The 121,896-nt window shown below is 41.6% G+C and overlaps 1 protein-coding gene across 1 annotated transcript; it reads left to right on the top strand.

Annotated features, from left to right (window-relative positions):
* The first annotated feature begins 20,150 nt into the window (after positions 1-20,150).
* On the top strand, positions 20,151-78,597 carry LOC140690625 (anoctamin-6-like). The gene is made up of 5 exons (XM_072952506.1): positions 20,151-20,301; positions 31,980-32,127; positions 34,688-34,802; positions 39,701-39,835; positions 78,352-78,597. The coding sequence occupies exons 2-3, from the start codon at positions 31,987-31,989 to the stop codon at positions 34,772-34,774; spliced, it is 228 nt and encodes a 75-aa protein (XP_072808607.1). The 5' UTR covers positions 20,151-20,301; positions 31,980-31,986; the 3' UTR covers positions 34,775-34,802; positions 39,701-39,835; positions 78,352-78,597.
* The last annotated feature ends 43,299 nt before the right edge of the window (positions 78,598-121,896 follow it).

Here is a 121,896-nt window from a genome sequence, read left to right as displayed (position 1 = left end):
CCTTGACCCTTGATCTTTTCATTTCCTCACCTGGAAGCCTTCCATCTCGGTTCACCCAGCTCTATTTGTTCCGAGCCTGCAGGAAGCAGGCTCTCCCAGCACAGATTTCTAAGACTACAAATCAATGCCCACCATGTTGCGACTGCCAGGCAATCCTCCACGATTTCTCTAGTGAGCACATTTCCCCGCTTACCACTCAGTGGTGTCAACATTCTCTGCTCTCTGCACACCTCTAAACTTCCCTCTGTCTCTTCCCGGACTCCCAGCAGATGGCCTTGCCTCCTGCTTCAGAGAGAATGACATGTTACTGGAAAGGAACTCGCTCACCTGCAGCAAATCTGCTCACCTCACCTTTTATCTGTCCCTCTCCCACCTGGACTCTAGCTGTAGTTGTTCTTAATTTAGTGAGTTTAGTTGACATATATATATACACAGTTAAAAGCATAACACACAATAGGCTACCTTCTAGGGCTTACTTTTTCAATTTAAAATAGAGTATATGATGCATTCACTTCGTTGCATGTACCTGCAGTTCATTTGTTTTAACTGATCTTAAATGTTGTGTGTGTGAAAGTAACACAAGGCAAGTGTAAGCCAGGATTCAGGATGCTGGTTACTTCCTGTGAGAAGAGGCCAAGGGTAGGATAGGACACAGTATGTCACTGTCAATAGTCCTGTTCTGATGCTGGGTGATAGGTTCACAACTGTTTCTTATAATATTAATTTTAATACATAAATACTTCTGACAGGCACCTAAGGTGTGAATGTGTCATGAAACAAGGTATACAATGGATAGTATTACATCATTATTGTTATGTAATCTTGTTATGAAATATATTAATCATAATCCTATATTGTTATGTGTTATATATTTTATACATGCATGAATTATATATTATGTTATAAACAATTACATATGTATTATATACTATCTGATAATAAATAAACAGAATATAATATGCTAGTATGTCTACTATTATGTATTATTAATAAATAATATACTATATCCTGTTATATGACATGGCACCTAATCTTTAATCAAATAAAAATATGTCACTATATGTAATGGTAATTAATAAAATTAAATGAAAAAGCCCGCAGCTTTTAACGCCTACACCACTCCAGCTGTCACTATCTTTTTTCTTCCCTTTCATGGCCGAGGTCCTCACGGTGCTATCTTTTCCCCCTTTCATCTCCTTATCCTGAACCTCTCTCCCCCTCCCATCCCATGCTGCCTTCTGCCCCATCGTCCCTGCAGTCACCAGCAGCCTCTGGGGCACTGATTTGCGGGCACTCTCAGGCCCCAGCTCACCTGGGTGTCCATTTCCTCTGCCACAGCTGGTGGGGGCGGGGCGGGGGGCAGAGTGCACCTCTTGTCCTGGAAGAGGACACAGCACAGACTTAGTGACCAGCAGCGGGTGTGGCAGGGACCTGCAGGACTGGGGGGAGAGCCAGACTGTCTGCATCCAAACCAGGGGCACTTGGAGTGTGAAGAAGCCCAGTCCTCACTGCCCCTGAAGTGAGGAAAACACCCTCAGGTGAGTTAAAGTGCTTATGACCTAGGTCTGTTTGCTGGAGAGGACAAACGGGCCCCTTAGGGGAGGGTAGTTGATGTTCCAGGCCCCACAAAGGCCCTAACGGCTGGCGGGGAAGCAGGCTGGACGCTCCACTGGACCCAGTGCCCCCTCGGGGGTGGGGCCTTCGGGAACAAGCAGAAAGCCCTCGGTCTCTGGGGGGAATTGGGCAGTGTGGGAAAATCCCTGCAGCGAGTCAAGTGATGTCAGGGCCTGTGGGATCCGTTTTTATGCCCACCACGAGCCACAGCAGGAGTGGATTCCTGTCTCTCCAGCTGACATCCTCGTGTCTGAGTGCCAGGCTTCAGACCCGATCCCCTGGGGCGCTAGGACAGTTATAGACAGAGGCGGCTCGGGGAGGCCTCAAGAGGGCGGTTCTGGCCTTCCTGCTGACACGATTACACAAAGATCAAGCAATCCATCGATGTGAAGAAAATAAGAACCATGGTCACATCTGGACCCCAAGTTTAGATGTGGTATAAGGGTGACATTTATCGACAATCCGGCGAGGTTCTGGCCAGAGCTAGAGGCCAGGGCAGCAAGCCGGGAGTGGCACTGAGGAGCATCGTGGTGCAGAGGCTGGACTGGGGGTCTGCAGTCTCCTCCCAGGAGAAGCCTCAGTGTTTGGGAGGTGGCTAAAGTGCCTGCTTCTTGTCACCAGCAAGTGATGCCACCTGCGGAAAATCAGCTATAATCCTGAGCCGGGTCAGCCCTGGGTGATGTGATAAAGGCTCCTACAAGAGGGGGCGCCAGACGGATAGTGAGCCAACCAACAGGCTGATGAGTTTCTGGCCTGTGTTTATCGTGCTTTTGTAGCCAAGAATGAGGAGAGAGCTGAATGGCTCACCATGAAGATTTTAACAACTTAAGAGTGTTCCGTGCCTCACTGCATTTCAGTGTCACCCGGAGGAATTCAGGAGGTGTTTAGACCCAGAGGGGACTAACGGCCTCTTGGTTCCTCATCAACCTGGCAAACCCACCAGCCCTCTATGGCCAGACCTTGGCAAGTGCCTTCCCTTTTCCTAACAAAACCCTTTCCACTCACGCCTGTGGTATGCTTTTATTTTTGTTTAATTAATGGGAATGAAGATACCTTACAGCCTCCTCAGACTTTTCCTTAGGCCTTCTGCCCTTGGACTCCAGCAAGGGGCCCCTCTGCCCTGGGTCCTGCACTACAGAGGGTCCCTCTGGCCCTGACACGTCCTCTGGCAATGCCCTCCATGGGGTGGAGTCAGCAGGGCCAATGGGACATGGTCATTGGCTCCATCCCGTGCTCTAGAAACCCAGGACCCCAAATGCCCTGTCTCAGCAGCCCCTGACCCATTCCTAGTGCCTGCACTGGCTCTCCCAGAAGTTCAGATTCCCAGGACTCACAGAGAGGCCAAAGGGCTGCTGTATGCATGGAGGGTATGAGCAGAGCCCGGGCGTGATTTCTGAGTGTCCCCCTGTGCACATCCAAGGCCCCTTATGGCAAGGGATGGACCCAGCATTGGGAAGAAAAGGGTCAGGCTAGTGGTCAGAGACTGGGAATCAGCTCTCACCACACGCTCACTTTCTTTGCCGGACTCCGCTGGGTCTGGGAATTCTAAATTTGAACCTGGCCTTCCCCCTTATAATGAATGTATATTTGTAAAGGCAGGACTTTAGAACCTACTGCACTTATCATGTTTACATGTATAGGATGTGAGCTCCCAGGTATGCTCTGGCCCTGCACTGCCAAAGGTCCAGAGCAGTTATGTTGTCTCTACTGAGACTGTAAGTGCTAAAGACCATCTCCAGAGAGGAGGGGCTCCTGCTCACGCTCCAAAGTCAGGATCTACTGAGTGGATAAAACAATGGACACCGTGACCCTCAATTGTAAATTGATTTAGAATAACGCCAAAGTGTGTAAGACGTGTGTGTGTGCACGCACGCACCAGGGGACGTGTGTGGTACATGACTGTGTGTGTGTGTGTGCTCACGTGCACCTGGGGATCTATGTGGTTCTGTATGTTATGTGTGTGTGCACGCCTGAGGACGTGTGTGGTTGTGTGTATGTTATGGGTGTGCGTGTGGTACATGACTCCATGTGTGTGTGCGCGTGGGGATGTATGTGGACCAGAGCCAGTGCGTCTTCACGTGTGTTTGTGTGTACGTGCATGCATTATTTTTAATAGTAGAAGCTGTTCTTTAGAAATATGAAGCAGTAAAAATTCTATGATGTCCTTTGCTGTATAAATCAAAATTAAAACAATCTTCAATCACCAGAAATTTAGTCCCCCTCAGATTCTGATTTTTTTCCATATTGATTATGTCCTCATTTTACTGATGTGGAAACTTAGCTTAGAGATGTTAACTGACTCAACCAAGGGCATGAAGCTCACGAGCCCAGGAACAGGACGCAGTCCAAGCCGCGCTGCTCCAGAGGCCTGGAGCCCTGCTCACGATCACGCGTGGCCTCTTAGAGGGGGAACAGGCTCTGATGGGCTGTGGCCAGCGTGCAGGCTGCCCAAGCCGGGGACTCGGGAAGCCGGGCGGAGAGTACCAGACAGCAGACAAGAGTGAAGGGCTGCTCAGAAGTCAGATAGTTTCCTAGGTCTTGGATGAGGAAGGAGGCTCACTGCTCATCCTTGATCCCTTTGCTGGTGGCCAAAAGGGACCAAGGCCCACGAGAGCACTTCTGGGAGCTGCCTGCCAACACCTGGAAAAGGACTGCTCAGGACTGGCTCTGCAGTAGGAGCAGAGGAAGGGAATGTCGCCTCCTGGTGGACATCCTTGGTGATGGCAGCAGGAGGCCTAGGAGCCTTGGTGTCTAGGTGGCAGGACCAGGTCCTAGTGGATGATCATTTTCACGTGTCTTAAAAATCATTGCTTCATATATTTTATCCAATTTGTGATTTATTTAAGGGTGGTAAATATGGTCAGTGTTACTCCATAAGACCTGGATTAATTAATTTTTTTATTGCTAATTTTCTCTTCAGTGATTTGGAAGCTATATTGCCTCTTAATGAAAATTCTCTCTAAATTTTTATAAATTATCTCTAAGTTCATAACTTTATATGCAGTTGGACCAGTATTCCTATAAGAGTCTCAAAAATGAAATAATCTATTAGATCCTGTTCCTCAATAATGATAAATTTAGCATATTTTACCTCTCTGCTGTTCCAAATTTTGTGTGTGTGTGTGTGTGTTTGTGTGCTCCAGTTACTACTTTTTAGACAGTTGCTTTAAGTTTGTTACATTAACAAAGAAAATATAGGTATATAAATCTTGAATTTCATATCTCACTACCACTATTTAATCCCATGTCTTTCCCACTTTTGAGTCATTTACTTATTGGGATTTCCCAATCAACGTGACACATAATTGACTAATTTTTTTCGAGCGGTGGACATGGAACACTTACATATATATATGCAGATTTATGTTCTCCTCATCAACAGCTCTCAGGGTGTTGTTGATGGCCCAAGCCTTGTTTTAAATTAAGGCATTGTTTTTCATCACCAAAAAAAAAATTATTAATTTAAGGTGCTGTCTTTTTATGGCTGGCTAGTCTTGTATGGTGAATGGATATTAATAGAGATTTCCTTAACCTTCCTCCTTCTTTTCGCCATAACTCAGATTCATTGAGATGCATGTTTTTACCATTTCTCAGATGGGCTTCCACTTTGACTTCCACTTTAAACCATCACCACACTCTTTTTCTCCATGCTTATTCCTGAAAAAGCGAGCTCTTTATCAGTTTATAGGTGGTTCCCATCAAAGATGTGTGACTCCCTGTCCAAAGTTCCAAAGGAAGAGAAAAGGAAAGATTCCTGTTTCTGGTGGTTACATTTTGTCAGGTTAGAGATCTAGTTATCCTTGTGGCTGCGGTGGAATCTGCAATATCTTGGCTCAGAGTTTCCTTTTTCTGGCTTAATAGGGGAGCCGCATTAGCTGGAGTCACGGCGCTGTGGCCGTTGTCAGGATCCCGGGGCTGAGGCAGCCCCTCTCCACCCTTGTTATTTTGATCTTGCAAACTGGGTCCCAGCTATGTGAACCCTGCACCTGGTTGCCAGGATCGCCCCACACGTGACGTGTCCCCAGTTCCTCGGCGTCCCTCACTGCTATCAGCTAGTTCCAGTAAGAGTACGAGATGGCTTCCAATGCGGTCCTTCCTCCTTCCTCTCCAGGCAGGCCCTCCTTTCCCACTAGTTGACCCTAAGCCTTCTCTCCTGCGCTACATACGCTGACGGAATTCCTCAGCGTTTCCAGCAGGTAGATGGGTCTCTTCTATGTTTGGACCCCTTCAGTGCTTGCAGTGAAAATATAGGATGTGGGAAGGAGGAGCTTGGGGATTCTCCGTATCTAGGGGCTCCATATCCAGCAGATTCAACTAACAGTAGATTGAAAATATTCGGGAAAATACAGAAAGTTTCAAAAAGCAACACTTGAATTTGCCATACACTGGCAACTACTTACATAGCATTCATGTTGTATTAGATACCATGAGTAATCTAGAGATAATTTAAAGTACACAGGAGGACACAGCGAAAGAGAAAGTGACAACAAATATATGTGTATATTCATATATAACTGAAAACTTGTGCTGTATGCTGGAATTTGATACAACTTTGTAAAATGACTATAACTCAATAAAAAAAGTTTGTATATACAAAAAATGTAGATGGGAGGATGTACATGAGTCCCATGCATGCCCTATGTCATTTTATAAAAGAGGAGTCAGCATCCATGGATGTTGACGTCAGGGTGAGTCCTGGAACAAGTGCCCCATGGTTACCAAGGGTGACTGGAAGTCCAGGCTCCTTATAGAAGCCTGTCAGGTCCCCATGTGGCCTGACTCCTACCTGTACCACACTTCCCTTGTCACTCTCCTCCAGCCCTGGCAGACTGCCCTCTGATTCTTGAACAGGCCACACTCACTGCGCTTCATGTCTGGCCCTTAGAAATACCCATTACTTTCTGAGCATGGCTCTGCTTTCACAAGATGGGCTGCATTGTCACTAGAGAAGACAGTGTGGAGGTTCCTTTAAAAACTGAAAATGGACTTAACTCATGATCCAGCTTTCCCACTCCCGGGCATATGTCAGAAGGAAACTCTAATTCAAAAATCACATGCATCTCAATGCTCACAGCAGCAGTATTTATAATAGCCAGGACATGACAACAACCCAAATGTCCATCGACAGCTGACTGGATAAAGAAGTAGTAGTATATTTATACAATGGAATACTACTCAGCCTTAAATAAAACAAATAATGTCATTTGCAGCAACATGAATGGACGTAGAGATAGTCATTCAAAGTGAAGTAAGCCAGAAAAAGAGAAAAATGCCATATGATATCACTTATATGTGGAATCTAAAAAAAGACACAAATGAACTTAACTACAAAAGAGAAACAGACCCACAGACATAGAGAAACAAACTTACGGTTCACAGGGAGAGAAGGGGATGTGAAGGGATAAATATGGGGATTTGAAAAGTGCCCCTCTTGGGGAGTGATGGAAATGTTAGCTATCTTGATCGTGGTGATGGTTTCTGGGTGTAGACATTTATCAAATTCATCAAATAGTACATGTGAAATATGTGTATTTTACTGTACAGGAAACATACCACAATAAAGGTGCCCTTAAAAAAACAGGAAAACATTGGCGGCATTTTGTCCTACGTTTTTATGTGTCTTAAGTGAGTGGGTCTTCAAGATTCTGGTCTGCCATATTTTCTGAACCAGAAGTGCCCTCCTTCCCTTTTCTTTGGTAAACTGTCAGTGGGTGGCATTTATTCCCGTGGCTTCAACTGCTCTCTGTCCACTGATTAACTGTCAAATCTTTTCCAGCATGGACATCTCAGTTCAGTCCCAGAAATATACTTCTAATTGACAAGTACACATTCCCATTTCATTAGCCCATAAAAATCTCAAGCTCTGTTTGTTTGGATTTACACTCGCTCAGAACTAGGTTTACTTTTTCAAGCAATGGCATCACTATCCCATCTATTTTCCGTGCCATACATCTGGGAGTTTCCTTTACTTTTCCACTCCCTCACCCCTGTCAGTACTACAATTCTGTTCCTTAATGTCCCCCAACTAAGTCCCTGCTCTTCGCTCCCCACTGCATTAATTCCCACCCCTTGCTAGTCCCCCCAGTGCTGTTCTTTAGAGTGAACAATCCACTTTGCTCACTTTTAATGACTAATCTGTGTCACTCTCCTCCTTAAAACCGCAAAGAATTCCACGCTGCGTGTGTGAGGAAGTCCACGCTCTCTGATTTAACGTCACACCTTCTCATCACCTCGTTGCTGCTTTTTTTCAGCCTCAGCTTCCGTTAGTTCCTCACAGCCTCTAGCCTCACTGACCTTCCTTCCCTAAGTGCAAAGTGCTCTTAGACACGACCAGATCTCTGCACGAGACACGCAAGCTGCTGAGAATCCCGTGCCCAGCACGTAATCTCCTGGTCTAGAGATTTGCTGGAATCCTTCAGATGTCAGTGCAGAAAGCATTTCCTCTCTGACACCTTCCCTACCTTCTAGAACCCTGCCCCAGGCAGTGCAAGAGCCGCTCTGGACATATAGTATATATGATGCCAAGTGACTCTTAGCATATTGTTTTGAAAACCTATTTAAATTTGTCTCTTCCACCACACACTGTGATCTCCTTGAGGGATGGGGGGCTGTGTGGTATTTGTCTAGACAGCTAATGTCTAGCACAGACCCCGGCCCATCGGAAACAGTCTACTGACTCATCAAGAAGAATTGTCGTCTTTGCGACGTAAGAAAGACTACATGCTCTCCGAGCTTACACCATCCGGCAAGGGTCAATATAATTTCACATAGAACTACAGAGGCAAAATATGTGTATTCTTTTCCTCTTTGTGAGCCCGAGATAATAGGCATCCTGGAACGGAGGTGTCACTCTAAACTGTCTGTCCCCAGGCTGTCACGTCAAGCTTCAACATATTTTTTAGAAGTTGTAGGGACACGTGTACATCACCCTGTCTTAGAGCAAAAGGTGCTTCAACCTGACCAAGTTTAATGTCCATATAAAAATCAGAAAGCTTCCAAACTGAAGCCTGAAGAAATATTTCCCTTCTCTCCTTCCAGTCTGTCTGCCATCTGCATCCCATATCCCCACTGCTCATCTGCGTCAGGCCACCTTCTATCTAGAAACATTGTCGGTGGGACACTTGGATAAAAACTAATTACAGCAGTAATGAAAATGGTCCCATGAACGTAGGCTCAGCACAACAAGGATGCTTTGACCGGAGGCCTCAGCCGTGGCCTGCAGGGTCTGTCCCATGTTCTGCCTGGCTTCAATGCAGACGTTTTGCAGAAAATCAAGCCTGCAGTTAAAATCATAGAAGGCCCAAAAAATCCAGAAAAATGGAGTGAGATTCATCTCCTTGGAAATATTTTTGAAAACCATCCACTAATAGGAAGAAGAGCTTTAAGAGGTTCGTTTCAGAGCAGATGATGTCCAACTGCAGGGGGGTCAGTTTTGTCATTGTTGCTCACTAGTTGGCTTTTTGCTGCTTCTAACACGCCTCTGTTTAGAGAAATGGCCTCAGTCGGCCCTCAGAGCAGAAAGGTGAGCTGGGCCTGGAGACAGCCAAGCTCCTCTGCTGTGTAGTGACCCGCTGAGAAGGAAGGGTTGGCCCAGGGCTTCCTCTGACTCTCTCCCTCAGTTATAAACTCTATGAAGGGAAAATGGAACAAAAATCTAAATTCAATATGGTATTGTCAAAGTATAAAAATAATTGTCTTTGAAGGGGACGGTATAGTTCAAGGGGTAGAGTACATGCTGGATTCAATTTGCGGTACCTCAATGTAAAAAAATAATAAGAAAAAGTCTTTAAAATAAAGAAAAATAACAAAGAAGAAAAGAGATCTCATACAACCCCAGTTTAAAAAGAAAAAAATTCTTTTAAAAATAGTAGTCAGCTAGGTCTTTTGCTAGATTAGGAGTTTGGGATTAACAGATACACACTACTATGTATAAAATAAATAACCAACTCCCAGGTCCTTAATAAATTAGTTCAACCTGAATCCTTTCTCTTTTTGCCCTAAGCAACCCGTGGAAGCTTCTGAAATTCTCAACTTATAAAAGAATTCATTTAAAGTTGGTTTGAAATTTACTGGTTAAAGCAGTTATTTGTGGTTCCATGAATGTAGGTCTAGTAAGAAAGACAGACAGTAAACCAGAAAGCAAATAATTATATGATGTACTGCCAGGTACTAATAATGCCACAAAGAAACATAAAGCATATTAGGAGAGAAAATGTTTGAATAGGAAATATGTGCATGCTATTTTAAATAATCTGGTCAGATAAGTCCTCTCTGAGGTTAAATAATTTGAACAAACTGCTGAATAAAGCAAAAGAATAAGCCACGTAGGTAACAGACAAGTAAAGCCTCCCAGGCCGGGAGAAGTGTAAGTACGAGACTTGGAGTTACAAACACAGCTGTCCTGGTGGGGACCGTCTGGGCAGTGAAGATGGGCTGGAGCAGAACGGTGAGACCTGAAGCTGCACAGACGGATGAGGGACCGGATCACACAGGGCCTTGGTAGGGAGTCTGGATATCCTTCTGCATACAATGGAAAATCACGAGAGTATTTTGCAAAGTGGAACAACTTGATCTGATTCATACTTTAATAAGACCGTTGTAGGTAACATACGGGAAATAAGCAATGGAAGCAGGGCAAGGTAAGCTGATGGGAAGCCAGTGGGAAGAGTGCTGCTGACCTGGAGAGAGACACCGAGGTTGGGCTGGGATGATGGCGGGAGACGGGCTGAAAGGGGGACACGATTTGACAGTAACGGTCACAGGCCTTAATGCTCGAGTTGGACACAGACACAGAGTGGTACTGGGTGATGGGTATGTGATATATGGGGCTGAGCCACAGTTTTTGTGCACAGACCTGACAGGAGAATAAAGTGGGGACGTTGACGTCGGTAAGAAGGGTTGGTGGATGATGAATTCCCCCTAGAGTCGCGTCTCTGTTTCTCTGTAGATGAAGTCAGCAGAGCAGAGATGGGTGTTCCTACTACTGCAGAGAATTGCATGTCCTCCTCATTGACTAATTCGAGAGGCCGACCTGCCCATCCAATTGCAACATCTTGAATCTGCTTCTTTCTATCCAGGAGGAGATTTCCAACTAAGATGCCAATCAAAAATTCCCGTGTCCAGAGTTAGAGCTGTGTGCCTTTGGGATGACCTCAGAGATGCCTCCACAGAGGCTCGGTGTGCTCTTTCCCTCAGAGCACACAGTTCCCTTCAGTCTGGTGGGTCTCAGCAGAGAATATTTCACAAATAGCCCCTCTCACTCCCTGGGGACCAACCACCCACTTGGCCGAGCTCTGAAATTGAGCGCGAGTTCCGGGCAAAGGGCCTACTCTAGGGCGCCATCTGGTAGATTACATGAGGACAGTGTACAAAAGAGTGGGAGGGTTGATGGTATAATTTGTTTTTAATTTTTTCTCTGAAACTGATTGTGTCCTTCCGTTTTGTTAAGCAAGTGTTCTTAGGCCAGACATGATTCTCCTTTTTTCTTTCTATTTGATCATCCAAGAGGTTTAGATAGGGTATTTGTTTTAGTGTAAGAATCTTTAAAAAAAAAAAACAACCTTGCAAATAGCGTCTTGTTAAGGCATTTTGAGAAGTAAATTCTCCCAGCAGTATTGAACCCCCTTGTTCCTCCAGGGGGTCTCCAAAGATATACATGTTCCAAATCTGACCCAAAACCAATGAGACTTTTCTTTTTTTTAAGCACTTCACCACGGACAAAAGATGTCACTAAATAAGATGAGAAAAGAGCAGGTCCCCATAATCCAGAGGCCCTGACAAAGAGCCCACAGAATTAAAGATAAGATGAACGAGAGAAACGGTTTATTTATACACATGCAGGAGCTAACCAGAAAAGTAACTACCATGTTAAATGGTGAAATTTCAAGGCTTTTTTATCAACCTAACTTAATAGGGCAAAGGGAAAGGAGAGAATTGGCTTCCATGACAGGTTTTCTTCTACATCTTTTGAATCTTAGGTATCTTCAGCTTAAAGAGCTTTTGTATTAACCGTGGGTTCCATCTGACTTACCATTACTCGAACTTTGTTCTGCTTTTTCAAGATTCACTCATGTATTCTGACCCCCTGGACTTTCCACGTGAATTTTAGATTGATTGTCAATTCCTGCAAAACACCGCCTGGGATTTGGGTAGGCATTCTTTGAATCCTTAGATCTATTTGTGGACTATTGTCATCTTAGTAGAATGAAGCTTTCTGCTCCATGAATATGAGATTATTCTCTGTGAATTTAGGTCTTAATTTCTCTCAACAGACTCTCTCATCTATTGTAGTCTTCAGTGTCCAAGTCTGGTACTTCTTCCACACTTGTATTGGATGCTGATTCAGGAGACATGACCTCCTGGAGAACCTCTGCTGCCTCGGAGCTGACATGGAACTGAGTCCTGAGAAGGCTATAAATTCTTTTAAGAATAGGATTAATGTACTTTAATTACTCCATAGATGAATAATGAATGGGTCACATTTACATAGGATTTTAATTCTTTTAGAATTAGTAGAGTAATACAGACACATTACAAAAAATTGAAATATTGCTAAAAGAGAAGAGATTTACAATTCCCACCCACAAAGGTGACTGTCCTGAATGATTTGGTGCTTATGTCTCAGTCTCGGTGTCTCTCAGTATGTCTCTCTCCATCTCTGTCTCTCACACACTCACAATCAGATCAATTTCCATCTATGCTGATTTCACACACATGTGGTCGTGCAGATGGGATCCTGGATGCAGAGAGTGGGTCTGCATACTTCCACCCTGAGGCCTCCCTTGACATTGGGTTGAGACCAGGCACCCACTTTTCCAACTGCACAGTGTTCATTGATCCACATGAACCAGAACGAATGGACCCCATCCCCTCTCTATCAACATTAGTGTTGCTTTAATTCCAACTGTTTCAACCAGTGCTGTGATGAAAACACTTGAAAAGGCATCTTTGAATAGGTGTGTAAGGATTTTAATGGGATGAACTGTAAGGATCAGAACTTCTGGGGAAGAGATGCATCTGTGGCCCTTTGATGCGTCCTGCACCCTGTTCTCCTGAAGAGGAGCGTCCCTTCACTCTTCCCTCCAGGGGATCTGCTGGAGCCTCTGCCTGCTTACATTGTCATCAGGGCTGGTTGTCACCTGACTAAAGAGCCGCCAGTGTGATGGTGACCGGTGCTGTCTCTGCAGTGTTGCCGTCTGCCTGGGTTCTCACCTGAGAGGTCAATCATCTGTAACACACACTGGCCACCTGCATTGCCTCTCATTGGAACTGCCCATGCCTGTTCTGTTTCTGTTTAGAACACTGAGTTTCAAAAGGATTTTGGACTACAGGGATGGGAAACCTTTCTCCAACCTTGGGTTATGAGGAATGCATTTTCCAGGCTGTGGTTTGTCTTTCAAGCAATTTTTCTGGGCTTTTACTAATTTTTTTGATTCGTTTGGTTTTGTTTTTGCCACAGGAAGAGCTAAGCATCTCCCTTGTGTCTTCTGGCTGTGGTGTCACAGGGGGAACAGCAGTGTCTACCCTGAGATTATGCACAGAGTTACTAAAAGGGCTTCATTTTGTGCATCACATCTTTAATCCCCCTGGATATCCCCTGAAAATAATAAAAATGCTGTTTCAAGTGAAAACAAACAAAAATCCTCAGCCCCAGCTTAAAACAAGTGGGCAGGGAGGAAAAAATACTTTTTAAAAATTTCATTGGCAGGGAACACCCAGTAGAGGTAAAGACACGCAAAGAGAAAGAGGACTTGGGGTTGTCAGGGCTGTGTGAGGAGGGAGGGGAGTGCGCGCTCTGGATCCAAGGCTTCACTTTGAGGAAATAAATAGTGTGAAACCAGATGGTAGTGATGGTCGCACAACATTCTGAATGCCCCTAATGCTCCTGAATTGCACAATTTAATAGGGGAAAACTCTATATTTTATTACATGAAACTCTGAAAAGAAAAATAAAGCATGTCATAAATGGTGTGAAACAAGCAAAGGAAACTAAAGAAAATGAAACAAAAACATCTCCAGCGGAAGTGACGTGAAGTTTGAGAGGGAAGGGGACTGATGATGGGATTTTGGAGAACATTTTGGAGAAGAAGGTGTGGGTGGGTGCAGAGGGGGCTCTGCCCCAGGTGGTGGTGATGCCTGAACTTGTTCTCCGTTGCCCAGCAGTCCAGGTGCAGATGCAGGTTCAGGAGGAGCTGCAGGAGCGGCAGGAGGGAGCTCGGGGTCTCCGGCTGGATCCAGTTCGTCCTATTTTTTGTCTCTGACATCTTCCCCTGCCTCCTCTGTAACTATTGGATGTGGAGAGAGTTTTATGTCTTGTGGAAGAGCTCATGCTTTGAGAGAGGAAAAATTTACGCACCTGCCTCCCTTTCCATGTGCCTCTACAAGGACAGAAACCTTCCCAGAGCTTTCCAGACATCTCCCACCCAGAAAGTGCCCACAGGATGTGTTCTGTGACTGAATTTTTCCAGACAGGTGGTCTGAGGCCATTCTTTTCTCTGGTCCCAACAGTAGCCTCTAAGGACACCTCCCTGAGTGGCCCAGACCTCGCACCTCCCTCACCTGCACACATACACCAGCCCTGCCTTTCTGACCTTCGGTCTCTGCTTCGGGGGCTCCTTGTCCTCCACCTGACTTGCAGCGAGGTGGGCACGGTGCTCCAGGTCAGAGCCTGGTGTGCTGAGCTACCCGTCAGCACCAGGCAGCACCCTGGGGAGAGCCCTGGGTGAAGTCTGGGTCGGAGGCCTTCCCCACTGATCTGTGGGCCATGGTGGTGGGGACATCTCCATATCCAGACACACCTGGAGCCTGCGCTGGCCCTCAAAAGAGTGGCACATCAGCCCTTCACTTGGGGAGGGGGCGTTGGTGTTCTTATTCATCAGCTTCTGTTCAATATGTGGTATCTGGCTCTGCAATGATAGTGACCAGCAGCTGACCCAGCATGGAAGTCTCAGAGCCCTGCCCGGCCAGGAACACTCCTGATTCTGTCCACTCGACCCTCTGCTGCTAGATCAGACAGGGACCTTGTTCAGCTCAGACACCCGGGAGAGAAAAGACATACCCAGAGAGCATGGGCTCCACCTCGGGCAGCAGGACCCTTCCCCGGCTCTCCACATACCAGCCAGCCAGCTTTGACCTGGGCTGTCTATGTGACCGGCCCCCCAGGCCTCTGACCTGCTCTTTCTTGAGGCAGAAACCCATCCCCAACATGACTGCTCCACCTCCATCAGCCAGGACGGGGCCGTGTGGCTACCTGGGTGGGATCTGAGCAGTGGCCCAGGCGGGGCGGGCCTGCCCTGGGCCTCCCTGAGTTACCTTTGGGTCTCTGTGGCCAAAAAGCCAGAATCGCCTTGGGTGAGACCTGACCCAGCGCCGGCAGCGTTGGTACAGCCCCTCGCTGCGGGCTTTCCGGGGGCTGCGGCCTCGGGACATTGGGATGCAGCAGAACATGCCTCTGTCTCCAACCAGGTGAGCTGAGTAGGGGCTTCTCTACAGAGTGGGTGCCTGGTGACTTCGGTTCCAAGTTCTGTTGGGCTCTATTGCCAGGGAAGTGAGGTCACTTCCTGGGGTCCACTTCTCCAAGCTTCCACCTGACACAAAGCTCCTCAAGGGCCTTTCTGGGCTGCCAATCTCTCATTTCTCACTCCATGCCATGTCCACACACAGTGACATCAACTCAACCCCCCCATAGCCCTGGGGATGCCTGGATGTAGCCAGCACCGTAGCTCTGAAGACACAGCTGGGTTCAGACCTGGCTCCCCCTAGTCAGCAGTGTTATCACCCTGGACAAGCCACGTGCCTCTCAGGGTCTCCCCAATCCCCCATCGGCACAGTGGGTATCATTCTGGCCCCTGCTTCCTAAAGAAGCCATCCTGTCTCTAGATCTAGAAACACCTACTGCATCTGTCACCCCCACGGGCTGGCATCACAGGGAGCTCGTGCACAGACTCAGCATGGAAGGACCCCACAGAGGCTGGCGGAGCGCACAGCACATGCCACACATGCCTGGGTCTGCCCTGAGGTCTGGAGAAAATCACTTTCCTTGCTGTTTGCTTCCCAGCTCCCAGTCGTGCGACTGAAATTAAATAAAACTCTGACATCGTCCGCTCTGGCATACAACCTCCTAGGTCATTCTGTCATGTTGACATACAGGCCCAGTGTCCCATCTCGGCCTCTGTGGTGGGCTGCGGCACAATGGCTTCCTATTTTTTGCCTTCTGTTCCCACGCCCTTGTGTGATCCCCACACCCTCCCCTGGAGGGTGGATGGACTTTGAGACCGGGTTCTGACATGCAGACTGACTTGTGAAAACGTGCGTGAGTTCCACTCCTTCCCAGCTCCAGTGTTCCTTCTCTCTGTCCCTGTCTCTCAGTACCTCTCTCTCTGTCTTGTCTCTCTCTCTGTATCTCTGTCTCCCCTGCTTCTCTGTGTTTCAGTCTGTCTGTCTCTTTTCCTGTATGTATGTGTATATATATATATTTTTGTACATATGTGTATATTTATGTGTGTGTATTGTTCGGGCCCAGGGCAGGTCACTTCTGAAAATCCCTTGATGACATATTGATTATTTTGAATTCATGTTACTGAAGAAAAATTATCTTTGAAAATTGTGCAAGCACTTTGGTGGGATCTTCTCTAAGGATCAGCAATGCTAGGGAAGGGATGCACCTGTGGTATTTTGATGTATCCTGCACCTTGTTCTGCTGGGAGGAGAGTTCATTTGCTCTTCCCTCCAGGGGAACTCCTGGGGCCTCTCCATGCTCACGTTGTCACCAGGGCTGGTTGTCACCGGGCTAAAGACCTGCCAGTGTGATGGTGGCCAATGATGTCTCTGCAGTCTGTCCGTCTGCCTATGTCCTCACCTTACAGGTCGAGCATCTCTAGCGCACACTGGCCACCTGCACTGCCTCTCGTTGGAACTGCCTGTGTGTGTTTTGTTTCTTTTCAGAACACTGGGCGTCAAGACGTTTTTGGACCACAGGGATGTGAAGCTTTTCTCTGACCTTGGGTCATGAGGAAAGCTTTTTCCAGGCTGTGGTTTGTCTTTCCAGCTGTCTTTCTTGGCCTTTGTTTTCTGCTTTAGTTTGGTTTTATTTTGCCACAGGAAGAGCTAAGCATCTCCCTTCTGGCTCTGCTTTCACACTTAGAACAGCAGTGCCTACCATGAGATTATGCACAGAGTTACTTAAAGGGCTTCATTTGGTACGTCTCATCTTTAATCCATCTGGATTTTCCTCTCAAAATACAAAAATGCTAATTCACGTGAAAACAAACAAACAAAAAATTCACCCATCGCCACTTAAGATATGTGGGTAGAGAGAAAGAAAAGCCAACTTTTATATGATTTCATTGATAGGGAACCTCCAGGATAGGTAAAGACATAGAGAGAGAAAGGGGATTAGGGCTTCTCATGGGCTGGAGGAGGTAGGATGTGGGGTGCGCTTTGTATATAAGCTTTTAGTTTGAGGAAGGCAATTGTCTAAACCAGTGGTGTTGGTCTCAAAGCATTGTGAATGCACTTAATGCTCCTTAAAATTGCACAATTTAAAATGGGAAAAGGCTAAACTTTATTCTTATTATCTTAAAACAAAAATAGAATATACTATAATAGAAAAGAAAAAAATCTGACTCCATAGAAGATCTGTCATTTTGGCTTTAACCCTGTGCCCTCTTTTCTAGGCTTAGTCTTACTAGATCTGCACCTTTTGTAAAACAATGTTGCCTTTAGCCTGAAATATACGAGAGCCTATTTTCAAGGCTCTGATCTTTAAGGATATTAACACTTTTGCACTTACATAAAGACAACAAGTTGCAGAATAGAAAATAACTTTTGTTTTGTTAGAGGTTTTACAGAGGCACTATGACCTGGTCTACTTAGACAGCTGCAGACGAAGATAATGGCAGACTAATATCTTGGAAAACCATCTTCCCCTAGTCAGACTTCAGGCTCCTTTTCTAGTAAATAGGGGAGAGCCTGTGGTTGGTTGTTGCAAACTTCTTGGTATAGGATTTCTTTGTTTTTGGAATCCTTTGCAGCTGTCCACGTGGGTCAGATCATGGTGTTCCTGTAAAACCTGCAACAAAACAAACTTTTTCTATTATGCAACTTGTTATCTTTATAGGAGTGCAAAAGTGTTACTATCCTTAAAGGTCAGAGTTTTGAGAATAGGCTCTCCTGTTTATTTCAGGCTAAAGGTAACATTGTATTACAAATGTTGCAGAGATAGCAAGACTAAGCCTAGAAAACACGGCAGAGGGTTAAAGGAAAATGAACAAATCCAATATGGAGTCAGATTTTTTCTTCTCTATTACAGTGACTTTGGTGAGAGCTAAGAGGATGATTCCTGGGTGGGTCCTCCACTGTCCCAGGCTGGAGTTCAGGCAGGATCCCTGCCAGATTCCCCATGACTTTGGACCTGATCTCCCGCAGAGAAAGTGACAAGTATTGGATTAAAATTACCTTTCAAATTCCCTTCAATTGCCTGGAAACTCTACCACAGCAGGGGATGTCTCATTGGCCAGTCAACTGCCAGTCTCCCTTGATGCAAGGGATCAGCGGCGCAGCGAGATCCATGGTGGCCTGGCCAGTGCACCTTCCTACTTTGCTCTAAAGCCTCAGATTCTTCACTTCGACGCTTTAAAAGCTCCCATCCCTCTTCCCTCTGTACTGGTGTGAATGAACAAGATCCCTGCACCGACCTGGGCTGAGCCCAGGCCACGCACACAGCCCCATGCACACAGCCCACCATCTGCTGTCTACCCCTGGGCTCAAGTGCACCCTCTGAACTCCCCCACCCAAAGGTCCGCGTTCCCAGTGTCTCCGCCCTAGGGGTCCAGATCACCATCAGGACCATCAACCACCCAAGACCCAAGGCCAGTGGCTGGCAGCCTGGGATCAACCTGTCCCATCGGGTCAGTTGAGGCACAGGGTGCGGAGATGAGTGTGCCAAGGCGGGAACTGGAACCGCCTTCAGCCCAGCCTGCCTCGCCCTGTAGCCTCAGACATTAATTATGAAGGTGCACACTAGGCTGCATCCCCCACTGGCGGCAGCAGTCATCATTACTGGAGCACGGATTCCCCCACCCCAACCACAGGGTGAGGGGTGAGGGAGTCAGCTCAGGGTAGGGGTGCACTCAGAGTGAAGTGGATCCCATGGTGAGGGGGTACAGGTTAAGGGGTGTGGGGCCCGCTAAGTGTGGAACTGACCTGGCTGAGAGGTGAGGGGGACAATTTCAGGATGTTGGGGGTCCCGTGCTGAGGCATGAGGGGTAAGCTTGTGGGTGTAGGGGCCATAGGTTAGGACCTAGCAGGATGGAGTGTCAGGGCAGGGACCTCGGTGTGAGGAGAAGGAGCCCTGTCTTAAAGGTCTGGTGGGAGAGTGGGCCGGGCCAGTGGTGGGAGGGCAGCAACAGGGAGGGGAAGGTGAGCAGGGGAAGTGGGGCTGCCGGGGTGTGGCCTGGCCCAAGGCAGTCGTGGTTCAAGTTCAGTGCCAGGACACAGTCGGTGGCGGGGTGAAGGCTCTGGGGATGGAGACCCGGCGGGACGAGCAGGAGGGGCCCCACTTGGCTCCTCCTGGCCCCAGTGGCCAGGGCCGGTAAAGCAGGAGACCCACCCGAGCAGTTTGCACTGCGGGCGGGAGGAGGAGGGGCGCGCACTCGCAGACGGACAAAGGCACGGATGCCGGAACCCGCCCAGAACGCGTGGAAGCTGGCGGCAGCCGGTTGTTCCTGGAAGAGGAACACGGCCTGGGGTCTGGGCCGCCGCTTGCCCGCGGCTCGGCTGCCGCTGCCGGGCAGTTAAGGGGGCGCTGGTGGGGGCGCGCTGCTCGGGAAGCCGGCGGATGACGCCTGGGCTGTGCGGCTTGGGAGGCGCACAGGGAGGGGTGCGGAGGTGAGGTCCTGGCCGCGCTTCCCTTTAGGACCCTGAGGCGGGTCCCAGTCGCCGCTGTGGTTCGTGGTAACCCCGCTAATACTAGTTCCTGAACCCCCCGTTTTTGCCGCCGCTTATACCCGTGTTTAGGAGAGCAGGTAGAGCTCCGGGAGGTGGGAGGGCGCCGGACGGCTCCAGAGCATCTCCGACTGGCCCTCAGACCATGGCCTGCTCCTGGGAGGCGGGTGCGGTGCGGTCGCGGGGCCTCGGATGGAATAGGGGCTGCTCCATGAGAGCCCCTGGATTTGCTCCCATCTTCCCCGCGGCCTGACCTTGGGGGCGGCGTCTAAATCCCCAGGTTCTTGTGACTCATGTTATACAGGTCAGGCTGCTCCTGGGAGGTGGGCGCAGTGGGATCAGTGTGCTGGGATGGCTGCAGCAGCAGCGGGAAATGGTTGCTACCCCTGCACTCTCACAAGGCAGCACCAATCACGCCATTGCAGCCGCCGCTGTTCCCAGACAGCACAGCACCCGCCTTCCAGGAGCAGGCTGACCTCTAAAATGAGTTCCACAAACCTGGGGCAGCAGAGGCCAAGCTCAGGCCATGCTCTGGGGAGTTTGAAGCAAATCCACAGGCACCCATGTGCAGACCCCATAGCCAGCCACTGCCTTCGACCACACCGCGCCCTCCTCCCGGGAGCAGGCTGACCTGAGGACCGTGCCAGGAGCAGCAGAGGCCGAGGCCTGGACAGGCTGTGGGGGAAATGGCGGCAAATCGACCAGCTTGCCAGGTCGCTGCGCATCTCCCTGCCGCTGCCCCAGGTTCGTGGATCACTTGTTTTCAAGTGAGTGGGTTCTTGAGAGGCAGGCGCAGTGCAGTCAGGAGGCGGGGGCTGCGGGGAGGGGTGCTGCCCCAGGGTGAGCAGGTGGACTTGCTCCCATCTCCCCCAGGCCCAGACCTGGGACGGCCTCTGCTGCCCCAGGCTTGCAGGACGCATGTCACTTCAGCCTGTCCCTGGAAGGAGGGCTTAGTGTACTCGGTGCAGCCTCAGTGGCTGACAAGGGCTTTAAAAGTGGGCTCTAGCCCAGCATAACTAACTCTGCTTTCTTCTCTTGCTTCCTCAGTTGGTGGCTGTATCAGCTTTTTCATTACACGTTATTGCTGGATAATGAACATAGGTTTCTGTGCTATACAGAAGAAACTTTATTTAAAATCTATTTTTATATATAGTGGCTAAAATTTGTAAATCTCCCAGATTTATCCCTTCACATCCCCTTTCCCTGGTAAACTTAAGATTGTTTACTAAGTCTGCAAGTCTGTTTCTGTTTTGTAGATGAGTTCACAGTGTCTTTTTCTCTCTTTTTTTAGATTGCACATATGAGTGGTATCATTTGGTATTTTTCTGTGTCTGGCTGCTTTCACTTTGACGACCTCTAGCTCCATTCATATTGCTGCAAATGGTTATATTTTGTCCTTTTCATGGTCGAGTAGTGTTCTAGTGTATAAATATACCACAACTTCTTTATCCAGTCATCTGTTGCTACATTTAGTTTGCCTCCATATCTCGGCTATTGTATACAGTGGTGCTATGAATTCTGGGGTGCAGGTATCTTTTCACATTGGAGTTCCTTCCAGTTATATACCCAGAAGTGGGATTGCGGGGTCATAGGGTAAGTCTACTTTTAGTTTTTTGAGGGATTTCCATGCTTTCCATAATGACTACACCAAACTGGATTCCCACCAGCAGTGTAAGAGGGTACCCTACCCTCTTCAGCCTCTCTAGCATTTATCATGGATGAAATTCTGAGTGATGGGTCATTCTGACTGGTGTGAGCTGATACCTCATTGTAGTTTTGGTTTGCATTTCTTGGTTTATTAGTGATGCTGAGCATTTTTTCAAGTGTCTATTGGCCATTTGTGTCTTCATTGGAGAAATGCTTGTTTAAGTCTTCTGCCTATTTTTGGATTGAGTTGTTTGTTTTTTTGTTATTAAGTTGTATGAGCTGTTTATATATTCTGAAAATTAAGCCTTTGTTACTCGTATCATTTGCAAATATTTTCTCCCATTCGTAGGTTGATGTTTTGTTTTACTTATGGTTGCCTTTGCTGTGAGGAAAATTATGAGTTTAATTACGTCCAATTTGTTTATTTTTTTCTCTTATTTCCATTGCCTGGGTAGATTGCCCTAGGAGAACGTTGCTAAGATTTATGTCAGATTATGTTTTGCCTATGTTTTCTTCTAGGAGATTTATCATGTCTTGTCCATCTGAATCTTAAGCCTGTACTCTACATCTGTGCTTCACTTTTGAATTTTGAGCTTCTTTGAGAACACCTACTCTTAGCTCATATGTCAGATTCAACATGTCTAAAGCTGATTTCATAATCTTTTTCTTGCAGCATCTGCACTTATTCAGTGGGATAATCATTCTTCCGGTCTTCAATATCCAAAGGCTTGGAATGGTCTTTGATTCATCTTTTTCTCACCACCCTCCACATTTTGTCAGCTTCTGGAACTGTATGTTTTTGGTTTCAAGTGTCTATTCTGATTGCTGATACTCTGATGAAGAGCTTTCATACCTGATATATGAATTTTACCTTCTGTTGAATTCTTGGATATTCTCTCCCCCCCTTTCAGTCAACCTACAGTTTTGACGCTCCAACATCTAGAGTCAAGTCAAAGACTTACCACAACCAGATCTCAGCCAGGTAGTCTCGACCCTCCAGCACTTTGGCCTTACCTTATGTGTTCCAATCATTATGTGACTTAGCATCCTAGGGTAACCTGTGCCTTATTAAAAACCAGGAGTCACCAGCCCTTTCCTATCCAGTACTCAGTTAATACAGCTTAGAATTGCCCTGAGAACTAGTTGAAGCCCCATCCCCTTCATAGAGTCTTCCCTATTTACTCCAAATACTTCTAACTCCTCTTTGTATTCCTGCAATAATTATGATCGGTAGCCTGTTATCTTGGCTTATAGTACTGACTTGGTACCATTCCCGGGTGGTTTCCAATGTGTCTCCTCACTTAGCTCGTAACTGAAGAAGACTCCCTTTTTCAGGTTTCTTTATACCCCACACCCTGCTTAGCATGGGGCAATAGCAGGCAACCAGGCAGTGCTTACCTACTTTATTTATTTCCAGGGGTGGTGGTGTGGCGTAAATCTAATAAGTATTAATTCAGTGTTGCAATTAAAAAAGAAAGCCAAGAAAATCCATAAAACTTTATCTCCATGTTCACTTTAGCGCTTTACCTCAACAGTTTTCTTAACTCTGTGTTTACATTCACATTGTGTTCAATGTTTGTACAGTTCCCTGAGGCAAGCAGGTGAGATGTCATTATGTTTGACTTTCACGTTACATTTCATATTGGATATATTTGTGCAATGACAAAACCTTCTGTTATAAGTAAACAGCCGGAAGCCCAGAGAGATTAAGAGCCTAACCCAGGGTCACCTGGTTAGTGTTTGGCACACGCCAGGACCACGGTTCATACCTTCCAGGTGATCCTCTTCCAGTGCCTTTTAATTCCAGTCCTGGGAAATGTAGCCCCATCAGCCAAATGGCCAAGTCACATTGCTGCACCTTTACCTGCCAGTGATGGCAGTGCTACAAAAAGTGGCAAAGGAAAGGTCAGAAAAAGGAGTGATAAAAGACATGGAAGTGCTGGAAATGGATCCTCAGCCGCCTCCTCCCTATATGATCGCCTCACATGTGTCCCACTCTGACAGTGCTGTTCATTGTTTATAACATAGTCTTTAAAGTCAGACTGATCTTTTATAGGACATGCTTTTATTCTGGTCCCTTTCCTGCTAGTAGTCACCGTCATGGGCAGAAAGGGCCTGACTCTGCTCTGTTTGTCACGTAGGTGGGAGGGAATGTGGGAGAGGGAGCGGGTTGAACTGAAGCCGAGCTTTTACAGCTCTGTTGTTCTCGGACCAGAGCAGTTTCACTCTTGTTTTCATCACCTCTCCACCTCCGAGTACCAGCCACCCACTCCTGCCTGCTTCCCCACATGCCACGTCCTGGAATAGGACAGGGTGGTGGGCAGTGCCCCCTCCGCCCTCTGCTCTGGGAGGTGCAGGAGTCTGCTTCAACTTTTGAGCTGTTTTGGTAATTGGGTTTTTCCTGCTTTTCTAAACTTCTCCTTTCAAGCTCTGAGAAATTGGAGATGTAACTTAACCATACATGGACTATACTAATATATTCAGTGGCATTAATGTGATGTTGTCTGTAAGGTGTTCCGTGACTGGATAGAATGATTTTATCTCACAGGATACTTCATATCCAATTCTAAAGGCCTACAGGCTGCAGGTGTAATTCAAGTTCTTACATGTCTGTAAGGCAGACATAAACATTATTTGGTAATATGACCATATGTTCATAGATTACAGTTAGTCTGCCGGCTCTGTATCTAATAAAAGTTTAAATTCCAAACGCTTGAAGAAAATTTGTGGAACATATATTTTTGCCTGTAACTAGTTACAAAAACTGATATCACAACTCTACCACAAGCAACAGTGTTTCCCAGTAGAGAAATCCCTCTAATTTTACAACCCCTAAGTAATGCGGTGGTTCTTTGGGTGAGATGAGGGATGCCAGAGTGTTTTGTTGGGACACTAGAGTGGCATGACAAGTATTCTGGGACTGGTTACACTTGAATCTCTACTTCCTATATCCTGGACTGATTACAGAGGCAACGTTAGTGCGGTAACCTGCTTCTGAATGCAAGTGTAGCTAGGAAGACAACAGAGAAAACAGAAGGGATATCAAGTAATGGAGGGACTTCAGAGCAGTACAAATGGTGACTTTGACACCACCAGCTGCTGACATGATCTTGGCAGGAATTTGTGAGAAGTGGTGGGTGTCATTGCAAGCAGGAGAGTCCTGCAGCTCTTGGGGTGAACAGGCAAAGGGGAGAGCAGATACGGTGACCACCCGGGGGCTATTTGTGCCCTGAATGTGAAAATGGTCCCCTGTTCAATTTTGCAGCCACAACTTCACATGACTCAGGGCATTATTTCCACCAGAAAGCCATAAAAACATAAACAACCTCTGTTTTCCAAAGTGTTTGTTCTCGATCTGAGATGATTGTCCTGTGGTGGGAGGTAAGAGGGTGATGGGGCGTATTACATCACCCCCTTTCACTAAAAGTCGACGTCTCTGATTTGCAGCCTACTCCTAGAGGTGCTGTCATTCTGTTACACCTAGGCCTCTAAGACGGGCATGCCTGAATCCTCACGTGAAGAGGGACGGTTTTGTGCAATTTTAAAAAATTGCTTGGGTCATGGAGTCCTATGTTCCCTCCATTGGAAATCACTGTTCCAGAGCAAATAGTAGGCATCTATAGAAACTATATTGTTTGTAAGATGTCTTCAGAAGTTTTGCAGTAGGTTTAAATATTTGCTTGGTGATGGCATCTTGATTGTTTGAAGGAGGCAACCCTCACTAGGGGCTTTGTGTGCTTCCTGGCTGGGAGTTCCTTTACTGGCAGCAGAGTGTTCATAGGCAGAGTTAGAAAGTTACCTGGTCTGAGAAGCCGAATTTGCCCGCAGCTGGGAATTGGCAGAAGAGTCAGTTATGGAAAGAAGGCTTTAGGATTATCCGGTAGCAGAGTTCTGGGATCCAAACCCTGGGAAACCTCAGCTTTTGTAGAGCATGTTCTGTAACAATAGGCTATTGGATAATTTTAACACTTGTTATGGGATGTAGAGTTGGGGAAAGACTTAAAAGTGCAAGAACCTTAAAAGAGAATCTCCGAATATTTTAAAGAAGACAGTTCTCAGAATGAGAGCTTTTCTGGAAAAGACTAGCTCTTCACTTCACAGGGGAAGCAGGGAGCAGGTGTAACTGCACTTACGGTAACTTCAAAGGTAAACCTTACCCTCCCACTTAGCTGTTTCCTGGTGGACGTTCATCTCCCACATCTGTAGTTTTAGACCTGATGTGTCATTTTCTGGTACTCCATTCTGCTTCTTAGTGAGAGACTGACCCAAAGTCACATAGCGAATGAAAAATTGCTCAAAGGACTTTATTGTTAAAAATGTAGACCTGTGGCAGGGTGCTGCATTTGCAAGTGACTTTCGGTAGAGAGAACACTGAAAAGAATGCAGTGTTATTTCTTGTTTTATTCCTTTAATCCTTTGAATAGAAGGTTTTCTTTGCAGAGTTTCTGGAGTACATCAGAACAAGCAGGAACCAAAAATAGCTTTAAGAAAGCACCAGTATAGATGTTGCTTATAGTATGGTATCTGTCTTAAAGTTAATTCTTTAAAGCAGGAAGTTGTAACTCTCAATTTCTTAAGCAAATATAAACATTCTTGACCCTTAATGACATTCTTTGTGGGGTGAAGCTGCTTTTTCTTCCATCCTGAGCATTGAAAGGCCTTCTATGATACTTCTGCCAGTCCTCAATATTTTATTTTCCCTCTGTTGTGAACTTGTTATTAAACTTGAAGCAGATATAAATATCATTAAATTGCTACATATGGAGATATTCAGTGTTACATAGTCAGAAAGTTTGTGTACATCTCACGTTTCTACATAATTCCCCCCTTTCCAACTGAGTTCCTGATGAAAGGATGGTGGGAAGTGGCATTATGCGGATATGTCTTACAATACACAGTGTTTCCCCTGTTCCCTCTACCAGATCTGGATGTTCTTTCGTGTTTCAGCTTCTAGACTTACTAGCTGTTTTTCTTAAACCAGGTATAACTCATCCCCTTGCTCACACACACATGTGTACACACACACACACACACACACATTCTGCCGTAGGGAGTAGCGTGCACCATCCCATTCTTCCACTCCAGCTCTGATCCCACCCCCTGGAGGCAGTGTCTTGCACGAATTCATTTGTAAGTTACTTTTTAAAACTCGAGTGGTCAGGAAATAGGACTGATGTCCACACCTAGTAGGCAGGCTCTCAAGGACAACTTCTATGGTTAATGCCAGGTTATCTTAATGTTTGAGTACCTGGGTTTCATGTCTTCCTCTACCGCCTGTGTGACCCATGATTCCCACATATCTGTCTCCCGCTAAACTTTTTCTCTCCAACTCTGGACTCTTACAATCTTCTGCTGATTTGACATCTTCACTTGGAAATCTGGTATCTTAAAACCTACATGTGTAAAAACTGATATCTTGGTCCTCCTACCCACCAAACTGGTTCTTTCTCAGCCTCCCCCATTCAGTTAGTGAAAACTTAATCCTTCCAGCTGCTTGGGTCAAAAAACTTGGAGTTATTCTGACTTTCACTGACATACCACATGAATTCTGTCAATAGATCTGGTTTAACACTGCCTTTAAAACATATCCAGAGCCCAGCCACTTCTCACCATGGCTCCTGCCTCCACTGCTGCTTCCCTGCCCTGAGCCACTATCCTCTCTTCCTGCAAAGCCCTTCTCAGTGGCTTCCCTCCTTTCATCTCTGACCCGTTTCGACTATTCTCACCTGGCAGTCAAGTGAGCCTTGAAAACCTAAGTTAGATTGTGTCGTCCTTCTGCAGTGCCTCCCCATTTCACTCCGGGTAAAAGCCACAGTCCTTACAACGTCCTCCAAGGCCGTACAGGATCTGCACTGACCCTTCTCCACAGCTCCAGCCGTGCCCCCATTCTGGAACATGCGAGGTGCGCGCTGGCCTTAGTGATGGTTATTCCGTCCACCTGGGACTTCTCACTTCCTAGTCCTAGTGTTAACCTCAGTCCTCAGTGTGGCCTGCTCTGGTATTTAATACAACATCACCCTCATCCCATACCCTCAACTCTCTTTACCTTGCCCTTTTATCTTTTTTCCATGGTTCCTCTTTCCTAACATGCCACCTCCTCTGCTTCTCTGTTGTGTGAATTGTCATCTCCTCCCCCCACCCCAGCTAGACTCCAACCAAGCTCCGTGAGGACAGGACTTTTGTTTTGTTTATTGATCTGTTCCAAGTGCCTAGACTAGTCCTGGGTACATAGTAGGAAGTCAAAAATTATTTGCTGAATTAATTAAAAGACTATTTTAAAAATGAATCATCCTTTCAGGAACGGGTGAGGAAAGGAAGCTGCATGAAGGAAAATGGTGCAGTAAATAATGATATATGCCTCTTGTTCTTTGTGTGATATATATATGTGTGTTTTAGTCTTAATTTGGTATCCCAGTTTCTTAATTTAATAGCTATATGAAGGTGTAATTTACAGTCCATAAAATTCACAAATTATAATTGTACAAGTCAGCCATTTTAGCAATTTCTAGAGTTGTGCAACTGTATCCTCAAAAAGTCCCCTTGTGTCTGTCCATATGCAGTTTGCCCTCCCCTCAGTGGCATCCTGATTTTATTTGTTTTAGTTTTTTGGCAATCACATCTCAAAAGAATAATTTACACTGCAGTACTAATATAGCTTTGCACTTTTAGAAATTACACTTAAATATGAAATCAACGATCATTGCTGAATGTAGGTAGCAGTATCCGACATTGGTGAAAAGAATGGACTTGAGTGTCAGACTGGCTGCAGTCTTACCCAGCTCCACCATTTACCAAATTACCCAAATTATTTTCTGCCTCAAGCTCTTTATCTGTTATATGGAGGTAATAATAGCAGCTTACAGTTTTGTGAGGATTAAAAAACTGGGAAACAAAATTTAGTACAGTGGCCAGCTTATGTTATTACCTAAAAAATAGCCTTGCATTTAGAGAGCAAAATTCAAATCAGTTTGTAAAGTATGTCCAAAATATGATCCAGTTCCTGCCTGGTTTGTAAACACATCTGCCTAGTGCAGAATGTAAAAGCAGGCTAATTTCCAACAGAAAAGATCATTTCTCAGCATTTTTTCAAAGGTAGTTGCAAAATCGTTTTTACTAAATCTTCTGTGCACATCTGTGACAGAGCTTTGACACCAGGGAGGTAATTATCTACTTTTTTGTTAAAATCATACTGACCATCAGAAAGTGTTCTGAATTATATTTTAGCATTTATGTTGGGAAATACTGTGAGACTTTTTCTAAATTAATGGAGGGGCATTCATTGTAGCTCTTGTAGCCTGATAAGCCTGCACTAAATTATGTTTTTTAAACTTTTTATTAAAGTAATTAATTTTTTACAGGGGGTGGTAATTAGGTTTTTATTTATTTTATTTTTAGAAGAAGTACTGGGTATTGTACCCAGGCCCCTGTGCATGTTTAGAATATCATCTTTCACTTGAGCTATACCCTCCCCCCTAAATTATCTTCAATAGGTATTTTTCTCTGTTTTGTTATTTTCTTTTATGTAGAGATGCACAAAGCAGGGTCATCAGAAGCCTCTCAATTCCAAAGATTAAAATAGTGAAAAACATTGCGCAGTGACAGTGAATCCTTGGCATATTTAGAAAGATTGTAAAGTCCTGAATGAATTAAGAAGGTATTGTTACATTAACATACATGTAACCATGGCTCTCTTACCTTTATTTTTCACTTTATAATGAAGATACTCCCCACCCATCAAGGTTGATTTGTTTGATATAGGGAATATCTAAAACCTTTTCTGCAAGATTTTTAAATAAGTAAGAGCAGGTAATTTATCAGAAGTGTGAATGGTGTAATCTGCTCTGTCAAGTATGGTAGCCACCAGCCACATGTGGCTATTGTGATTTGAGATGTTTTATAAGTGGAAAATACGTAATAGATTTTCAAGACTTTGTACAACAAAAATAATGTAAAATATTTATTTATAAGTTTTAAAAGTGTTGATCACACTTTTGAAATTATAGTATATTGGATATTTTCGGATAAAATAATTATTACTGGAATTAATTTCACTTGTTCTTTTTATTTTCTAAATGGGATTACTGGAAAATTGTGACTTGCTCTATGTTTCTATTGGCAGTACTGGCTTCTAAATTATTGCAAATAATAAGAAAAGAAAACGTTGATTAAAACTTTTGTAATTGAGTAGTTGATTTACATCATAGTAGTTTCAGGTGTACAACACAGAGGCTCAAAAGTTTTATAGATTGTATTCCATTTAAAGTCACCATAAAATAATGGCTATATTTCCCTGTGCTGTATGATACAGCCCTATAACCTATCCATTTTATATGTAGTACTTTTTACCTCTCAATCCCCTATCCCCTTCCTGCCTCCCCTCTCCTCCTTCTCCCCATCCATTGGTAACCACCAGTCTGATCTGTGTACCTGTGAGTCTATTTCTGTTTCTTATAGTCATTAATTTGTTTTATTTTTAAGATATACATATAAGTTAATACATAGAATATTTGTTTTTCTTTCTCTGACTTATTTTACTTAGCATAATACACTGTAGGTCCATCCATGTTATTGCAAATGGCATTAATTTATCTTTTATGGCTGAGCAGCATTCCATTGTGTGTGTGTGTGTGTGTGTGCGTGTGTATATTTGTGTGTGTATATATATGTATATATGTATATATATATATGTATATATGTATTTATACCACACCTTCTTTATCCAGTCATCTGTCAGTGAACATTTGGGTTGTTTCAGTGTCTTGGCTATTGTAAATAGTGCTGCTGTGAACATTGGGGTGCATGTGTCTTTCTGAATTATATTTTTTTCCAGACATATACCCATGAATGGGATAGCTGTATCACACGGAAAACTATTTTTAGTTTTTTAAGGAACCTCTATACTGTCCTCCATAGTGGCTGCACCAATGTACATTCCCACCAACCGAGTAGGAGGGTTCCTTTTTCTCTTAAAAGGTCAAAAATTTTCTGCATTTATATATTTACAGTTTAGGACACAATTTGACAAAAGCCAGATAGACTTTAATAGCAGTTAATACAGTATATTTTTTAACTGGCCATGCATTATGGACAGATATGTTATTGATGAGTTGGTTGTCTATTTTTATAGATGCAGAAGTTTTTATAGCTTCACAGATATTTCAGTGTTGCAGAGAGAAAAATTTCTTTGCCTTTTGCTGAACTTGTCCGGGTGGCTTTATCGAATTTGGTCCAGGCCTCCAGAGGTGAATACACATCCAAACCTGAACCATTTGAATGTCTGCAAGAATTTAAGAGTCTAGAATGTCAGATCTGGACTACAACTCTGGTAAATGACATCAGTGAGTGGACTCAAGAAAACTCCATTTGAGTGCAAAACATTTCATAAGCCAAAAAAGGCCTTGAAATTGTGGCAAAGCCAGAGACTTTTGTGTGCCACATATGGCCACAAACCCATGGGGACAACCACAGGCCTTCTGGAGTGCCAAGGGAATTCCATGTGAGGAGTCCAGCACTCACGGGAATCCAACAAGTCCCTGCCAGCCAGAGCAACTTCATTGCTACTGTGCTGTTTTGAGCAAATGTCTTTTCATCAGGTTCAAATTGGTTTGTTGCTATTTTTTTTGCATAAAAAAAATCAAACAACTTCTTGTTCCCTTGGTGAAAGTAAAAGCCTAACATTTTCTGATTTCTTTTGACAGAGAAAACATGAGCCTTTGAATCTGATCTCATCTGTGATGGTCTGCAGCTGGAAGCAACCAGATCAGTGTCAGTCCCTTTGCAGCCACTGGCTGGGAGCCTGCATGTTACCTGGAATGATATTTGAAACATGTCACACTAGCCGTGCCTTCTCTGTGGGCTGGGAGGCGAGTCAGTCAGAATCTGCATTATGGAACGTATGTTTCAGATCCAAAGCTAGGAGATCCTTTTTAATAGCCAGAGAATTCACTCATAAATATATCGATTAATGTATTTATGCAAGAACATTTTTAAAGATTTTTTATTATAAAAATTTACCCCCGAATATTGAGAATGAAAGAACAGTGGAATTAAGAACATCTGTACCTTAATTATACATAAAGAATCTTAAAATCCTTCTAAACATTTTTTTGTTCAAATGGAGATATTTTTCCCTTCCAAAAAGGAAAATTACTATTTCACTTTTTTTGCATTTTCCTTTTATTATATATTCCATATAAATAAATATAATTCTTTTAAATCCCTTTTAATGGCAGTATAACACTATATTGAACAGATATGTAAATAGTCCTAGGTTTCACCAATTTAAAAAATTGCCATTACAATACCACTGCAAAGAATATTTTGGTGTTTCTATTTTTAGTTACTAATTTGGAGTAAAAACTAACAAGTTTGCATTTCTTCATCTAAAAGATTGATTATTTTATGAATGAACTGTAAGGATTTTAAATAACTTTTCAGTAATTTCTACAAAGAAATTATCTTTAAGGCAAAAATGTATGATGGTTTGTAAATCTATTTTTATTATAACTTCACTTTTACCAGTGTCATATGTGTGTGTGTTTGCCCAAGTGCTTTAACTACCAGCAACATAAGAAAAATCTGAATACTAAAATGTGAAAATAGTTTCCTGGTTTGTGTTTTCATTCTCCCAATATAGGTTTTGGATGACAAGTTTGTATTTGAAAAGCACACACCCTGTTGGAGGTGCTCTGTACATACACTGAGATACTGCACATAAAATTGCCCCTGAAGCCCAATTATCTGAAAACCCGGTCCTCACCCTTTGATAATTTCAGCTGTTTTATGAAAGTCCTCCAAGTGGATGAAAGTATCATCAAGCCGGAGCAAGAGTTTTTCATTGCCCTATTTGAGAAGAGCTGCGTGAATGACTTTTATATTCAGGATAGAGATACATTCTTCAATCCAGCCACCAGAAGCTGCATTGTAAGTCTAAACCGAGTTTAGCTGCTGTCTTGGGGGTGATTTAGAACCTGCTGTTGAATTATCAGTGATTTGGTTTGGGTGGTTTGGTTTGGTTTTTAAAAGATACCCATAAAAAGGATAAAAGAGAAAGAAAAGAAATATGCCTACAGATTCCTGTTAGGATAGTAAACAGTGACTGGTTAGTTACCCTGTATAAACCACACACTCTCTTAGAATCTTTTTAGGTTTACTTCATCCTTTCTCAGATCAAGTATCAAGTAAGGTACAGTGTTAAAATATTTCGGGATTAACAGGCTTGTGAGCTTCGGGATCTTCAAGGCAGCTTTCCCTCCCCATGGTGTAATCAAATGGCAGAAATGAAATAAAGCACCTCATGTGTCCTCTGGTGTTAACAGGAAAAGGCTAATCTTCTTGACCTTGTTTCTTCCTGGGTAAAATGAAGATAATATGTCAGGAGGCGACAAGCTCATTTAAGGCAGGAACCAAGTTGTCTTGTTCACTGCGGAATCACAGGCACCGGGAAGGCTGAGTTTAACGAGTGAATGAATGAACTGTAGTTCCCCCAGAGTTACAATGTGGGACAGTGACGATTAGCAGCTAAGAGCATAGACTCTAGAGGGGAGGGTACAGGTCAAGTGATGGGGCGCATGCTTAGCAAGTATAAGGTCCTGGGTTCAGCCCCCATCTCGTCCTCTAAAATAGACAAATAACCCTAATTACCTCCCCACCCCCCACCAGAATTACATTATTATCTCCCCACCACCAAAAAAAAAAAAAAAAAAAAGAGAAGAGGCCAAGAGCGTAGACTCAGGCTGGAACACCTGTGCTGGTTTCTCACTGTCGGTCTTGTAAAAGTCATTTAGCCTCTGTGTTTATCAAGTTCCTCCTCAATAAAATGGGGATAACAATAGTGCCCACCTCGTAGAGTTGCTGTGGGGATTAATGAATCTGTGTCAGTGTTAGAACTGCCCTGGCTAATAGTAAGTACTATGCATCTGTCAGCTCTTTTCATAATTACTGACAGATGTTATTATCAACCAAAGGAGTATTAGTTCTTTGTAAGGGAAATACATGTTAGACCATTTCATTTATCATTTTCTGTAATTCAGGCATTCTCCCTCTGAAATACCATTTTCTGTCTGTGCACTAGGAAGCCACAGGGCTTTCCAAATTTCATCTGTCTGGGTTCTTGTCATGATGGCAATACTGCAGAGTGTTGACATTTTTTAAGGACTTCGTCTGAGATGACAGCAACCTCTCAAATTTGGGAGAGCTTCTCTAACTGACAACATCTCGCTTGAAATGAGGTGTTTAAAATATAACAGCTTCAGACGCTTAAAGATGCCATAAATGCAAGGATGTTATATCTAAGCTCTTTAAATAAATCCTGTCATTGAAATAAAGGAAATACTATATTATAGCACTCTATGACTTTGTTATATTTGCTATCCATTTATCTGACTCTCTAAGACCAAAGAAAGCAAAGACTGAGATTGATCATTACTACTGTGTGGTACACGTATTTGTGGATGGAGACAATAATGAAATGCACTGTTTAAGATATTAAAATGAACACTAAACAGCTGCTTGATGCACATGCATGAACAGAAGAGGGAGCTAGGTGCAGGGAGCAGACACTGAGCTTCCTGGATCAGAGACCCAGCATAGCAGTCCAGCTCAGCAGTCCACATGTTTTATATTTATGTCCCAGCAAAATTAACAGTGAGAGACTGAAATGAACTTTGGGGAAGCTTGCAAACAGCTGTCATGATTACTAATGTGGGACATCAGGATTCTACAGTGTTTAGTTGGCATCTGCACACAACCAGTACTTTTCCACTAAAGTCTATTGTAATTGCTGGTCCCACATCCAGGCTGAGGAATCATCTCATGTGGTGTTTGGGAGGGAGTTAAGTAGAGTCAGGACTCATGTTAAGGCTGGGTGGGTAATAATCTGGTTCTAGTACAGGAGAATGGAAAGTAGGTCAGGTGGGAAGGAGAATTACTGGATTTAAATGATGGTTCTTAAGTAAGCTAAATGTATAACATCATGTGAAGTTTCTTGGTTGTTTATATTCCATGTGCTGTCACTGAATAACTACTGAATTGTGGGGACAAAAAAACCTGGGTTTTAGAATTGACACTGTCCCTAACCTGCCAGAGTCCAGGTTCCTCTGGTTGTCCAAGGAGGGGGCTGGACCGTCAGGTGTCCCTCCACTGCATCAGTTTGGGCCCTTGGGTGGCCTAGTTTTTTTGCTGTGGAAGACTGGCCCGATTGTAGGACATTAAGCATCTGCAAAGCTCTCCCCAGGTACCCACGGTGGCCCCAGGACTGTAACATCCAAGCGTTCCTTTCCACCCATATTTGAAAATGAACCTCAATGTGTTAGTATTAATTCTGGGTGAGAATTATGAAAAATTATATGGTACCTCCATACATTCTGGCAAGTAAAGGCCCCTTATTTACAAATGACCACAAAGTGATAGCACCACATATTATCAACAGAACATGGGATCACGTGGTGACAGTGACGCTCACCTGTTTGCTTCTGCTTCCCAGTGCAACTTCAGCCTCCGTCAGAGGACCTCAGCTGCCCCCGCGAACAGGGCGTTCTGTACAGGGAATGGGCTCCTCCTCGAAGCATAGACAAGAATCAGCCATTAGATCTCATCAGGTGAGCTGTTGTGGAGAGCACTCCAGTGGGAAGGGCTCAGGGTTGCCCTCACGGCATCTGATGGTGACAGTCCTCCAAGAGTGTTACCAACCAGGAAGCTCACAGGAGCTCTGAGCTTTGTTGCCCCAAGTTTTTACTGGAGGCTTTATTACAAAGACATGGTTTATTGGGTCACTACCGACATGGCGAACCCAAACCCTAACTGTAAGTCAAACCTTTCCTTAGCCCTAACTGCTGAGCCCCTTCCTCTCCTGGTGGTCACTCATTTGTCACAAAGCTCAAAGCCCCACGCCTCTAATCACATGGTTGGTGTCTCTGGCTGGCCAGTCCCCATCCTGAGTCATCTCATGAACACAAGCCATCCAAAGTTCCACCATGAATAGCAAAGTCACTCCTATCTTGGGAAATGTCCTACCAAATTCTTCATTAAACAGGAGTAAATGTTAGATTTCACTTAAATTATAAAATAAGAGAGAAATTCTCACTGCTTTGCTGTATCTGCTGTTCGACACCGGTTCACTACACCACGTGACTATAATGTCGCATTCAGCATGTGTCTTCTCAGAGCACCAGCGCCGCCGGCTGCTCCCCGGGAGTTTATGCTGTTTGGGCAAGGCTGCTGGGGGGAGGGAGGCCAAGGACAACCGAGCAAACAAAAATCATCGGGTGAATAAGAAACAATGTCAGATTGAAAAGAAGGAAATAACACAGTGTTGTGATGGGAGACTTGGGGGGAAATGAATCAATAAAGCTATCTCTGAGTAGGTTACATGTGAGCTGAAATGGAGATAAGGAGGCTGAACTTTGAGGATCTGTGAAAAGTCACCCCAGGAATTGAGGCAGCTTGTCCATTGGCCCCGAGGCACAAATGTGCTCAGCAGGTTTTAAGTGATACTGGAGCCAGCGCTGGTGAGAGGGATGAGACGCGAGATTTAGAAGGGCATCAGGAGCATGGAAAGGAGTGTAGACTCTAAGTGCAGTGAGAAGCAGTCATGACAGTTTAAGCACTATGGTAATTTTCTGTCACTCACATTTTGCAAAGATAATGTGGAGAATGAATGGCAGGGACCCAGGAAGCAGTGAGGCCGGGTCGGAGGCTCTTGGAGTGGGCCAGATGAGAGATGGTGGGAGCCAGGGAGGAATGCGTTTGTGGAGTGGAGCTGACAGGATGCAGTTATGGGCTGGCTGTGGATGGTGAGGAGAAGAGGAGGGTCAAGGTAGCCCCAGGTCGGCCTGGAGCCAGATGCGTGTTCTTTCTCATCACAGTGCCTCATGCAGGTGCCCACCTACTTGGGCAAACATCTTAACCTTCAAAGTGAGGGTTTTAAAACACAGAGGTCTTTTTGTTTGTTTCACATTTTATGGAAAATTTCAAACATGTACAGAAGTAGAGAGAAGACCACAGCCAGCCTGCCGGTATCAGTCAACCAGCTCCAGAATTATATACTCAGAATCACTGCTGTTGCATCTTTCATCTCCACCTGCTCCCCTCCCTCACTACGGGATCATTTTGAAGACAATCCTACATAGCTTAACCTTTCATTAGTGAAATGACATGGTCTCTTTCAAATACAATTGGAATATTCCTTTTTTTTTTAGGGTTACAAAATAATTCCCTGATTGTCACAAAAATACACTTTTAAGTAGTTTTGGGGTTGAAATCAGGATCCAGACTTGGTTCAGACATTGCATCTAGCATATCTCTCAAGTGGGTTCTAATCTATAATTTTCCAGTTTCTCATTTTCCTTGAAATTCCTGAGGGGTTTCTCTATTTCCTGTTTGGCTTAATTCTTTCTCCCCTTTGGTGTTAGACTTGTTTCTCCATCCTATGTATTTGCTTTAGCTAAGTGATTTAATCCTCCCCTAAAAGCTTGATCTGATTGAGGTTCAACTTTGTGCAGGAATACTTGTTATGTGAAGTTTTGTACTCCTGTCATAAGGTACATAATGTCCAGTTGGCTCTCTTTTTTTGATGACCGCAGCCAATAATGATTGTCACCCAGGATCATTATTTCATAAGGGATTTTATTTCATGTGGTCGTACTCTAATTTCCTACGTCAATTATCAGCAGGATCACAGTCATGAAGAGGCACTTTCTCATTAACCCGGGTTATCGTGTAGAACATAGTTTTAAAAGAGGATGTTTGTACATATGTAAATATTCAAAGCTGATACATTTTTCTTTTATTTTTAATTTTTTTTTCTAATGGAGGTAGTCAAGAATGAATCTAGGACCTTATGCATGCTGGGCACACACTGTGCCACTGACTGTACCCCATCCCCCTTGAGATTCATATTTATATGATATTTTCCTTATGTTATTTTTGTTTTATGTTATACAGTTTTTGATGGCAGGGCTATGGCTCTTTAATCATTCCTTGTGGGTTTTGGGGTTTGTGTGTGTGTTTGTGTTTGTAAAGAATACATTTTCCCCACTATTTTAAGTATGTTTTGCTAAGGAAAATATGTTGATCTGTTCCCTGCTCCTGGTCCATGTGTTCCCATTGTTGCTTCCCACTAGTGGCCCCTTGAGCTCTGTGACAAGAGTAGCATGTCATTAATCCAGGTTGAAGGAGATCTGAAGAGATTTATTCAAGGAGATGAAATTTGTAGACAATGTATTGGAAAGTATTGAGAAAGTTATTCATTCGGAGAAGGTCTGGGGTTGAATTTTTAAGTGCACAGAAATCTAAGCTATGAACCACCAGGACTCCAGGAAAAACAAAGTAGGGAAGGAAAATGTAAGTCTAGCAGACAACTTGCTACAGCTGTGAACAGTCTGTACAGAGTCCTAATAATGTAAAGCAAGGATACTGAGTTGATCAAAATTATAATGTGATTATATCAAAAGGTTGGAAGAATGAAGGTTTGGATGTGTATATGAGATGGGGTTTGAAACAGAGCTTAATCCTCATTTTCCATAATAGATAGTTAAATAGGTGACACATAAAGCTGAAAAAGTCAGTAGGCTGCGTTACAAGGATATTAGTCAGTGATAGGGAGTAATTATTCCAGGAGTCAGCAGTAGGAGCTGAACGTGGTTGCTTCTGGCCAGGAAATGGGGCGTTTGTTGGGAACTGCTCCTTTTTACAATCGATGTTCGAGAACTGTTTGACTCTTTAATGAATGTACGGTATAACTTTGATAAAAAGAAATCAAAGATGAATTTTGAAAAATTCATGTTAAGAATTGGGGTGTTTTTGACAGAGAGAGATAACAATCAGACAAACTACATTTGAAGGGATCCTCATTATTCCTAGCCTTTCAGCAAGGACTAGGAGGCAGACATCTGTTTAAGGTTCAAAAATTCTGTCTGACCTTCTTACCGACATGTAACCTTTGTAAATAATGAACTCCCCGTCACTGTAAATATCCAGGCAGGGGCTGCCTGACCAGCTCTCTAACTAGCAGGGTGTGTTTACCACTGGCCAGTTGGAGCAGGAAACTTCTAACATTCTTTCAGTTTTGAATGTGGCATTGTTTGGATGGACAGTTGATAAGAATGTATTACAAAAAGCTTAACAAGAAAGAGTCCAAGACATCTCAAATCCATTGCCAGGTTTTTCTCTGCCAGACACCATCCTGAGCCTGCCATCTGTGAGCCAGGCCACAAAGCCCAGTCACATGAGAATGAACACACTTTGTCCCTCCTATCTGATTTGGCATCGGGCTCAGCCCTGTTCCCCATGGTCTCTGAACCATGGTCTCTGACTATGGAGCTGGTCTCACAGCAGCCTTGTGAGTGCTGGTCCAGCCGAAGGGGGTTCCTGCGTGAAGTTTCCCAGGACTGCAGGCTGTTCTCAGAGCTGAGTCCCCACTAAGCTAAGCCCACCGAGCTCATCTCAGCTCCAGACTGAGCTAGAAGCCTCAGAGTGAACTCAGAGCTGAGGAAATCCACAGGTTTTACCCAGCACTGCCGAGTCAGCAGTGAGCCAGTTGAGGGAAGTATCAGCAACAGCAAGACACAACTGAGCTAACACTCATTGTTCCGCCTCATCCCTAAACCCTCTGTGTCTGCCTGTCTGTGTCTGTCTCCCTTTCAGCACCAGCCTGGCACCGCTTAATGCCCTGCCTCCTTTCTTCTAATCTTGCCTCCCTGGCCTGTTCCATCTACTCCAGATTAACTGAGAAACATTGAAGAGTTTTTAAAACCTAGGGACAACAGACGTGCTAGATACAAACAATACAGGGCATTGCCTTTCTCAGTCACTTCCCTCCTGCCCTCTCCCATTCCCACAATGAATGTTATAAATATTTTGTCAGAGAGACATTGCACTCCCAGTTTTTATCATTATCAGCCATTTCCTTATTATGTGTGATTTATGATGCATTTGCTCCTAGGAAGTTCCCGAGATAAGGCAGGAGCAGATGACTGAGCCAGTTGTTGATGTCCACTTGTGTCAAGCCTGTTAAGAATGATCTTTGGGGGGATTTGTTGAATGTGCCAGACTGTCCAGTGGGTGGTGATGATCCCCTACATCTGCTCCGGAGTCGAGCTCATCCCCTCCTTTGCTCTGTTCTCATTTATCTCTCTTCAGCAGGTGAACCAGTCATCTGTACTTCTATGATACGCAACATACTTCTTATTTCACGGTACAATATAGGGGCTGCTATGAAAACGCATATGTTTTAAGTGTGAATTGAGTCAGAGGTTTAAACTTAAAGCCCCCTTTATTTAGAATCAGAAATTAATATGATGGAGGGAGGGTGTAGCTCAGTGGTAGAGTGCATGTCTAGCATGCATGAGGTCCTGGGTTCAATCCCCAATGATTCCATTTAAAAAACAAATAAATAAACCTAATTATGACCCCAAAAAACAAAGAAAAAATAAATTAACATGAGGATGAAGCTACAGTGATTGTGTGTCTTCTGAATCTACCTTCTGTCTTTCTGCAGGAAATTCTATGGAGAGACGGTTGGAATCTACTTTGCTTGGCTGGGCTATTACACTCAGACGCTCCTCCTGGCAGCAGTCGTGGGGGTGACTTGCTTTCTGTATGGATATTTTAATCAAAATTACTGTACCTGGAGGTAACTTCTCTTTATTCCTTGTTACCATGCTTAACTTAGAATGGCATTCTCCAGGAACATCCATGTTGCTGCAAATGGCCCTATATTGTCCGTATTTATGGCCGAGTAGTATTCCATTGTATTAATATACCTCTGCCTTAATCAGTCATCCGTTTATGCACATTTAGGCTGTCTCCATATCTTGGCTATTGTAAATAGTGCTGCTATGAATATTGGGGTGCAGGTGTCATCCTGAAGTAGGGTTCCTTCAGGATATGTGCCCAGGAGCTGGATTCCTGGGTCACATGGCAAGTCTTTTCCTAGTCTTTTCAGGAAACTCAATATTGTTTTCCACAGTGGCTGAACCAAATTGCATTCCCACCAGAAGTGTAGGAGGTTCCACTTTCTCCACAGCCTCCGCAGCATCTGTCATTTGTGGATTTTTGAATGATGGCCATTCTGACTGGTTTGAGTTGATACCTCATTGTAGTTTTGATTTGCATTTCTCTGATAATTAGTGATATTGAGCATTTTTTCTTGTGCCCATTGATCATTTGTATGTCTTCCTTGGAGAATTGCTTTTTTAGGTCTTCTGCCCATTTTTGGATTAGGTTATTTGGTTGTTTCTTATTAAGTCATTTGAGCTGCTTAAATATTCTGGAGATCAAGCCTTCATCAGTTTCATTTGCAAAAATGTTCTCCCATTCTGTAGATTGTCTTTTTGTTTTACTTATGGTGTCCTTTGCTGTGCAGAAGCCTGTAAGTTCATTTGGTCCCGTTTGTTTATTCTTGCTTTTATTTCTATTGCTTGTGTAGACTGCCCTAGGGGAACATTTCTGAGATGTATGTCAGATATTTTGCCTGTATTTTCTTCTAGGAGTTTTATTGTATCTTGTTTTATGTGTAACTTGCTGAAGAGACTGTCTTTATTCCATTGTATATTCTTGCCTCCTTTGTCTAAGACTGGTTGACCAAAAGTTTGTGGGTTTATTTCTGGGCTCTCTATTCTGTTCCGTTGGTCTATATGTCTGTTTTTGTACCAATACCATGCTGTCTTGATGACTGTACCTCTATAGTATTGTCTGAAGTCTGGGAAAGTTATTCCTCCAGCGTCTTTCTTTTTTCTTCAGTAATGCCCTGGAAATTCTATGCCTTTGATGGTTCCATATAAATTTTATTGTGATTTGTTCTAGTTCTATGAAATATGTCAGGGGCAATTTGATAGGGATTGCATTAAATCTCTAGATTGCCTTGGGCAGTGTGACCATTTTAACAATATTGATTCTTACAATCCAAGAGCATGGGATACCTTTCTATTTCTTAAAATCTTCTTTAATTTCCTTCACCAATGGTTTATAGTTTTCTGTGTATAATTCTCTCACCTTCTTGGTTAGATTTATTCCCAGATATTTTATTACTTTGGGTGCTATTTTAAAGGGGATTGTTTCATTACTTTCTTTTTCTGTTGATTCATCATTAGTGTAAAGAAATGCAACTGATTTTTGAACATTAATCTTGTAACCTGCAACTTTGCTAAATTCTTCGATCAGCTTTAGAAGGTTTGTGTGGACCTTTTAGGGTTTTCTATATTAAGTATCGTGTCATCTGCATATAATGACACTTTTACCCCTTCTTTTCCAATTTAGACCCCTTTTACTTCTCTTACTTGCCTGATTGTTGTGGACAGGATTTCCAAGACTATGTTGAATAGGAGTGGTGATAGTGGGCATCCTTGTCTTGTCCCAGATTTTAGTGGGAATCTTTGGGTTTTTCACTGTTGAGTGCTATGCTGGCTGTAGGTTTGCCATATATAGCTTTTATGATGTTGAGTTATGTTCCCTCAATATCCACATTGGTGAGATTTTTATCATAAATGGGTGTTGAATTTTATCAAAAGCTTTTCTGCATCTTTTGAGATGATCATGTGGTTTTTGTCCTTTTTCTTGTTGATGTGAAGTATTACATTGATTGATTTGCATATGTTGAACCACACTTATGTCCCTGAGATGAACCCCATTTGAGCATGATATATAATCTTTTTTATGTGCTGTTGGATTCTATTTGCTAGTATTTTGGTAAGGACTTTTTGCATCTGTGTTCATCAGTGATATTGGTCTGTAATTCCCTTTTTTGGTGGTGTCTTTGCCTGGTTTGGATATCAGGGTGATTGTGGCTTCATAGAATGAGTTTGGGAATATTCCTGCTTTTCAATCTTCTGGAAGAGTTTGAGAAGGACTTGTATGAGTTCTTCTTTGTATGTGTGGTCGAATTCCCTGGTGAAGCTGTCCAATCCCGGACTTTTATTCCTAGGGAGGTTTTTTTTTTTATTGTTAATTCAATTTCAATCCTAGTGATTGGTTTGTTCAAGTGTCAGTTTCTTCTTGATTCAGTCTTGGTGGACTGTATGTTTGCAGAAACTTGTCCATCTCCTCTAGGTTATCCATTTTTTTTCCATGTAGTTTTCCATGATATCCTCATATGATATTCTGTATTTCTATGTTATTTGTTGTAATTTCTCCATATTCCTTTCTTATTTTGCAAATTTGTGTTCTCTTTTTTCTTCTTTGTGATTTTGCCAGAGGTTTGTCAATCTAGCTTTTGGTTTGATTGATTATTTTCTTAATTTTTTTTTTTAGTCTCTATTTTATTTATTTCCTCAATGATCTTTTTTATTTCCTTCCTTCTGCTGACTTTTGGGTGTTTTTGTTCTTCTGTTTCTAGTTCTTTTATTTGGTGGGTTAGATTGTTTATTTGATATTGTTCTTCTTTTTTGAGGAAAGCCTGTATCGCCCTAAACTTTCCTCTTAGCACTGCTTTTGCTGCATCCCATAAGCTTTGTTTGGTTGTGTTTTCATTTCCCTTTGTCTCAAGGTATTCTTTAATTTCAACTTTGATTTCATCATTGACCCATTGGTTTTTTAATAGCATGTTGCTTAATCTCTATGCTTTCCTTTTTTTCTCCTTTGTTTCTCTGTAGTTGATTTCCAGGTTTAATTGCATTGTGGTCAGTAAAGATGCTTGAGATAATTTCTATCTTCTTAAAATTGTTGAGGCTTCTTTTGTGACCAAGTACATGATCAATCCTAGAAAATGTTCGATGCGCACTTGAAAAGAATGTGTATCCTATTTTGGGGGGTTGTAATGCTCTGAAAACATCCACTAGATCTAATTTTTCTATTATATCATGTAATTTCTCTGTTATCATATTTGTTTTCTGTCTGGAAGATCAGTCTAGTGATGTTATTGTGGTGTTAAAATTTCTGACAATGATTGTATTCCCATCAATTTCCACCTTTATCTCTGTTAGTAGTTGTTTCATGTACTTAGGTTCTCATGTTGGGTGCATATACATTATTGATTGTAATATCCTCATCTTGTATTGCTCCTTTAATCATTATAAAATGTCTTTATTTATCTTTCTTTATGGCCCTTGTTTTAAAGTCTATTTTGTCTCAAATCAGTACTGCTACACCTGCTTTTTTGGCATTTCCATTTGTATGGAATATCCTTTTCCATCCATTCAGTCTCAATCTATATGTGTCCTTCTCCCTAAAGTGTGCCTCTTGTATGCAGTGTATTGAGGGTTCTTGCTTTATTATCCAATATGCCATTCTGTCTTTTGACTGGAGCATTTAGTCCATTAATATTTACAGTAATTAATGATAAATGAGTGTTTATTGCTATTTTGAACTTATTTTTGCAGTTGATTTGGTATTTCTTCTTTGTTCCTTTCTTCCTCCTTTTGTGGTATGGTAATTTTCCTTTGATTATCTTGGATTGTATTTAGTTTTGTGACTCACTTGTAAGTTTTTGGCTTGTAGTTACACTTTTTTGTAAGTCTGTTAACCAATTACTCTAACTGTGTGTACTAAACAGATTGAAATGTAATCTCAAACCCATCCTACCGAGAACAAAAAATTTAAAAAAAAGAAGAAAGAAAATAATACTCTATATTTTCTTGCTTCCCTCTCCCACTCAATGATTTAGATGTCTTCTTTTACAATTTCATGTTTATTCTATTTGTACTTCATGGTAGTTATCAGCTTTCCAGTTATTAGTTCTCATTTTTGTAGCATCGTGCTTCTTTTCTCTTTAGAATAGACCTTTCAATATTTCTTTTAGCATGGGTTTAATGTTGCTAAAGTCTTTTAGTTTTTGCTTCTCTGTGAAATTCTTTTTTTTTTTTTACATTTTTATTGATTCATAATCATTTTACAGTGTTGTGTCAAATTCCAGTGTTCAGTACAATTTTTCAGTCATACATGGACATATACACACTCATTGTCAGGTTTTATTCTCTGTGATTTATCATAACATTTTGTGTATATTTCCCTGTGCTATACAGTGTAATCTTGTTTATCTGTTCTACAATTTTGAAATCCCAGTCTATCCCTTCCCACCCTCTACCCCGCCCGCCCCGGTAACCACAAGTCTGTATTCTCTGTCCATGAGTCTATTTCTGTCCTGTATTTATGCTTTGTTTTTGTTTGTTTGTTTGTTTTTGTTTTTGTTTTTATTTGATTCCAAATATGAATGATCTCATATGGCATTTTTCTTTCTCTTTCTGGCTTACTTCACTTAGAATGACATCCTCTAGGAGCATCCATGTTGCTGCAAATGGCATTATGTTGTCGGTTTTTATGGCTGAGTAGTATTCCATTGTACAAATATACAACATCTTCTTTATCCAGTCACCTGTTGATGGACATTTAGGTTGTTTGCATGTTTTGGCTATTGTAAATAGTGCTGCTATGAACATTGGGGTGCAGGTGTCATCCTGAAGTAGATTTCCTTCTGGGTACAAGCCCAGGAGTGGGATTCCTGGGTCATATGGTAAGTCTATTCCTAGTCTTTTGAGGAATCGCCACACTGTTTTCCATAGTGGCTGCACCAAACTGCATTCCCACCAGCAGTGTAGGAGGGTTCCCCTTTCTCCACAGCCTCTCCAGCATTTGTCATTTTTGGATTTTTGAATGACGGCCATTCTGACTGGTGTGAGGTGATACCTCATTGTAGTTTTGATTTGCATTTCTCTGATAATTAGTGATATTGAACATTTTTTCATGTGTTTTTTGATCATTTGTATGTCTTCCTTGGAGAATTGGTTGTTTAGGTCTTCTGCCCATTTTTGGATTGGGTTGTTTATTTTTTTCTTATTGAGTCATATGAGCTGCTTATATATTTTGGAGATCAAGCTTTGACGGTTTCACTTGCAAAAATTTTCTCCCATTCCGTAGGTTTTCTTCTTGTTTTATTTCTGGTTTCCTTTGCTCTGCAGAAGCTTGTAAGTTTCATTAGGTCCCATTTGTTTATTCTTGCTTTTATTTCTTCTAGGAGAAAATTATTGAAATGTATGTCAGATAATGTTTTGCCTATGTTTTCCTCTAGGAGGTTTATTGTATCTTGTCTTATGTTTAAGTCTTTAATACATTTTGAGTTGATTTTTGTATATGGTGTAAGGGTGTGTTCTAGCTTCATTGTTTTACATGCTGCTGTCCAGTTTTCCCAACACCATTTACTGAAGAGACTGTCTTTATTCCATTGTATATTCTTACCTCCTTTGTCGAAGATGAGTTGATCAAAAGTTTGTGGGTTCATTTCTGGGCTCTCTATTCTGTCCCATTGGTCTATATGTCTGTTTTGGTACCAATACCATGCTGTCTTGGTGACTGTAGCTCTATAGTATTGTCTGAAGTCTGGGAGAGTTATTCCTCCAGCCTCTTTCTTTCTCTTCAGTAATGCTTTAGCAATTCTAGGTCTTTGATGGTTCCATATAAATTTTATTATGATTTGTTCTAGTTCTGTGAAATATGTCCTGGGTAATTGGATAGGGATTGCAATAATCTGTAGATTGCCTTGGGCAGTGTGACCATTTTAACAATATTGATTCTTCCAATCCAAGAGCATGGAATATCTTTCCATTTTTTAAAGTCTTCTTTAATTTCCTTCATCAATGGTTTATAGTTTTCTGTGTATAATTCTTTCGCCTCCTTGGTTAGATTTATTCCCAGATATTTTATTACTTTGGGTGCTATTTTAAAGGGGATTGTTTCTTTACTTTCTTTTTCTGTTGATTTATCGTTAGTGTAAAGAAAGGCAACTGATTTTTGTACATTAATTTTGTAACCTGCTACCTTGCTGAATTCTTCGATCAGCTCTAGTAGCTTTTTTGTGGACCTTTTAGGGTTTTCTATATATAGTAACATGTCGTCAGCATATAATGACACTTTTACCTATTCTTTTCCAATTTGGATCCCTTTTATTTCTTTCTCTTGCCTGATTGCTGTGGCTAGGACTTCCAGGACTATATTGAATAGGAGTGGTGATAGTGGGCATCCTTGTCCCAGATTTTAGTGGGAAGCTTTTGAGTTTTTCACCGTTGAGAACTATGCTGGCTATAGGTTTGTCATATATAGCTTTTATTATGTTGAGATATGTTCCCTCTATACCCACTTTGGGGAGAGTTTTTATCATAAATGGGTGTTGAATTTTATCAAATGCTTTTTCTGCATCGATTGAGATGATCATGTGGTTTTTGTCCTTTCTCTTGTTGATGTGATATATTACATTGCTTGATTTGCGTATGTTGAACCAGCCTTGTGTCCCTGGGTTGAACCCCACTTGGTCATGATGTATAATCTTTTTTATGTGTTGTTGGATTCTATTTGCTAAAATTTTGGTGAGGATTTTGGCGTCTATGTTCATCAGTGATATTGGCCTATAATTCTCTTTTTTTGTAGTGTCTTTGCCTGGTTTTGGTATCAGGGTGATGGTGGCTTCATAGAATGAGTTTGGGAGTATTCCCTCCTTTTCAATCGTCTGGAAGAGTTTGAGAAGGACTGGTATGAGTTCTTTGTATGTTTGGTAGAATTCCACAGTGAAGCTGTCCGGTCCTGGACTTTTATTTGTAGGGAGGTTTTTTAATTGCTATTTGTATTTCCTTTCTAGTGATCGGATTTTTCAAGTGTTCACTTTCTTCTTGATTCAGTTTTGGTGGACAGTATGTTTCCAGAAACTTGTCCATCTCCTCTAGGTTATCCAGTTTGGTTCCATATAGTTTTTCATAAAATTCTCGTATGATATTATGTATTTCTATTTGTTTGTTGTAATTTCTCCATTTTCCTTTCTTATTTTGCTAATTTGTGCTCTCTCTTTTTTCTTCTTTGTGAGTTTGGCCAGAGGTTTGTCGATTTTATTTACTTTTTCAAAAAACCAACTTTTGGTTTGGTTGATTTTTTCTATGGTCTTGTTAATCTCTATTGTATTTAATTCCTCTCTGATCTTTATTATTTCCTTCCTTCTGCTGCTTTTTGGGGCTTTTTGTTCTTCTTTTTCTAATTGATTTAGGTGGTGGGTTAACTTGTTTATTTGAGATTGTTCTTCTTTTTTGAGAAAGGCCTGTATTGCTATAAACTTCCCTCTTAGCACTGCCTTTGCTGTGTCCCATAGGTTTTGAGTGGTTGTGCTTTCATTATCATTTGTCTCAAGGTATTTTTTAATTTCAGCTTTGATTTCCTCATTGATCCATTGTTTTTTCAATAACATATTGTTTAATCTCCATGCTTTTCTTTTATTCTCCTTTGTTTCTCTGTTGTTGATTTCCAGTTTCATGGCATTGTGGTCAGTAAAGATGCTTGAGATAATTTGTATCTTCTTAAATTTCTTGAGGTTTCTTTTGTGTCCAAGTACATGATTGATCCTGGAAAATGTTCCATGTGCACTTGAAAAGAATGTATATTCTACTTTTGGGGGTGTAAAGCTCTGAAAATATCCACCAAATCTAGTTTTTCTATTGTAGTATTTAATTTCTCTGTTGCCTTGTTTATTTTCTGTCTGGAAGATCTGTCTAGTGATGTTAATGCAGTGTTAAAATCTCCAACTATGATTGTATTCCCATCAATATCCCCCTTTATCTCTGTTAGTAATTCTTGTATGTACTTAGGTGCTCCTATATTTGGTGCATATATATTAACGAGTGTAATATCTTCATCTTGTATCACTCCTTTAATCATTATAAAATGTCCCTCTTTATCTTTCTTTATGGCCTTTGTTTTAAAGTCTATTTTGTCTGAAATCAGTACTGCAACACCTGCTTTTTTGGCTTTTCCATTTGCATGGAATATCCTTTTCCATCCTTTCACTCTCAATCTATATGTGTCCTTCTCCCTAAAGTGGGTCTCTTGTATGCAGCATATTGAAGGTTCTTGCTTTATTATCCACTCTGCCACTCTATGTCTTTTGACTGGAGCATTTAGTCCATTAACATTTACAGTAATTAATGATAGATGTACATTTATTGCCATTTTGAACTTATCTTTGCAGTTGAATTGGTATATCCTCTTAGTTCCTTTCTTCTTCCTTTTGTGGTTTGGTAATTTTCCTTTGTATTATCATGGATTTTATTTAATTTTTGTGACTCCCTTGTAAATTTTTGACTTGTGATTACCCTTTTTTGTAAATCTATTTACCTATACCCGTTTCTAATAAACTGATAATAACATGATCTCAAACCCATCCTAATATTAAAAAAATTTAGAAAAGAAAGAAAAAATATTCTATATTTCCCTGCCTCCCTCTCCCACTCTCAGTGATTTGTATGTCTTCTTTTATAATTTCGTGTTTTCTTTATTTGTAATTCATGATTTATCACCTTTCCAGTTGTACGTTTCTCATTTCTGTAGCATCCTGCTGCTTTTCTATTTAGAATAGCATTTTCAATATTTCTTTTAGCATGGGTTTAGTGTTACTAAACTCCTGCAGCTTTTTTTTGGTCTGTGAAACTCTTTTATTTCTCCTTCTATCCTAAAGGATAGCCTTGCTGGATAAAGTATCCTAGGCTGCATCTTTTTTTCATTCAGGGCTTTGAATATATCTTGCCACTCCCTTCTGGCCTGTAGTGTTTGTGTAGAGAAATCAGCTGAGAGCCTTATGGGGGTTCCCTTGTAGTTCACTCTTTGCTTTTCTCTTGCTGCCTTTAGAATCATTTCTTTATCCTTGACTCTGGCCATCTTGATTATGATATGTCTTGGTGTGGGTCTATTTGGGTTCTTCCTGTTTGGGACCCTCTGAGCTTCCTGTACTTGTATATCTGATTCTTTCTTTAAGTTTGGGAAGTTTTCAGTCATGATTTCTTCAAAAACCTTTTCAATTCCCTTTGATCCTTCTTCCCCTTCTGGGACCCCTATTATGCGAAGATTGGGACGCTTTATATTATCCCATAGGTCCCTTATGCTATTATCATTATTTTTTATTTGCTTATCTTGTAGTTCTTCTGAATGGGTGCTTTCTGTTGCCCTGTCTTCTAGATCACTAATTCGTTCCTCTGCATTAACTAGTCGGTTTTGCTCAGCTGTTAGATCATTCCTCATCTCTGTCATTGAGTTTTCCCATTTTGCTTGGCTCTTCTTTATATCTTCAATTTCATTTTTGACATATTTTATTTCTCTAAGCATTATCTCTTTTAATTCCTTCAGCAATTTGATCACTCCTTTTTTGAAATCTTGATCTAGTAGGCTATCGATGTCTATTTCATTGAGGTTTCTTTCAGGGGATTCCTCTTGTTCTTTTAATTGGGAAATGTTTCTCTGCTTCTTCATCTTGCTCATACCTCTCTGGCACTGCGGTTTATGGAGTATCAGTTGTCTATTTTGGATCTTAAGGATTTTATCTACCTAATGCCTATTTAGGAATAGAACTTAGGAAAAAAAAAGAAAAAAGAAAAAAGAAAAAAAAGAGAAAAGAATAAGAGAGAGAGAGAAAGATTTTTAAAAGAAGGGAGAAAGAGGGTTTGAAAACAATGTATAATGAATAATAGATGAGCGGGTTGAAGCAGAGTATTAATCGGGTGGAGACGTCCTTTTAAAACCCTTAAAAAAGATAAAGGGGGGTGGGGAGATGAATATATGTGTTTGAAGCCTGTGTCTAATCAATAACAGGACATCAAAACCCAGGAGAAATAGAAATGAATTAAGAAGTAAAAATTAAAAGAGTAATTGAAAATAGAACAGGTAAAAACAGATTAAAACAAAACAAAACAAAACCAAAAACAGAAAAGAAAAAAACAAAACAAAGCAAAACAAAAACCATAAACCAAAAAATATAAAGGGGGTTGTCGGTGTTCTCCTGGAGTGTGTATGCTTTTAATGTGAAGTCCTTCTGTCTTCGTCTTGTTTTGGAAGCTCAGCTTGTTTTCATAGGCCCTCCGTTGGCGCCCTCTTCTGTGCTGCTCCCAGCACCTGTCGGCAAGCAGATCGCGCCTCCTCCTATCACGGGGTCAGATGCAGCTCTCCTCTGCTGCGGGTGGGCGGGTCACTGCCCCTCCGGATGCCGCAGTCAGATGTTGCAGACTGGCCAGGCAGGAGGCCGGGTCGTGCCCCTTCCCAGCACCTCGGTCAGGGGTTGTGTTCCTGCCCGACAGGCGGGGGGGCAGCTCTCCCCCCGCCTGCGCCGCCGGTAGCTCCGCTGCTCTGTGCGGCTGCGCGCTCTGCGCCGGCGCTCCGCCCTGGTCGCGCTCCGCGGGTGGGCTCGGGGAAGACCTAGGGGCAGCCTCGTCCCTGCTCTGAGCCAAGACCCAGCTGCTTGTTTGTCTCTGTGGAGCAAGTTCTCTGAGGGACCAGGATGGAAGGATCCTATCTGCCCAGGGCTGTAGGCCCGTCTCAGTCTGGCCCTTGAGGCTGCCAAGCCCTTCGGTGCGGACGCAGGTTTCGCCTCTGCCCCCGCCTGGATGCTCAGCGCCGGAGAATATGGCGGCTCTGCCTGGGCCCCGCCCCTCTTCCCCTGAAAAGTTTCCGCGGGTTTTCAGAGATGGGGGTATGCACCCTTCCCCCGAGAGCACATCAACCTTGCTGTTTTATGGAGGGCCCAGGTTGTTCTGTCCTGTACACCCACAGCCACGGCGCGCAGCCCCTTGCAGTCCCCCGGAGCTGCCTCCGTGCAGCCGCCCCCGTCCTACGCCCGGCTTGTGCAGCCTGGCCCTGCCTGCCACTGCCGGCCCGCGTCTCAGGCTGGGCGTCGGGGGGACGCTCTGTGCCCTTTTAACTAGTTCTGTCAGACAAGGGCTGCTCTGTACAGATCCGAGCCTCGGAGGCTCCCCCTCCGTCCCGCTGGCCTCTCAGTTGGAGAGGGGAGACCCAGCGAGCGAGCGCCAGTCCTCCTTTGCCGCTCCCTCCCTGCGGGACCCGTCCCGCGCTGCTTTGCCTTTTGTCCTTTCTTTTTTCCTTTTCTCCTACCAGATTTTTGGCGTCTTTATCTTTTGAATAGGGCGATGATCTGTTGGAGTTCCGCAGGTGCTCTGGTTGGCTGAGTGGGTCTGTAGATGTGGGTCTTGGTGTATTTGTGGGAGAGGGTGGCTTACAAGCGTCCTTCTACTCCGCCATCTTGCCCGGAACTTCTCTGTGAAATTCTTTATCTCTCCTTCTACTCTAAAGGATAGCCTTGCTGGAGAAAGTGTCCTAGGCTGCATCTTTTTTTTTATTCAGGACTTTGAATATATCTTGCCACTCCCTTCTGGCCTGTAGTGTTTCTGTAGAGAAATCAGCTGAGAGCCTTCTCTTGTAAATCACTCTTTGTTTTTCTTTTGCTGCCTTTAGGATCATTTCTTTATCCTTCAGTCTGGCCATCTTGATTATGATATGTCTTGGTGTGGGTCTTTTTGGGCTCTTCCGGTTTGGGAACCTCTGAGCCTCCTGTACTTGGGTGTCTGATTCCTCCTTTATGTTTGGGAAGTTTTCAGTCATGATTTCTTTAAATACCATTTCCATCCCCTTTGTTCTATCTTCCCCTTCTGGAACCCCTATTATACATAGATTGACATGATTTATATTGTCCCATAGGTTCCTTGTATTGTTTTCATTGTTTTTCTCTCAGCTGTTCTGATTGGGTGCTTTCTGTTATCCTGTCTTCTAGGTCACTTATTCGTTCCTCTGCACTATCTAGCCTGCTTTGTACAGCCTTTAGGTCAGATCTCATTTCAGCCAATGAATTTACCAATTTTACTTGGCTCTTCTTTATAGCTTCTATTTTGTTTTTGACATATTTTATGTCTCTAAACACTATCTCTTTTAGTTCCTTCAGTAATTTGATCACTTCTTTTTTGAAATCTTGATCTAGTAGGCCATCAATGTCTATTTCATTGATCATTCTTTCAGGGGATTTCTCTTGCTCTTTTAATTGGTAGTACTGCCTCTGTTTCTTCATACTGCTCATATCTCTCTGGCAGTATGGCTTAAGGAGTATCTCTTATGTATTGTGGTCCTTAAAGTAGTTTATTTGTTTATCTATCTAAAGCCTATCTGGAAATAAAACTTATAAACGAGACAGAGAGAGAGAATTTTAAAAGAATGGAGGAAAAGGAGGTTTGAAAACAGTGTACAATCAATAATAGAAGAGCAAGTTGAAGCAGATTAGGAATCGAGTTGAGATGTCTTTTAAAAACCTTAATAAAAAGAAGAAAAAAACAAAACACAATATTTGAAACCTGTGAATAATCAATAAAAGATCAAAACCAAGAGAATTAAAAATGAAATGAGAACTGTAAACATATAGAACTGTTTAAAAAGTAAAGATTGAAAAGGTAATAGAAAACAAAACAGATTTAAGAGATTTAGAAAACAAAGATGTGTTCTCCTAGAGACTGTGCGCTCTTAATGGTTTTATTGAGAGGTCTTTGTGTCTTCGCCCTGTTTCACGAACTCAGCTTGCTCTGTTGGCCCCCTCGTCTGTTCTGCTCACAGTGTCCACCAGCAAGAATATCATGCCCCTCCAACACTGGGTCAGGTGTTGCTCTCCTTTGTGGTGGGCGGGTGGGTCCCTCCCCCTCCAGATGCCGCAGTCAGTGCTGTACCAATTGCTCCATAGGTGGGCTCAGCTTCAAGAATAACAGCTTTATGGAGATATACTTCACATACCATAAAATGCAGCCTTTTAAATTGTGCATTAGTGTTTTAAGAACATTTCAAGGTTCTGTAGCCATCACCCCCAAAAGGAACCAGTACCCTTTAGTAAGTCACACCCTAACCTTCCTTTCCCTTAGCCCCCAGCAGCCACCACTCTACTTTCTGTCTCTACGGATTTGCCTGTTCTGGGCATTTCATATAAGTAGAACCATACAGTATGCTGCCTTTTTGATTGTCATCTTTCATTTAGTGTGATGTTGTCAAGGCTCATCCATGGTGTAGCTTATATCAGTACCCAAATTCCTTTTTGCTTTCAAATAATATGCCATTGTTATAAGTACGCCACATTGCTTATCCATCCATCAGTTAATGATGGATAATTCTGCTGTAAGTGCTCATGGACAAGTTTTTGTGTGAACCCATATTTTCAGTTCTCTTGGGGATATATCAAAAATGGAATTGCTGGGATGTATTCTGCTTTTAACATTTTGAGGAATTGCTGAAGTTGCTTTTAAAGTGACTGCACCATTTTATATTTCCAGTAGTAATGTATGAGGAGTCCAGTTTCTCCACATCTTCATCAACACTTTTTATTACCAGGTTTATAGATACATATTTATATATCATATATCATATATCTTTGTCATCCTAGTTGGTATGATGTGGCATGTCATTATGCTTTTGATTTCTGTTTCCCTAATGCCTACTGATGTTGAACATCTTTTTATGTGCTTATTTTCCATTCGTATGTCTTCTTTGGAGAAACATGTATTCAAATTCTTTGCCCATTTTAATTGTATTTGTCTTTGTATTGTCATGTTTTAAGTCGTCTTTTTCTATTCTGGATAAATGTCCCTTATCAGGGAAAATATTGGAAATATTTTAACCCATTCTGTGGACTGTCTTCTTACTTTCTTGATAAAGTCCTTTGAAGCACAGAAGGTTTTAATTTTACTAAAGTCCAGTTTACTTGATTTTTTTCTTTTGTTTTTTGTGCCTTTAGTGTCGTATCTTAGAAGTATTGGTAATCCATAGTCCTGAAGATTTTCTCATTGTTCATTTTCTAAAAGTTTTATAGTTTCAGGCCTGTGATTTATCGTGAGTTAATTTTCATAAATGGTGTTAAGATAAAAGTTCAGTTTTCTTTCTTTCCAGGTGTATGTTCAGGTGTCCCAGCATCATTTTTGTAAAGATTATTTTTTCCCCATTGGAGTGTAATGGCACCTTTGTCAAAAATTAACTGGCTCCGTGTAAGAGTTTGTTTATGGACTCTCAGTTCTTTTCTCTCAATATATTTGTCTGTCCTTTATGCAAGTACCACACTGTATGGATTACAGTTTTGTTAGTGAGTTTTGAATTTGGAAACTTCAAAACTTTGTTCTTTTTGAAGACTGTTTTGACTATTCTGGGTATCTTGCATTTCCATATTAGTTTTAGGATCAGCTTGTTCATTTCTGCCCAAAAGCCAGAGTTGCATTGAATCTATAGGTCATTTTGAGGACAATGGCCATACTAACAATAATAAGGCTTCTGATCCATGAACACAGAAGAGCTTTCCATTTATTTTCGGTCATTTTTAATTTCTATCAGCAGTATTTTAGTTTTCAATATCCAAGTTTCAGACATTTTTCTCAGTATTTCACATATTGTTCTTAATATTCCTAAGTATTTTATTCTTTTTGATGCTATTGTAAATGAAAATGTTTCCTTCTTTTTATTTTTAGATTATTCACTGCTGTTGTATAGACATATAATTACTTTTTATATATTGATTTGTGTCTTACAATTTTGGTCTGACTGGGTTATTAATTCTAATAGGTTTTTTTTTCTTTTCTATCTCTTTATTTTCTTTGTGAATTCCTTGTGATTTCAATATATAATATCATGTCATCTGGAATGGAAATAGTTTTATTTCTTTCTTTCTAAACTAAAGGCTTTATTTTCTTTGGTTGCTTTGACTAGAACCTCTAGTACAATGTGGATTTTGGGAGGAGTTAATTCAGTCTTTCACCATTATGTATGATCTTTGCTCCAGGTTTTTCATAGATGTTATCTGTCAAATTGAGGACGTTCTCTACTATTCCTAGTTTTTATCCATTATTCTATTAATATGGCATATTACATGAATTGACTTTTGTATGTTGAACTGCCTTTGCATACCTGGATACATCCCACTTAATTGTGGTCTATTTTATATGTTACTGGATTGGATTTGCTTGTCTTCTGTTGGGGATTTTTGCATTTATATTCATAAGAGATTGTCTTTAGTTTTCTTGTGATGCCTTTGTCTGGTTATGGTAACAGTGTGATACTAGTCTCATTGAATGAATTGAAAACTGTGCCCAACTCTTTATTTTCAGATGAATTTGTGAAGGATTTTTTTGTTTGTTTTTATTTTTGTTTTTTCTTTAAGTAGTTGATGGAATTCACCAGCAAAGCCATACTGGCCAAGCATTTCCATGTGGGAATGTTTTGGATTACTATTTCAGACACTACTTATGGTAGGATTATTTGAGTTTTCTATTTCTCCTTGAATTAGCTTCAGTCATTTATGTCCTTCTAGGAATTTATTCACTTCATCTAGATTATTTCATTTATTGGCTATATAATTATTCATGGTATTCCCTTATATTCCTTGTTATTTTTGTAAGGGCAGTAGTGACATCCTTCCTTTCATTTCTCATTTTAGTAATTTGAATCTTCTTTTTTCTTCAGTACTAGGTTAAAATTTGTCAATTTTGTTGATCTTTTCAAAGAACCAACTTTTCTTTTTGTTGATTATTCTCTGTTGTTCATCTATTCTCTATTCCATTTACTTCTGCATTTAGTATTTTGATTAGAATGTTTAATTCATTTACATTAATGTAATTTCTTACCAGGTTGAAGTTACATCTGCTATCTGCTTTCTATATGTCTTTTACTTTTCCCATTTCCCCTATTACTACACTTTTTTATACAAAGTAGGCATTTTCAAGTGTGCCATTTTAATTTGTTCTTTATTTTATCTTTTTCTCCTCCTCCTCCTCCATTGCCCTGGAGATTATAATTAACATCTTGTTTTAAAGCAATCGAGTTCACATGAATGCCAACTTAATTTCAATTGTATACAAAAACTTTGCTTTGGTATCGGTCTTTTCCCTCCCCCTCCTCATGCTGTCACTGTCATACAAATTACACCTTCATGCATATATAAGTGCATCTACACAGTTTCATAAGTATTGTTTCATGCAGTTGTCTTTTACATCAAATAGAAGAAAACACTTACATGTAATACTCTATACTGTTTTATATTTTTACTCATGTAGTTACCTCTACTAGTGTTCTTTATTTTTCAGGTGAGTGTCCATTCATTTACAGCTGTTGGACTATCCTTAGCATTTCTTGTAGGGCAGGCCTGCTAGCAATGGATTCTTTCAGATTTTGTTTTTGTAGGTGTCTCTTAAATTCTCCTTTAATTTTTTTGAAGAATCATTTTGCTGGCTATAAAATACTTGGTGACAGTCTTTTCCTTTTATCACTTTGACGATACCATCCCAATGCCTTCTGGTCTCCATGGCTTTTGATGAGAAATCAACTGTCTTACTGAGGAGCCTTTGTATATGTTGAGCCACTTTTCTCTTTCTGCTGTCAGGATTCTTTGTTCTTGTCTTTTGATACACTGTGTCTGATGTGCCTATTTTAGATGTCTCTACGTTTATACCACGTGGAGTTTGTTGAGCTGCTGGGATGTACAAATTAATGTTTTCATCAAATTTGGGAAGTTTTCAGACATTATTTCTTTATATATTCTTCTACCCCTTTTTTTCTCTCCTTCCTTCTGGCACTCCCAGTATGTGTGTATTGATATTGTTGATGGTGTCCCACCTATCTCTGACACAGTGTTCATTTTTTTCATTCATTTTTCTTTCTGTTCCACAGACTGTATAATCTCATTAGTTTTAAGTTAACTGACATTTTCTTCAACAAGTTCATATCTACAGAGAAACTTCTTATTGAAGTTTTCATTTTAGTCATTATATTTGTATCTCTAGAATTTCTAGTTGCTTTCTAATATAAATTTTATCTATTGATATTCTCTGTACAAAGAGATGTTTACATAATTTTGTTCTTTAGGCATGGTTTCTGTTAGCTCTTTGAACATATGTGTAATTGCTTGTTTATGTCTTTGTTTAGTAAGTCCAGTGTCTGGGCTTCCTCAGGGAGTTTCTATTGACTACTTTTTCCCCCCTGTTATGGCCAAACTTTTCTGATTCTTTGTACATCTTGTAATTTTCTGTTGAAAACTGGACATTTAAAATATTACAATGTGGCAGATCTGAAAGCCAGATTTTCTGCATCTCCAGGGTTGATCGTTGCTTCCATTGTCATTGCTGCTGCAGCTATTTATTTAGTTACTTTCCTGAACAAATTCTGTAAATTTTCTATTCTGTATCATGCATGGCCATGAGATAAGTGTGTGTGCAGAAAGCCTAGTTGTCATCACTGTAATAATGATCAGACAGTGATATTCTTCAATGCCTGGTGCCAATCGTTTGAGCTGTTGCCAGGTGGCTGTGTGTCCACGTGCTGAGGGATGCACCGGCAGGCTGTCTGCAGCTCTTCCGTAGCCTTTAGTTCTTGCTTATGCAGAACCTCAAGTTCTGCCAGAGTTGAAGGCTTAAGGTTTTCTCAGATCTTTCCTTGCCATGTGCCACACATGTGTACGGCCTTCTAAATTCTCAGAATTCTTTGGAGATTTTTAACCCTACCTCCACCCCCAGAACGTCTCATTACTAAATTTTGCCTTCTAAGATTCCTAGTCAGCATCTAGTTAGCCTCTACCGGTACCACTGCCTCAGGCAGTTGTAATGTTAAATACTCACTGCTGATTGTTTCCCACACACACTCGGGACAGGCTGTTTGCACAGCATGAGTTTGAAATAAATCAAATAGTGACAGCTCTCTGGGGACGGATTTTTTGGGTAACTTCAAATCAATTCTGCCCCTACCTTGATTGTGAGACTGTTGCTTTTAAAGGCCACCATTTAAGGAGAGGATACGGGGATGGGGTAGATCAAGTTACAATGCCACAAAACTCAGTATCTTTATGGAGATTTAGCTGTTTTTTTTTTTCCTCAAATAAACAAGCCCCTCATTGCTGAAAGCTTTGGTTTAATTTCCAGAGTTCTGCAGAGGTTAATTTTGACAAATTTTGCCATTGTCATTGCTTCATAGAGGAGTAAGTTTCCAAGAATTTCACTCAGATATTCTAGAAGTGTATCCCATTTGCATTTGTTTTTAAGTGAGTTACTTGCAAGACTAACTAATTCTACAGCTCCAGCCCCATTCACATAAGAGTCCATCTGCATGGCTTCTCCCACAGGGAGCTGTGTGCAACCTGTTGTCAGTTTGTTGTTTTTCTTATTAAAGTGTAGGGGTTTTAAAAAATATGCTCATGAATAGCCCTTTGTCATTTTTACACGTTACAAAACTTCCACTAGTCTGTGGCTAATTTTTTCCCTCACTTTTCGTTGCTTTAATGAAGTTCTCACTTTTAACGATTTTCAGTATAGCAGTATGTGGATGCTGATCACACGGGTAAGGCATTTAACTACTGTCTAAACCTCAGTCTTTGCTCTGGCTCACTGTCTAGAACATCTGAACACATCTACTGAACCCCGTATGCCAAAGGATGCTGACAGCCCTAATTAAAAAAATGCTTTTTAAATAAATCAAAAAATATTAACTTTGACACTGGAAAAGACAAATCTCAAATTTCCTTGCTGATCTTGCTTTCTGTGATCATTAGCTACATCATGATTATAGAGCCGACAGGCATATTGAGCTACTGGTTTTATTTCATCGGATTCTAGAATGCAGAACACATTTCAGGCCCACTTATAGCACCATATGTGTATCTTTAAGGATATGTACATATGATGATGTCTTTATTTAAGTATCTTATTTTATTTTAAGGACCTACTGCTGTTAACCTCATTAAGGAAATCTTGAATCTGCAGAACTGAAATTTTTCATACCACCATCATCCCGTAGCATCTCTTTTGCACTTAGATGTTGTGTGGCAGAGTATTTTTCTGCTCCCTAGAAATGATCAATGTTGAAGGGGAAAAAAACCCTCCTCTAATAAATATAGTCCAAATCACACACTTATCTGAACAATGGCCACCAGTTTAGTCCTCACCAATCCATCTACTCGTACTGACACAGATTGCTTAACAAAGACAATCCACCACTGAAGTCAGGATCCTCAGCACACGTTCTATCCCCTCCCCATTCTTTGTTGATTCTGAGCTACTTTTGTCCAACGCGTCCTGCCAGTCTCTTCGCTGCCTGACTGCAGTTTTTAATTTTTACTTCTGAGTTCCAGGCTGCGCCTAGTGATTTCCAGGGAAACACCAGACACCTGGCTCATCAGGAGGGGCGGGGAGGATTTCAGGAAGCTGTTATCCTAACTCACTTGCAGATCAGTGAGTGGCTGTTGTGAGCATTCCTTCTAGATCTCTGTCATGACGGCTGCATCCACCCCAGCAAAATAACGTAGCTCCTCCAACCACCTCTGCCTCCATTCATCTGAGTTTCTGCCTTCAGTGACACTCAGATGCTGCTGATGGGCATTATATATGTATATATATGTTTTAATTGAAGTATTGTCAGATACAATGTGTCAATTTCTGATGCACAGCACAATGTTCCAGTCATTCATATACACGTATATATGTATGTATTCCTTTTAATATTCTTTTTCATTAAAGGTTATTACAAGATATTAAATATGGTTCCCTGTGCTATACAGAAGAAATTTAGTTTCTTTAGCTATATTTATATATAGTAGTTAATTGCAAATCTCAATCTCTGATGGGCATTTTTAAAGCCACATCTGGAACCCTTGCAGCAGAAGAGTCTGAGAAATATATTTTCAACCTCACAGCCTTTTGGTTAGGAAGTTGGAATAGAGGCTGAGCTGGCTCACCTAACTTGTCTGCCTTTGTGAGTAAAGAGGTCTGGAGTTTCAAGGCCCAATGAAATGTCCCAGCCCTTCAGTAGCAAACTTAAAGAAACCAAAATGCTCCCACCTGCCAGAGCATGACTTGTCTTTAGACACTGATGGACATAACCACCAATGCTGTCTAAGGCATCGTCTTCATCTGATGCACACTTTCTTTAGATGTCTAATATCCTGATTAACAGGACAAGCTGGTTTGGATTCCCAAGGTCACAGGCATCCTTCTGCCTGACTTTGGTGTATATATGATCAATGAAGAGTCCTCTCTCAGATCAGCTGGAGCTGCCTGGTGTGTGTTTTGCCAGAGAATGTGGGTGCAGCGCTCCCCACCAGAGCCCTACCAGTTGTTTTATTGCAGGAAGAGAGAGAGCAAAAGAGACAGAACAGGAAGTCCTTGTCCAGCCTCAAACACAGTCACCCCCGCCCAGGGCTTCTGCTCTGGGACACACAGCAGTGCAGGTCAGCAGCGACGTGGCCCGGTGTACTCTGAAACATGGTGTGGTTGTACTGGGCTATCTGTGTCTTTCATGGGCCCTGCAAAGTTCTCGGCTTTGTGAAATTGGGAACTAAGGAACTCCCACCCATGCCTGTGGCTCCCAGGGTCTGCACCCTTACTGCTTTTGAGGATTTGCTGGCAACTCATTATTGTTCACCAGGTTATTTCTCAGCAGTCCTGTGACTTCCTTATCAGAACTGCTCCTTAAGTTAGGGGTTTAGTGAAAGATGCCATTTTAAGCTGTACATTCATGTTCAGGTAGGAGGAGGAAGACAGCACAGATCAGAATTGCTGTTTTGCTTTTTGTTGTTGTTGTTTTCATAAGCCGTCTCCTGTTGTCAAATAGACACTGAGCAAATGAATGACTGTTACACTCCCATTTGAAGGATGAGGAAAATGACACTCAGGGGGAGGAGGTAAACTTTCTGAGGTTCCAAAGACAAAAAGGGATGACCACAGAATAAGATCCCTGCAAATTTCTTGGCTGCCATCAGCCTTTATGTCAGTGACAGAGTGCCGTGTGTAGTAGTAAAGCTGTAGCGTGCTTTGAGAAGGGTGCAGATGTTCTTGTTTTTGTTGATACAATCACACTGTTTTGTCTGGGACTCTGAAAAAGAGAAATGGGTACGAAAATGTTGGTTTCTCGTCCTTGGTCCTTCCTCACCCTCACAGATTTGGACCCTTCCATCTGTAGCGGGAATAAAACAGCCCCAGCCTTCCCGTCTCATGAGATCAGTTCTCATTCATTTCATCCCTGCCCACCTGTAGGCGATAAAGCACAGTGTGATTTTCATGTTCTGCTTCACTGATTCTTGTGAAATTAAGTGTTTGAAGATAGAAACACATGAAAGGAAGCTGCTTTTTTTATATAAAGTGCAGTAATTTTCTTAGCAGAGAAGGAAATTGAGGATTTTCTTCATTGAAAATCAATAGAGATTTCAAGAGCATCTGTATTTCTGATACGTAGATTAAAATGAAAAAATCTAGAGGGATTATAGAAACACAAGGAAGACACCAAAATTGTCTTTAAGGAGCTTTTCTAAGACTGGGCTTGTGAAGAGACTGTTAGTTGACAGAGACCCTCTTCTCACCCATAGTCCCTCTCCTAAGGTTGGAAAGGACCAGCGTTTCCCCTGTGTGCAGTCGTGGTGCTTCAAGTGAGTTGTGGGTTAGGGCGGTGCACATGGTGCTGCCTTCAGTTTGTCCATCCTAAGTAACCCCTGGCAGTCAGAGGGCGAGTGTGTTGTAACCTCATGAACCAGCCGCCTCGCTCTCCGGGGTGTGTGCTTATCTCAGCTCATCCCGGCTCAGGTGATAGCAGAGCAGGGAGTGGTGGCAAGAGGTCAGCCATGAGTAGCAGGGAGCACCTGGAGTCAGCTTGGTCCCAAGTGGCTAGGAGTTGCAGGTGGAATTCCCAGGACTTCCCACAGCTCATTCATTCAGCTAATACTTCTTCTGCACCTGTGATGTGCTGGTGCTTCCTTTGTGAACAGAACCAATTCCCTGTCCTCATGAAGATGATGTTCTAGTGGACATGAGAAATGATACACGCAGAAGCAGATCCAGGGCAGGTCACATGAGTGCTGTCTACTTTGGGGTGAACAAGGTGAGATCCTTTGGGAAGGAATGTATGATACAGGAAAATGTGGGGGAGAGGATGGCCGTATCCCAGGTACTATTTGGGTCCCTGTGATGCACCTCGCCAAGTGTGGGTCCTTGGTTAGCACAGGAACGAATCCAAGAGAGAACCACAATTCAGTAAATGTAGATTTATTCAGAGAGATATATACTCCACAGACAGAGTGGGCTGTTTCAGAAGGCAACAGAAAGGCCATGAGGCGTGAGGGTTGGGTGCTCCAGTTTAAAGGAAAAGTAGATACACACTCCACAGATAGAGTGTGGGCTGTCTCCCTCAGCAGAGAGAGCAGCCACGAAGTGGGGGTTTGTTAATTTTTATGCACTCGGTATCTTCATATGCTAATAAGTGGGAGGAATATTCCAACCGCTTTGCGGAAGGTGTTGGGGCTCCCAGAAATTGGGCCACCCCTCACACTTTGACCTTTTATGGTCAGCCTTGAACCTGTCCTGGCACCTGTGAGCGTGCCATCTAGCATCCTGCTGTATGTTCGTGAGTCTGTATTGAAGCTCAAGTTCTACTGGGTGTTGAATTTTCCACCGTCTTTGTGCTAATGTCTGTGCCATTCTTTTAATGGCTGTGCCCGGGCCCCTTCCCTCCTGTCTCATGAAGGAGCTCTGGATTGATTGCACAACTGCAGAGCAGGGGACAGAGTGGAAAGAACTTCATAAGTGGAAGGTGGAAGGCAGTTTTAGCCGTAGAATTCTCAAGTCAATTATAAAGTAAGTGTCTTCTGTTTGCTGGGGGTACCTGGTGTCACATTAGGGAGCTGTGAGCCTTGGGGACTTCAGTGAGTGGATGGCTCACTGTGTATACTGTGTTGCTTCTTAGGTGGATTGAGGACAGTTGGCTTATAGGTGACCCTTTCACTCAAGCAGGGGTCTCTTTGGGGATTTTCTTCATGTGAGGCTAACATGGGTCACATGGGGGGCAGGACTGGCCAGTCACAGCTTGGTCCACAGTAACCTAGTGCCCTCAAGGCTTTCATCCCATGGATGCATCAACTCCCCCTGGATGGGGACAAGGGCACAAGTGGTGGGGCAGCTTCTCAGTGGTGGAGGCATTGCTTTCAAGACCCAACTCTCAACAGCATGAACTCCTGGTTTTTGCCACAGTCTTGGCTAGATGAGGCTGTTGGGTATCTGAGCTCATGAGATGTGGTTGCCATGCTTCCATTCTCACCAAGAGCTCTACTTTTGAAGGTTCTGCTCAGAGAGCCACAAATACTCCCTAACCCATAAACAAAGAACAGTCTCTTTCCCTCGGGTATGGTCACACAGAAGTAGAACGGATCATCCCGAGAGCAGGAGAGGCCAAATCAGTCCTGCCATCAGGGGTCTGACAGACAAGCCAGCTCAGTTCCTCTTACTAGTTGTTTACTTGGAGGATCTGGGGCATTTGGGTGACCTGCAAGTGTCAGGAAATAGTAAACGAAGGCTTTGTAGATTTTCTGGTCCGGTGTTAACTCACCCCATTGTAGCTGTCGTGCAAGGAAAGAAAACGTGGTGGACAACAGGCCATGGCCTCTGCTCCCTGGTGGAGCCAGGAGATTACAATGATAAGTACGACTGCGGGGGCATCATTTCTATGTTGAGAGGCCAGACGGCCTTACATATCTCTCATGCTGGATGTCTAAGTTGCAGAGGGAAACTGGATTCCATCCAGCTCTCCAGCCAAGGAGGAGACCACAAGTGGCCTCCCCCACCAACTGTGAGCTCCTTGCCTCCACTGACAGCAGCATCTATACCATAAAGCTTGGGTACCACATGCGTTTCCGTGTAGACTTCCGACAAGCCACAGCAATGGCCTCTTGAGGGTTGGTGTGCCCAAGGAAGGGCTGTGTGGGACGGAGGGAGGAATGCCGGGGTCAGACACTGGGCCGGCAGGCAGGCAGTGACGACATCTGTGCAGCGCAGGCGCCATGGAACTGAGCCAAAGGGAGGCGGGTTTTGGAGCAGGGAACCTGGGCAGTGCATTGTTGTTCGTAAGAAAATCCTGGGCTCTGGATCCACGAAGTCATTGGCTTGATACCTGACCCCAACCTTCATCTTGGGCTAATATTTGAAGCTTTCTGTGCCTCTGTTTCTTGGTGTCCCAAATGGGGACAATAGTAGCAATTACCTCTGAGAGTCTGGAGGGCCCTTATAGATGTCATTTCATTACGCTCACAGCAGCCCACGAGCACGGTGCTAGGTCCCCCATTTTACACGTGGCAGACGGGTAACCTTTTAATCAGTAATCACGCAGCTAAGAATGGTCAGAACCACCATTTGAATATGATCCCTGTGTCCAGATAATTTCTATTCTCATTCAGTATTACTGGAAAACTAGTAAAGTCAGAACAAACACTGCTGGGAAGTGGGAGCTTAAAACATTTTTTCATCTTCGCCATTGGGGAGTGCTGAGTTCACACTCCTCACAGCCCGTCCGAGGCCCCCTGCGTCTCCGGCTGCCCCTGGTGGGGTCTGCAGGGCTCTGGGCAGCTTCTCCTTGATCTCTACCCCAAGGCTCTCTGCTCTCTGCAGGTTGATTCTCAACCCTGACTGCTCAGTATAGCTAATGTCTAAAAACAAAAAAAGTTGGCGGGGGTACGCCTCAGTTTTAGAGCACGTGCTTAGCATGCAAGAGGTCCTGGGTTCAATTCCCAGTACCTCCATTAAAGCAAATAAAGCTAACTATCCCCCACAAAAAGGAGAGAAATATTTAAAAAACAATAAACAGTACAAAGCCCCACTCCAGTCTGGGACGCAATATGATTTAAAGGCTCCCAGTTGCTTCCCATTTGCAGAAGGGTGAGAGCTACCCCTCCACACCTGTTCTCCTGACTTGTCCACTCAAACTCATTAGCCTCTTGAAACAGGAAAACTACTTGGCTCAGCCTAGAACTTTCTCCCAATTTCTAGACGTTTATTTGCCTACTGACATCTCTCCTGGAGCCCACAGGCACCCAGCCAAAACTGAATCAGTTGTCTCCTCTCATGACTTGCCCCTCTTCCTGCCCTTCTTATTTCAGGGAAAGGCACTATAATTTAGGACACTGCCAAAGCCAGAAAGCTGGCCGGCATCTTTGACCTCTTCCTGCCCTTCCATCACACCTGTGGCCAATCCGTCCACCTGCTGAAATGTTTTCTTCTCTCCTCCTGGCGGGGCCTCATCAGGCCTTCACATGAACCTGCCAATATGTCTCCCTGCCTCTATCTTGTCTCTTTCTAGATCACTTTGCATGTCTCCTCTACCTTGGAGGCACACAGAGTCCTGTGTGTTGTGCACCTGCGATCTCTCCACCTGGTTGCCTCACCTGCCTCCCACAACCTGTGCTTGCTTCTAGACTATTTGCAGTTCCTGGAAGGGACCTGGCTCTCCTTGGCCTCCCTCCTTTGCATGTGCAGCTCCCCAGGGAGAAATGGCCTTAATATTATACCTTCACCTGATCACTTCTAGGGCATCTCAGAACTCACCGCAGTACTTCCCTCCTCTGGGAGAGCCTTGGCTACAGTTCCGGCTCTCTGCTCTGAGCACCCTCTGCTGACTTTTATCCAAGCCCTCTTAACACGCCTCCTCAGCCACCTAGGAGCTCCTGGAAGCAGGGACTGTGTCTTTTATCTCTTTATTCTCAGAGCATGGTAGAGACTCAGGTACAATGGTGGAGGGCACAGTGGTTATTCTGCAATTTCTCTAGAGTTGGGGCCTAGGGGTAATAGTCTGGTTGGAAGAAGGGCTTAGGGGATTTACCCTGAAGCCACATTTTCAATTAACATTTCATGTTGTTTTTGTCTGCTTTTGAAGTTACGAGTCTTGAAACAGAATGACGATTTCTAAGAATTACTTTAGCGAAGATTGAGGAAAATGGCAGTTTTCCTAATTTAAGAATATTATTTTAATTTTGTGTGACTGGGGTGGTGGAAAATAGAAATGCAGGGGCCAATAAAGCATTCTCATCCCCTTCCCCACCCTCAGGCCCTTCGGACGGAAGAGACAGAGGGATGCGAGGGGAAGACATGGAGGGTGGGCCGTGCACTGCTTTTAAATTATGACAGTTACTTGTGCCTTCTTTTTAACTTTCTTTTCAAAGGAGGTACTGGGTCTTGAACCCAGGACCTTGTACATGCTAAGCACGTGCTCTACCACTGAGCTATACCCACCCTTCCTCCCGATATTTGTGTTTTCATTGGGCATAATGTGCTGGTAGCAGGTACTTTAGCGTCAGACACATTCACCTGTCTCTGACCATCACGTTAATACCTTTCCCCTGAGCTAGAGAGCTAGATAGTCTGTTTTCACAAGTTCAATAAATTTTCTACATTTTCTTTTTTCTAAAAAAAAAAGGCATTAACTCATGTTTCTCTTTGGTATCGCCTATAAATAAAATGTGAGTTTATTAACCATTTACCAAAGTGTTAAGGGTAATAAATATTAAGTACAGATTTCTGAAGCATCAGTCATCAGTGAAGATCAACATTCTGCTCTTCTCTCTCTCTGTTAGTCACCTTACTTCTGGAGTTCTGGAAGCAGCGCCAGGCAGAACTTGAGTACAAATGGGACACGTTTGAGCAGGGAGAATAATTCCGGCCAGAATAGGAGGCGCGGTGCCCCACGTGGAGATAGATGAGATTACCCCGGAAAAGCGGGTGCTGTTTTGATGCACTTTAGTCTTTACTTCTGGACTTGTCAGCCTTGGCTGCATGTTGGAATCACCAGTGGACCTTATGAAATGTTGGTGCCTGGATTCCATCACTGCAAACTCTGATGGTACTTAGTGGCATGGGGTGCATTCTGGCATAGGGAAGTTTTTAAAGCTCCTCTGGTTATTCTAATGTGAAGCCAAGGTGATGGAGCACTGCCTGGAATGGTGAACACAGAAGAGAAGTGAGGTCCTTCCTTCATAATTACAGTAAAAATGGGGAAAAAGAAAAGACTGGTATAAGTGTATAAGAAAAGAGGCATTGATATGTATCCTTTCATAACACCAATGAAAAAATGCAAAAATAAATTAGCCGCTATGACATGGATGTAGAAGGAAAGACACATTGGTATTATAGTTGACTCCCATTTTTCACATGTGCCTTCATTATTGCGGCCTCCTTTTCATCGTAGACTAGGTGCCCCTTTGTCTTGAACTAAGTCCCATTCACTGCTCCCCCTTCCGTTTGGGATGTGCACAAAGCAGCGTGGCTGTCATCCTAAAGTCAGAGAAAGGTTGGAAGAAGCAGGGAAACCTTTGTTGAGGTGCCATCAGTGTTTGACTGTGTTTGAGAAAGGCACTTTTTGTAATTGGAAATGTAAATTTATTGCTGCCACTCCTGCTGCAAAAGTAAAAAAATAAAACTATATATCTTTGTATCAACATTCCAGAGCTATGAAATGATGATTTTTGAGTCATCTGTATTATTGCTTCTTTCCATCAGCTGAGATAATTTGGAGCTGATTGTACTTGCAGTCAGCAGCAGCAGGACAGTAGGTTGTGAGCATGAATAAGGCTTGGAATGAAGACGCTTCTACTAGGAGCATCTGAAAATGTCTCCAACTATAGCTTTTATAAATTGAATCTGATCTACAGAATGTTGGCACTGAAAAGGTATGGAGGGAGCAGGTCAAACTCCTCTTTTTATAAATGGAAAAAAATGAGGTTCAGCTACCAATAGAAAGTGACATTTCTCTTTTACAATGTAATAAGCTTCTAATAATCCCCATTATGAATAGTTCCCATTGTTTACGACTGAAGATGGGGGTCAAAGCTTATGTTGGTGAAAGACTGTACATTCAGAGATGAAAGCTGAAACTTAGACAAAATTAGATGTTCATAATGCTTTTGAGTCCTGAAAAAGAAAAACGTATCGTAATGGCAGCATACAAAAAATACTGAAGAAAAGTTTTTGGTAATTTAAACTGACAATTTTAAATTTAAAATTGCCAACAAATAAGTAAATTTTCATTGGAACATTCTTGTTGAAAAATTGAAGATGAAGACTCATTTCACTTGATCGTTCTTCCTTATTTAAAATTTTTTAATTTTTTTTTTTTAGTTTTTTAATTGAAGCGTTTAACTTTAATTGCGAATGCATGCTCCATTGTTTAGAGAGGCCAGCGTTGTGATATTGAGAGGTTGGGAATGAAGTTGCCTAAATTCATATTTGAAGACAGCAGCTTGCTTCCTGAGTGATCTTGGACAACTTAATTCTCTGTGCCATTGTTTCCTATAAAATAAGAATAAGAAAGTTGCTTCTTCGTGACTGTGGTAAGGACGTGATGAACTAGTGTGCAGAATCTACTTGGAAGACTTCCTGGCACAGAGGAATGGCCATGTACTTAGTTACAGCTATTATTATACTATATCTGCTTTTATGATCCAGGTAAATCTTGAGTGTTACTGATTTCATCTCTAAAAATAATATCTAAATATACACTCTAAAATGGAAACTCTAAAACTTCATAGTTGTAGCTAATTAACACATAAAGCTCAACCAAGATACACACAGTGGAGACCAGTTAGCTGCACACATCTCTGAAACTTCCTGTCCTGCACGGACTCTAAGCTGTCACTACCGTCACTTCTGAAATCTATGGCAAGCTCATGAATAGAGCTTTACAGCTTCGCCTCATCAGGTACCCAGACCCCTAAGCTCAGACCATGGCAGGGAAACAGTTTACTGTTCACATGTGCATTTTCAAAAAATAGTATTAAAATGGACACTGTAGGTATTTTGTTGTATGTTTAACATTGTTAACAGAAAAGAAAAAAAAAAGAAAAAAAAAACCCATGCAGTTATAAATAAGGAGGCTATGTCTGAAAATTATTATTTTTTTAAATTATGTCTAGGATTTAGTGATACGTTAGGAGAAAAATCATTTCAGTAGTGTAATCCCTTGGTTGATTAAACTTGTTTTTTTAATTAGGAAGAAGATCGTGTTCCATTTACCACCTGGGGAAAGTGTATACATATAACACTTAGTGCAAGTGCTCTTTTTCTGGGTAAGAGCCTGCCACAGACTTTTTAAAATCTAATGTGAAATGCTGAGAAAACTGAAAGTGAAGCTGGGAACTAAGTAGTCTCATAGAGAAAACTTTTTCCAGAGAACTTCTGAGCCAACGCTGGGCGCCACCCTGGAGATTCCACAGTCTCTTCTGCTCACAATGCTTCCCCCAATTCTTTTCACCTCATTTGTTCAAATCAGATCAGTGGTTTAGGATTCTCAAGGGTCTGATTAAGAGACCAGATGGAGACATTAAGGATTCTAAAATTTTCCAAGGGTAACAACCAAGGTAAAATATCTAAGAGTAGCCTAACCAAAGGATAGTAGGAACTATCAAATAAATAAAAATAAAAACTCCTGAAAGATATAAAAGTTGCTTCAATCACATGATTCTAGATTAAAAGATCATATCTCCAAAATAGCAGAAGTTATAAAATTGATTTGGGGTTTATTGTGAATAAAATCATATTAGTAATATAGTTATTAATAAGATAATGAGAGTTTTACTAGTTCAAGAATAGCCAGATTAGAAAATAGGACAGGAAGTCTAGATATGGGCTCGGATATTGATAATAAATTAATATAAGAGATGGAAGGCATTACAAATCAGGGAGATAAATGAAGGTTTTTCAGTAAATGGAATACTTGTTAGCTACTTGGGGGGAAAAGAAAAGATTGATATCATACGGTGAACCATATACTGTGATAAATTCCAGAAACATTTAAGAAAGTAACACAATTACAAAAAAACTAGAAATAAATATGGATGAATATACAACCTCTAGATGAGCAGTAGGTTTCAGAGGAAAATATATACAGAGTTCCATGCATCAGAAGCATCCTAATTTTAAAAAAAACACCAGAGGATGTTATTTGTTTACAAATCCGACATGGGGCTAATTCCTTCAATACATAGAGAGTTCAGATCACTACAAAGGTAACATCAAAAAATCTCAGGAGCATAGAAGGCAGAGAATATGAACACACAATTCACAAAGAAAAAATAGATGTCACACTCCATTGGTAATTCACTCAGTGCACATCAAAATGAAATAGTTTTCCACCTCTCAAGTGACACAGCTCTGTTTATGAGGATGAAGTGCCAGTGATCATCCATCCCATGCCTAGATCACTGGATATTTTTTGTGAAGTATGGTTGATTTATAATACTGTGTTAATTTCTGGTGTACTCCTCCAGTCTTCTTAGAAAGCAGTCTGGCAGTTCATATCAAGAGTCAAAAATATTCATATGCTTTAATCCACTAATTCAGCTTTGAAAAACTTTTAATCAGGAAGAATTTCAAAATGGAAGGGAAAAGTCAGTATGGATGCAAGTCACAGACATACTTTTATATATATATATATATATATATATATATATATATATATATATATATAAAGTCTCAGCAAAAATATTCTTCCAAACCTTCGTATAGTAGAACATTATGCGGCCATGAAAAAGTGTGTCCATGAAAATATTTTATGACATGTCAAAGTGTTATGCTTATGATAGGCTTGAGAATAATATTAATATATAAAATGATTTGTAATATACAAACAATGCACAGTTCTGAAGGAATTATGTCTATAGGTAGAAGCATTTTTCTTATTTTATTTTTTATTCATTTTCAGAGTTGGAGTCTTTTGATTGTAGGTGACAAAATCAATCTCCAATGGATTTAAACAACAACCAAAATATGGGGATGCATGGGATTTATTGGTTCCTGTAAATGAAAACCTCAGGTCTGAGGTCTGGCTTCAGTCAAGGAGAGATACTGTAGCCCAGATGATATCAAGAGCTGGTTTTGACCTGTCTTCATTCTGTGTCCAAGGAAGTCTCAGCATGCTGCTTCTAGGCACTCAGCATCCCAGATCACACACCCATCCATACCAAGAGAGGTCTCTTTTGGCAGTTCCTCTCTTGCCAGAGGAAGCTTACCATTCACATGGGCACCAGCAAGTATCTCCTCACATAATAGTTGCTCTTACTGGGTTATTTGCCAATTCTGAAATCATGTGCGAGGCCAATAGAATGAGGGATATTATTTGTCTTAAACTAACTGAGATCTACCTCTGGTGCTTCAGAAAGAGTGGGTCAATCGAGCTTAAACCACAGGATTAAAAACAGAAGGGAGGTTATTTATCCTAAAGCAAAATCTGGGTCCTCTTCCAAGACTGGGGACAGATCCAGGACAGCAGTTCTGTCCACTGCTGAGTACTTTCAAATTTTCTTTAATGAGCAAATATTAAAGTTATGATCAGAAAATATGATAAGAAGAAACTTGAGGAAAGAGAATGGAAAACTTTCCTGTTTCTTCAGAAATATTGAACCCATTAAGTGCTTGGAAGAAAAATGGAAATGTGTCAAGTTTGTAAAAGTTCTGAACTGAACTAGAATTGATTTCACAGACCATCTAGGAGACAGTGCTATATAGTTAGTGTGTCTTTGGTCTCTTTCAGTATTTCAGTTCTTTCACTTAATAGTTGCTTCATTTGGGGCAAATTGCATCATCTCCACGTGGCTCTATTTCCTCATCTATAAAACAGATATAATATTACCTTCCCCACAGGGTGATCGTGAGGATTTAGAAAAATAGATGTGTGCTGAAGCATTAGTAAGCATTTAAAGAATCTTAAGTATTATGATTATTTAATACATAATTAAAAAATTATTATGCAGACTTTTAAAAAATGCTTACTATTTAAATGGCCTATATGTGCCGTACAAGAGAGCAAGGCTTAATATACATTCTATAGTACATTTTTCTGAGCATTAAATAATTTTCACATTTAATCACACACACACCAAAAAGTTATTCCTTTCACAAGCATGAAGATTTAGCTGTGAAGAAAAGGATGATGAAAGAGATTAGAGGAGGAAATAAAATGCTTTCTCTACAAACTGATGGCTTAAAAACTAAGAAAAACACCTTTTTAAGACTTTGGTCATCATATTCATAGCTAATACTTAGGTAGAGTTTTTCACATGCCTGTGGTTAATGTTCCAATTGTTTTCACAATTAGTAAATCATTGACTCATCACAATAGTCCTATAAATTGCTATTATTATCCCCCCATTATATGGGTGAGGAGATGGAAACCCCTAGTGGTTAAGAAATTTGCACAAGGCCCCACAGCTAGCATCGGAGCTGGGATCCAAATGCAGGAGTGTGGCTCCAGGAGGGGCTTGTAAACACTCCCTCTTCTCTCCCCTGCAGGTGCAAGCCAGCCGCCCGCTGTTACTGTAAATAACATGATGTGGTTCACTTAGTCTTGAAATTCACATTCGTTGTAGGTTTCTCTCTGGGGCAGCAAACAGGAGCAGACAGGGACACTGAATACATGCTTCTGGACTATGACCAAGAAGGTAGATGGAAGGAAAACAGTTTAAAAATGGGATCTTTAATGTGCATTCTTCATTGGCCAGAAAAAAACCTGCCTAGTGAGGAACTGAAACCCTATCAGCCACGTGCAATTTATGCTTCAGACACCCCCGCTGCCCTTGGGTCCACACAGTCAGAACTACAATGGATCAGGGACATGAATCTTGTGCAAATGCATGAAGCATGAATACCTGCCATTTTAAGATCTCAAGGAGTATGAAAAGCATGTGAAGCTTTCATCAGCAGAGACCTGCTGTCACTTCCACTTTTTCCCTCAGGGCATGTCCACAGCCTCACTGGTCCTATTCAGAATGAAGACGAAAGCTAGCACCTGCTGACCCCTGAATCAGTGATAGGTTCTCCCTTGAAAGGAAGCATATCCCCTTCATGGGTTACACCTAGTTCATAACCTAAGTAATTCTATAGATGTAGAAGGGATATTTTCATTGGTTCTGCTATCAAAGACTTGTCTCCAAAAGAACATGCCACCAGTTACTCCATTTTCACCCATTTAAAGATGTACTTAACAGGCTTCCTTCTTTAGTGCAGTTTTATTTTTACAGAAAAATTCACAGAAAGTGGAGTTCCCATATATTCCCTATGCCCTGCACACAGCTGCTCCTTCTGTCAGCATGTTACATTAGTGGATGCCTTCATCCTTTTTGACATCCTTCATTCCTCCTCCCCTAAAGTTTAACATGCCTGATATTCATGACTCTTGTTGCATTTATGTGCGATTTACATCACTTCTCACGTTTATGTGAGGTTTACAGCACATGCATGTTTCTGTTTAAGCGTGGGCTGTGGGAAAGTTTTCTATGTAAACATACAATCATTAGTGAGTCTTATGCTGCTGGGTTTTTGGGTTGTCAGGTCCTGATGACCATTGCTTCCGTCATTGGGATCACTGTCTATGGACTTTCAGTTTTTATTGTATTTTCTGTAAAACTTCCCAAGAACCTGAATGGAAGAGACCCAATCCAGAAGTACCTGACTGTGCAGGTGGGCCACGCCCATCACTGCTTCCGTCATCAGTTTTATCATCGTGACCCTGGACGCCATATATGAGAAAGTGGTAATCATGATGCCTGACTCTGGTAAGCTCCTCCTGCAGCTCAGGTCATTTCTACACCAGTTTTAGAACCAAGTCAAAACAGAGACTGTAAGTTTTAGGCACTTCATTTCCAGTACATTACAGTCTTTAGAAAATTTCAAGTGGAAACGTATTTTCTCTAGCCTGTGTGAGAAGTGGATTAGCTCCAGGTTTGCATTAGTAAAAGGTACAAAGGAAGCATTAGAATGTCCAAGCTCTGTGTAAACAGGTCAGTGCTTATTAATAATTTCAGTTACATTAGATCATGTACCCTATTGTTGAAAGTAAATATTCTCTGTATTGCAAATAAGTGGAAGAGGTTCTTGGTTCCAGTGGCAGATTTGCTTGTGCGTTACGGAGAGGACAAGTAATCACACTGTTATGTGTCTTCCCCCCATGCTGTTCCAGTTAGTGTAGCTCCATTCTCATCAGCTGTGGCTTCTTTAATAAATGTTTTTTCTCTCTGGCTTGTATCCCAGCCAGCGGCTTAGCTGCCACACGCTGCATGTGGCTGGGTGGTCCTCCCAGTTGTCTGCTCAGAGGTCATCTTCTGAAAACACTAAGGCAATTCAAATAAAACCTCTCGCCAAAGTGGGTATAGAGGGAACATATCTCAACATAATAAAAGCTATATATGACAAACCTACAGCCAGCATAGTTCTCAATGGTGAAAAACTCAAAAGCTTCCCAGTAAAATCTGGGACAAGACAAGGATGCCCACTCTCACCACTCCTATTTAACATAGTCCTGGAAGTCCTAGCCACAGCAATCAGGCAAGAGAAAGAAATAAAAGGGATCCAAATTTGAAAAGAAGAGGTAAAAGTGTCATTATATTCTGATGACATGTTTCTATAAATATAGAAAACCCTAAAAGGTCCACACAAAAGCTGCTAGAGCTGATTGAAGAATTCAGCAAGGTGGCAGGTTACAAAATTAATGTTCAAAAATCAGTTGTGTTTCTTTACACTAACCATTAATCAACAGAAAAAGAAAGTAAAGAAACAATCCCCTTTAAAACAGCACCCAAAGTAATAAAATATATGGGAATAAATCTAACCAAGGAGGTGAAAGAATTATACACAGAAAACTATAAACCATTGATGAAGGAAATTAAAGAAGACTTTAAAAAATGGAAAGATATTCCATGCTCATGGATTGGAAGAATCAATATTGTTAAAATGGTCACACTGCCCAAGGCAATCTACAGATTTAATGCAATCCCTATCCAATTAACCAGGGCATATTTCACAGAACTAGAACAAACCATAATAAAATTTATATGGAACCATCAAAGACCTAGAATTGCTAAAGCATTACTGAAGAGAAAGAAAGAGGCTGGAGGAATAACTCTCCCAGACTTCAGACAATACTATAGAGCTACAGTCATCAAGACAGCATGGTATTGGTACCAAAACAGACATATAGACCAATGGAACAGAATAGAGAGCCCAGAAATGAAACCACAAACTTTTGGTCAACTAATCTTCAACAAAGGGGACAAGAATATACAATGGAATAAAGACAGCCTCTTCAGCAAATGCTGTTGGGAAAACTGGACAGCAGCATGTAAAACAATGAAGCTAGAACACTCCCTTACACCATATACAAAAATCAACTCAAGATGGATTAAAGACTTAAACATAAGACAAAATACAATAAACCTCCTAGAGGAAAACATAGGCAAAACATTATCTGACATACATTTCAAAAATTTTCTCCTAGAAGAAATAAAAGCAAGAATAAACAAATGGGACCTAATGAAACTTACAAGCTTCTGCAGAGTAAAGGAAACCAGAAATAAAACAAGAAGAAAACCTATGGAATGGGAGAAAATTTTTGCAAGTGAAACCGACAAAGGCTTGATCTCCAAAATATATAAGCAGCACATATGACTCAATAAGAAAAAAAATAAACAACCCAATCCAAAAATGGGCAGAAGACCTAAACAAGCAATTCTCCAAGGAAGACATACAAATGATCAAAATGCACATGAAAAAATGTTCAATATCAGTAATTATCAGAGAAATGCAACTCAAAACTACAATGAGGTATCACCTCACACCAGTCAGAATGGCCGTCATTCAAAAATCCAAAAATGACAAATGCTGGAGAGGCTCTGGAGAAAGGGGAACCCTCCTATACTGCTGGTGGGAATGCAGTTTGGTGCAGCCACTATGGAAAACAGTGTGGAGATTCCTCAAAAGACTAGGAATAGACTTACCATATGACCCAGGAATACCACTCCTGGGATTGTACCCAGAAGGAAATCTACTTCAGGATGACACCTGCACTCCAATGTTCATAGCAGCACTATTTACAATAGCCAAAACATGGAAACAGCCTAAATGTCCATCAACCGGTGACTGGATAAAGAAGAGGTGGTATATTTGACAATGGAATTCTACTCAGCCATAAAAACCGACAACATAATGCCATTTGCAGCAACATGGGTGCTCCTAGAGGATGTCATTCTAAGTGAAGTAAGCCAGAAAGAGAAAGAAAAATGCCATATGAGATCATTCATATTTGGAATCAAAAAAACAAAAACAAAAACAAAGAAACAAACAAAAACAAAGCATAAATACAGGACAGAAATAGACTCATGGACAGAGAATAGAGACTTGTGGTTACCAGGGGGGTAGAGGGTGGGAAGGGATAGACTGGGATTTCAAAACTGTAGAATAGATAAACAAGATTACACTGTATAGCACAGGGAAATATACACAAAATGTTATGATAAATCACAGAGAAAATAATGTGAAAAAAAAAGAAAGTAGAGAACAAGGCTATCAATAAATGATAGAGTAATAGGCATAATATTACTTTATTAGGAATAAAAAATTACTAAGAGAAACCAATCCTTAGCAAGAGTGAATGGGGGAAAAAAGAGAATGTGCTATGAAATACAGAAGAAAAACTAGAAATAAAATGCACACAAAAACATAATGGGAACATAGAAATATTATATTTTAATACATTTGTAAAATTGTAGAAATAAAAAATGCAAAAATTGACATTGGAAGAAAAAAAATATAAAGTAGAAACAGTTGAAAATACTTTTAATAATAATTTAACAGAAATATCCCAATTTCAATATGTAATCACTGTGAAAAACGTTGAGATAGTTTACATTCTTTTTTCAAATAAAGTCTTGAAATCTGAAAAAAAAAATTGAGGACACTGTACCAGGTCTTCCAATGATTTAGCTAATTACTCCAGTACTTGAATCCACTGATTTGAAGTGTCAGGTTTATAATATTACTAAAATCTCAAAAATATTCACGTCTATTCTTGAAATGCATTCTATTTCATTCATAATCTCAGTGCACTATTTCTGTACTGTTTCCACGACCATAGATTAATACCTCATAGAGTTGGTCCTATTTTTTCCTTTTCCAGAATGTCTGTAATACTACAAATTCAAACATCCCTCCTCATTATTTTATTTGTATATTTGTGTATATTTCTGGAAGAATTTTAGGATCACCTTTCAGAATTTTTTCTTAAATCCATTTGGGATTATTAACTAAATTTGCATTCAGATTCTAAATTTATTTTGGAGAAAAATTGTGCTATGTCCCCGAAATTGAGTCTGCCCAATGAAGAGTATGGTGCATTCTACTGCTCATTCAATCATCATTTTTTTTCTTTTTTTAAGTCATTTATCAGAATCATCTTAACATTTTTCATTAATTTATTTCTGAAAAGTCTGTGCCTTTGTTGTCATTATAAATGATATCTTTTCTGGGTTTTGAACTGGGTTGATTGCTAATAAAGTCTTAATTTCTGGCTTCTCTTGAATAAGAAGGAGATCTGAGAGTGTGGGGCCCTCTTTCCAATATGGTGACTATGAGCATTGCGTTTCCTTAGGATGTCCACTTGCCAATTTGCCAGTGGCTGCACCCACTCTGCACATTCCTGCTACTTACCTGCCCCCTGTAGGCAGATGAGTTCATGTAGGGTTAGGTGGGTTTTGGACACAGATACTGACATCACTGCTGCCACGCTGCTGACACTCTGGCGTCACTAACTCTGGTTCTTGCTCTCTGACCTCCCTGAATGTGACAGCTCTTTTTGGGTTATGGACCTACTGCATCTTTCCAGCACTGTCGGCTTTTCTGCAACACACCCCTGCCTCTCAGGTCAGAAGCAAGTGTCAGCTCCTCCTACACATCCACCCCATCCACGGTCTTGTTGTTCCTGGCCAGAGGGGTCCCTACCCCTTGACTGAGCAGTCACACTGAAAGGACTATAAATTTGCCTCTCATTCACTGTCTTAGTTACACACCTGTGCTAGGTAACTAAAGGTCTGCCAGTTAGGAGGGTAGGGTCCAAAATTCTTTTAGATCTCTGGCTTTATCATTTCTAACCACTACCCCACCCTGTGGAACAGCTTTCCGCAGATCTCTGCTGCCCAATCTTTAGCAATGCCCTGTAAATAACAGACAGAGAGAAAAGAACTTCTAAGCGACCACCATAACTTTGACTTCCTGTGACCACACAGACCATAGAAATATCAAGATAGAAATTCCTGAAGAAGGATATTTTGCTTATGAAGACACTTTCATTGCATACCTTTCTGTGACTTGTAATAACTTCATAGACTCTCTGAATGTGCTGCACTCACCTTCCCAGACTCAAGGGAGCTTGCTCACTTGTCTGTTTTCAGTGCATTTCCTCCAACATTCTCTATGCAGAGCTTTCCCAAAAGTACATTCCTTATTCCTATTTAAATTCTTATATACAACCACAATATTCTTTTTCTTAATCCTCAATGACAAATCATCTTCCAAGATTGTATTATTTCAACACTGAGAGTGAATAATATGCTTCAAGATTCCCAAGTTTATTGCCAGCAAATAACTATGGTTGGTTGAAGATTTTTAAATATGTTACTCCTACTAAGGTTATATACGTGAAAGAAACAGGTTGTAATGAGTCTTCTACCCAGAGATTTTATATTTGCCTTTTGTTTGGATTCTTTCACTATTGAACATTATTATTACAATGAATGCCTTTTCTCTTTGGGATTTACTTCACCATTTTCCCCTCTCTTTACAGGAGTAAAAGATTTTATGTTGTCCTCCCATCCATCCACCACTCCAAGTTGTGTGTCCATTCCTTCAACAGGTATTCAGTTTGGGTTCGCCACCTTATCTGTTGCCTCTTTCCAGTGACCCCTCTCTTGGCTCTGGAGAACAATATATCGGAAATCAGAGTGGGTACGTGGAAACTTGACTACCCGGTATAGACGCATGGTGCCAGAAAAAAACCAGGACATCGCAGCATGGCAGTCCACCATGCAAGGAACAGCAATTCTGGCTGTGGTGGACCAATGTGAGTAAAAAGGCTTCAATGAGTGAAGACCGAGAAAAGTCCAAAAATGCATTGGCGTTGCTTCCTAAGGATTCCAGTGTTGGTTATTGTTTAATATGAGAGGGAGCTGTTAACACTATTATTGTTATAAATGGCATAGTTGTTGGAACTGTAATTGTTATTATTTTAAATATATTTTCTTTATAATTATTATTTGTTCCTTACAAGACCCTTACAGATGCAGTTGTTAAGAAACGTGGCTATTATACTGTTGCTGAAGTGTTAATTCAGTAGAAGCATGGTAATACTATTAATAAGTACTCACTCTTTTGATCCTCACATGACTATAAAGGTCACCCAGCAGTGCTTATATAATGGAGATAGAAATCTATCCATTTAAGAGATTGTAGAACCTAAAATAAGAGCAGTCATTCCACCGTATTTGACCATATATTCCAGACTATCAGGTTAAAGTAGAAACTACTTATGAGGCCATACAAACCCTTTGTGCATCCCCAATCATTCATTACTTTCCTGGTCCCCTGGGGCAGAGGTTCTTCCAGGAGGTGGCCCCATCTCTCCTCCCCACCCCACCTTTGGCCTTTGCAACCCACTGTTGGTCATTAGCAAAGCATCCTCATGTCCTGCATGTGTCTGAGCTGTGAGGGAACAGAACTCAGCTGTTTACAAACTGTAGTGACTATGACCAGTTTGAACAGCCTATCTCCTTCCCTGACCACACCCCCACAGGGCAACAGGGGGCTCGCAACCACAGCGATTCCCATGCCAGCCCATTAGGGAGCCTTCTTCCCTAGAAATGTTCTTACAACCAGGGCTGTTTCCTCCCTTACTTCACTGCCAGTTTCACTCCCAGATTACAGACCCCAACAAAAGGCTATCCCAGTTTGAATTTCTTAATCAAGTCACATTGACCCTGAGTCCCTGGCATTTACCTATGAGCACTCACAGAAGCAGAACAGGGCCTGGCAGTGGCTGTGGGCCAGGTTCCTGGGTGAGGGGACATGCTGGGCCCTTCAGGTTCTGTAGTCTGGCTCGAGCTCAGCTCCCAGCACGGTATCTTCCCATCTGCATGACTCCGGTCCAGGCTTCAACATTTCAGAGCTTCATTTTATCATCTGCAAAGAGAATAATTCCCTCCTTCATATTTTAAGACTGTTATGTACCACAAAGGGTGCTTAGGGAATTCAGTGGGTCAATGCATGGAAGTCACACAACCTGGTCCTCAGGGAATGTTAGTTAACATCATTATGCACCATCGATAAAATTGGCTGCACAGACTTGGCCAGGAATCAAAGCTACAGGCACAAGAATTTGACAATGTGTCACTGTCTGGATCATAGTCACAAAATTACACAGTAAAACAAGCTACCTGGGACCACCCAGCTGTCAGCCCACCCGACTCCCCACCCCAAGATCCCTCAATTTATCTGATTTGCTTGCTACCCCTACTTTTTGGAGAAAGTTGGCAAATGACACACAGTCATTGACTGCTAGCTTATGTCCATTCCCATTCACTCAAATTGCCCCATTTTCAGTACCCACTGTGCTGCAAAACATAGACTAATATTCAGAAAATGACAGCAAGGCCTTTCCCGTTCCACAGTCAGGGAAGCATGAATCTGTCACGTTTAATATGCCATATGACACTAAGCAAGCCAGGAAAACAGGCTCCTGTGCTTTAAGAAAGTTTTTAGCAATGACGTTTGAAAGTAAAAGTGTTTTTGTTTGACCGTCAGCTAACCAGAAAGTTCAATTGACTCCTATTCCCCATTAATCAGGTGTCCTGGTTTGATTGTATTAGGCATTTTTTCCTCATCTCCCCAGCATGACTTTGCTCCATCAGCACAGATGAAGTGTCTCCAAGGCTGCTCCTTGTGCATGGGCGTGTGTGTGCACACATGTGCCCCCAATGATTGGTGTCACTGATTCATATCCAGGGGTTGTTCTGTCTTATCACACAAGCATTGCTTTATTATATCCTAGAAAACTGCTTTTAGGTCATTGAACAATAAACCATCCTCTTGCCCACATTAGGAAGTGACATCTTCTAAGACACAGGTCCTCTGTGCTTGTATATATGTATAAGTAAGAATTAAATATGTATGTCATCCCCCCACATATTTAATTTGTGTCTTCCCAATTGAATGTGCAGAGTAAAGGCTAACTTCCCATAACAGGAGAACTTTAGGAAGAAAGAAGAAGAAATCAGCCACCAGGGAAAAGACAGGAAATCAAGCAGGAGTTTGGTATAAAGTCATTTACTCTAAAGCTGCTCTGGCTCAATAAATAAGTCGAATTGACATTGTTGTATCATGCCAGAGAATCTGCTATTGAAGAACGATTTTAATTTACTTTGATATAAGTGGAAAATTGTGTCGGAACAGCATGGGAAACGAAGCACACTGCATCTATCTGTACTCCTGAAGTGTGTCTGAGAGATGCTCAGATTTGAGGAAAAGTATCTTGTCTGGAGACAATAGAATTTTTTCATTGTTGGAATTTTTGTAGCTTCCAGAAGCACATCTGCAGGTGATTCTGTAAAAGTCTAGAGTTGACTTAAATAGCAGGAAATTTTAGCCTATTGAAAACCGGAGAAGTGAAATATTTTTGCCCACCAGCACCACCACCACCACCACCAGGACCAGGCAAGCACGTGTACACCCAGAGAGATTTCACATGAGAGGGAATGACAACGCTGGTTATGTTACCGAGGTCAAACTTGTTCTGCTCACTGTACAGCAGTGATAAATAAATAAATCAGGAGACAGGATTTTGGGGAAAGGAATAGTAACTTTATTCAGAAAACTTGCAGACCAAAAAGATGAGGTACTAATGTCCTGGAGAATCATCTTTCCCAAGTCAGAATTAAGGCTCCTTTTAAACTAGTAAGGGGAGGGGGTGTGGTTGGTTGTGCAAACTTCTTGCTGCAGTCATTCTTTGTTCTTGCAGCCATCCATGTGGGTCAGGCTATGATGTCCCTGTAACAAAACAAAGGCTATTCTCTATTTTGCAACTTGCCATCTCTGCATAAGTGCAGAAGTGCTAACATCCTTAAAGGTCAGAGCCCCGAGAATAGGCTTTCCTGCAGGTTTTAGGCTAAGGACAACGTTGTTTTACAAAAGGTGCAGAGACAGCAAGATTAAGCCTGGAAAACCGGGCACAGTGCTTCAAACTCAAGGAACAGTTCCAATATGGCATATGATTTGTTCTCTATTACAGTTTTATTTAGGGGAAGTTTTGTAGCAGAAAATTCCCTCGGTTGTTTTTCTTGCTTTGCCTGAGATCTTGTTTGTTGGATTGTGGTCTCATGGTGTCTAAACCGTATGTTCAGATGAATACTATTCAAATCATATGGTGCAGAAAACATACCTGTTCTGCTTCAAAAAATGACTGAAACATTTAGCTTTGTTTATTCCCATAGAATTTGGATTGAATCTATTCTCGACTCTCTTCTTCCTTCAAACCAGTTTTTTACTGCAGGGTTTAAAGCCCAAATTAAAGAATTTTGGAGAAGACTCATGTAATTCATAAGAGCTTTACATCCGAGTTTAAGACTGACCCATATTTACACCTTTAATCAAGGAACACAATAAACTTTGTGAGTCGATCATTTATGACGTGTTTAACTGTGTCCATGTAATCTTTTGGAAGTTGAGAGGCTTAGACACCTGATCTAACAAAACAGGTATCATTGCTTGACTCTGTGAATGAAAGAATCCCATTATACTTTCCTGCAAGTATATTTTATTAAAAACAATAAAGAATTCTTGCTCTCTAATAAAGCAACAGATAAAAGCACATACTGAGTGTTTAAAATAAATAACACTATGGGAAATATTATCTAAACAACTCAAGGTACTATAGAGAAAATAGTATGAACTTGAAGGAAAATACATATTGTGCAATTAATATCCTATTTTTAAGGAGCAAATGATAAAAAATCCTATTTTTAAAAATTTATCAAAAAAGGAGTTATATAAAGCCAACTTATTTTCATAAGTTTTACATAAAAAAGAGCTATCTAAATCTATATTATTGAAAAAAAATATACTAAATATATCTCCAAGGTTAATTGATTTTCATGATATTTATAATTTTTGAAAATATAACTTCCATATACATATCCAAGCAGCTCTTGAGATAATCACAATACCCTAGTATACAGTTATTTCTATTCAACATAAAAAATGATAAGGCAAGGATCAGGCCCTTGCTTTGGAACTGCCACTGGACATCTGGATATTCCCTTAGGTTAAAGACCAAAAGCAAATTAACTATTCCTATTTGAAGCAGTCGCTCAAAACTTTGAGACATTCACTATCTATATCCAGTTACATTAAATACAAGTTTTCTGAAGTTTGAAAAAAAGAAATCAACTGGTGAAGATGAAACTCTTTAATGTCTCCTGACCATAACTATAAGGGCCCTAAATTAATGCTCTCTTTACTGTTTTCCTACAAGCACTGGTCATGATCATCAGTTTCACATTCCATTTATGCGAGATGAATGAACGTCTCTCCACATGCTCAATTTTGAGTGTTAAGTGTGTGTGAAAGCCATCAGTCACCTACCTTGTTGGGAAAACACAGTTTCATTTATGTCGGAAACAACACTACATACATATATATGGGGAGGAACAAATTCCAACTGGGAATTTCAGTGAAAATTGCATGAACTTAAAACCGGCAGAGGAAACATACTGATAATCGAGAATAAGTGTTTTAACTGCAACCCATTTCCTTTAAGCTAGATGAACGAACATCTCTCCACATGTTCAATTCTGAGATTTAAGTGTGTGTGAAAACCGTCAATCTCCTAGTTTGTTGGGAACACACAGCTTCTTTTCAGTGGGAAATTAAATGACATACATATATGTGAGGAGGTTCTAGCTCCAAATCTGTTTTACAGTAAAAATTGCATGAAATTCCAACAGGCACTAGGAAAAATACTGAGAATCCGGAGTAAGTGTTTCTAGTGCAACCCATTCCATTTAAGCTAGATGAACGAACGTCTATACACATGCTCAATTCTAGGAGTTAAGTGTCTGTAAAACCGTCAAGAAGCTTGTTGGGAACACACAGTTTCTTTACAGAGGGAAACTACGTTACATACATATATATGGGGAGGTACAAGCTCCAACTCGGTTTTACAGTGAAAACTACATGAAGTTCAAACAGGCACTGTGAAAAAGACTGAGATCAGAGTAACTGTTTCTACTGAAACCCACTCCCTTTAAGCTAGATGAACGAACGTCACTCCACATGCTCAATTCTGAGAGTTATGTATGTGTGAAAGCCGTCAATCACCTTGTGTGTTGGGAACACATAGTGTCTTTTAAGTGGAAAACTACACAACATAAATATATATGGGGAGGTAGTAGCTCCAACTAGGTATTACAGTGAAAACGGCATGATTGTCAGACCGGAAGTTGGAAACAGTTGTAGAAACCAGAGTAATGATTCCTAATGCAACACACTCCCTTTAAGCTAGAAGAAAGTAGGTTTCTCCACATGCTCAGATGTGAGAGCTAAATGTGTGTGAAAGCTGAAAATCACCTTACTTGTTGGGAACACACACTTTCTCTTCAGTGGGAAACGACAATACATAAATGTATCTGGGGAGGTACAACCTCCAACTCGTTTTTACACTGAAAATTGCATAAAACTGCAACCAGCACTAGGGAACAGACTGAGAAACCAGAGTAAGCATTTCCCATGCAAAGCATTCACTTTAAGCTAGATGATAAAACGTCTCTGCACACGCTCAATTCTGAGAGTTAAGTGCGAGTTATAGTCTTAAATGACATAGATTGTTGGGAACACACAGCTAATTTTCAGTGGAAACCTACACTACATATATATAAATGGGGAGGTACTAGCTCCAAATAGGGTGTACAGTGAAAAATGCATTAACTTAAAACCGGCGCAAAGAAACATACAGGAACCAGAGTAACTGTTTCTACTGCAATCCAGTTCATTTCGGCTAGATGAACGAATGTCTCTCAACATGTTCAGGTCTGAGATATAAGTGTGTGTGAGAGCCGAAATTCACTTAGCTGGTTGGGAACACAAAATTTCTTTTCAGTTCGATTCTACACTATGTAAATATATATTCATTGGAACAACTCAGAAGTCGGTTTTACAGTGAAAACTGCAGGAACAAAAAACCGGCATTTAGAAACACACTGAGAAACCAGAGTAAGTGTTTCTACAGCAACCAAATCCTTTTGTGCAAGATGAACGAACGTCTCTCCACATGCTCAGTTCTCAGAGATAAGTAAGAGTCAAAGCCGTCCTTCACCAAGCTTGTTGGGAATACAAAGTTTCTTTTCAGTTGGAAAATATTCTACATAAGTATATAAGGGGAGATACTAGATCCAACACGGTATTACAGTGAAATCTGCAGGAACTTCAAATGGGCACTAGGAAACAGACTGAGAAACCAGAGTAAGTGTTTCTCCTGCAACACGTTCCGTTTGTGCTAGATGAACGAACGTCTCCCCACATTCTCAGTTTGGAGAGATAAGTGTCTGTGAAAGGTGTCCATCACCTAGCTTGTTAGGAACACATAGATTCTTTTCTGTTGGGAAGTACACTACATAGATATACATGTGGATGTACTAGCTCCAACTCGGTTTTACAGTGAAAACTGCAGGAACTTCAAACCGGCACTAGGAAAAGACTGAGAAACAGGAGTAATTGTTTCTCCTGCAACCCGTTCCTTTCGTGCTAGATGAACGAACGTCTCTCCAAATGCTAAGTTATGAGAGATAAATGTGTGTGAAAGCCGTCCTTCACCTAGCTTGTTGGGAGCACAAAGTTTCTTTTCACTTGGAAAATACAGTACATACATGTATATGGGGAGGTAGTAGTTCCAACTCGGTTTTACTTTGAAAACTGCTGGATCTTCAAACCGGCACTAAGAAACAGACAGTGAAACCAGAGAAAGCGTTTCTCCTGCAACCCGTTCCCTTTGTGCTGGATGAACGAACGTCTCTCCACATGCTCAGTTCTGATAGATAAGTGTGTGTGAAAGCCATCCTTCACCTAGCTTGTTGGGAACACAAAGTTTCTTTTCAGTTGGAAACTCCACTACGTATATTTATATGGGGAGATACAAGCTCCAAATCGGTTTTTTGTGAACACTGCAGGAAATTCAAACAGGCACTAGGGAACAGACTGAGAAACCAAACTGTTTCTCCTGAAATCTTTCCATTTGTGAGAGATGAACGAACGTCTCTCCACATACTCACTTCTGAGAGATAAGGATGTGTGAATTCCATCCTTCATCTAGCTTGTAGGGAACACAAATTTTCTTTTCAGTTGGAAACTACACTACATCCATTTATTTGGGGAAGTAATTGCTCCACTCGGTTTTACAGTGAATAATATAGTAACTTCAAAGCGCCACTAGGAAACATGCTGAGAATCCAGGGTAAGTGTTTCTGGCTTAACCCGTTCCTTTTGAGCTAGATCAACGAACGTCTCTCCACATGCTAATTTCTGAGAAATAAGTGTGTGTGAAAGCCGTCCTTTACCTAGCTTGCTGGGAACACAAAGTTTTAGTTTGTAACTACACTACATACATATATATGGGAAGGTGTTAGCTCAAACTCGGTTTTACAGTGCTAACTGCAGGAAATTCAAATCGGCACTAGGACACAGACTGAAACACCAGACATATTGTTTCTCGTGCAATCCGTTCCCTTAATTCTAGGTGAAAGAGCGCCTCTCCACATGCTCAGTTCTGGGTGATAATTGGGTTTGAAAGTCGTCCTTCACGCATCTTCTTGGGAACACAAAGTTTCTTTCATTTGGAAACTACACTACTTACACATATATTGGGAGGTACTAGCTCCAACTCGGTTTTACAGTGAAAACTGCGGGAACTTCTAACCAGCACTAGGAAACACACTGAGAAACGATTGTAAATATTTCTACTACAACCCATTCCCTTTCTACTAGATCAACGTACGTCTCTACACATGATCAATTCTGAGATTTAATTTTGTTACAACTCCTTCGATCAGTTAGCTTGTTGGGAACACACAGTTTCTTTTCAGTGGGAAACTGCACTTCTTACAGTGGTTTCTCAGTATGTTTAATACTGCTGGTTTGAAGCTCATGTAGTTTTCACTGTAAAATCGATTTGGAGCTTGTAACTCCCCCTGTATATTTATGTAGTATTATTCCTCACTGAAAACAAAGTATGTGATACTGAGGACGTTTTCGAATTATGGCTGTTACACTCATTCAATTCTAGGAACTAAGAATGTAGGGAGGGTTTCGTTTATTTAACATAAAGAGAATGTTTGGCTGTAGATACACTTTGGTTTCTCAGTATGTTTCCAAGCGCCGTTTTGAAGTTAGTGAAAATTTCACTGTAAAAGCGAATTTGAGCTTGTACCTCTCCATATATATGTATGTAGTGTAGTTTCCCACTCAAAAGAAACTGAGTTCCCAACAAGCCAAGTGATCCATGACATTGACAAAGAATTAACTCTCAGAATTGAGCATGTGGAGAGACTTTCGTTCATCTGCATAAAGGGAATGAGTTGCAGTAGAAACAGTTATTCTAGTTTCTCAGTATATTTCCTAGTTCCTGTTTGAATTTAATGCAATTTTCTCTGTAAAACCGAGTTTTAGCTCGTACCTCCCTTCATATATGTATGTAATGTTATTGTCCACTGAATTGAAACTTGTGTCCCCAACAAGCTAAGTGATTGATGGCTTTCACACACAGTGAACTCTCAGAATTGAGCATGTGGGAGACGTTCGTTCACCCAGCATAAAGGGAATGGGTTGCAGTAGAAACACTTACTCTGGTTTCTCAGTTTGTTTCTTAGTGCCGGTTAGAAGTTAATAAAGTTTTCTCTGTAAAAGGTTGTTGGAGAGAGAACCTCCCAATATATATGTGTGTAGTGTTGTTACACACTGAAAACAATCTGTGTGTTTCCAACAAGGTAATTGTTTGACGGCTTTCACACACAATTATCACTCAGAATTGAGCGTGCGGAGAGACTTCCGTTCACATAGCTTAAATGAAATGGATTGAAGAAGAAACACTTACTCTCTCTTTCCTAGAGCCATTTTAAATTCATGCAGATTTCACTGTAAAACGAATTTGGAGCTAGAACCTCCCCATATATATATGTATGTAGTGTAATTTCCCACTGAAAAGAAACTGTGTTTTCCCACCCAGCTAGGTGAATGACGGCATTTACACACACATGAATCTCAGAATTGAGCATGAGTAGAGACGTTGGTTCATCTACCATAAAGTGAATGGGTTGCAGTAGAAACACTTACTCTGGTTTCTCAGTGTTTTTCTTAGTACCATTTTGGAGTTCATGCAGTTTTCACTTTAAAATCGATTTGGGCTCGACCCCCCCCCCATATATATGTATGTAGTGTAGTATAGCATTGAAAAAGAATTCTGTGTTTCCAACAAGCTAGGAGAATGACTGCATTCACGCACACTTAACACACAGAATTCGGAATGTGGATACACGTTCGTTCATCAAGCATAAACTGTAAGGGTAGCATTAGAAACACTTACTCTGGTTTCTCAGTATGTTTCTGAGTACCGGTTTGAAGTTCATGTAGTTTTCACTGTAAAACCTATTTGGAGCTAGTACCCCCCCCATATATATGTATGTAGATTAGTTTCTCACTGAAAGGAACTGTGTGTTCCCAACAAGCTAAATGATTGACGGCTTTTACACACATTTATCTCTCAGAATTGAGCATATATGGAGGCATTCGTTCATCTATCTTAAAGGGAATGGCGAGCAGTAGAAAGTATTACTCTGGTTTCTCAGTATTTTTCTTTGTGCTGGTTTGAATTTCATGCAGTGTTCATTGTATGACCGAGTTGGAACTTGTACCTCCCCATATATATGTATGTTTTGTGTTTCCCCACTCTAATGAAAATGAGTTTTCCTTACAAGGTAAGTGATAGATGGCTTTTGCACACATTCAACACTCAGAACTGAGCATTTAGAGTGGTGTTCTTTCAACTAGCATAAAGGGAATGATTTGCAGCTGAAACTCTTACTGTGTTTTCTCAGTATGTTTCCTAGTTCGGGTTTGAATTTCATGCTGTTTTCACTGTAAAACTGAGTTGGAGCTAGTACCTCCCCATATATATGTATGTAGTGTAGTTTCCCACTGCAAAGAAACTGTGTGTTCCCAACAGGCTCGGTGATTGACGGCTTTCACACACACTTAAATCTCAGAATTGAGCTTGTGGAGAGACGACCGTTCATTTAGCATAAACGGAATGGTTTGCAGTAGAAATACTTACTCGGGTTTCTCAGTATGTTTCCTAATTCCGGTTTGTAGTTCTTGCATTTTTCACTGTAAAACAGAGTTGGAGCTCGTACCTACCCATATGTATTGGATTTTCTCACTGAAAAGAAGCTGTTTTTCCCAAAAAGCTAAGGGATTGTTGGCTTTCACACATACTTAACTCTCAGAACTGAGCATGTGTATTGTCGTTCGTTCACCTAGAATTAAGTGAATTGTTGGCAGTAACAACACTTACTCTTCTTTCTCAATATGTTTCCTAGAGCCCCTTTGAAGTTCATGCAGTTTTCAATGTAAAACCCTGTTCGGGCTAGTACCTCCCAATATATATGTATGTAGTGTTGTTTTCCAGTAGAAAGAAACTATGTGTTCCCAACATGCTAGGTGATTCACGGATTTCACACAAACTTTAGTCTCAGTGTTCAGCATGTGGACAGACGTCCATTCCTCTAGCAGAAAATGAATGGGTTGCAGTAGAAACACTTACTCTGGTTTCTCAGTATGTTTCCTAGTGCCTGTTTGAAGTTCATGCAGTTTTCACTGTAAATCCCTTTTGAGCAAGTACCCCCCATATATATGTATGTACAGTAGATTCCCACTGAAAGAAACTGTGTTCCCTACAAGCTCGGTGATTGACGGCTTCCACACACACTTAACTCTCAGATCTGAGCAAGTGGAGAGACGATTTTTCATGTAGCATAAAGAGAATAGATAGCACTAGAAACACTCTGGTTTCACTGTATGTTTAATACTGTCAGTTTGAAGTTCATTATGTTTTCACTGTAAAACCGAGTTGGAGCTAGTAACTCCCCATATATAGGTATTTAGCGTTGTTTCCCACTGAAAAGAATTTGTGTGTTCCCAAAAAGTTAGCTGACTAACGGCTTTCACACACATTTTACTCGCAGAATTGCACACGTGTAGAGACGTTCATTCATATAGCATAAAGGGAATAGTTAGCAATAGAAACACTTACTCAGGTTTCTCAGTATATTTACTAGTGCCTGTCTGAACATCATGCAGTTTCCACTTTTGAACCCACTTGGAACTAGTACCTCCCAATATATGTGTATGTAGTGTATTTCTCCAATCAAAAGTAACAGTGTTTTCCCTACAAGCTAAGTGATAGATGGCCTTCGCACAGAGTCAGCTCTCAGTACTGAGCATTGGGTGAAGCGTTAGTTCATCTAGGATGAAGGGAATGGGTTGCAGTTGAAACACTTATCTGGTTCCTCAGTATGTTTCTTAGTGCTGGTTTCAAGTTCATGCAGTTATCACTGTAAAACCGAGCTGGAGCTAGTACCTCCCCATATATATGTATGTAGTGTAGTTACCCACTCAAAAGAAACTGTGTGTTCCCTACAAGCTAATTAAAAGATGGCTTTTGCACACATTCAACTCTCAGAACTGAGCATGGAGAGAGGCGTTCCGTTCATCTAGGATGAAAGAAAGGGGTTGAAGTAGAAACACTTAGTCTGGTTTCTCATTAATTTTCCTTGGTCCGGTTTGAAGTTCATGCAGTTTTCACTGTAAAACCAGGTTGGTGCTAGTATCTAGCTATATAGATAAAATTTAGATTCCAATTGAAAAGAAACTGTGTGTTCCCAGCAAGGTAGGTAATTGACCGATTACACGCACATTCAACTCTCAGAATTGAGCATGTGGAGACTCGTTCGTTAATGTAGCATTAACCACTCAGTATGTTTCTTAGTGTCAGTTTGAAGTTCATGCAGTTTTCTCTGTAAAACCGAGTTGGAGCTAGTACCTCCCCATATATATATATATGTCGTGTATTTCCCACTGAAAAGAAACTGTGTGTTACCAACAAGCTAGGTGATTGACGGCTTTCACACACATTCAACTGTCAGAATTGAACATGTGGAGAGGCCTTCATTCATCAAGCGTAAATGGAATTTGAAATTGAAGATCATGAACTATGTTGGTTGGGAAACAGTAAAGGGAACATTAACTTAGAGCCTTTATAGTTATGGTCAGCATACATGACAGAATTTCATTTTCAGCAGTAGATTTCATTTTTTTAAGGTTAAGAAAACTTAATTCTTTCTTGTAACTGGATATAGATAGTGAATGCCTTAAAGTCTTTGAGCAATTGTTTAAAGCAGAAATGTTATTTTGCTTTTGGTCTTTAACCTAAGGGAATATCCAGAATTCCAGTGGCAGTTCAAAAGCAAGAGCCTGAACCTTGCTATTACTTGTTTTAAGTACAGTAAGAATAACTGTAGCCTAGGGTACTGTGGATAACTGAAGAGCTGCTTAGATATGTTATATGGAAGTTATTTTTTCAAAAATTATACTTATCATGAAAATCAATCAACTTTGGAGATATATTTGGTATCATTTAATCTTTAATAATGTAGATTTAGATAGCCCTTTTGTTTATGTAACTCTTATGAAAATAAGTTGGCTGTATATAACTCCTTTGAAGATAAATGATAAATTATTGGTTTTTTGATCATTTGCTTCTTAAAAATAAGATATTAATTTCACAATATGTATTTTCCTTCAAGTTCATACTTTTTTCCCTATACTATCTTGACTTTTTAGATAAGTTTACGCATAGTCTGATTTATTTTAAACACTCAGTATGTGCTTCTGTCTGTTGCTTTATTACAGAGCAAGAATTCTTTATTGTTTTTAATAAAATATACTTGCAGGAAAGTATAATGGGATTCTTTCATTCACAGAGTCAAGCAATGATACCTGTTTTGTTAGATCAGGTGTCTAAGCCTCTCAACTTCCAAAAGATTACATGGACACAGTTAAACACGTCATAAATGATCGACTCACAAAGTTTATTGTGTTCCTTGATTAAAGGTGTAAATATGGGTCAGTCTTAAACTCGGATGTAAAGCTCTTATGAATTACATGAGTCTTCTCCAAAATTCTTAATTTGGGCTTTAAACCCTGCAGTAAAAAACTGGTTTGAAGGAAGAAGAGAGTCGAGAATAGATTCAATCCAAATTCTATGGGAATAAACAAAGCTAAATGTTTCAGTCATTTTTTGAAGCAGAACAGGTATGTTTTCTGCACCATATGATTTGAATAGTATTCATCTGAACATACGGTTTAGACACCATGAGACCACAATCCAACAAACAAGATCTCAGGCAAAGCAAGAAAAACAACTGAGGGGATTTTCTGTTGCAAAATTTCCCCTAAATAGAACTGTAATAGAGAACAAATCTGACGCCATATTGGATCTGTTCCTTGAGTTTGAAGCACTGCGCCCTGTTTTCCAGGCCTAACCTTGCTGGCTCTGCACCTTTTGTAAAACAACGTTGACTTTAGCCTAAAACCTACAGGAAAGCCTATTCTCGGGGCTCTGACCTTTAAGGATGTTAGCACTTCTGCACTTATGCAGGGATGGCAAGTTGCAAAATAGAGAATAACCTTTGTTTTGTTGGAGGTTTACAGTGACAAAACAGCCTGACCCACATGGATGGCTGCAGGAACAAGGAATGCCTGCAGCAAGAAGTTTGCACAACCAGCCACACCCCTCCCCTTTTTAGCTTAAAATGAGCCTGAATTCTGACTCGGGCAAGATGATTCTCCAGGACATCTGTCCCTCATCTTGGTCTGTCAGCTTTCTGAATAAAGTTACTATTCCTTGCCCCAAAACCTTGACCCCTGATTTATTTGTTTATCACAGTTGTGCAGCAAGAACAAGGTTGGCCTCGGTAACAGAACCAGCGTTGTCATTCCCTCTCATGTGAAATCTCTCTGGGTGTACACATGCTTGCCTGGTCCTGGTGGTGGAGGTGGTGGTAGGCAAAAATATTTCACTTCTCCGGTTTTCAATAGGCTAAAATTTCCTGCTATTTAAGTCAACTCTAGACTTTTACAGAATCACCTGCAGATGTGCTTCTGGAAGCTACAAAAATTCCAACAATGAAAAAATTCTATTGTCTCCAGACAAGATACTTTTCCTCAAATCTGAGCATCTCTCAGACACACTTCAGGAGTACAGATAGATGCAGTGTGCTTCGTTTCCCATGCTGTTCTGACACAATTTTCCACTTATATCAAAGTAAATTAAAATCGTTCTTCAATAGCAGATTCTCTGGCATGATACAACAATGTCAATTCGACTTATTTATTAAGCCAGAGCAGCTTTAGAGTAAATGACTTTATACCAAACTCCTGCTTGATTTCCTGTCTTTTCCCTGGTGGCTGATTTCTTCTTCTTTCTTCCTAAAGTTCTCCTGTTATGGGAAGTTAGCCTTTACTCTGCACATTCAATTGGGAAGACACAAATTAAATATGTGGGGGGATGACATACATATTTAATTCTTACTTATACATATATACAAGCACAGAGGACCTGTGTCTTAGAAGATGTCACTTCCTATTGTGGGCAAGAGTATGGTCTATTGTTCAATCAATGACCTAAAAGCAGTTTTCTAGGATATAATAAAGCAATGCTTGAGTGATAAGACAGAACAATCCCTGGATGCGAATCAGTGGCACAAATCAGTTGGCGCACATGTGTGCACGGACACGCCTGTGCCCAAGCAGCAGCCTTGGAGACACTTCATCTGTGCTGATGGAGCAAAGTCATGCTGGGGAGATGAGGAAAAAGTGCCTAATACAATCAAACCAGGACACCTGATTAATGGGGAATAGGAGTCAATTGAACTTTCTGGTTAGCTGACGGTCAAACAAAAACACTTTTACTTTCAAACGTCATTGCTAAAAACTTTCTTAAAGCACAGGAGCCTGTTTTCCTGGCTTGCTTAGTGTCATATGGCATATTAAACGTGACAGATTCATGCTTCCCTGACTGTGGAACGGGAAAGGCCTTGCTGTCATTTTCTGAATATTAGTCTATGTTTTGCAGCACAGTGGGTACTGAAAATGGGGCAATTTGAGTGAATGGGAATGGACATAAGCTAGCAGTCAATGACTGTGTGTCATTTGCCAACTTTCTCCAAAAAGTAGGGGTAGCAAGCAAATCAGATAAATTGAGGGATCTTGGGGTGGGGAGTCGGGTGGGCTGACAGCTGGGTGGTCCCAGGTAGCTTGTTTTACTGTGTAATTTTGTGACTATGATCCAGACAGTGACACATTGTCAAATTCTTGTGCCTGTAGCTTTGATTCCTGGCCAAGTCTGTGCAGCCAATTTTATCGATGGTGCATAATGATGTTAACTAACATTCCCTGAGGACCAGGTTGTGTGACTTCCATACATTGACTCACTGAATTCCCTTTGTGGTACATAACAGTCTTAAAATATGCAGGAGGGAATTATTCTGTCTGCGGGTGATAAAATGAAGCTCTGAACTTTTGAAGCCTGGCCTGAAATCATGCAGATGGGAAGACGCCGTGTTGGGAGCTGAGCTCGGGCCAGACTACAGAACCTGAAGGGCCCAGCAAGTCCCCTCACCCAGAAACCTGGCCCACAGCCACTGCCAGGCCCTGTTCTGCTTCTGTGAGTGCTCATAGGAAAATGCCAGGGACTCAGGGTCAATGTGACTTGATTAAGGAACTCAAACTGTTATAGCCTTTTGTTGGGGACTGTAATCTGGGAGTGAAACTGGCAGTGAAGTAAGGGAGGAAACAGCCCTGGTTGTAAGAATATTTCTAGGGAAGAAGTTTCCCTGTTGGGCTGGCATGGGAATCGCTGTGGTTGTCAGCCCCCTGTTGCCCTGTGGGGGTGTGGGCAGGGAAGGAGAGTGGCTGTTCAGACTGGTCATAGTCACTACTGTTTTTAAACTGCTGAGTTCTGTTCCCTCACAGCTCAGACACAGGCAGGACATGAGGATGCTTTGCTAATGACCAACAGTGGGTTGCAAAGGCCAAAGGTGGGGTGGGGAGGAGAGATGGGGCCACCTTCTGGAAGAACCTCTGCCCCAGGGGACCAGGAAGGTAATGAATGATTGGGGATGCACAGAGGGTCTCTATGGCCACATCAGGTAGATCCTACTTTAAACTGTCTGGAATATATGATTAAATACAGTGGAATGACTGCTCTTATTTTACTTTCTACAATCTCTTAAATGGATAGATTCCCATCTCCATTATACAAGCATTGCTGGGTAACTTTTACAGTCATGTGAGGATCAAACGAGTGAGTACTTATTAATACTATTACCATGCTTCTACTGAATTAATACTTCAGCAACAGTATAATGGCCACGCTTCTTAACAACTGCCTGTGTAACAGCTCTTGTAAGTCACAAATAATAATTATAAAGAAAATATATGAAAAATAATAACACTTACAGTTACAACAACTATGCTGTTTATAACGATGATAGTTTTAGCATCTCCCTCTCATATTATACAGTACCCAACACTGGATTCCTCAGGAAGTAACGTCAATGCATTTTTGGACTCTTCAAGGTCTTCACCCCATGAAGCCTGTTTACTCACATTAGTCCAACACAGCCAGAATTGCTGTTCCTTGCATGGTGAGCTGCCACGCTGCGATGTCATGGGCTTTTTTTTCATGCGTCTATACAGTGTAGTCAAGTTTCCATATACCCACTCTGATTTCCAATATATTGTTCTCCAGAGCCAAGAGAGGGGCCACTGGAAACAGGCCAGAGATAAGATGGTGGACCCAAACTGAATACCTGTTGAAGGAATGGACACACAACTTGGAGTGGTGGATGGATGGAAGGACAAAATATATTCCTTTACTCCTGTAAAATGGAGGTGCAAATAATGAACCAAATCCCAAAGAGAAAAGACATTCATGGTAATAATAGTGTTCAAAAGTGAAAGAATCCAAGCCAAAGGCAAATAAAAAATCTCTGGGAAGGAGATAAATTACAACCTGTTTCTTTCACATATATAACCTTAGTAGGAATAACATACTTAAAAATCTTCAACCAACCATAGTTATTTGCTGGTAATAAACTTGGGAATCTTGAAGCATATTATTCACTCTCAGTGTTGAAATAATACAATCTTGGAAGATGATTTGTAATTCAGGATTAAAAAATATTGTGGATGTATCTAACAATTTAAATAGAAATAAGAAATGTACCTTTGGGAAAGCTCTGCATAGAGAATGTTGGAGGAAATACACTGAAAATAGGCAAGTGAGCAAGCTCCCTGGAGTCTGGGAAGGTGAGTGCAGCACATTCAGAAAGTCTATGAAGTTATTAGAAGTCACTGATAGGTATGAAATTATAGTGTCTTCTTAAGCTAAATATCCTTCTTCAGGAATATTTATCTTTATATTTCTATGGTCTTTGTGTTCACAGGAAGTCAAAGTTGTGGTGGTGGCTTAGAAGTTCTTTTCTCTCTGTCTGTAATTTACAGGAAATTGCTACAGATGGGGCAGCAGAGATCTGCGGTAAGCTGTTCCATGGGGTGGATGAGCGGTTCGAAATGATAAGGCCAGAGATCTAAAAGACTTTTAGACCCTCCCCTCGTAACAGGCAGACCTTCAAAGTAAACTAGCACAGGTATGTAACTAAGACAGTTGATGAGAGGCAAGTTTGTAGTCCCTTTATGTTTACTGCTTAGTCAAGGGTTAGGGACCACTCTGGCCAGGAACGGCAAGAGAGTCCATGGGGTGAATGGGTAGGAGGAGCTGAAATTTGCTTCTGACCTGAGAGGCAGGTGTGTGTTGCAGAAAAGTAGACTGTGCTGGAAAGATGCAACATGTCCACAGCCCAAAATGAGCTGTCACATTTAGGGAAGTCAGAGAGCAAGAACCAGAGTTTGTGACACCACAGTGTCAGCAGCGTGGCAGCAGTGATGTCAGTATGTGTGTCCATAATCCACCTAATACTACATGAACTCATCTGCCTACAGGGGGCAGGTAAGAAGCAGAAATGTGTGGAGTGGGTGCAGCCACTGGCAAATTGGCAAGTGGACATCCTAAGGAAATGCACTGCTCACAGTCACCATATTGAAAGAGGGCCCCACACTGTCAGATCTTCTTCTTATTCAAGAGAAGCCAGAAATCAAGACTTTATTAGCTATCAACCGAGTTCAAAACCCAGAAAAGTTATCATTTATTATGACAACAAAGGCACAGACTATTCAGATATAAATTAATGAAAACTGTTAAGATGATTCTGATAAATGACTTAAAAAAGAAAAAAAATGATCATTGAATGAGCAGTAAAATGCACCATACTCTTCATTGGGCAGACTCAAGTTTAGGGGACATAGAACATTTTTTCTCCAAAATAAATTTAGAATCTGAATGCAAATTTAGTTAATAATCCCAAATGGATTTAAGAAAAAATCTGAAACGTGATCCTAAATTTCTTCCAGAAATATACACAAATACACAAATAAAATAATGAGGAGGGATGTTTGAATTGGTAGCATTAGGGACATCCTGGAAAAGGATAAAATAGGACCAACTTAAGGAGGTATTAATCTATGGTCATGGAAAAAGTATAGAAATAGTGCACTGAGAGTATGAATGAACTAGAATACATTTCAATAATAGACGTGGTTATTTATGAGATTTTAGTAATATTATAAAACTGACACTTCAATTCATTGGATTCAAGTACTGGAGTAAATAGCTAAATCATTGGAAGACCTGGTACAGTGGCCTCACTTTTAATATTAAAATAAATTCCAGAAAATTTTTTAATTAAAAAATAAAACACCAGAAATAACCCAACATGGTTTAATCTTTTCAGATATTCAAGCGAGAAGAACATTCTAAAAAGCTTTTGGAACAAAGACCAACAACAGCAAAGGCCTAGCAGCTCAGCAAGGCCAGCAACGCCCCCTGTAAACCAAAACTAACCCTCGCCCAACCCTCTCTCACCGACCTGTGTTTCTCTATGATTATTTCTACACTGGCTTCTTCCCGTTAAAGTCCAGTTTCTTGGAGAAGTGCCTGCGCTGGTGACTCCTCCAGGGCTCAGAGCCCTGCATTCCCCACGGCCCTCACCGCGGCGGTGAGACAGGAGCTGCACTGTCGGTGGCTGCGTGTTTCAAACCAGTGGGCATTTTCAGCTCCTGTTTATTTGATTACCAGGTAGCTTTTCCCGTGGAGAAATATTTTCCTCTCAGTGGAATGTTTTCCCCCATTAATTTTTGTTTTACTTAAATAAATTAAAAAACCCCAGTCAGAAAAGTGTGTGTGCACATATGCACACACACAGATACACACAGATTTGTTTTTTAAAGGCTACCGAAGTGTAGTCCTCCTCCTCCTTTTCCCCAGGCTTGTCAATTAAAAGTGGGCTTTATCCCTTGCTTTTTTGCCCCACACACCCCCCTTTCTCACTATGCTCCTTTTAGTCAGTGTTCAAATCCCCCTTAAGCCAGGTTACAGCCTTCTCTGTGTTGCCTCAACTAGCTTCTCCCAACTGCTCTGCTATTCTTCTTTCTCTTGGTGGACCTCTCTTCTCCCATTTGCCATGTACATGGCCCTTTTCCCCAGGGCCTCGTCTTCAATCCTCCGCCTGGCAGGACTGAATCGCCCCCACGGCCTCACCCACAGCTCCTCTGAGCTCCTGACTGGGGAATCCAGCTTAACAACGGACATCACCCCTCAGATGTCCCATAGACACTTCGCACTCAAAATGCCACAAACAGAACCATCTCCTCGAAACCAGCTTCTCCCCTTACACTCCTCCTGCAGATCCGCTCTCCAGATGGGTCACTGGAAAGTCACCTTAGAAGCTCCGGCCCTGCAGTCCCCTCTGCAACAGTCACCACTTCTACCGCCCATGTCTCTATCCCTCTGCCCAGGGCCTCTCTGCAGGCGTGTGCCACTTGTTGTCTGAGTTACCTGGGGTGGTCCCCGAAATATCCTTTCCCCCCAAAATATGGGCCTCCCCCAAAAACTGTATCTTCCATTCTGCTGCCAGAATAACCAGATTTTCTTCAATGTAAACATGCAATTCTGTTGCTTACAAATATACCAATATATCCCTGTTTCTTTAAGGATACATTCAAGTCTAAGCACACAAGGCCCATCGTGACAGAGGCCTTGTGCACCTGATAGTCCCACCTATGGATCCTTTGTTCTAGCCCTACTTGTTGTTCTTCAGTCTGGCCAAGCCTCTTCATGCCATGTACTCTTATATGTCTCTACCTCTCTGCATGAAGTGTCCACTCCCTCTACTACACGTTAGAGAGCTAACTTCCTTTCACCTTTCAAAATTCAGTTCAAATATCCCCAGCTCTAGGAAGTCCAATTAGTGTTCACCTGCTTAGCAATCCATCAACTACTCGCCAAGTCTCGCCTGGCCTGGGGAGTGCAGACACCAAGTCTTACCTGTCTTGGTCTCCCCAGCAGTTGATACAGTGTTTGGCATAGCAGGTTCTCAGTGTTTGTTGGTTGGATAAACGAATGAATCAGTAAAGAGATGAGAGGTCTACAATCCCCCCCAGTTACTCAGCTGCCATTTTGGAAAATTCATTCTGCGGATTTAAAGAAATGTCAGTGCGGGTGGTGGGCAGACAGTGCTGTGTGTGCTCTAAGTACAAAACGGTACCTTATGGCTTCCAGATTTTAAGACTGATAGATTATTTCTCTTATGTCCCATGTCTGAGTTCTCAGACAGCAGGATCATTCACTGGGGGGAGAGAGATATTGTGGTTAATAACTCAGGGTTACTCTAATAATCTCAAAGGATGGTGGGGAATTCACTAAAACAAATAAAAGAGAAATTTCACTCAGAAAAAAAAGTATGCCCTATAGAACCTTGTGGGGGCCTTGGGGGCAATGTTACCGCCAACTCATCTAACAGTTGTGTGTGAGTGTGTTGAAACTCCAAGCTCAAGTCACTTAAACACGTATGAGAACCAGGGTCCAGGCTGTGGTCCTACAGACGTGGACGGGTTTATTAAAAGCCTAACTACTGCCTCCGACAGGATCAGTCCAGCCGGGGAGCACAATGGACACGGACACGATTACGCACCATCAAGACAAGAATCAAGTGCAATTCATGCCTAGAGAGGAGAGCAGAAAATCTCTAAAAAGTGGAGGGTTCACTGCCAAGGCTTGGCAAGAGTCCTTCCAGGCAGAAAAGCAGAGAAAGGTGCTTCAGGCAAAGGAGACTAGTGTTGGTGGCTGGGTGCGACGCCTAACGAAGCACGGGTGGAGGGCTCCAGGGTCATCTGTCAGTATCTGTTCCCCATCAGCAGCTAAGAGGCATAACTAAAAAGTCAGTTGGGGTGTCATTAATGATCATGGGGAAAACTGGTAGGAGGAAACTGAGGTCAGGAAATCACCATCAAAGGCACTTTATATTAGAGGAACAAAAATAATTCAAAAAGCACATGAAAATTCTATCTCCCATGAACGAAAAGAACACAAAATAAGTTTCCCTCCAGCATTGAATACAGAATAACAGACTGCCTACTCTCAGAAATGGATTGAATTTTCTAATTCGTTACGGATTATTTAGATAATAGGAAAATGAATAAATCTGAACAATCTCTCTAGAATAATTGTTACTCTATCCTGTTTTACAGGGTAGGGGGAGGCTGAATTATTTAATTGGTATTTTAATGAGACTATAATGGTCTAAAATTTGTATTAATTTCTCCCAAAAGCGTACAACTTTTCCTTTCAATGACATTTATTTGACATACCTAGATCAATAACTATTTTCCAAGGCTTTTTTCGTGTGTGTTAAAATGCCAAATGATATGCTGCCCCCAGAATACTGTTGTTATTATTAATGCTGATAATAGCCCCAATAAGACATATTTACCATTATGACTCATTTTGGAATAACAGGTCATTGGCTTATAGTCCTTTTGAAAATAAGCAGAATAAATGAACATAACTTCTACACCAGGGACTGCAGCTGCACCCTTAGTGGAACCTGGTCATGAAACACAGCAAAAGCAAAGATGAAACTCAAATGAGACACCAGGACACAAAGCATAGCTGACTGAAGATGTCACAAAATGACCTTTCACTCACTGAGGGAACCAGATGTGTTTCGATATATAATATATATTTTTTAAAACAATTATTTTATATATAGAATGTAATTTAGGAAAAAAAAAACTCCCTCTAACTGTAGACTTATAAACAGGAAGCACAAAGGGGTGCCTTTGCAGACATGAACCCGCATGCAAAAATGCAAAGCCTATTGACCAAAATCCTTTCATGTCTCCTAAACTTAAAAAAATAAACTAATTCAAGGCAGTGGTGAGCTGAAATGGCTCAGATACAAAACGTTCACATCATCAGCCTTCAGGTAGATAAAAATGTGCCATGCATAATAGAAAAAATGACGTTTCCTATGGAAGTTAATTTTGAGATGCATCCATTTAAAGGCAACCGAGAGCTCAAAACCAAGTTCAACCATAGAGAAACAGAGCCCAAGCAAAGGTACAGATATGTACAAAGGCATTGGAGAAGGAAGACATCTGTGCTCAGCCGATACGCCAGATCAGCAAATTCATCCTGAATTTCAATCCAGTGATGTGCCATGAGGTCACTCAAGGAACCAGGCAGAAACCATCGGCCAGAAGATATTGGAACAATGTCAAAGGCAGGTATGAGATGTGGAAGGGGTGACCCTGTGAACCTTGCTGCCATGAGGCAGGATGCTCTTGCAGGCTTTCTGCATAGGCTGTCTGGCTCACATGACTCCGTTTAGAAGGATATCAGCCAACAGCTTTGCCACACGGGCTACAGCCCGAGCTGAGTCACATCTAGTAACAGATCTGAGTTCATCCTTAGACGACATGACCAGAAGGATCTGAGAATCAATGGTGGAGACGTACCTGAATGAATATTCCATTTCATTCCTTGACAGTAAATCTTCAGCTTTGTACAACATAAATAATGACAAAGATTCACACTGGCACCTTATTTGAAAGACTGACTGCATAATTGCCTCCAATGGAGAAAAGAGGGCTCCGTTTCGGTATGCTAGGTCATTGTTTGGCTCGGTAACCGATGCTTCTGAGACCCAAAACATGCTCTAGTATAACCGACAGTTCCAAAACATCCACTGATGACTTGCTCATTTCAAGGTATTCATAAAATAACCCCAGTTTGCCCATGGGATACAGATGGTTGTCCCGTTTCCATCATGGGGTGGTCTGTTCGGCTCCCGAAACTATGGCACCATTAGATTCATGACCCAGCTGCCAAACAGATCAAATTATAAGGCAGGATATTATCAGACCAAGGTCATAAAAGTATTACTGACATTTCAAGCTGTACACATCATCTTCCCATGAATTTAATTTCTTGTTTTTAGGATAAATTTCTTTTTATTGCTGCCTCCCTACCCCCAAATACTGTGAAAACTAGTCCTGACTACGTACCTGGGTTTAAAAAATTTTAACGACTACTAGTTTATATCCTACCTCCTTTTCAGGTGGGCATTTAAGCTTTTAGAAGATACCTTCCCTCATTTGTCTTTTTTCCCCCCATTTCTCTGCTATTATCCACCGTGGCCTTTCCAGTCTGAAAATCGTCAGAGAAAATAAGGTTAAAAGAAAGAAATACGGGGTCTGTGAGCTGGTGATAAGCGCTGCGAGGAAAATAAAGGAGGGCGAGGAATGTGTGTTAGGGAGGATTGGGGATGGGGCAGTGACCTTTGAATAAGGCAAAGACGGAGGCAAAGGAGTGGGCAGAGGAGGGGCAGAGGGAACAGTGATCACAGGCCTGGAGGTCCCTTATGCTGGACAGACAGCATGGAGACTGGTGTGGGCCAGATTTAATAGCAAATAAGTAGTGGTTTTGGGGGTGGAGCCTAAGAGACCTCAATGAGGATGTGAGCATTTTTCCCTCGGAAGGAATTGCGGAGCCATGGAGGGTCACCAAGCAGAAAAGTAATACTCTAATGTTGGATCAAACAGGTCCAGGATCCTAATTTAAGCTGAAGAAATCGAGGGCCAAAGAAGTGACATACCGCCTCAAAGTCAGTGCAGAGCTTGAAAGAAACACAGCCTCGACTCGCAGCCCAGTGCTCTGCCCCTCCTGGATGCTGTCCCACAGAGCTCTCTCTAACGTTGTCTTTTTCCTCACTCAGAGGCTTGTGGGCAAACTGAATGCTTCCCCCTTTTTCAAATGGCAATTTGCCCTGAAATAAAATCGGAGTTGGCAGTGAAACAAGGCATGGACCTGTAGCCTACAGAGCTGTTTTCCCTGAAAGCAACAGCTGGCACGTGGCTTACTCGTGGAGTTCAGCAGAAGAGACAGAGCAACAACAGACAACTTAGCGTCTGGCTGAGCTTCGGCTGACTGCACTGCACGTTTGGATGGATTTCAAATTTGGACAGTGAGGCGGCTTCACACAAAAGGCAGGTGTATACCTCATACATGCCCACACGTCTGTATGCACACACACATGGACACACACAGAGTACATGATGTGACTTGTAAAGAGCTGTCCCTGCTAGGTTTCCCACTGCCACTGATCTCAGCGTTAACCATTTACTGGCCATGCTCCCAGGTTTGCTATGAGATTTCTTTGCAATGGAACATGCCCTTCGCTTCAGAAACTTTCCCCACTTCTTTCAATGATATTAGGGGAAGAGCAGGGAGCTCTGGGAAGTAGTGGGGATATGGACTAGAGATACCCCTGAATCTGAATCCACACATCATGGCTTATTTGTTATTTAACTTTATTTACATTCCAAATGCAATTGTCGGGGATCTCAGGAGATGATTTACACTCACTGCTATGGCAGAATGTTGCGGTTAATAGACCCACCACTGGATCGTCTTATTCAACACGTTCTTCCAATAATTCAGATTTTACTGTATCACAAATGCCCATTTCTATCTTTTGATATCTGCTTTTCAGTATAATTATCTTCCTTCTTTATTCTCTAAATCTTATGATTTTAAAACATTTTTCTGAGAAGTGGTCCACAGGCTCTTTACTTATGATAAGATGATAAAGAGATCCTGGAGATCAAAACCACATTTAAATCCTGAGATAAACTCAACTCTGTCATATACATGGCTAGGTTTAGTCTGAAAATACTTTGTTTAGTAATTTTTGCATCAAACATCAAGGTCTTACTGTATAGCACAGGGAACTATATTCAATAACTTTTAATAGCCTATAGTGAAAAAGAATATGACAAGGAATATATATATATATATATATATATATATATATATATATATATATATATATATGTAAGTATAACTGAATCGCTATGCTGTACACCAAGAATTAACACAATATTGTAAACCAACTATACTTTCAACAAAGAAAGTTGAAATAAAATTGGGAGATGAAACTTCCACCGCCCAGGCTGCTGTCAGGATGAAAAGATTCAAAGCAGGCCAGGTATTAGCAACCCCCCTAACACATTAAAACCCCATATGGGGTCTTCCTTTTGAGCAGCACAGGCTAACCGGCTGTGGCCACCTGTAAATAGGGTTGAAGTCACTTAGACCCTTGGCTTGGGAACACCGTGGCCACAGGGCTGTGGGTCACTGCAGCACCTACGAGAATGACGGGGCCAGCCTGCTGCTGAAGCCGCTCCCCAGGCCGCAGCCCGGAGCGCTGCAGGCAGGTCTGAGGTCCGGCCAGGAGCGCGCAGCTCCACAGCGCCTCGGTGGCCTGCGGTGCGGGTGGCGCTGGGAACGCGCTCGTCCATCACCCTTCCTGGCACCCAGACTCGGGAGTCTCCTGGGGGAATTTTTCTCTGCCTCATACTTCCTGTCTCAGCCTCTTGTGGAATCCGGTCCATGCCCCAGGGAAGCAGGGCTTTTACTCCCCTGGACCCAAATCCATCACGGTGTGGATCCAGGATGAAACTTCCATGTTAACTCACCTGGCGCTCCCTTCTTGTGCTGAACTGCCCTCCCCCGTCGATGGCATTAGGTGGTATTAGAAGTCCCGACTTGCTTGTCCTTAGCTAAGACTCTGAGCCTGTTGCTCAGTCTTCCTGAGTGGAACCACTCATCTGTGGCAGAAAAGCTTGGGCTGGCGTCTACCCATCATTGTCCTCGGTCTTTTGGGTTTTCTGTTGGGTTATGGTTCTCGTGCAGGGATATCAATTTGCACATGAGAAGCACCTGTAGACATTTTTAAAATTACAGACACTGGATCCTCCCCCCTCTCCAGCCAAGGCTGGAAGCTTTCTCCCTCTAGCAGGGGTTGCACAATCATTTGCTTGGGAAGTGACCCCACATATTGGCATAATCACAGTAAATTCCCCTTTACTCAGTGCTTGCCACGCGGCATTTTCTACTTCATGTTGTCTTCGTACCTTCATTATCACATTTAATCCCTGCGTTATAGATTGTCACCATTTCTGTAGAGGACACTCCCACTTGTTAATCTTGAATACAAGCATCTTTGACTGTCTTAATGTATTTCATTCCTGAGTTTCCTGTTCCTGAATTTAAAGAGTGAATTATGGACACATGTATTTAAGATTCTCTTATTATATGTGCCTGACTCATCGTCTAACAAAATCATATCTGGAAAAGAGAGATTTTCTATTTTAAACATTTGCTTTTTCTTATTTTATAGTAGTGCATAGACACGGTGGAAAATGTGGAAAACATATAAAGTAAATTACAGCCATAATTATCTAAACACCAAAGGACAATGCTATGTCATTTTGGCCATTTAAGTATTTTTCTTAATATTTTATCATAAAATTTCCCAGGGCAAGTTACTTAACCCTGGAATTGTACTAGCTTTTTGTCAAGAACAGAATAACATTCCCAGAAATGACCCCAATATCAAAAGAGTATGTGAGGCTGTGAAAGCCACAGGTCTCTCAGCTTATTCTCTGAGTCCTACAAAGAATGCTGATAATTCACTGATGTTACGCATTCGATGCCTGTGAGTCGCTCACTCACTCAGCTGGCTCGGACTGAGACCTACTTTATACCAGGTGACGATCCAAGTGCAGGGGAGATCCCAGCGGGAGCCTGGATCACGGCATCACTGTACTTCATTTGCTCCCAGAATCCTTCTCAAGAACCCAGCATGGAATTGGGGGGTGGAGCCAGGTGAGTTATGGTGAAATTCATTTCATTATGTTCCTTTAGACATATTTAAATAGCATGAAAATAGTCGCTAACTTAGATAAGTTTTCTTTTCCCTTCCTATGTATTTTTGAGGATCGGTATAGTTTTGGTGCAGCAAGAGTAATTGATAGATCTTTGGTATGTTAGGATTTTATATGCAAATTTAAGATGGAAACTGGCACCTTATACAAAGTGAAGAGGCAGTGAGGAAAACACAAGCCATCCTCGAACTTGGCTACCATTCAGCTTTCCTGGTTTTCAAACAAGGGAAACATAATTTAAAATATATTCCTTAAATATTTTAACACTTAGTAGAAATAAATGGAGGCAAAGTTCAGCTCACTGGAACCTACAGCAATGTGCTTATTTAAGCGATGGTATAAACAGACCGCAGATACTATAATTCACCCTTTACTTTAGCTCATGTGAGCAAATTTCATTTCACATGAATTGCTCAGTACGAATTTAGGAAATATATCCTTCTCCTTGATTGGTAAAAATAGCTCATTGACAACCAGATTCAACCAAATTTATTGCTAAATAATATACCTATTTCCATCAGGAATTGCTTTTGAGTAATTTGAGATAAGTATTTCCTGTAACTGATCTATTTCTTTTCACAGAGAAAAATAGTATTATTTGCACATGAGCTACTTTTTCTCCTCTGGAAAAATCTGACTGTAAGCTCAGGGTAAGAGTACTCTACTGCACAGTAGGGGAAAAAAAAAGATTGATTTCACAGCGAAGATCAGAATCTTGTTTTTTTTGAGGGGCGTGGTGAGCTGGGGGACAAGGGAAATGCCTTTGTTTCGAGACAGACCCCAGGAATCCATACTGAAGCTGAAAGATGGAGCCCTTGTGAAGAAACGTGGAAGGACACACTGACACCCAAAGGTGTTCACTCTGTAAAAACAGAAAGAAAGAAAGAAAAAATAATTTAAGTGCTCTATAAAGAGAATGGACAGAAACTTGGTAATAAGGGAGAGAGAAGGAAGGTTAGGGAAGGGAGGAGAAACAATGAAAGGAAACTTGGATGCGGTGGGCAGAATAGCAGGTTTCTGGAGCCTACAACGAAGGATGATAAGAAAAAAGTAACAAAGTTTAAAATAGTTTAAAAATAAAAAATGAAGTTAAAAAATAAATTTTTTTAGACTGGCATGGAAGATGTTAAAATGATGGAATTTTTTATTTCAAAATTCAAGTTGTTTGAGTTTCTCCTCCATGCTCCAAAAAAACAGTAAGGCCTGCTAGTGTATGTGGTTATTGGGGACACCACAGAGAGGGGTGAGCTCTGCAGTTAGGTTGGCCAGGAGAATTTTGGTGTGGAATTCAAGACAGAAGAGAGATCAACAGTTTCATGAGAACAGAAACTCAAAGCCAGAAATTATCTTAAAAAGGTTAGTGTGGTAGGCAGAAAAATGATCCCACCCAAAATGTCTATGTCCTATTCCCCAGAACATATGATGAGGTCACGTTCCCTGGCAAATGGAGCCTATGATTACAGATGAGGTTAAGGTTGCTAAACAGCCAACTCTAAGAGAGACGAGCTGGATTATAGAGGTGGGCCCAGTGTAATCACCAGGGTCGTTAAAGGAGGAAGAGGGAGGAAGAAGAGGGGAGAGAGGAGAGGTGATGTGACCACAGGATCAGAGTCAGAGGCACACAACCAAGCTGACCTTCAGAGAGAGAAAAGAAGTCACAGGCCAAGAGACACAGGTGGCCTCTGTAAGCCAGAAAAGTCAAAGATACAGGTTCCCCTGAGGCCTTCAGAAACAGCCCTGCCAATACTTTGACTTCAGCAGGCTTCTGCATTCAAGAACCCTACAAGGTTAAATTTGTGCTGTTTAGTGGAGACTTTTTCTTTTTTCTTTTTACTACCATGTCGTTTGTGGATACTTGTTACAGCAACAGCAGAAAGCAAATACAGTAATCTCCTTGAAATGTTCAGAAATTGCAGATAACACTGAACTGTCCACCTTGATGTGGGATTAGGGTTATGTGAAAATCAAAAGGACAGTGTGACCTTTGCTAACATCTGCTTTTCTCATTTTTAGGAAGAGAACATTAAGTCAAAACCTCTGTAGTTATTATTTTAGACAAGTGTCTCTTAAAACATTATGTAACCCTGTGCCTTAGGACCCCAAGAAAGTCTCTGTTCTTAGAAGAACAAGGATTCACAGAGATAGGGTCTTACACCTGATTCCCAGAGTGTTCTCTTATCGACAATGAGATCTGGGAATATCATTTACCCTCTTTAAGCCACAGGATCTTCATTTGCAAAAGGAAGATAAGAATAAGGATTATTTGGGTAATTAAATTCTGCACACACATGCACACACACATTTAATACAGTGGCTAGCACATACTAGGCACTCAACAAATTCCTGTTATGGATATTTAAATGCATGTATAAAAGGAGGAGAAAGTTGTGGGAAGTTGTGGGAAAACGTAGTTCACGGCCCCAAAAACGGCCATCTCTCGAAAGGCTCTGATTAGTCACTCCCCAGTTATGGGCTAATAAGCAGAAACTATAGCACTTGGGGATTTAAGTTAAACATAAAAAGGAAGGTATTTAAGCATAATTATTAAACAGCAGGTACGTTTACACTGTTGGCTGGATCATCTTATCTGGAGAACTGTAATAAGCAGAGAGTCTTCCCTGTTTTAGAGATGGGCACGCAGGGAAATGACGTGGATGGGTGGGCCGTTCTCACCCCAGGATCACATGACTGAGTACTCACGGAAGTAACACCTCTTGTATGTTATTCCAGATGGACTGTCCTCCCATGATTATTGTCAGCTGTGTCATCAATTCAAGGAGACAGCCACCTGGGTCACACTGGAATATTACAAAGAAAGTCTCATTAAATTTTAGATAGCTCTAACATGAAATAAAGTAATTATTTTATGTGTGGAAATGTCTAAGGAACAGAGAGTAAAGACACTCTTCATTAGGCAACTAAAAGAAAACATGAAACAGGTTAGACTGTCAGAACACAAAGCTGTATTCACACCTCTTCTTTTCTGTATTTTCACAGCCAATACACCAGATCTCCCTGATAAGTCACAAATCTGCCCTTAAAGAATGTGATGTAGAAACCCGAGGAGTAGTAGTTGACAAACTGGAACAAGAACACCTTCATGGCTGGGTTGTTCCCATAGTCAGTCTGGTCGTTGGGAGCTCTGCAGATAGAATAAAGAAAAGTTAAATCTATAAAACTGTTAACGGCTTTGAGACCCTAATCAAAGCCATGGACACATGAGTTAACACGTTAATATGTATATATATATACACAATTCACACTGTTTTCATTTAAGCTGTTTTGAATTCATTAACATAGCTACTATGTTAATTTCAAGTGTACACACTGTTGTAAGAGTTTCTCCCACTATCAACGCAATATCCCACAAGGCAAAAAAAAAAAAGTCAGCCGTTCCTTAAAATTTATAAGCACAACAGTATCCAATGGGCAAGAACTGTCCTCTGTCAGGTGTAAGTTGACAGAAAACTACTTTAAACATCCTGCTAAATGATATTCTCTTATCTCCCTGAACGGCAGTAAGGTAGGACTATTGAAGACAACAAACAAAACACGGGGCAAATTGCCAGAAGCATTGGGGGAACATAAAATGGGTCATCCTCCTAGTTCAGAATTTGAATTGTCTTAGTGTTTTCAGAAGATGACCTCTGAGCAGACAACTGGGAGAACCACCCAGCCACATGCAGCGTGTGGGAAGCACTTAACTTGGGCCGCTAAGCCGCTGGCTGGGATACAAGTCAGAGAGAAGAAACATTTATTATAGAAGCCACAGCTGATGAGAATGGAGCTACACTAACATGAACAGCATGGGGGGAAGACACATAACAGTGTGATTACTTGTCCTCTCCATAACACACAAGCAAATCTGCCTCTGGAACCACGACCCTCTTCCACTTATTTGCAATACAGAGACTATTTACTTTCAACAATAGGGTACATGATCCAATGTAATTGAAATTATTATTAAGCACTGGCCTGTTTACACAGAGCTTGGACATTCTAATGCTTCCTTTGTAACTTTTACTAATGCAAAGCTGGAGCTAATTCACTTCTCAAACAGGCTAGAGAAAATACGTTTCCACTTGAAGTTTTCTAAAGACTGTAATGTACTGGAATTGAAGTGCCTAAAAGATAGTCTCTGTTTTGACTTGGTTCTAAAACTGGTGTAGAAATGACTTCAGCTGCAGGAGGAGCTTACCAGAGTCAGGCATCATGATTGCCACTTTCTCATATATGGCGTTCAGGGTCATGAAGATGATAAAACTGATGAGGGAAGCAGTGATGGTCGTGGCCCACCTGCACAGTCAGGTAATTCTGGATTGGGTCTCTTCCATTCAGGTTCTTGGGAAGTTTTGCAGAAAATACAATAAACACTGAAAGTCCATAGACAGTGATCCCAATGACGGAAGCAATGGTCATCAGGACCTGACAACCCAAAAACCCAGCAGCATGAGACTCACTAATGATCGTAGCTTTACACCGAAAGCTTGCCCCCAATTCACCCTTACAGAGACAACATGCATGTGCTGTATACCTCACATAAACGTGAGAAGTGATGTAAATCGCACATAAATGCCACAAGAGATGTGAATACCAGGCATGATAAACTTTAGTGGAGGAGGAATGAAGGATGTCAAAAAGGATGAGGGCATCCACTAATGTAACATGCTGACAGCAGGAGCAGCTGTGTGCAGGGCATAGGGAATACATGGGAACTCCACTTTCTGTGAATTTTTCTGTAAACCTAAAACTGCACTAAAGAAGGAAGCCTGTTAAGTACATCTTTAAATGGGTGAAAATGGATTAACTGGTGGCATGTTCTTTTGGAGAAAAGTCTTTGATAACAGAACCAATGAAAATACCCCTTCTACATCTATAGAATTACTTAGGTTATGAACTAGTTGTAACCCATGAAAGGGATATGCTTCCTTTCAAGGGAGAACCTATCACTGATTCAGGGGTCAGCAGGTGCTAGCTGTTGTCTTCATTCTGAATAGGACCAGTGAGGCTGTGGACATGCCATGAGGGAAAGAGTGGAAGTGACAGCAGGTCTCTGCTAATGGAAGCTTCACATGTTTTTCATACTCTTTGAGATCTTAAAATGCAGGTGTTCCTACTCCCTGCAGTTGCACAAGATTCATGTACCTGATCCATTGTTGTTCTGACTGTGTGGACCCAAGGGCAGCGGGGGTGTCTGAAGCATAAATTGCACGTGGCTGATAGGGTTTCAGTTCCTCACTAGGCAGGTTTTTTCTGGCCACTGAAAAATGCACATTAAAGATCCCATTTTTAAACACTTTTCCTTCCATCTACCTTCTTGGTCATAGTCCAGAAGCATGTACTCAGTGTCCCTGGCTGCTCCTGATGACTGCCCCAGACAGAAAGCTACAACGAATGTGAATTTCAAGACTAAGTGAACCACATCATGTTATTTACAGCAACAGCGGGCGGCTGGCTTGCACCTGCAGGGGAGAGAGGAGGGAGTGTTTACAAGCCCCTCCTGGAGCCACACTGCTTCATCTGGATCCCAGCTCCGATGCTAGCTGTGGGGCCTTGTGCAAATTTCTTAACCTCTAGGGGCTTCCATCTCCTCACCCATATAATGGGGGGATAATAATAGCAATTTATAGGACTATTGTGATGAGTCAATGATTTACTAAATGTGAAAACAATAGGAACATTAACCACAGGCATGTGAAAAACTCTACCTAAGTATTAGCTATGTATATGTTGACCAAAGTCTTAAAAAGGTGTTTTTCTTAGTTTTTAAGCCATCAGTTTGTAGAGAAAGCATTTTATTTCCTTCTCTAGTATCTTTCGTTATCCTTTTCTTCGCAATTAAGGCTTCATGCTTGTGAAAGAATAACTTTTTGGTGTGTGTGTGATTAAATGTGAAAATTAGTTAAGGCTGAGAAAAATGTATTATAGAAGGTATATTAAGCCTTCCTCTCTTGTACGGCACATATAGGCCATTTAAATAGTATACATTTTTAAAAAGTCTGCATACATTTTTTTAATTATGTATTAAGTAATCATAATAGTTAAGATTCCTTAAATGCTTACTATTGCTTCAGCACACATCTATTTTTCTAAATCCTCACAATCACCCTGTGGGGAAGGTAATATTATATCTCTTTTACAGATGAGGAAATAGAGCCACATGGAAATGATGCAATTTGCCCCAAATGAAACAACTATTATGTGAAAGGACTGAAATACTCAAAGAGCCCAAAGACACACTAACTGTAGAGCACTGTCTCCTACATGGTCTGTGAAATCAATTCTAATTCACTTCAGATCTTTTACAAACTTGACGCATTTCCATTTTTTTTCCAAGCACTTAATGAGTTCAATATTTCTTAAGAAACAGGAAAGTTTTCAGTTCCCTTTCCTCAAGTTTCTTCTTATTTATCATCTTTTCTGATGATAAATTTAACATTTGCTCATTAAAGAAAATTTGAAAGTACTCAACAGTGGACAGAACTGCTGTCCTGGATCTGTCCCCAGTCTTAGAAGAGGACCCAGAATTTGCTTTAGGATAAATAACCTCCCTTTTGTTTTTAGTCCTGTGATTTAAGCTCGATTGACCCACTCTTTCTGAAGCACCAGAGGTAGATCTGTTAGTTTAAGACAAATAATACCTGTCATTGTATTGGCCTCACACATGATTGGAGAATTGGCAAATAACCCAGGAAGAGCCACTATTACGTGAGGAGATACTTGCTGGTGCCCATGTGAATGGTAAGTTTCCTCTATCAAGAGAGGAAACTGCCAAAAGAGACCTCTCTTGGTTTGGATGGATGATCTGGGATGCTGAGTGCCTAGAAGCTGTATGCTGAGACATATTTGGACACAGAATGAAGACAGGGAAATACCAGCCCTTGACATTATCTAGGCTAAACTATCTCTCCTTGACTGAAGCCAGACCTCAGACCTGAGGTTTTCATTTACAGGAACCAATAAATCCCATGCTTCCCCATTTCTTGGTTGTTGTTTAAACACATTGGAGGTTGATTCTGTCACCTACAATCAAAAGACTCCAACTCTGAAAATGAATAAAAAATAAAATAAGAAAAATTCTTCTACCTATAGACATAATTCCTTCAGAAGGGTATATTGTTTGTATATTGGAAATCATTTTATATATCAATTTTATTCTCAAGCCTATCTTAAGCATAACACTTTGACATGTCATAAAATATTTTCATGGACACACCTTTTCACAGCTGCATACTATTCTACTCTGTGAAGGTTTGGAAATATATTTTGGCTGAGATTTTATATATATATATATATATATATGTATATATATATACATCTAAAAGCATGTCTGTGACTTGCATCCATACTGAATTTTCCCTGCCATTTTGAAATAATTCCTGATTAACAGTTTTTCAAAGCTGAATTAGTGGATTAAAGCATATGAATATTTTTGACTCTTGATATCAACTGCCAGACTGCTTTCTAAGAAGGCTGGAGGAGTACACCAGAAATTAACACAGCATTGTAAATCAATCATACTTCTCAAAAAATATCCAGTAACCTAGGCATGAGATTGATGATCACTGGCATTTCATCTTCATAAACAGAGCTGTGTCACTTGAGAGGTGGAAAACTATTTCATTTTGATGTGCACTGACTGAATTACCATTGGAGTGTGACATCTATTTTTTCCTTTGTGAATGTGTGTTCATCTTTTCTGCCTTCTACGCTCCTGAGATTTTTTGATGTTACCTTTCAAGTGATTTGAACTCTCTATGTATTGAAGGAATTAGCCCCTTGTCGGATTTGTAAACAAACATCCTCTGGTGTTTTGTTTAAAATTAGGATGCTTCTGATGCATGGAATTCTTTGTATACTTTCCTCTGAAACTTACTGTTCATCTAGAGGTTGTATACTCATCCATATTTATTTCTAGTTTTTTTCTAATTGTGTTACTTTCTTTAATGTTTCTGGAATTTATCACAATATATGGTTCACTGTATGATTTCAATCTTTTCTTTTCCCCCCAAGTAGCTAACAAGTGTTCCATTCACTGAATAACCTTTATTTATCTCCCTGATTTGTAGTGCCTTCCATCTCTTATATTAAATTATTATTGATATCAGAGCCCATATCTGGACTTCCTGTCCTATTTTCTAATCTGGCTATTCTTGAACTAGTAAAACTCTCATTATCTTACTATTTTATTACTAATATGATTTTTTTCACAGTAAACCCCAAATGAACTTTATAACTTCTGATATTTTGGAGATATGATCTTTTAATCTAGAATCATGTGATTAAAGCATCTTTTATATCTTTCATTAGTTTTTACTTTTATTTTTTGATAGTTACTACTATCCTTTTGTTAGGCTATTCTTAGGCATTTTACCTTGGTTGTTACTCTTGGAAAATTTTAGAAATCTTAATGCCTCCATCTGGTCTCTTAATCAGACCCTGGAGAATCCTAAACCACTGATCTGATTTGAACAAATGAGGTGAAAAGAACTGGGGGAAGAACTGTGAGCAGAAGAGACTGTGGAACCTCCAGAGTGGCGCCCTGCATTGGCTCACATGTTCTCTGGATAAAGTTTTCTCTATGAGACTACATAGTTCCCCGCTTGACTTTCAATTTTTTCAGCATTTCACATTAGATTTTAACAGTCTGTGGCAGGTTCTTACGCAGAAATAGGGCACTTGCACTAAGGGTTATATGTATACACTTTCCCCAGGTGGTAAATGGAACACGCTCTTCTTCCTAATTAAAAAAACAAGTTTAGTCAATCAAGGGATTACACCAATGAAATGATTTTTCTCCTAACTGGTCACTCAATCCTAAACATAATTTAAAAAAAAATAATATTCAGACATAGCCCCCTTATTTGTAAATGCATGGTATTTTTTCCTGTTTTTTTCTTTTCTTTTCTGTTAACGATGTCAAACACACAACAAAATACGTACAGTTTTCATTTTAATACTATGTTTTGAAAATGCACATGTGAACAGTGAACTGTATCCATGCCATTGTCTGAGCACCTGACAAGGCCAAGCTTTAAAGCTCTATTCCTTAGCTTGCCTTTGATTTCAGAAGTGACGGTAGTGACAGCCTAGAGTCTGTGCAGGACAGAAAGTATCACAGGGGTCTGCAGCTAACTGGTCTCCACTGTGTGTTTCTTGGTTGAGCTTTATGTGTTAATTAGCTACAACTATGAAGTTTTAGTTTCCATTTCAGAGTTTAGATTTAGAATATTTTTAAGAGATGAAATCAGTAAGACTCAAGATTTACCTGGATTATAAAACCAGATATAGCATAAAAATAGCTGTAACTAAGTACATGGCCCTTCCTCTGTGCCAGGAACACTTCCAAGTTGATTCTGTACATTACTTCGACCCGTCCTTCCCACAGTCATTAAGAAGCAACTTTCTTATTCTTATTTTATAGGAAACTATGGCACAGAGAAGTTAAGTTGTCCAAGATTACTCAGGAAGCAAGCTGCTGTGTTCAAATATGAATTTAGGCAACTTCATTCCCAAGCTCTCACTCCCACAACGCTGGCCTCTTTAAACAATGTAGCATGCTTTTGCAAGTAAAGTAAAATGCTTCAACAAAAAAACTAAAAAAATAAATAAATTAGGCAATTTTTTAAATAAGGAAGAACGATCAAGTGAAATGAGTCTTCATCTTCAATTTTTCAACAAGCATGTTCCAATGAAAATTTAAACTTATTAGCTGGCAATTTTAACTTTAAACTTGGCAGTTTAAATGTCCAGAAAACTTTCTTCAGTATTTTTTGTATGCTGCCAATATGATAAGTTTTTGTTTTTCAGGACTCAAAAGCATTATGAACTTCTAATTTTGTCTAAGTTTTAGCTTTCATCTCTGAATGTACAGTCTTTCACCAACATAGGCTTTTACCCCCATCTTCAGTTGTAAACAATGGGAACTATTCATAATGGGGACTATTAGAAGCTTATTACATTGTAAAAGACAAATGTCACTTTCTATTTGTAGCTGAATCTCATTTTTTTCCATTTATAAAAATAGGAGTTTGACCTGCTCCCTCCATACCTTTTCAGTGCCAACATTCTGTAGATCTGTGATTCATTTTATTAAATCTATATTTGGAGACATTTTCAGGTGCTTCTAATAAAAGTATTTTCTTTCCAAGCGTTATTCATGCTCACAAACTACTGTCCTGCTGGCTGCTGACTGCAAGTACCATCAGCTCTAAATTATCTCAACTGACGGAAAGAAGCAATATTACAGATGACTCAAAAATTCATCTTTTCATAGCTCTGGAATGTTGATACAAAGATATACAGTTTTATTTTTTAATTTTGCAGTAGAAGTGGCAGCAATAAATTTACATTTCCAATTATATAAAATACCTAGCTCAAACACAGTCAAACACTGATGGCCCCTCAACAAAGGTTTCCCTGCTTCTTCTACCCTTTCTCTGACTTTAGGATGACAGCCATGCTGCTTTGTGCACATCCCAACCGGAAAGGGAAGCAGTGAGTGGGGCTTAGTTCAAGACAAAGGGGCACCTAGTCTACGATGAAAAGGAGGCCGCAATAATGAAGGCACATGTGAAAAATGGGAGTGAACTGTAAAAACGAATGTGTCTTTCCTTCTACATCTATGTCATAGCAGCTAATTTATATTTTGCATTTATTTTTTGGTGTTATGAAAGGATACAAATCAATGCCTCATACACTTATACCAGTCTTTTTTTCCCCCCAGTTTTACTGTTATTATGAAGGAAGGACCACACTTCTCTTCTGTGTCCACCATTCCAGGCAGTGCTCCTTCACCTTGGCTGCACATTAGAATAACCAGAGGAGCTTTAAAAACTTCCCTATGCCAGAATGCACCCCAGGCCACTAAGTACCATCAGAGTTTGCAGTGATGGAATCCAGGCACCAACATTTTTTAAGGTCCCCTGGTGATTCCAACATGCAGTCAAGGCTGACAAGTCCAGAAGTAATCAGACTAAAGTGCATCTAAACAGCGCCCGCTTTTCCTGGGTAATCTCATCTATCTCCACGTGGGGACACCGCGCCTCCTATTCTGGCCGGACTTGTTCTTCCTTCTCAGCCGTGTCCCATTTGTACTCAAGTTCTGCCTGGCGCCGCTTCCAGAACTCCAGAAGTATGGTGACTAACAGAGAGAGAGAACAGCAGAATGTGGATCTTCAGTGATGACTGATGCTTCAGAAATCTGTACTTAATATTTATCACACTTAACACTTTGGTAAATGGTTAATAAAATCACATTTTATTTATAGGCGATACCAAAGAGAAACATGAGTTAATGCCTTTTTTTTTAAGAAAAAAGAAAGTGTAGATAATTTATTGAACTTTTGGAAACAGACTAGCTCTCTAGCTCAGGGGAAAGGTATTAATGTGATGGTCAGAGGCGGGTGAGTGTGTGATACTAAAGTACCTGCTACCAGCACATTATGCCCACTAAAAACACAAATATCGGGTGGAAGGGTGGGTATAGCTCAGTGGTAGAGCACGTGCTAAGCATGTACAAGGTCCTGGGTTGAAGCCCCATTACCTCCATTAAAAATGAAAGTTAAAAAAAAAGCACAATTAACTGTCACAATTTAAAAGCACTACACGGTCCACGCTCCAAGCCTTCTCCTCACATCCCTCTGTCTCTTCTGTCCGAAGGGCCTGAGGGTGTGGAAGGGGATGAGAATGCTTTAGCAACCCCTGCATTTCTATTTTCAACCACCCCAGTCACACAAAATTAAAATAATATTCTTAAATATGGGAAACTGCCATTTTCCTCAATCTTCGGTAAAGTAATTTTTAGAAATCATCATCCTGTTTTAAGACTCGTAACTTCAAATAGTAGACAAAAACAACATGAAATGTTAATTGAAAATGTGGCTTCAGGGTAAATCCCCTAAGCCCTTCTTCCAACCAGATTGTTATCTCTAGGCCCCAACTCTAGAGAAATTGCAGAATAACCACTGTGCCCTCCACCATTATACCTGAGTCTCTACCATGCTCTGAGAATAAAGAGATAAAAGACACAGTCCCTGCTTCCAGGAGCTCCTGGGTTCACAGGAGTCATCGGAAATGATGGCTGAGGAGGCGTGTTAAGAGACCTTGGATAAAAGTCAGCAGAGGGTGCTCGGGGCAGAGAGCCGGAACTGTAGCCAAGGCTCTCCCAGAGGAGGGAAGCACTGCGGTGAGTTCTGAGATGCCCTAGAAGTGATCAGGGGAAGGTATAATATTAAGGCCATTTCTCCCTCGGGAGATGCACATGCAAAGGAGGGAGGCCAAGGAGAGCCAGGTCCCTTCCAGGAACTGCAAATAGTCTAGAAGCAAGCACAGGTTGTGGGAGGCAGGTGAGGCAACCAGGTGGAGAGATCACAGGTGCACATCACACAGGACTCTGTGTGCCTCCAAGGTAGAGGAGACATGCAAAGTGATCTAGAAAGAGACAAGATAGAGGCAGGGAGGACTATTGGCAGGTTCATGTGAAGGCCTGCTGAGGCCCTGCCAGGAGGAGAGAGAAGAAAACTTTTCAGCAGGTGGACGGATTGGCCACAGGTGTGATGGAAGGGCAGGAAGAGGTCAAAGATGCCGGCCAGCTTTCTGGCTTTGGCAGTGTCCTAAATTATAGTGCCTTTCCCTGAAATAAGAAGGGCAGGAAGAGGGGCAAGTCATGAGAGGAGACAACTGATTCAGTTCTGGCTGGGTGCCTGTGGGCTCCAGGAGAGATGTCCAGTAGGCAAATAAACGTCTAGAAATCGAGAGAAAGTTCTAGGCTGAAACAAGTAGTTTTCCTGTTTCAAGAGGCTAATGAGTTTGAGTGGACAAGTCAGGAGAACAGGTATGGAGGGGTAGCTCTCACCCTCCTGCACATGGGAAGCAACTGGGAGCCTTTAAAACATTGTGTCCCAGACTGGAGTGGGGCCTTTGTACTGTTTATTGTTTTTTAAATACTTCTTTCCTTTTTGTGGGGGGTAGTTAGCTTTATTTACTTTAATGGAGGTACTGGGAATTGAACCCAGGACCTCTTGCATGCTAAGCACGTGCTCTACCACTGAGCCGTACCCTCCCCACCTTTTTTTGCTTTTAGACATTAGCTATACTGAGCAGTCAGGGTTGAGAATCAACCTGCAGAGAGCAGAGAGCCTTGGGGTAGAGATCAAGGAGAAGCTGCCCAGAGCCCTGCAGACCCCACCAGGGGCAGCCAGAGACGCAGGGGGCCTCGGACGGGCTGTGAGGAACGTGAACTCAACACTCCCCAAAGGCGAAGACGAAAAGCATCTTTCAAGCTCCCATTTCCCAGCAGCGTTAGTTCTGACTTTACTAGTTTTCCAGTAATTCTGAGTGAGAATAGAAATTACCTGGACATAGGGATCATATTCAAATGGTGGTTCTGACCATTCTTAGCTGCATGATTACTGATTAAAAGGTTACCCGTCTGCCACGTGTAAAATGGGGGACCTAGCACCGTGCTTGTGGGCTGCTGTGAGCGTAATGAAATGACATCAATATAGGCCCTCCTGACTCTCAGAGGTAATTGCTACTAATGTCCCCATTTGGGACACCAAGAAACAGAGGCACAGAAAGCGTCAAACATTTGCCCAAGATGATAGTTGGGGTCAGGAATCAAGCCAATGACTTCGTGGATCCAGAGCCCAGGATTTTCTTACAAACAACAATTCACTGCCCAGGCTCCCTGCTCCAAAACCCGACTTCCTTTGGCTCAGATCCATGGTGCCTCCATGGCACAGATGTCATCACTACCTGCCTGCCTACCGGTGTCTGACCCCGGCACTCTTTCCTCCGTCCCACACAGCGCTTCCTTGGGCACACCAACCCCCACGAGGCCATTGCTGTGGCTACTCGGATGTTTACACGGAAACGCAGGTGGCAGCCCAGCTTTTTACTATAGATGCTGCTGTCAGTGGAGGCAAAGAGCTCACAGTTGGTGGGGGAGGCCACTTCTGGTCTCCTCCTTGGCTGGAGAGCTGGATGAAATCCAGTTTCCCTCTGCAACTTAGACATCCATCATGAGAGCTATGGAAGGCCGTCTGGCCTCTCAACATAGAAATGATGCCCCCGCAGTCGTACTTATTATTGTAATCTCCTGGCTCCACCAGGGAGCAGAGGCCATGGCCTGTTGTCCACCAAGTTTTCTTTCCTTGCACGACAGCTACAATGGGGTGAGTTAACACCAGACCAGAAAATCTACAAAGCCCTCGTGTACAATTTCCTGACACTTGCAGGTCACTCAAATATCCCAGATCCTCCAAGTAAACAACTAGTAAGAGGAACTGAGCTGGCTTGTCTGTCAGATCCCTGATGGCAGGACTGATTTGGCCTCTCCTGCTCTCGGGATGATCCGTTCTCCTTCTGTGTGACCTTACCCGAGGGAAAGAGACTGTTCATTGTTTATGGGCTAGGGAGTATTTGTGGCTGTCTGACCAGAACCTTCAAAAGTAAAACTCTTGGTGAGAATCGAAGCATGTCACCCGCGTCTCATGAGCTCAGCTACCCAACAGCCTCATCTAGCCAAGACTGTGGCCAACAACAGGGGTCCATGCTGTTGAGAGTTGGGTCTGGAGAGCAATGCTTCCACCACTGAGAAGCTGCCCCACCACTTGTGCCCTTGTCCCCATCGAGGGGGAGGTGACACATCCATGGGATGAAAGCCTTGAGGGCACTAGGTGACTGTGGAGCAAGCTGTGACTGCCCGGTCCTGTCCCCCATGAGACCCATGTTAGCCTCACATGCAGAAAATCACTAAAGAGACTCCTGCTTGAGTGAATGGGTCACTTATAAGCCAACTGTCTTCAGGCCGCCTAAGAAGCAACACAGTATGCACAGTGAGCCACATACTCACTGATGTCCCCAAGGCTCACAGCTCCCTAATGTGACACCAGTTACCCCCAGCAAACAGAAGACCCTTACTTTATAATTGAGTTGAGAATTCTACTGCCAACAATGCCTTCCATTTTCCACTTATGAAGTTTTTTCTACTCTGTCCCCTGCTCTGCAATTGTGCAATCAGTCCAGAGCTCCTTCATGAGACAGGAGGGAAGGGGGCCGGGCACAGCCATTAAAAGAATGGCACAGCCATTAGCACCAAGATGGTGGAAAAGTCAACTCCCAGTAGATCTTGAGCTTCAATACACACTCTCCGAAATACAGCAGGATGCTAAATGGCACTCCCACAGGTGCCAGGACAGGTTCAAGGCTGACCATAAAAGGTTAAAGGATGAGTGGTGGCCCAATTTCTGGGAATCCCAATACCTTCCCCACAACAGTTGGAATATTCCTCCCACTTATAAGCATATGAAGATACTGAGTGCATAAAAACTAACAACCCCACACCTCATGGCTGCTCTCTCTGCTAAGGGAGACAGCCGACACTATGTCTGTGAAGTGTGTATCTACTTTTACTTTAAACTGGAGCACCCAAACCCCACGCCTCATGGCTTTTCTCTTGCCTTTTGAAACAGCCCACTCTGTCTGTGGAGTATATCTCTCTCTGAATAAATCTACATATACTGAACTGTGGCTCTCTCTTGAATTCGTTCCTGTGCAAACCAAGGACCCACACTTCACGAGGTGCATCTCAGGGGCCCATATCAGACCTGGAATACGGCCGTCCTCTCCCCCACATTTTCAGGTATCATACATTCCTTCACAAAGGATCTCACCTTGTGCACTCCATAGTAGACAGCACTCATGTGTCCTGACCTGGATCTGCTTCTGCATTTATCAATTCTTATGTCCACTAGAACATCATCTTCATGAGGACAGTGAATTGGTTCTGTTCACAAAGGAAGCACCAGCACATCACAGGTACTGGAGAAGTAGTAGCTGAATGAATGAGCTGTGGGAAGTCCTGGGAATTCCACCTGCAACTCCTAGCCACTTGGGACCCAGCTGACTCCAGGTGTTCCCTGCTACTCATGGCTGACCTCTTGCCACCACTCCCTGCTCTGCTATCACCTGAGCCAGGATGAGCTGA

The sequence above is a fragment of the Vicugna pacos genome, chromosome 3 (assembly GCF_048564905.1).
Source record: "Vicugna pacos chromosome 3, VicPac4, whole genome shotgun sequence".
NCBI lineage: Eukaryota > Metazoa > Chordata > Mammalia > Artiodactyla > Camelidae > Vicugna > Vicugna pacos.
The sequence above is the reverse complement of the archived record's forward strand: the minus strand, read 5'-3'. Positions and strand labels throughout refer to the sequence as shown.

What these genes read in the sequence shown, in the direction of transcription:
- LOC140690625 (XM_072952506.1), top strand. Translation starts at nt 31,987, where the DNA reads ATGAAAGTCCTCCAAGTGGATGAAAGTATCATCAAGCCGGAGCAAGAG. An exon ending in CAGCCACCAGAAGCTGCATT is followed by an intron (nt 32,128 to 34,687) that starts GTAAGTCTAAAC and finishes TCTGCTTCCCAG; the next exon opens with TGCAACTTCAGCCTCCGTCA.